Consider the following 127,318-nt stretch of genomic DNA (forward strand, 5'->3'; position numbering starts at 1 on the left):
CAAGAGCAGGAGACAGAAGAAAGAAAAAAAGAGCCTGTCTGCTGAGTTCAGAGCAAGCAGAATCCTTGAAGGCCTTCAGGACCAACCCTGCCTACAATGAACAGGGACACCAGGACACCCAGTGCGGCACAGCTGTGTGTCACTGAGAAACCGTCCAGCCCTCCTCTGGAAGCGAGGCGGACTCCTCATCCTATCAGAGGAGACACCTGAGAGGAGCTGCAGGGCTGCGCCACACCCAGGCAGCCGGTGGTGGGACATCACTTTGAATTCTGGCCTCCCAGACCTCAAAGCCTGGATTCTTCCTGCGACCTCGGGCCGCTGTTACCATCTGAGTGTTCTCATCTCAACTGCAAACTAAAGAGACATTAATGCTTTCCTTCCCATCCCCTTCCTCCCTCCCTTCCTTTCCTTTCTTTCTCTTTTCTCCTCCTCTTCTTTTTCTTCCTGTTCCCCCTCTTACTCCTTCTCTTCCTTCTTCTTAACCTCTGATCTACTGAACAGGTTGTGCTAATTAATTCTGGTTAACTTTAAGTGTCCACTTGACCAGGCACTCAGCTATTGGGTGAGACATCAGTCTGTGTGTTTCTGGGAGAGATAAACACTTGAGTGAGTAAAGCTGACGGCCCTGCTTACCACTGTTGGTTAAAGCTCTGAACAGAGCAGAGATGAACCCTACTTGCTGAGTGAGGGAGGTCTTCCTTTCTGTGTGTCTGCCATCAGACTGCATCATGGGCTTTTTTCTGCTCTGCACTATAGGGAAATGGCTCTTCCTAGTTCTGGGCTTGCCAGCTCTTAGATGGGAGCTACACCACTGGTCCCCAGGGCTCCTCAAGCCTACAGATACAGATGGCAGGGTAAGAAACTTTTTGCTCTCCTGGATCTCCAAGCTGGCCCTCCACTGACCTTGGAACTTGCCCATCTCCACATGTATGATCCAATTCCATATATTAAACATCCATGTAGTGGCTGTAGAGATGGCTTAGCTGTTAAGGCTTTTGCCCATAAAGCCAAAGGACCTCGGTTCGAGTCCCCAGGATCCACATAAGCCAGGTGCACAGGGCACATGCGTCTGGAGTTCATTTACAGTGGCTGGAGGCCCTAGTGTGCCCATTATCTCTCTCCCTCTCTCTGCTTCTTTCTTTCTCTCTCTCTCTCATAAATAAATAAATAAAAATAAAGCAAAACAATTTTAATCCATGTGTGGAAACATGAAGAGTGTACATCCATGCCCTGTTGGCTCTGTTTCTTTGGAAACCCCTACTTAATGCACAGGAGCCCTTTCTGTGACATATATTGTGAAAAATAGTGTGTTTGTTTTCCAAAACAAAATTCAATTTTCCACAGGGAAGATTCCTTTCCAGAGATCCGAACGCTGACCATGTTTTTCAGCTGGTAAGCCTCCCTGCCCCAGGAGACCCTTCTGTGGCCATGGGAGAGCAGGGTCACCCGGCTCAGCTCACCCCCTAGCCACATGCCAGTGCTGAGAACTCAGGGGCTCAGTGGTGCTATCCTTGCTCCTACACTGTGAGAGACCTGGTCATGGCACTGTTTTGCCACCTTAGTTGGCAAGGTGGGAAGTGAGTTAATGCCTATGCTACCTTGAGAACACAACCAGAGCCCTCAGGAATCTTAGCCAGCCTGAAATTCTGTGGATGTTTAATTCCCAAGACTCCACTTGCAGATGCCCAGGAGGCACCTGGAGCGAAGGCTGGTCGGTCCCTTGAGTGGAATCTGGGAAATTCTTCAGTGGGCTGCAGGCTCACGGGCAGGATTGTTGGCCCTACAATCTGTGAGAGCCCAAACAAGTGCCATCCTTTCTTGCAGATTCCAGTTTCACGGTATTTGCAGAATCAGCCATCTGGGTGGAAATTTAAGTTATATCTTTACCTCACTCCATATACCAAAATAAATTCCAGATGGATCCTCATGTTGAAACATATACAATGAAACCACAAATGTCCCAAAAAGAGAGAGAGAGAGAGAGAGAGAGAGAGAGAGGGACAAACCTTAAAGGAAGCAAAACACTCCTCTAAGTAGGACACAAACCACAGCCCCAGAAAAGTAGAAGTAGATAAATTCAACTGCATAAAATTTTTTAACTTACAAGAAAAAAAAATTGTAAACAAAATTAAAAGACAAATGGTAAGTTCAAGGATAATACACTTTAATTCATAGTTCACAAATAAAGCTAGTTTCTTAAAGAACTGGAAATTAATGAGAAAAATACAAAGACCCAATTTAAAACATGGATGGAAAAGGAATAGGTGATTTCACAGCAAAGGAACAAAAATGGCTTTTAGCCATATGGCAAGATCTCTAATCTCATTAATGAGGAACACACCCACAGAGGCTAGAGCAGGACTGTGGGGCTATTTATCTGTCACAGAAACAAATTTAGGTTTGGTAATATCCTTTTGAGGAAACAGAAAGTCTCGGGCTCTGTTGGTAGGGATGTAGGTCGATAAAAAGTCAATGAATTGCAGTCTGACAGAATTTAACCCCAGTGCCCAGGGACTTACCCTTTCCATTGGGCAAAATGACCCCTATACAGAACAGTATTGCTAGGTAACCATCCCACACCATGAACACATAACCTGGTGGCCTTTGGGGTAGGCCTCAGTTTTCGCCTCTGCAGAGTGAGGATAACAAGGAAGCTGGCCTCAGAGGTTGTTGTGTTGTGTGTAAACAGCCACTAGGAAAGCAGCTGGTGTGTAGGAGAGGCTCCAGAAGGGTGACTCTTCAGGTTGTTGTTATAATTAATCTTACTGTCATTGGCAGGACTAACCAGCCGCTGAATGACCACATGAGTAAGAACTCTGGGAATGACAAGCCAGCCATCATGTCCCCTTAAGAATGAGGCATTGTAGCCGGGTATGGTGGAGCACGCCTTTAATACCAGCACTCGGAAGGCAGAGGTAGGAGTTCAAGGCCACCCTGAGGCTCCATAGTGAATTCCAAGTCAGCTGGGGCTAGAGTGAGACCTTATCTCGGAAAAAAAAAAAAAAAAAAGAATGAGGCATTGGTTGGGAGATTGTTTGCCTAGCATGCCTAAAGCACCTCATAGAACTGGGTGTGGTGTTGCAAGAGGATCAGAAGTTCAAAGTCATCCTTGGCTACATAACGAGTTTGAGACCAGCCTGGGCCACAGGAGACCCTTTGAGGCAAAGAGAGATAACTATGTGTGAGGAAGTGGAAACCTGGCTGGGTTGAGTGTGACATGTACAGGATTTTGCTCAGCAATGGAAAAAGGTAAAATGGCCTCTTTGGAAGCAAATCCTCTCACCAACTGTCCAGCCTCTGGCCCCTGAGGAAAGAGAGCACTTTGACTAAGAAACCTGAGCAGTCCCTCCTTTCTCAAGCAGCTCTACCCCAGGAATAGCAGACCCAGCTTAACTGTTACTGACAGTCCCAGAAACAGCTGCCATTTTGTGCTGTGTCTTCTAAGTGCCACACCTTGCTAAATGTCTAACACAAGAGTTCATTTTCCACCCAACAGCAGTTATTATTCTTCCCATTTCAGAGAAGAGGAAAATGAGGCCCTAATGTACAAAGGTTTTCATGGCACTTAGCCAAGATGGGCCATTCTTCTGTTGGACAGTGTCACTTCTCTGCACAAATCACAGGGTTGCCTCCGGTGTGTCAGCAGGATAATGTCCCCTCCCCAGAGACAAGAACTGTATGAGTATGGCTTGAATGAAATGTCCCCCAGGGGCTCATTGGTCCCCAGATGGTGGTGATTTGGAAAAGTTGTGGAGCCATTTCTGGAGAAAGTGTGTCATTTGAGATGGGCCTTAGGCTATTATAACCCAAGCCTCTCTTGCCAGTGCTAGCAAGCTCACTCTTGCTGCTTCCTCCCAGCTGATGTGACAAGACATGACACCCTGCTGTCTGTTCTTGCATGCTTTCCCCACCGTGATGAAACTTCCCCTTAAAACTATAAGCTGAGGGCTGGAGAGATGGCTTAGCAGTTAAGGTGCTTGCCTGTGAAGCCTAAGGACCCAGGTTCTATTCCCCAGAACTCATGTAAGCCAGACGCACAAGGTGGCGCATGTGCATCAGGTAGCACACGTGTCTGGAGTGCAATTGCAGTGGCTAAAGGCCCTAGTGTGCCAATTCTATCTCCCTCTCTCTCTCTCTCTCTCATTCTCTCTCGCTCTATCTCTCTCTCTCATTAATATGTATGTATGTGTATATATATAGGCTGCTTTTAGTCAGGTGTGTTGTCCCAGCAACAAAAAGGTGATTTCTACAAGAACAAAGTGGTTTATTGCATGTATGTGTATGTATATGTGTGTTCACATGTGTGGGTGCACATATGTGCATGCATGTGTGAAGGTTGATGTTGGGTATCTTCCATGATACTCTCCATGGAGTCAGGGTCACTTTCTTGAACAAGCTTGCTGATTCAGCTAGTCCAGTTAACCAGCTTGCTCTAGAGATCTTCCTGTCTTTGTTTCCCAAACACTGGGATTTCACCCCAGCTTCCACACCCACCCAGAATTTATGTGGGTGCTAAGAATCTGAACTCCAATCCTCATGCTTGCATCAGTGAGTGAGCCTTCTCCTCAGACCTAACCTGCCTTTTTTGCTTTTTTGTTTTGTTTTTGTTTTTGTTTTGATTTTTAACATAGGATCTCACTCTAGCCCAGGCTGACCTGGAATTCACAATATAGTGTTAGGCTGACCTCAAGCTCATGGTGAACCTGCTACCTCTGCTCCTGAGTGCTGGGATTAAAAGCATGTGCCATGGGGTGCAAGCACCAGCAAGCAGCAGAGACCAGCGGAAGGGAGGTCACAGCACCCAGCACCGGTGACCACAGCAGCGATCCAATGACCCAGCCAGCCTACTTGAACCCACAGTGCACCAAAGAGGCACCCAAGCAGGAGCACAGCACAACTGAGACCAAAATCATCCCAAAAGGTAACTGGGATTACACCATGTCAGTACCCACCAAATAAAACTGGTATATAGGCCTGAGCTGGAAGTGGTAATTGCACCTTCCATATCAGGATATGTTAAATCTGATGGATGGTCAGATTTGCCATTCTTAAATAAGGTATACTTTGGGCTTGTTACTTGTTGCTTCTTGATTTATAGTGGCTTTATTTCTTCTTCTGTTGTACATTAGGGAAGGGTCTCACTTGGTCACAAGCTGACTTGGAACCCTCAACATACCAGAAATCTTAACCTCCTTGTTGAGAGGATTAAGGGTGTGGGGCACCACACAACCTAAGGGACAGCTAGGTGTAATAATACCTATTCTTGCATAAATACTCTGTGCTGTTTTTCATTGAATGTGTACATAGTTTAGTTAAATTCTAGAATCTGACAGTATTTTGTTCCACTCAGCCTACTTGAATACTCTCATAGCAGGCAAACCCAATACCTAGGGTCACTTTTGTAGATATTCTGAGAGTCTTGAGAGCCACACCTAGCACCTTAAGCTCCTACCCTGAAGATATATAACATCAGATTGATTGATACATCTAATAATACTGCAGCTAACTAGAAAATCCAATCATGAAATTAATCCAAGATGCAAAAATATAACATTATAACACAAGAAACACCAAAATCAAGACAATATAAATCCACCAAAACGTATTAATGCATCGGAAATGACCTCCTGTGAGAATGAGTTAGAGGGAATGCCTGAGAAAGATTTCCAAAGAATGATTATTAGTATGCTCAAAGAAGTCAAAGAAGAAATCAAAGAAATGAAAGAGGAAATCAAAGGAATCAAAGAAGACACAGGAAACAAATGTAACGAAATAAAGAGGTCAATACAAGACATAAATAAGGAAATAGAAATAATAAAGAAAAACCAGTTAGAATTACTAGCAATGAAGAACACAGTTAATGAAATAAAAAACTCTGTAGAAAATCTCACCAGTAGAATGGATGAAGGAGAGGACAGAATATCTAAGCTAGAAGACCAGGTGGCAGACCTAATGCAGTCCAACAAAGAGAAAGACAAACTAATAGGAAAGTATGAGTGGGAATTTCAAGATATTTGGACACTATGAAAAGATCAAACATAAGAATTCAGGGCATAGTAGAAGGAGAAGAATTTCACTCCAAAGGCATAGTAGGCATTTTTGACAAAATCATAGAAGAAAACTTCCCCTAAACTGGGAAAGAGGTGCCAATGCAGATACAGGAATCCTTTAGAACACCAACCAGACAAAACCTGGAAAAAACCTCTCCTTGCCATATTATATATAATTAATCTACCAAACACACAAACCAAAGAAAAAATATTAAAAGCAATTAGAGAGAAAAATCAAGTTACCTACAAAGGCAAGCCCATCAGGATCACAGCAGATTACTCAACACAAACTTTAAAAGCCAGAAGAGCTTGGAGTGATGTATTCCATGTTCTGAAAGATAACAACTGTCAACCAAGGTTACTTTATTCTGCAAAGCTAGCCATTGAAATAGTCGGAGAAATAAGGACATTCCACAACAAAAGCAGGCTAATGGAATATTTGAAGACAAAACCAGCTCTACAGAAAATACTTGAAAGAATCCTCCATGCTGAAGAGAAAGAAAAGCACACATATAAGGAACCTGGAAAAAACAAACAATACTCAAATACTAGTTAACATAAGAAAGCAAAGACAAAACTGGAAGAACAAAAAAAAATGGCAAAAATAAATACACACCTTTCAATAATATCTCTTAATATCAACAGCCTCAATGCCCCAACCAAAAGACATAGGTTTGAAGGCTGGGTTAAAAAGCAGGCGCCTTCAACTTGTTGCCTCCAAAAGCATGTGCTATGGGTTGGAGAGATGGCTTAGCAGTTACAGCGCTTACCTGCAAAGCCTAAGAACTAATGTTCAAATCTCCAGGTCCCAAGTAGCCAGATACACAGTGATGCAAAGTGCACAATGTCACACATATGCCACAAGGGGGCCATGTATATGGGTTCATTCACAGAGGCTGAAGGCCTTGGCATGCCCATTTCTCTCTCTCCCCCTCTCTCTCTCTCTCTCTCTCTCTCTCTCTCTCTCTCTCTCTCTCTCTCTCTCTCTTAAAAATAAACAAGAAAAAAGAGCACATATCACCACTCCAAGCTCCAAATGGGCTTTTTGGGCCCAGTAGGTGATAGGACCCAGTAAGTCCATGGGAGTCCTGTAGTCCTGTTACTTTATCCTTTTCCCTATTTTCAGAAAAGGAAAAGCCCAAGCCAGCCCAGCCAACAATGGCAGAACCACAGCTGCCACATCTTTCCTGACTCAGGCACTAGAGAGCCTCACAAACATGGCAAAGGGGGTGTCATGATGGCAGGGAAGGTTTAGAATGACTTCTAAACAAGAATGAGATGAGTCTCCCTTCACAATGCCAACATAGGTCGCCACAGAACTAGAATGCCATTCAAGTCCTCTGCGTCCCCTTCTTCCCACAGGGATGATTACATGTGAGCTCCAACTATCCTGGCCTATTACTTCCCAAGGGAGGAGGGGTAGCTATTGGCTGAGGGGCACAGAAAGCATTTGGCTTCCAGGAAACCTTGCAGTCCCTTTAGCACAAGATAAATTGTTGCTTCTGATTCAATTTGTTCCTCCCTTACCCCCACCCTGCGTGGTTTCCTAAAACAATAAGAAAACACATTTCTCATCTCTGCATTTAATTCTTCAGGCAGGGAGTAAGAGCTCTGCTTGGGGTTCTCAGCAGGAATGGGAAGGGAAGGAGTTGTCCAGCAGGCCAGCAAGGGGCAGGGGCCAGTAGACTCCAGAGAGGACTAAGAGGGGAAAGGTAGCACTCTGGACAATGGTTGGGCAGACAGGGCACAGCTCACTTTGCACTGTCTGTGGTGAGATCATCATGATGTGGGCTGGGGAGACAGAGACAGACATGAGCAAGACACAGTGGGAGCTCGCCACATGAGGGGAGACCATCCGACAAGCCACCACCTAGACCTCAGCATTATACAACTCTGAAGGGCAGGAGGGAGCAAAGAGATAGGATGGCTTTATAGTGTGTGGACATTTGTGCCGTCTCCAAACTGGCCAGGCAATGCCAGAGAGGAATCATGTCATGTTAACAGTGGCTCTCGGTGCTGCAGTGGTCCCTACAGTGAGCATGTGACAGGGCTTTCTAGGGGGCACAGTGCTGTGATACACACACCATCTCTAACCTCACCTCATCGCCATGAAGCCAGGCTGTTCTCTCAGACCCATTCTGAGGCCCCAGGGTGGAATGGTGGTCTGAGTCTGCGCAGCCAGTGAATGGCAGAGATGAAATTCAACCATGCTTGTCTGGTGATAAAAACCTGTACTGTCTCTACCCCAAGAGAAGCCTGTGTGTCCCTCAGGAGAAGGGAACTACAGGGGAGGCAACAAGGCTGAGGTGAACCCAAAGCATGGGGGTCAAGGTCATGACTCCCAGTGGAGTTATCAAGTCCACGCACATTGTCGGGTCTGATCTGAGAGAGCCCTTCTTCTCTGGGTGACATTCTCTCTTATCTGGCCAGCCATGGTGGACATTGTATCTTGACAAATTTTTAAGAAAAGATTTTTGTTCTGTTGGATTGAATTGGCTTTGCCCTGAAGTTATGGAAGTGTGTGTGTGTGTGTGTGTGTGTGTGTGTGTGTGTGTGTGTAAGAGAGAGAGAGAGAAATCAGCTACTATTTTGAAAATGGATTGAAGGAACAGGAGCACAGCTTTCTACAGCACAAACCCATCTCATAGAGCCTTCCCGACACCCTGTCCCTGTCCAGGGAAATACCAGACTACAGTGATGTCCATCATCAGGAAACAGCTCCCAGAGAGGTGAGGCCACTTTCCCAAGGCCTCTGACCTGCTTCTGGTTTGACACTCATTCTTCTCTATGACAAATGTCAGAAAAGCAGCAACCAGATGTCCTCAAGGGTCGGAGGAGCCAGAGGGCCATTTTGTGGCGTCCTACCCAGTGTCTCAGGGGTCTTGTGCCAGTCACTTCAGCTTCATTCTGTGAACAGGGCCAGGAATCGGTGCTAACATTTATCACCGCGTGTCCACAACCATTTTCACCACCAAGTTAAACGAAATCCCAAGAGTACTGTAGTCCCAAAGGCTACCATCTTCCTAGCTGGGTAAGTGTGGGTGAGAAGCGGCTAGCACAGAACCTGCAGCATGCCCTCAGCTTGGGGACAGGAGGAGATGCAGATCTCTGATGCCAGCAAATGGCACATGCTGTTGCAGCCTAGCAGAAGGTTGCCAATTTCAGAGTAAACCAAGAACTGAGTAATGAAGGGGCTCAACTCCTGGGGCATAAGCTGTGTGACACTCCCTCTCTTACTTTATGGAGTTTCTGATAGAGAATCCAAAACTAGGGCTCAGTGGATTCTATCGATGCCACTGATAAGAATCCAGTCTGAGTTGTCACTGATAACTCTTGCATAATAGCAGCCTCGAGCATCTGAGAAGGTGACCCCTAAGACTGCTTGGAAGACAATTACCTTCTTAGTGGGGAAGGATGTTTTCAACCTTCAATATAGAAATATTGGAGATATTCAAAGTCACAGTTGAATATTGATGCTAAAGAGCCTGAGTACCAAGGACCGTCAGTGAAATGGGGATGGAGAGAGGGATTATAAAAGTATAACCTTCTTTTAAAAATTAAATGAAGAGCCGGGCGTGGTGGCACACGCCTTTAATCCCAGCACTCGGGAGGCAGAGGTAGGAGGATCGCTGAGAGTTTGAGGCCACCCTGAGGCTACATAGTGAATTCCAGGTCAACCTGAGCCAGAGTGAGACCCTACCTCGAAAAATAAAATAAAAAAATAAAATAAAATAAAAATTAAATGAACAGTCTGGATCTTCTTGGTACTTTAAGTACTTGGAATGTTTGAGAATTTGGCATCTATGAGTGACAGGTCAGCCTTTAAACCCAATCTAAACTATAATTTAATAACTGAGTTAGGTTTGTAATTTTTACATTGAATAAAGACTTATTAAGTTTCTATGCACCTAAGTTTCTCTTGAATTTCAAAAATTGAGTTACGTGGCTTATCATTCAGGTAGTGAAGGATAGAACTTAAAAGTGAAACACTGGGCTGGAGAGATGTTTTAGAGGTCAAGGCACTTGCCTGTGAAGCCTGAAGACCCAGGTTTGACTCCTCAGAACCCACTCAAGCCAGATGCACATGGTGGCAGATGCATCTGGAGTTCGTTTGTGGTGGCTAGAGGCCCTAGTATGCCAATTCTCTCTCCCTCTCTCTCATAAATAGAATAAAATAGTTCAAAAAAATGAAACATACTAAAAATATTTTAAAATGCAACACAGTAAATTTTTCAAATAATTCCTTAAATATTTGAAAGTGTTTGGTTAATTTTGTGAATGGAACAAACACTCCCCACAAGGTTCTTTGGAATGACTGCTAAAATTTGGTAGACTTGCAGACAAAATAATAATTATAGGTGTAAATCTTAAAACAAAAGAAAGAGATTTTTATAAAATGCATAACTTTGATAGGTTAAACATTTCTTTCAAACACCAAAGTATCTTCTGAATATTTTTTTTGTACCTAAAAATTGTTTTTCAGGACTAAAAACACCTGCCACCTACATAAAGCATGTCCTACATGCTCAGAACTAATGCTGTAAATGAGTCTCGCTTAATCCTTACAATTAATCTATAAGCATGTACTATTTTTAACTCCATCATCTGGAGCCTGGAGGCTGCAGCTGGATTCTGAGCCAGGCAATCAGAGCACGTCTTAATCCTTGGTCCCCAAGTACCCATATGGAGGCTGGGGAGATGGTTCCGTGGGCTCAGGCTCGCTTATCAGACATGACGCTCTGAGTTCAATCCCCAGCCACACAAACCAGGTGTGGTGGTGCATGCCTATAATCCCAGCATTCGGGAGGTAGAGGCAGGAGGATCAGAAGTTGAAAGTCATTCTAAGATTCATAGTGTCTGAGGGCCAGCCTGGGGGCTACATGAAAACCTATCTCAAAACAATAAAAAACTGGGTTGATGAGATGGATTAGTGGTTAAGGCACTTACCTGAGAAGTCTGATGACCCAGGTTCGGTTCCCCAGGACCCACATAAGCCAGATGCACAAGGTGGCACATGTGTCCAGAGTTTGTTCGCAGTGGCTAGAGGCCCTGGCATGCCCATTCTCTCTCTCTCTCTCTCTCATAAATAAAAATAAAATATTTAAAAATAAATAAATAAATACAATAAAAAATGCCCACATAAGAAAATGCCCTCCATATGGGCTGGCTTAGCAAACTACTGCAATGGCCTGGTGGCTGGCCTGTTATTCTCTTTCTAATCAAACTAGATGTGTCCAGACTTTACCGGCATCTGGTCCATAATAGCTCCTGTCCTTATATCTGGATTTACTTTCACATCTTTGCCCACATCGAGCCACACGATTCGATGGTGGTTCATCAGCTGAGTCGTCAGCTGGGAGATTGGTAGCAATGCAGTCGCAGCCTGCCCATTAGAGTTCCAAAAGTCCTACCCCATGGCATTAGTTTGGATGAGCCTAGCCCCAGCTGGCCAAGCAAGTTGCTGAGCTCCAGATCCAGTGCACTTCTTGTCAAGAAGACAACAGCCTCCTTCGAGAGCAGTGTTAACAGGAGAGTTGGCAGGGTCACACAGCCCAGTCCTCAGTGAACATAGCTCTTCCCTGACTTAAAGTTCTAAAACCAACTGCCAAGAAAGGGAAATTTTGCTGAACTGCCCAAGGCCACGCTGATCTTTAATTATTCCACTGATGTCTGTCTCCCCCAGGTTGTCATTACACCTGGAGTTACCACAGAGCCCAGGCTGGGAACAGCTTGCAGATTTCCTGACAGTATTAATGGAAGTTTTGCAAATTGATTTGGGGAGATGTGGTGGAGAGAGGCTGGTGTGACTTGACGTGAAGCCCATTCTAAGTGGCTCAGAGCCTCCTGTCCTTGATCCCAGTCCAAGGCAAGAGAAAAGAGCAAGACTCAGAAGATGAGAGTTCCAGGCCTGGCTCTCTGGAAGTAGGCTGTGACCTTGAACCTGCTGTTTGTCATCTTCAAAGTGAGACTCTCTCTTGGCTTCCAGAGCTCTGCCCTCTGAGGCAGGGATGCTGCAGAAGGGCTTCCCTCAGAGCCCACCAGCCTTCTTCCTCCCTGCCCCCCTCACCCATCTGTCCCTCAGGTACAGGACCAAGGGCAAACCTTTAGGAGGCTCCGCAGTAGGCACTAGGGACCGTACAAATTAGCTGCTTTTGGCTGACAGTGTCATCATGCTCAGGAATGTCAAAGGCTGGCAGCTCCCATGTGGGCTGGGCCAACTTGGCATTATAGGTTTTTTCCAACATGCCCTAAAGGGGGTGGAGGACATGATAGGTAGTGCAAAGGGAGGAAAGAGGACTGGGTGCTCCAAGCATTGCTGGATTCAATCACTTGCTATCTATCTTCTGGCCATCAGTTCCCTTATCAAAAAAATAAAAAAAAAATAAAAAGATAGAGGAACAAGTGTGTTGGCTATAGTTGGGGATGTGAACTTCCAAGAAATCCAGCATAGGGCAGGTATCAGCTTTGCCTTGGCTGACATATCCACCTCTCCCATACTCCTCTCCCAAGTAACAGTGACCTTAAAGTTTTAAAAGATTCCCAGGGAGACAGGTGGAGCAGGAACCATAGTAAAGTGACCTGGTATAGAAGTAGAAACAGAGCCAGAATAAAGAAAGGCCAGAGAGCTACTGCTGTTGTCTGGCTGAATGGATGCATTATTCCTACCCAACTGCCCTCTAAATACTTAGTTTTATGCCCATGTTAACCTATATTATTTATATTAGATTATATTGTATTATATTAATCATTTTAATACCACTCTTACTTTTGGTTAGAGAAGCTTCTCTTTTCAGATGGCAGTGATCACTAGACTCAAAACCTATATAATTGCTGGGAAGTGACAGTGAAGTGTCCAGCATGGAGTGAGATATCTCTATCACACCCTCCAAGGCTCAGAGGCCATTTTGGAAGAAGAGGTAGAAAAACATTTCTGTAAGAGACAAAGGAAGGGGAGGAGTACTTTCCAATCCTGTGTTCCAGACACAAAGTAGTTGTGGCCTCCACGGCCTCACAGTGGCTGATGCTATTCTAGACAAGACCTGCATAATCGAAGGGAAAATGATGACCTCAAAACAGAACAGAGACTGGATGGAAAGAAGAAGGGATTCAGGAGAGGAAGATACGATTGGGATGGGGGAGAAGAAAGTTGGTGGGAAGGGATTATGGTCATGCTATATTGTTTATATGTATGTTGGTTGTCAATAAAAAAAGATTTTTTTAAAGAATAAATGTCAGACCCAGAGTCCTCATCACAATACCATCCATGACAGAGAACTGGAGACCTGTCTTGACTCCAGAATCCCAAGGACATGGAGAGGTATCACTTGTCCCACACCCCATAGGGCAGAATTAGGACTCAGGTCTCCTGGCTCCCCCACATCTAAGCTAGGCTTTGTGTCTTAGCTCTTGTGCAAGCCAGCTCATATTTGCCCATTCCTTTCTGTCTAGTCCATGGTGGCCTGAACAGCCTGGTTAAATCAAGCTTCCTAAATTGCATCCATATCACCACCCTTGAGTCTAGAGCCTCTGTCGGTTATGACCCTCCAGGCTCACCCCACCACCATCACTGCCAGCGACAATAAGAAGGCCATAAATGCATGGGTTTTATGCTAAAAATAAGTTTTCAATTAAAGTTAAGAAGTATGAGAGAATCCTGCCTCAGGCTGGCAGCCCCCACTCAGAGGCTTCCTCAAACAGATGGTTTGTAGCATTTTTAATTAATGAGAGATGGTGCAGATGAGGGCCCTTAATAGCCTGCAGCAAAATGTGGAAGCTGGGGAGAGGTAGAGAGAGCTGGCCCGAGGTGGGTTCTGGGTCAGGGGCCGATGCCTAAGCAAAGGGCCAGTGGAGACCTGCCCTCCAGTCCTGTCTCCTTCTTGTTGGACCTGGCATGTAGCACCTAGGGCAGCCATCGCCAGCTCTGAGCATGAGAAAGTCACATTCCTTGCATTCTCAGCTTGGCACCAGCACATGGGGGGTGGAGAAAGGAGGTGGAAGGGCATGCCACTCTGTCCAGATCAGATGGACCTCAAAGACCTGGTCTTAGTGCATCCTATATACTTCTCTCTTCCCAGATCTCTATATTGAGAAAGTCATATAACATCTCAAAGCCTTAGTGTCCTCGTGGGGAAGATAAAGATGGGAGAATCATAAAACTGCAGGCTTGATTGGATCTTAAAGTCCATGCATTTGAACCACCCATGCTTGCATACCTACCAAAAGCCTCCCACTAAAAGAGGGTCTATCTATAAGGCCAGGCACCTCACTGTGGCTCCCAGAGTCACACCAAAGCTGCATTTATCTGTGGTCAACTCTGCTAGCCAACACATCCTGAGAATAAGGCAGAGTCTGCTTTCCTGAGTAAATTGTAGTGATTGGGCCGGGCATGGTGATGCATACCCATAATCCCAACACTTGGGAGTCAAAGGCATGATGATCAGGAGTTCAAGGCCATTCTCAGAAGTTTCTTTGAAAACTGAGCATAATTTGAATGATTGGAGCCTGTAATCTGCAATCTGAGGCCAGGAGAGGGTCCCAAGATGACACCCCAGTCCTCACTACCGAAGCCCACCCAGTGGCAAGCAGATCCTCAATGCATCCCGCCCCTCAGCCCACCCCCAACCTTTTGGGATCTTTGCTCACACTGTAAAAGGAAAACATGGCCAGACGCTGTGTCCCTAGAGCAGTGTTACATGGCCATTCACTCCATCAGTGAGAGCTCCTGAATCCTTACTGGGGCAGAGACTCCCCTAAGCATGAGAACTTCACTGGGAATAGAAGGCATCATTAGTCTGGTTTACAAGGAGATGAGGAGCAGACAAATCCAGCATTTTATTAGGTACCTGTTCATGTGGTCTAAAGAAAAATAAAACGGGCTGGAGAGGTGGCTTAGTGGTTAAGGCATTTGCCTACAAAGCCTAAAGACCCAGGTTTGATTCCCCAGGGCCCACATAAGCCAGATGCACAAGGTGGTACATGCATCTCTCTTTCCCCTCCCCTTCTCTCACTCAAATAAATAAATAAATTTAAGATAAAAATAAAAGAGAAAATGGAAAGATGAAGAGCATAGGAAGAGGAGAGGACTTTTAATACTTTATTAATTTATTTGTTTGGTTATTTGAGTGAGAGAAAGATGGAGAGAGAGAATGGGCATACCAGGGCCTCTAGCCACTGCAAACGACACATGTGCCACCTTGTGTATCTGGTTTATGTGGGTACTAGGGAATCAAATCTAGCTCCTTAGACTTCTCAGGCAAGCACCTTAACTGCTAAGCCATCTCTCCAGCCCTGGATTTTTAAAAATATTTGTTTATGTATGTATGTATTTATTTATGAGAGATGGAGACAGAAACAAATACAAAGAGTGAGTATGGTCACTCTAGCCCCTGCAAATGAACTACAGATGAATGCACCACTTTGTGCATATGGCTTTATATGGGTGCTGGGGAATCAAACCTAGGCTATAAGGCTGTGCAAACAAGTGTCTTTAATCATGGAACCATCTCTCCAGGTCCGAGATGACTTTTTTTTAGGTGTAACTAAAGTGAGGGAGTGAGCCATACAAGAGTCTGGGGGAAAAGTGGCCTAGGCAAGAGGACAGCTGAGGCAAGATGCCCAAGGCAGAAATAAGTTTGACAGGAGGAACATCAAAGATGTCACTGGGGCTGAAGAGTGTGCAGGGGTTAGGAAGAGTTAAACATGAGGCTGGAGAGGTCAGATAATGAAGGGCCAGCCTCATGGGCCACCGTGATGGATAGGAGCTGGGGATGCAGGAGACCTTCCTCTGATGTTCTTCAGCAGCCTAACTTCCAAATCCAGGCTTGGCTGCTGCGTGAGGTCCTGTGAGGACATTGATGGAAAACAATCTGTTATCCACTGAGGCATTCTGATAATAGAATAGTGAGGGAGGATCGCTGCATGGCTGCATGGAGAGAGAAGGACACACTTCTTTATCCATAAGGGATAAGAGAATGTGCATTTCAGCAAAGAGGGCAAAACAGAATACAAAATGCAGACAAACCTCGCAGACAGACAATGCCAAGCAGTGACAGCAGTTAAAACTATGTGCACAGTTTGTGAAGCTTTACACAGTCTCTTCATCTTCCCAACAACCCTACGAGGTGGGTACTATGATGATCCCCATGTTACTGATGAGGAAACTGAGGCAGCAAGCAGCCGAGTAACTTAGAGTCAACCAGTGAACTGGCAGAGCTGGGATCCCAACCAGAGAGTCTGACTTGGATCCATGCTTGTATTTGGACAAAGCTCAAAAGAGACAGGCTGGGGATGGAGTGATGGCTTAGCGGTTAAGGCATTTGCCTGCAAAGCCAAAGGATCTAGGTTCGATTCCCCAGGACCCACATTAGCCAGATGCACAAGGGGACGCACACATCTGGAGTTCATTTGCAGTGGCTGGAGGCCCTGGCACGCCCATTCTCTCTCTCTCTCTCTCTCTCTCTCTCTCTCTCTCTCTCTCTATCTATCTATCTATCTCTATCTCTATCTCTTTCTCTCTTTCTTTCTCTCTTTCTCTCTCCCTCCCTCTCCCTTTCCCTCTTCCTCTCTCCCTCTTTCTCTGTCAAATAAATAAAAATAAAATCTAAAAACAAGAGAGAGGCTGGGCAGAGAAGGAACGGGGAGCTCAGGGGCAAGGGAGTGGGAAAGATAAGCCTCTTCTGGTCACAATTTTTTTCTCCCCAGAGTCCCTGGTTAGGCTATCTACTCCACTCCACGCTTAGGAAGTTTACACAGTGCCTGTCTAGTTGATCCTTTCAACAATTCTGTTGAGTAGCTGTTATCCCCAATTGATAGATGAAGTCATGAAGACTGAAGAGATCAAAAATCATGCTCAGTTAGGCGAGCATGGTGGTGTGCACGTGTTAGATTTTGGAGTTCACAATACAGGACTAAGATGGACAGTTTCTTCAATCTAAGACTTTATGATAATGGGAGAGAGGAAAGAGGGAGAAAGAAAAGAGAGAAAAGGGGGAACATACACCAAAGAGAGAGAAGGGAGCAGGAGAGCCATAGAGAGAGCAGAGGCAGGCCAGGGAGTGGGTTTTATAGGAAGAGAACTGTCTCTGAGAGGAAGGGGCCTTGGGTGGTACACAGAGGTGTTGGCTGAGAGGTGGTTTTTCTGTCTACTAGGCCGGAGGATACTCAATTATTGTGCCACTAGGCTGTCCCGGTGCCCCAGGGTTAACATGGCCAGCTGGTAGGTAGGGAAGAGAGAGGGGAATGGGTAGAGAACTCTGAGACTTTAGCATTGTGTTTCTGCAGTCCCTCAGGACACGAACTAGGGAGTGGGAAGGATGAGATTCAAATACACGGTCTGACTGATTCCCACTCCCCGGCCATTTCATCCAACCAGATGCCACTCATGGGCCCCTATTGAGCGGTAGACGCTGATGTGTCCCTGTCAACTACTAGTCCCATAACTCCTGGCTGATGCACGCGAGCAGGAGTGGGAGGTGGGCGGCCCTGCTCGGGGCTTTACCACTGAATCCTTCCATCAGCTCAGCGGGCATGTGTAGCTGCCGAGGCTTTCCCGAGCCACTTCCTACTTGCGCAGCATGAGAACTCTGGTTTTACTGCCAGCGCACCTAACTAAAGATTACCTGTTAAAGCCTCTACTGTGATGAAGTATAGCCATAGGGCTAAGTTCTGGCTAATGAAATGCAAGAGGAAGTCATTGTGTGGGAGGATTTTCAGGCAGCTCCTCTACAGGGAAAGCTGCAGCGCTGAGTCCTTTCTCTGTCTCCCCTTCGCATCTGGAGCGAACTCTGTGTTGATGGATGAAGTTACAACAGATAAGAACAACCTGGAAGATGAAAATCATGCACTCAGCTGGGTGTAGAGAAAAGACCTGTCCCCCAAGCTGAGGCTGAAGGAGGATAGGGCAGAAGGATCAAAAGTTCTAGGAGAAACCAGGCGTGGTGGCACACGCCTTTAATCCCAGGCAGAGGTAGGATCGCTGAGAGTTTGAGGCCACCCTGAGACTACATAGTGAATTCCAAGTCAGCCTGGACCAAAGTGAGACCCTATCTTGAAAAACAAAACACACACACAAAAAAAAAAAAGCTCTAGGAGAGTCTGGACTACATAGTGAGATCCTGTTTCAGAAAACAATTTCTCAGTCTGGAAAGATGGCTTAGTGGTTAAGGAAGGTGCTTGCCTGCCAGGCCTAAGGACCCAGGTTTAGTTCTCCAGTACCCACATGAGTCAGATGTACAAGGTGACACATGTGTCTGGAGTTCATTTGCAGTGGCTAGAGGCCTTGGTGCACCCATTCTCTCTCTATCTGCCTATTCCTCTCTCACTCTCTCTCTCAAATAAAGAATAAATAAATAAAAATTTAAAAATCTCTTTCTGGGCATGGGGGTGCTTTTAATCCCAGCACTTGGAAGGCAGAGGTAGGGAGATTGCTATGAGTTTGAAGCCACCCTGAGACTACATAGTGAAGTCCAGGTCAATTTGGTTTACAGCAAGACCCTACCTCAAAAAAAAAGAAAGAAAGAAAGAAAGAAAAACAGAAAGAAAATCTCTCTCTCAAAATCACATATTCAGAATGGTAGAATAGAAAAGTCTGGAGCCTGGACTTTGAGATATAAAAAATCCTAAATTGAGCTGGAGAGATGGCTTAGTGGTTAAGCACTTGCCTGTGAAACCTAAGGGTACCGGTTCAAGGCTCGATTCTCCAGGACCCATGTTAGCCAGATGCACAAGGGGCACACACATCTGGAGTTCATTTGCAGTGGCTGTAGGCCCTGGTGTGCCCATTCTCCCTCTCTTTCTCTCTCTCTCTCTCTCTTTCTCTCTCTCTCTCTCTCTCTCCCTCTTTCTCTATCTGTTGCTCTCAAATAAATTTTTAAAAATCCTAAATGTTTTTTTCATTTGTTTGTTTAAATATTTTGTTTTTATTTATTTATTTGAGAAAGAGACAGAGGCAGAAAGAGAGAATGGGCATGCTAGGGCCTCTAGCCACTGCAAACAAACTCCAGACACATGCGCCACCTTGTGCATCTGGCTTATGTTGGTCCTAGGGAATTGATTGTGGGTCCTTTGGGTTAGTAGTTAAGGAGTTTGTCCACAAGCAAGCAAGCAAGCCTTAACCTCTAAGCCATCTCTCCAGCCCCAAACCCTAAATCTTTTTTTTTTTTTTGGTTTTTTGAGGTAGGGTCTCACTGTAGCTCAGGTTAACCTGGAATTGCCTCTGTATTCTCAGGGTGGCCTTGAACTCACAGCAATCCTCCTACCTCTGCCTCCCAAGTGCTGGGATTAAAGTTATACACCACCATGCACAACTTCTAAATCTTAATGTCTATGCCTCTAGACATGAGAGAGAAGTAAACTTCTATATCACTTGATATTATTCCTGATATCAGTCACGGGCAGTCAAATGTATATCTCAACTGATACAGTAATTCTGAGTCAGTGTAGAAGGACAGGAAAAGTTAATGGGCCATGGATAGGGCAAGAAGGTCCTCATGCTAGAATATGACCGTCCACACAATTGGTAAACTCAAAATTACTTATAGAAATAGAGCTCATCTTCCTGAAGACAGCTCAAACAAGGATGTTAAAACACAAAACTGTGCTGACTGTGGGCAAGAATAGTTGTGACCTTGAGTTGGACTATGGGGGCACTCCTCTCTCCAGTTGCAAAATTTAAACATGCCTCACAAACCACCTTACAATTTAATTTACAAAAGAAAAAAAACTAAAAGAAACAAGTGAACCAGTTTATATAGTTTAATTTTTAAACTTTACTTAAAATTTAAGATTTACTTAATCTTTAAGTCTTATTGTAAGTTATATCCCTTTTAAAAATCTGTGGGGCTGGAGAGACAGTATAGTGGTTAAGGCACTTGCTTGTGAAGCCTAAGGACCCAGGTTTGATTCCCCAGGACCCACATAAGCCAGCTGCACAGGTTGCTCATGCATCTGGAGTTTATTTGCAGTGGCTGGAGGCCCTGGTGCAACCATTCTTTCTCTCTCTCTTTCTCTCTCTCAAATAAATAAATATTTTTTTAGAACTGTGTGTCAGGGAAATGTGTGTGTACATGTTAGTGTAAGTGAGTGTGGGCATGCTCATGCTACGGTGTGCATATGACTGATGAGTTTCTGTGTCCATCCTCAATGGTCCATGTCCCTTGAGTCAGGGTTTCTCTGGATCTTGCTTTGCTGATTTTTCTGTGGGGGGGGGGGTGCTCACTGAAAGCATATGGGGACATCTCCTGCTTCCACCTCCCATGTAGAGAGAGCTGAGGTTATAGAAACCCACCACAGTTTCGGGCTTTCTTTTACATGGGGTCTGAGGCACACGAAAGTCTGGATTTTAGGCTCAAGTGGTGTGAGCGCCTCCTCAACTCTGAGAAGCGTATCCTTCGAGCAGCAGACTCAGCGGGCCTCCCAACCACGGGCATACAGAGAGCCATTGTAAAGCATCCTAAGTGCTGCTCTCTCCTGCGCTCTCCCTGTATATCTCTCTAAATACCTGATAAATTTTGCTTCACTCTGACTCATCCTGAACCTCCTTTCTGTGGTGGAGCTGACAGAGCTACGGGAGGTGTGTGGGGTGGAGCTGACAGGGCCACTAACCTCAGGATCCTTCCCAGGTCCATGTCTGTGCCTTGCTTCCACACTTAGCTCACTGTCTGCCACTAGCTAAGGGCGTGTGAGTGACTCGGATGGATGAAAGAGCAGGGGTTGGAGTCTGGCTTTACTGAGTCGGGGGTCATTTTGACATACACAGAGACTCCTCAGGCTGCTGGCAATGCTGCCAGACTACATCTCCCTCCCAAGGCTTAATTTTATCATTATTCCCACTTAGAAACCGAGTCCGGCAGCGGTCCTTAAGTCCCACAGTTAGGGAAAAGAAGCAGGATTGAAATTTGATTCTTTCTGGTTTCAAAAGCCATGATCATTTCATCACTTTGGTAAGAGGCTGTGGGCAATTCACTCTCGGGACTCATGAGGGCAGTGGAGTTGAAGGCAGCTAACAGCCTCTCCAGCCTCTGTTCTTCTCTTAGAGATGCACGTCACAATGCCAGATGTGGTGGTACACATTTGTAACCCAAGGCCTCAGGATCATGAACTTGAGGCCAGCCTGAGCTATATAGTGAGAGACAGTCCCCAAAAACCTGAGAGGAGAGAGAGACAAGGGTGACATCACAGAAAGTTACCTCCCCTTTACCTGTGTATCCAAGAGGTAAATTATCCACAAGCCAGACAGAGACACATTGTCAGATTCCCACTTAGTATCTCCTCTGCCTATGGTTCCAAGTTACTAGATTCTTTTCAGAACTCATTCTTTACAGAATTCATTCTCACACAAACTCGACCAGAGTTCTTTTCTCAGGAATATTTATATTTATGAAGCCCTTAGCATGTTCTGGATACTAGACGATGTTGTCTAGAAATGTCAGCTTGCCTGTGCCTTCTCACAAATTCCTATGAGTTGTCCAAGCCTCTTTCCAGAAGGATGGGAAGAGCACGGTTTCTGGAGACAGAGAGTCAAGTCTGAATCCTGCTTCTGTCCCTCAGCCTCCGCAGTATCAGCAACATCCTCCAGTCCTGTGGCAGGGAGTCAGCTTGAGCGCTATGCCTTGCTCCTGACCTTAGTGGAGAGCATTCAGGCGTTCACTCTGCAAATGTTTCCCTTTTTGTTGTTGATTTTTATAGATGCCTCTGATCAGGTTAAGGAAGTTTCTATTCTAAGTATTTTACTCATGAATTTTGTAAGTGCTGATGTTGAAATCATATATAGTTTTGTTCCTTATTCTATCAGTGTATTTATTTTTTGAGCCCAATAAACTGATCTTTTCCCTTTTTTTTTTTTTTTTTTTTTTTTTTTTGGCTTTGTTGTTTTGTTTATTTGAGGTAGGGTCTCATCTAGCCCAGGCTGACCTGGAATTCCCTCTGTAGTCTCAGGGTGGCCTCAAACTCATGGCAATCCTCCTACCTCTGCTTCCCAAGTGCTGGGATTAAAGGCATGCACCACCACGCCCACCTTCTTTTTCTTTTTTTAAAAAAACTTTACGTTTATTTATTTGAGAGAGAAAGAGGCAGAAAGAGGAAGAGAGAGAAAATGGGTGCACCAGGGCCTCCAGCCACTGCAAACAAACTCCAGAAACATGTACCCCCTTGTGCGTCTGGCTTATGTGTATCCTGGGAAATTGAACCAAGGTCCTTTGGCTTTGCAGGCAAATTGCCTTAACCACTAAGCTATCTTTCTAGTCCCAGATCTTTTCTTTTTTTTTGAGGTGGGGGGGAATTGACGCACCAGGGCCTCTAGCCACTGCAATCAAACTCCAGATGCATGCACCACCTTGTGCTTCTGCAGAGTCAAACTTGGGTCCTTAGGCTTCGCAGGCAAGCGAAGGCAACCTTAACCACTAAACCATCTCTCCAGCTCTCAATGTATTCATTTAATTAAGAGTCCCGGGCTGGAGAGATGGCTTAGCAGTTAAGCGCTCGCCTATGAAGCCTATGGACCCCAGTTCGAGGCTCGGTTCCCCAGGTCCCACGTTAGCCAGATGCACAAGGGGGCGCACGCGTCTGGAGTTCGTTTGCAGAGGCTGGAAGCCCTGGCGCGCCCATTCTCTCTCTCTCCCTCTATCTGTCTTTCTCTCTGTGTCTGTTGCTCTCAAATAAATAAATAAATAATGAACAAAAAAAATTTAAAAAAAAAAGAGTCCCTAGGGTAAGTTCTGCTTGGTCATAGTCTATAATCTTTTTTATATGATGTCAGATTTGGTTTGCTAACATTTTAAAGTTTTTTTTATTCAGATATTATTCTGTAGGGTATTTTGTTCTTATTTTGTTTTTTTGTTTGTTTTTTTGTTTGTTTGTTTGTTTGTTTGTTTGTTTGAGGAAGAGTCTCACTCTAGTCTAGGGTGATCTGGAACTTATTTTAGCCCAGGCTTGCCACAAACTTACAGTGATCCTTTTACCTCAGCCTCCCAAGTGCAGGGATTGATTATATGTGTGAGCCACCATGCCCAAGCTCTGTAGTTTTTGTTTGTTTGTTTGTTGTTTGTTGTTTTTTGTTTTTTGTTTTTTCCTGAGGTAGGGTCTCACTCTAGCCCAGGCTAACCTGGACTTCACTATGTATATTCAGGGTGACCTCAAACTCACAGAAATCCTCCTACCTCTGCCTCCCAAGTGTTGGGATTAAAGGTGTGGGTCACCATGCCTGGCTGTAGTTTTCTTTTCTTGTGATATTAAGAACGCTTCGTGGGCTGGAGAGATGGCTCAGCAGTTAGGGGTGCTAGCTTGCAAAGTCTGACATCCTGGGTTCAGTTCCTCAGTATCATGTAAGGCAGATGCACATGGTGCCACATGCATCTGGACTTCATTTGCAGTGGCTAGAGGCCCTGGTGCGCCCATTGTCTCTCTCTCGTGATTTCTCTCTCTCTCTCTCTCATAAATAAATTTTAAAAAGAATACTTGGGCTGGAGAGATGGCTTAGTGGTTGCGCACTTGCCTGTGAAGCCTAAGGACCCCGGGTCGAGACTCAATTCCCCCGGACCCACGTTAGCCAGATGCACAAGGGGGCGCATGCATCTGGAGTTCGTTTGCAGTGGCTGGAGGCCCTGGTGTGCCCATTCTCTCTCTCTCTCTCTCTCTCTCTCTCTCTCTCTCTCTCTCTGCCTCTTTCTCTCTCTGTTGCTCTCAAATAAATAAATAAAAATAAACAAAAAAATTTTAAAATAAAAAAAAGAACACTTGTGAGCTGAAGAGATGACTCAACAGTTAAAGGCACTTGCTGCTAGGCATGGTGGCACATACCTTTAATCCCAGCATTTGGGAGGTAGAAAGAGTTCAAGGCCACCCTGAGACTACATACTGAATTCCAGGTCAGCCTGAGCTAGAGTGAAACCCTACCTCAAAACAATGAAAAAAAAAAAATGGCTGGAGGGATTACTTAGTGCACTTGCCTGCAAAGCCAAAGGACCCAGGTTCAATTCCCCAGGACCCACGTAAGCTAGATGCATAAGGTGGTAAATGCGTTTGGTGTTCATTTGCAGTGGCTGGAGGCCCTGGTGCACTCATTCTCTCTCACTCTATCTGCTTCTTTCTCTGTCTCTCTCTTTTTCTCTCTCTCAAATAAATAAATAAAATATTTTTTAAATGAAAAAATTAAATAAAATAAAAAATAAAGGCACTTGCTTGCAAAGCCTGACATCCTAGGTACAATACCCCAGCATCCATGTGAGGTCAAAGGGGCACATACATCTGGAGTCTAACTGTAGCAGCAAGAAACCCTGGTGCACCCATAATTCTCTCTCTCATACTGGCTATCTCTCAAATAAATAAATAAAAATTGTTTAATTGTTTAGAAGAACACTTTATGGGCTGCAGAGATGTCTCAGCAGTTAAGTGTACTGCCAATGCAAGCATCAGGGCCTGAGGAGACTTGAGAAGCTCCTTCGAGTTTGTTTCCGCAGGACCCACATAAACAGCTGGGCATGGCTGCACAAGTTTGTAATCCCAGCCTGAGAACTGCTGGAGTTCATGATTAGAAACAGCAAGTTTCTGGATCTGGAAGAGGTTCTGGCTCAAATAAGAATGGGCAACACACAGAAGAGTGATAGAGTGGGACATTTGAGGTTCAACTCCAGCTACCACAGGTGAGCACACCTGTAACAGGTGAGCACATGAGGCACCACATGGGTACATACACATGCTTACACCCTCCCCGACACACACACACACACACACACACACACACACACACACAAGCAACAAACAAGAATACTTTGTTGTAGCAGAAATCCCCACCATTCCAGGTCATCATTGAATGATTCACCAGGAAGACGTGGGAATCAGCAATGCTGCACTTGTGGCTACGACACAGAATCGGGGAAGGGAAGCACACGGGATAAGTCCAGAGGAACCCAAGTACAAGGTTCCAGAGTCCTCCCCTGAAGATGCTCTCACTGCCGCCAGCAACAGGCTGGCATGGGAAATGCTGCCCACCAGGGCAGCACTACAGGCTCAACACCCAGAATTTCTCTTACTGGCTAGTCACACAGGAACCTTATGACCAACGGGTGCCCCAACTCCAGACTCTCAAAAGAAAAACAGGGGGCTGTAGAGATGGCCAACAGTTAAGGCACTTTCCTCCAAAACCTGACAACCTGCGTTTGATTCCCCAGTACCCACATAAAGCCAGATGCACAAAGTGACACATGCATCTGGAGTTCATTTGCAGCAGCTGAAGGCCCTGGCGTGCCCATTCTCTTTCTCTCTGTCTGTCTCTCTTCTCTCTCTCTCTCTGCTTAAAATAAACAATAAATAAAAATATTTTTAAAAGAAAGTTCAGCATAAGTCATGTTGACATGTAGACACCACAAAACACTCTTCTCGAGGTAGAAGGAACACTCCCAAAAAATCCAAGTTCCCAGATGCCAACCAAAGACCAAGTAGGCCCTCCAAAAGACAATGGCTCTTTTCTACACTGCTGCATTTAAAACAAAAACCCAGAAAGTAAATAATGCTTAATACAATAAAATTAAGTAGCAGTGCAGTATATGAGCCTAAAGGAGGTAGAAGGTTTGAGCGTCAGGACAATCTTGGTGCCTTTGGAATCACAATTCTCTCAGTTTAACCATATGTGTATGTAAAATTAAGCCTGCATCCTAGACAACTCAATCGACAGTTACAGAAAAGGGTTTTCGGGTCATGTTGTATAGTACTTAGGCATTTCCCTTATAGAAAAAATGGCTTCACAGGTCTTGTGGCCTTTCAGCCTAACTCCCCATCAGTACAGCTGCCCTCACAGTTTGAGGGCAGAGACTAAGAGAAGGCCAAAGGGAAAACCCAGAAAAGCAAACACGTATTGGATGTACTTCCCAGCCTGCCTCCCATCAGCACAACCCTGCCCAAGGTACTGGGGATGCTTATCCTTCACTAAAAGAGATTTCAGGGTTATTGTACCAGTTGACTTTGCTCTATTCTTTTTTTAATATTTTATTTATTTATTTATTTGCAAGCAGAGAGAGAGAGGAGAGACAGAGAAAATGAGTGCACCAGGACCTCCAACTGCTGCAGATGAACTCCAGAGGTATCCACCATTTTATGCATCTGGCTGTATGTGGGTACTGGGAACTTGAACCCAGGTCATTAGGCTTTGCAGACAAGTGCCTCAACCGCTGGGCCATCTCTCCAGCTCATTTTTGCTCTGTTCTTTTTTTTACAAAAAAAAAAAAAAAAAAAAAAGCACATGCAACTCTTTGATGCCCACTGTGAAATAGAAACAATAACTACTTAAGTACAAAGAAAAAACCAAGCACTGTGAGAAGTAGTTTATACATGCTAACTTGTCCTCACAACAGTCCTATAAGACAGGTACACCATCTCTCTCTTATAGAGACGATGCAGAGACTGAAGGCCAACAGTGAACCCATGACAGATAGACTATGATCCCATATCCCACACACTATGGTTCCAGAGGCATTGGGTTTTTTTGTTTTGTTTTGTTTTGTTTTGTTTTGTTTGTTTGTTTGTTTGTTTAGGTAAGGTCTCACTAGCTCAGGCTGACCTGGAATTCACTATGTAGTCTCAAACTGGCCTCAAACTTGCAGTGATCCTCCGACCTCTGCCTCCGAGTGCTGGGATTAAAGGCATGCTCCACCACACCCAGTTCAGAAGTATTATTTTTAGCTGCCAGCACCATCCTCTCTACAAAGACAACTCCATGGTCAAGGGGGTTTCCAGCATGCACCTCCTCATAAGATAGCCTAGTAGGTTCTTCCGTCAGAATTGGTGCACAAGATAGAAAACAGTATTGTGGAGACTGAATGTTAGTGAGGGCAAAGAATCAAGTAACCCAAACAACAATACACAAGTGGGCAGAGCGCTGACAGTTCCAAGTTCCCTTCAGTGGTAGCATCTTCCAGAAGAGATCTGGAAATGCCATTTTGGCTATCACAGGGAATGGAGAACAGGGTGGGCCTTCAGTGCCTGCATGCCAGGAATGGGAAGCATACCAGAGTGGGTGGGACAGTCAGGCTCAATGAATGAGCTTCCCATATCAACAGCACTTCTGATAACACATGCTACCCTGCACACAAACTGCTCTGTACAGCTCCAGGGCTCCAGAAGGAAGTGGCACTAGGAAGGCTGTATTTAGACTCTGCTCTCAAAGCCGTATGTTAGGTACTGAGGGAGATTTTGTGAAACACCTGCCAGGTGAGCATATGGCTCAAACCTTTTCCTCAACCTCTGCATCCAGATTTATCTCCATGGCATGGGCAGAAGTCAGACTCAGGCCCATAGGTTATTTGTCCAACAACACACTTGGCTCTATCCTGGCCCCCATGGTGAGCAGGCATAGGGCTGTGCTGTCTGGTTCTTGGACTAAGCACTTGGAAAATGAAGACAAAGTCTCAGAAGGGAAGACACTGTGGTCATTGCTCACTGTGCCTAACATCGGTCCTGTTCTGTGCTGCCAAGATGCTGAGCAAGAAGGTGGCAGGCCAGTGCCATGGGAAAACCGCTCTTACCATCTATGGGCCCCAGAGTCTGCCAGCAGCCTTTCCACCCTCAAATACAGTGTCCTTCTCTAAAGGCCCAATTTAGACCCCTAACTCTCCTTTTGAAAGAAGAGTGTGATAGTTAATATGGTCAAATTGACAGGAGACAAATCTCTAGGAATGTCAAATTGAGGTGGGAATATCCACTGGAAACGTAGGCAGCACTATGCCATGGGCTGGAGTCCTGGGCTGAATATAGAGGAGAAAGCAAGCTGAGCACCAGCATTCACCTCCCTCTGCTTCCTGACTGAGGACTGAATGTGACCAGCTTCCTCGCGCTCCTGCTGCCAGGCCTTCCCTGTATCCCCTTGAGCTGTGAGCCAGAACAAGCCTTCCCTCCTTAAGTTGCTTGTGTCCGGTACTTTGTAACAGCAACGAGAAAAGTTAATGATACAATAGCTAATGTTCAGGAACTAGCTAAAGAGCAGTGTAGTCAGGAATCCACAAGAAACTCCATGCATAAGTCACTGTGGTGGTTTGAATCAGGTGGCCCTCATCAACTCATGTGTTTTGAAAGATTGGTTCCCAGATGATGGCAATGTGAGAGTTGGAACGTTGCCTGAGGAGGTGTGTTGTTGGGGGGGGGGGGAGCGTGAGGTTGGAGGTGTTATAGCCAGCTCCTCTTTGCTAGAGTTCCTTCAGCTCCCTCTCCTACTGCTGTTTGTTGTCCACCTAATGCTGGCAGAGAGGTGCTGTCCAGCCTGTGTTCTACCATCCTATCCCTGACATCATAGAGCTTCTCCCCTTGAGTCTATAAGCCAAAATAAACAACCTTCCTCCCATAAGCTGCTCTGGGTCAGGTGCTTTGAGCCAGCAACAAGAAGGTAACTGCAACAGTCACTTTGCAGGGTATGCCTTTCATAAAGGCACCAAAACCTTCATCGTCCAGTTTTCCATCTCTGTCTTTTTCCTATACAGTTGCTCCTCAACTTAGTATGGCTACATCTTCATAAACCCATCATAAGTAGAAAATGTCATAAGTCAAGGTTCATTTTTTAAATATTTATTTATTTGAGAGAGGAAAAAAATAGGCAAATTGAGAAAGAGGAAGGGGAGGGAAGAATGATCATGCCAGGGTTTCCAGCCACTACAAAAGAACTCCAGACGCTTGTGCATCTGGCTTATGTGGGTTCTGGGGAATCGAACTTGGGTCCTTGGGCTTCACAGACAAGCAGCACCTTAACTACTAAACCATCTATCCAGCCCCAAGATTCCTTTATTATACCTACCTTACCAATCAGTGTACCAATGGTCTCTTTCCCGTGTGACTGGGGAACTGAGAGCTGCAGCTCCATTGCTGTCATCTAGTATCACTACCAGCCTGAAAAAAAAGACCAAGATGAAAATGAAGCACCATTTCTCACCCTAGCCCAGGCTGACCTGGAATTCACTATGTTGTCTCAGGGTGGCCTCGAACGAACTCATGGCAGTCCTCCTACCTCTGCCTTCCAAGGACTGGGATTAAAGGTTTGCACCACTACAACCGGCTAAAGTGCCATTTCTACTAAAATGTACATCACTTTGCCACCACCTTAAAGTTGAAACATCATAAATTGAACCATAAATCAGGGACCATCTATAAAGCCTGAGCATCTGCTCAAGAAGAATATGATTGAAGATTAAATCTAATTCATGGAGCACTTGATTTCCTCCCTGGTAATCTCAGAGACCCGAGTCTACACTAGGGTAAGGAAAGCAAGCCTATTTACAGAGTCACTGTGGGCGCCCTTAATGACTGTACCCTTGTTCCCCTAGATCTCTTTGACAATTATATAGGCAGCTGTAAAGGAAGAGTGAATGGATGGTTACAAGGCCTTAATACCTAGAGATATTAAACTGAGTTATGTTCAAGAACTGAGCCCCTGGGATGGCAGAGGTGCTGTGGGAGGCCAGGCTAGTAGTAACATATGACAACAAGACAGGATCAAAACAGAAAGGCATAGTGATGCCACCAATAAAGTGATTGCAAAGAAACAGTTATTGTTACAGGAAGGATTGTAAAAAGAAATAATAAGATAGGTAAGAAATAAACACTTAGGAGAATGGCAGACAGGGGGATAACGATTCTTGGCTCCATGATACTTTAAAACTGAAACCAGGAGATTTATGAAACAATCTTAGGATAAAGGCTTTTTTATTTTTAAGGGAACTGTCATGAATTTTTTATGTACTTACAAGTTGGATACTCTCCAAAAGATAGAAAAATGAGTTAGACAATTTGCATTAAAAATACATAGGTCTGGAAGTTCCAGCACATAGCAGACTCTTAGCTAATGTGGACCACCCTCCACCTTACCCCAATTTACAAACATAAAAATGCAGGCAAAAACAGATAGCTCACAATAAGATGCCATTTCACATCTATTAAGATGGCTATTATCAAAAAATAACAACTGCTGGCGAAGACATCGAGAAACATAGAATCCTTCTGAATTGCTGGTGGGCATGTAAAACATATGGCAATTCCTAAAAAGAATGAAAAGCAGAATTACCATAACCTACGCCACTTCCACTTCAGGGTATGGATTCAAAAAATTAGTAACAACCAAAAGCAGAGGACATGCTCAGCTCAGTAGTCTACGAAAACTCCAGGCCCTAAATCTACACCATGCTCAGGTGGGCAAAATAGGTCCTATGCTCTATAAATCACTGATGGCAATACAAACTGGCCTAACCTCTGTGGTGGAGAATTTAGAAATATTTATCAAAATAACAAAGCACGTACTAGCAGAAAACAATGGGGTGATGTTTTCAAAGTGCTAAGAGAAAGCAGGGTTACTGAGAATTCTCTACTCAGGAAAATTACCACTCCATGGTTAAAGACAACTGTTGGGGCTGCAGAGATGATGTTGAAGTCAGCTCCGTGTTGCTGGGATGAACTTCCACACAGACACATTTTATGGGAGGAGCAAGATTTATCTCAGGCTTACAGATCCAGGGGAAGCTTCATAATGGCGGAAGAGGCTGGTTCCTTTACACAGATCCAAGGACAGAGCTACACCATCAAGCAGCCAGCACCACAAGCAAGCACAAAGGGGACAGCAAACAGCAGAGAGCCAGGCAGAGCTCAAATTGCTATGGACACATTTTTGTGGGGGGGATTCAGATCCACCCCCAAACACACCTTAGTGCTGGACCAGAATCTGCTTCAATGACACCTCTTCCAGCCCAAGCTGCTGGAAATCCACGTTGTAATAATAAAATGCCTGACTCTGTTGGGGGACCTACACTCAAACTACCACAGATGGGTCAGCAGTTAAAGGTGCTTGCTTAGCAAAACCTGACTGCCCAGATTTGATTCCCAGTACCCATATAAAGCTAGATGCACAAAGTGGTGCATGCATCTGGAATTCTTTTGCAGTGGCAGGAGGCCCTGTTGTACCCACTTACCCCTCCTCCAAATAAATAAAAATATTTTTTTAAAAAGACAACAACTGTTTACTTTGGCCATAATGTTTGTGATTGTGTTGGCATTCCTCTCTTTCATCCCTACATTTAAACCACATATCGCATAAAATAAAATTAAGAGAAATAAGTAGAACAATTCATATAGTTTCCTTTTTTTTTTTTTTTTCAAAATAAGGTTTCACTCTAGCCCAGGCTGGCCTGTAATTCACTACGGAGTCTCAGGGTGGCCTCAAACTCATGGTGGTGATCCTCCTACCTCTACCTCCCTAGTGCTGGGATAAAAGGCGTGTGCCACCACACCCAGCTCTGGTTGCCTTAATTTTTAAAATTGAAATTTTAAGCTTTGCTTAATCTTCAAGCCTTCTTGTGAACTACATCCTCTGAGGAACACAACTCAGAAAGCCACACAATCACATATGTAGCTATTGTAAAAGCATCTGAGTTATTCTCTTCTGAGGTGCCCATGCCCATGTTTTGGAAGGGCACTGTTCTTTTCCTATTTGTCTCTCTAAATAACTAATAAATTTTGCTTTACTCTGACTCATCCTGAAACTCCTCTCTGTGGTGGAGCTGACAGAGCTACGGGAGGTGTGTGGGGTGGAGCTGACAGGGCCACTAACCTCAGGATCCTGCCCAGGTCCATGTCTGTGCCTTGCTTCCACACTTAGCTCAGTGCCTGCCACTAGCTAGGGGCATGTGAGTGGCACTCGGATGGATGAAAGAGCAGGGGTTGGAGTCTGGCTTTACCGAGTGGCGGTCACTTAAGGTAGAGTTGGGGTGGGGAACTTCCCAGGCCCATGGCAACAGTGCTGGGCTTCACGTCCCTCCACTGCTAACAGTTATGCCATCATTCCCACTTGGAAACTGAGGCTAGTCCCGTCTTTCAGGATCGGGTTCTGAACACCTGGCTGGTGATTCATAAGTCACAGATTCTAGTCACGCCTCTAGACATTCATTCCTTCGGGGATCAGGTTGTGAATGCTGGGGCTCTGTCCCAGCAGTCATTTAGCCACTAGCACTTGGCACGCTGCTTAAAACCAGATACTGCGTTCCCCTGCTACACTGTTTCCAAACCAGTATTCCCTCTCACTGAATGCTGTGCTGTTCTGAAGCCAAGTTTCTTCCCCACAGTCCAGAATCCTTCTACCAGCCAGGTTCCAGAGTAGTCCTATGACACTTGCTTTAAATTTCCTTAGCTAAGTGTAATCCATGAAGGGCCTCAGGTGACTAAGCCTTGTGCTCACCAGCTCTACCTGGTTGCTAGGGAATTGAACTTTCCACGCAAGTGTCTTTAACTGCTGAGCCATCTCCGCCAGCCCTCCAGGGATGCTTTTAAAAATTGTATGGCTCAGGCTGGGGAGATAATGCAATCAGCTAAGTGCTTGTCTTATGAGCATGAGCTCCTCAGTTCAATCCCTAGAACCCACATTTAAAAAAAAAAAAAAATGATGATCCCTGCAGCTGGCTACTCAGGCCAAATGTGCCAACTGGTGCCATGGTGGCTTGTTTGTTCCTTAATTGGACTTGAGACCCCCACTCAATGATAGGAAGTTCATGCCTGGTTCTGAAAACCTAGTCAAAGCCTATGGCTGCAAAGGTCATAAGCCCCAGTGGGGAACTACTACTATTGTCTGGTTAAGTGGATATAATATGCCCACCAAACTGCCCTCTAAATACTTATCTTATGCCCGTATATTAATGCTACTCTCACTCTGGATTAGAGAAGCTTTTCTTCAGATGGTGGTAACCACTGGGTGGCTCAAAACACATCAAAGGCCAGGCGTGGTGGTACATGCCTTTAATCCCAGCATTTGGGAGACCAAGGTAGGCCCTATAGAATAGGAAGGGGGGAAATGCAGATGTCAAAATAGAACAGGGTCTAGTTGGAAAGAAGAGATTTAAGGAGTGTATAGGAAGGAGAAAAGAGAAGGTGGTAGGAGGGAAATGTGATCATGGTACATTGTGTAGATCTGTGGAGGTTGTCAATATAATGTTAAAATAAAATCAGAAAAAGAAATGGTAGTACATGGTTGTAATTCCAATGCTGGGGATGCAGAACAAAATGGATCCCTGGAGCTCACTGGCCAGCCATTTTGACAAATTCCAGTCCAATGAGATTTGACAAAACCTGCAGAGTGATGCCTGAGATTGTTCTTGAAACTCCATGCACACTCACACACACATGTGCACCTGCAATATTAATCAATTAATTCAATACTCTGGTCAAGTATCAGCCAAAAGATTTTTCTCAGGTCTCTCCTCCTGCTATGGACAACTTTTGTCTACAGCCCCTCCTACTCTTTCAAATGCCTGTTGCTGAAAGCACAGTACAGATTGTCTGAGCACTGTCTTGGGCTGTGGCTCCTGCTGTTTGCTGTTTGCTATTGGTGCTCTGTCTCACTGGGAGGGTGGGGATCCCCCAAACTGCACCAGCCCCTCTGGGATGGACAGTACCTTCTCTCCTGCTTTGTAAAACTTCCTATTTTACTTTGCTATTAGAACTAGATTTATTCAGGTGTGTAGTATTTAAATGTCCCCTAACAGACTCAGGGGGGGGGGTTGTTTGTTTGTTTTGTTCAATTAAAAAGCTTGTCTCCAGCCACCTGGATGGAGGAGGTGTCACTTGGGGCAGATCTGGATTTCCAGCCCAAAGGTATGCAGAGTGCTTGAGCTCTGCCTGGCATTCCTGCTGCTTGAGGCCTGAGTGTGCTTGTTCTGGGTGGTGCTGGTGGCAGTTTTTATTCTCTGCATGGACCTGTGAAAGGGGACCAACCTCTTCCAACATGATGGAACTTCCCCTGGATCTGTAAGCCGGAAATAAATCCCATTCCTCCCATAAACTGTAACTGCAACATGGTGTCACCCCACCTTCTGATAGCTGTTATTGTCTTTGGCTTATTCCCTGGAGATTCTAGCAGACTGTCACTCAAAATCTCTGTGTTTTTTAAATATGTCTTATTTTTTATTATTTGCGAGAGACACACACACACACACACACACACACAGAGAGAGAATTGGCATGCCCGGGCCTCAGCCACTGAAATTGAACTCCAGATGCTTCCGCCACCTAGTGGGCAGGTGAGACCTTGCACGTGTCTCACCTTTGTGCTTCTGGCTTACATGGGATCTGGAGAGTCGAACATGGGTCCTTAGGCTTCACATGCAAGCACCTTAACTGCAATGCCATTTCTCCAGCCCTGTTTTATTTTTTATTGTTACTTATTCATTGAGAGAGAGAGAGAATGGGTGCACCAGGGCCTCTTGCGACTGCAAATGAACTCCAGATGCATGCACCACCTTGTGCATCTGGCTTATGTGGGTACTGGGGAATCAAACCTGGGTCCTCAGGCTTTGCAGGCAAGCAGCTTAACTACTAAGCCATCTCTCCAGCCCTCTGTAAGTCTTTTCTCAACTTAACCATTCTATAGTAACAAATATAACATATGTCATTTTCAAATAAGCAGAAGAAAAAGAAGGATATTAAACAAAATTGAATGGATCTAAGCTGGTGGAAAATAAAAAATATACTTTAAAAAGCTAAACAAAAGGCATTAAAAATATATGGGAGAAATAAACTTACTGTGTCAGTAATAATTAGAAAATGAACTATGGGCTAGAAATATGGCTCAGAAGTTAAGAGCATTTCCTATGCAAACATGAAGGCTTGAGGAGGCCTGAGAGACCACTCTAGTTCAATTGCCAAGACCCACATAAGCAGCTGAGCATGGCCATACATGTCAGTAACCCCAGTCTTGTAGGAAACAGAGACCAGAGAATCACTGGGGCTCAAGTTAGAAGTGGAAGATGTGGCTGGAGAGATGCCTCAGTGGTTAAAGGCACCTGCTTATAAAGCCTAACAGCCTGTGTTTGATTCCCCAATACCCACATAAAGTCAGATGCATAAAGTGGTGCATGTGTCTGGAGTTTGTTTGCAGTGGCAGGAGGTCCTGCTATACCCATTCCCTCTTTCTTTCTCTCTCTCTGTCCCTGTCTCTCACTCCCCCCTCCCTCTCCTTGCAATGATTAAATTTGACAAAAGAAAGAACAGAGCTGGGTGTGGTGGTGCACACCTTTAATCCCAGCACTTGGAGGCAGGGGTAGGAGGATCACCATGAGTTCGAGGCCACCCTGAGACTCCATAGTGAGTTCCAGGTCAGCCTGGACTAGAGTGAAACCCTACCTTGAAAAAAAAAAAAAAAGAAAAAAAGAAAGAACAGACAGAAGAGCCACAGAAGGAGACACCTGACATTCTATTGCAGGTAAGCACACCCCACTGCAGGCAAGCACACAAGGTGCTGCATGGGCATATACATGTGCATATACCACACCACACCCCCCCACACACACACACAAAACATGAACTTACTATTTGTAATAGATGTCTAGGGCTAAGGATATAACTCACTGGCAGAGTACTTGCCTAATATGTATAAAGACCCTGTCTTCAATCCCCAACATATCTCAATCCCCACACCAAAAGAGAGCTAGCACATCTAGAATAACATAAAACAAGATAAAACTTAGAGAGAATGTCACCATTTCATAAAGGATTAGATAAAACTATAAATTATCAAAGCAGGCTCAAAATGATAGAAAATCTGAGACCTAAAACAATAAAGAAAATTGAATTCGTAATCAAAACACAATCCCTCCCATTCAAGAAACTATTAGACCCAGACAAAGCTTTCAAGAAAGAGATAACCCTTCATCTTTGTGACTCAAACTGTTCCAAGGAGAAGAAAAAGAGAAATGACTTCATAATTCATGTCATAAGGCTTTATGTCATTGACACCAGAATAAGACAAAGATAGTGGAACAAATAAAATTAAAGGACGACACTGCTTAGAACACACTGAAGGGACTTGAGAGATGGTTCAGTAGTTAAGGCACTTGACTACAAAGTTTAACAACCCCAGTTCAATTCCCTAGTATCCACATAAAGCCTATACACAAAGTAGTACATGCATGTGGAATTGGAGTTTCTTTGCTGCTGCTGGAGGCCCTGGTACAACTATTCCCTCTGCCTGTCTCTCTTCTCTCTATGTCTCTCTGCTTGTAAATAAATAAATAAATAAATATATTTTTTTTAAAAGCACACTTAAGGGCTGGAAAGATTGCTTAGCTGTTAAGGTGCATGCCTGTGAAGCCTAAGGACCTAGGTTTGATTCTCCAGGTCCCACGTAAACCAGATGCACAAGGTGGCTCATGCGTTTGGAGTTGATTTGCAATGGCTAGAGGCTCTAGCATGCCCATTCTCTCTCTCTCTAATAAATAAATAAATAAAAATCTTAAAACATACACACACACACACACACACACACACACTTAAACCCTAAGTCTATCTGTGACTACAAGAAGTTTCTTTATTCCTTGTTCATTTGCTGCTGTGAGTTGACAATTTCCTTCCCCATAAAAATTCACTTACACCCCCAAAAAATATTAGTATTGAGTTACCAATCTATAAAAATTTAATGTATTTCATCAAATCTAAAACATCACTGATTATAAGATGTACCATTACCTTAAATACCAAGAGAAATATAATGTCACTTCAACCATGACATAATGCTTTCTTGCCACTCATTTTATTTTATACTTGTACTGAAGGAGCTTTTCAGACTTATTTACACAGATTTTTATCATATATCATTCTTAACGCATTCATAATAAAGAAAACATAACAGGACTAATGACTTCACATTCAGAATCCAACTCTTCTGAATCACTATTCAACACAGAGCTCTTGATATTCATTCCTGGGATCAGAAGGTAGTAATGCAACATCTCATGAGAGGCCTACTGTTACCTCTGGTGTGTTTGTGTCTAAGCCACTGACACTCATACTCAAAGCTTTGATGCTCAGATTTTCATTAACTACCAGAAGGTGACAATACTAAAGTCTCAACCAACCAGGACTCTTGTTCTTCAAATGTTCTTTATTTAATTTCATTTGTTTGTTTATTAGAGAGAGAATGAGCACACCAGGGCCTCCACTGCAAACAAACTCCAGCCACATGCGCCACCTTGTGCATCTGGCTTACTTGGTTATTGGGGCTAAAAACCTGGGTCCTTAGGCTTTGCAGGCAAGCACCTTAATGGCTAAACCATCTATCCAGCCCTTCAAATGGCCTTTAAGTGGTCTAAGGGATTTCAACAGACCAGTTTAAGCAAGAGCAATTAGAAGATATCATGGACTATTGAACATATTTGAATTATAGAAATGTTAAATTATGAAAAACATGCATCTCAGAATCAATGAACCTGATAAATCACAATCAAAAGGGTTTATCTCAGGAATTCAAGACTAGTTTAACATTCAAAAGTCTATTGAGGGCTAGAGGGATGGCTTAGCAGTTAAGGTGTTTGTCTGCAAAGCCAAAGGACCCAGGTTCAATTCCCCAGGACCCACATAAGCCAGATGCACAAAAGGGTACATGTGTCTGGAGTTCATTTGAAGTGGCTAGAGACCCAGGCACGCTCTCTCTCTCTACCTCCTTCCCTCTCTCTCTGTCAAATAAATAAATAAAAATAATTTTTTTTTTTTTTTTTTTTTTGGTTTTTCAAGGTAGAGTCTCACTCTAGCTCAGGCTGACCTGGAATTAACTATGTAGTCTCAGGGTGGCCTCGAACTCACGGCAATCCTCCTACCTCTGCCTCCCGAGTGCTGGGATTAAAGGCATGCGCCACCACGCCCGGCTTAAAATATTTTTTTTAAAGGTCTATTGAAGTAGGGACTGGGAGTTGGATCAGCAGTTAAAGGAACTTGCTTGCAATGCTTGATGGCCTGGGGTTTGATGTCCAATCCACTGATGTAAAACCAAACTGGTATTCATTTGCAGCTGTAAAGACCACCTCATATACTACACACACACACACACACACACACACACACACACACACGTGTGGGTAAACAAATAATTGAAAAACCTATTAGATATCATATTAACAAAATTTAAAAATCTCAATGTATAAAGAAAAGTACTTGATAAAATAAACAATTAAAAAAAAACTAAACCTTCTGGATTAAACAGAAAAACTTAATGTCATGTAGCTACTTGCCAACATTTCACAGACCAAAAAAATCCCAAACAGCATGCTGGAGAGATGGATTAGCAGCTAAGGCACATGCCTATGAAGGCTGAGGACCCAGTTTTGATTCCCCGGAACACATTGAAATCCACATGCACAAGGTGGCACATGCATCTGGAGTTTATTTGCAGTGGCTTAAGGCCCTAATGTGGCCATTTATGTTCTCTCTTTCATAAATAAATAAATAAAAATAAATGGCTAGAGAGATGGCTTAGTGGTTAAAGCACTTGCCTTCAAAGCCTAAGGACCCAGGTTCGATTCTCCAGGTCACACGTAAGCCAGATGTACCCGGTGGCACATGCATCTGGAGTTTGTTTGCAGTGGCTAGAGGTCCTGGCATGCCCATTCTCTCTCTCTCTCTCTCTCTCTCTCTCTTTCTAATAAGTAGAAATAAATTTTAAAAAAATAAATAAAATTTTAAAATAAAATATTTTTTTAAAGACAAGAAGAAAGGATGGATGAAAGGAAAGAAGTGAAGGAGGAAAGAAGGGAGAAACCAGAAAGAGTCCCTTAAGACAGGAACAGTTTAAAGATGGCCGCTGCCATCGCTCCTATGTACTAATAAAGGCATTATGGTTAATACCGCCAACTTGACAGGATCTAGAAAATCTCTGGGTATTACCTGTGAGGGAGTTTGTAGGCTAGGTTAAATGAGGTAGGGCAGTCACTACTCTACATGCTGGGGTCCAAGACTGAATAAAAAGAGAGTAAGCACCAGTAGTCAGCCTTTTCCGCTTCCTAACTGCAAACTGACTGTGAGCAGCTGCTGCATGTTCCTGCTACCACGCTGGCCCCACCTCATGTCAGCTTCAACTGTGAGCTGACATAAACCATTCCTCCCTTAAGTTGTCTTTGTCAGATATTTTGCCACAGCCTCAAAGAAAGTAACAAAGACACTCACTAAAACATGGAACTATTAGAGCAATTGGGGAAAAAAAGGAAAAAACTGAACTCTTATTATTCCTACATAACTTGATCATCAAACCAGATATGTCAAAATAATCTACAGACAAATTACTGCACTAATAAGAGAAGTCAAATGTTACAGAATACAAAAGCCAATATAAAAAAATTCTAACTAAAAAATCTCTAGAGTATAGTGCAGCAACGATTTAAGTTTTAAATTTCATAAAAGACCCTATTCACAAGTTTCTAAACAAAATACACAAGAATAAATCCAGTCAAAAATGTAATACACCAGGCATGGTGGCACATGTCTTTAATCTCAGCACTTGGGAGGCTGAGGTAGGAGGATCCCTGTGAGTTCAAGGACAGCCTTGGGACTACAGAGTGAGTTCCAGGTCAGCCTGGGCTAGAGTGAGACACTACTTCGAAAAACAAAAAAAAGCAATGCACTTTTATAGGAAGTGCTTAAAACCTTATTAAAAACAAACCATTGGCGTAGGGAGATGACTCGGTAGCTAAAGCAACAGAGGCACAAGCACGAGGACCTGAGTTCAGATCCCCAGAATGCACTTGCCGCCAGACGCTACAGCCTGAGGCTCTATTGGTGCCCTTGCAATCCCAGTGTTCCTGCAGCGAGGTGGGAGGTGGAAGCTCAGAAGCCAGCTAGCCAGGTGAGTGCTGTGATGGACAGTGAGATACCCTGCCTCAAAACAAGTGGGAAGAAGGGATGGACACCCAGAGTTGTCCCCTGCCCTTCACACGTGTGCCGTAACACACTCATCCCCACACTCATCTACATGAACATACATGCGCATCATACATACACACCCAGGGAAGTTACTAAAGACTTGAAGCACTTGAAGAGAGAGAGGGAAAGAGTAAGAGTGAGTACGGGCATGCTAGGGCTTCCTACTACTGCAAGTGAACTCCAGACACATGTGTTGCTTTTTGCATCTGGCTTTACATGGGTACTGGGGAATCAAACCCTGGCCAGCAGCTTTTGCAAAGCAAGCAGTTTTCACTGCTAAGCTGTCTCCCCAGTCAAAACTTTTCATAAAGTTTTAATAATTGAAACAACATGATAGAGCTGGAGAGGTGGCCTAGCAGTTAAGGCTCCAAAGGACCCAGGTTCAATTCCCCGGGACCCATGTAAGTCAGATGCACAAGGTGGTACATGCATCTGGAGTTTCTTTGCAGTGGCTGGAGGCCCCAGTGTGCCCAATCTCTCTATTTGCCTCTCTCTCTCATAAATAAATAAATAAAAATAGATATTTGAAAAAAAACATGGTAGTGAGTGATGTAACAATGATCTAACAGAATGAAGCAAAATACTTAAACCAAAGTCAGTACAAAAAAAGAATACTTGGTCAACCAATAGAATGCAATAAATCTTGGTATTATGATGGTGCTGCAATCACAGCCCAGTGGATAAAAGAACACTTGGTTAGCAGCACAGGAACATAATTATATCTATAACATTTATGACATACAAATATAAATTACAGGCAAACTTAAGGTCTAAATGTTGAACAGTAATTTCAAAATAGAGAAAATACCTTTATTATATAGGTAGAGTAGAAGTTCTTGTAGTAGGGAAGAATTTTTTTTTCATATATGCATATGAATGCCTCATATTTTTAGGAAGACAAAACCTATAATGGGAAAAATGGGCAGTAATATGAACAGGTAATTTTATAGAATTGGAATTGGCCAAAAGATTTATGAAAATATGTTGTCTCATTAGTAACCAAGACAATTGTTACTATGATGATAAATAATTTTATGACCTTCACATTGGCAAAAATGGAAATTAGAAAGGTTTGGCAAGCTGTTAAGATATGAGAGCTACAGATATTGTGGAAGAGAATAAGAAACTGGTATAATTACTTAGTAAATGTAAAGAAACTGAACTCGGGCTGGAGAGATGGCTTAGTGGTTAAGCGCTTCCCTGTGAAGCCTAAGGACCCCGGTTTGAGGCTCGGTTCCCCAGGTCCCACGTTAGCCAGATGCACAAGGAGGCGCATGCATCTGGAGTTCGTTTGCAGAGGCTGGAAGCCCTGGCGCGCCCATTCTCTCTCTCTCCCTCTATCTGTCTCTCTGTGTCTGTCGTTCTCAAATAAATAAATTTTTTAAAAAATTTAAAAAAAAAAAGAAACTAAACTCTAATAGTCCTATTTCCAGAAGACATATGCAAAAAAAAAAAAAACTTCATCACTTGTGGTGTTTAAAATTATGAAAAATTAGAATAACCAAAAGGTCCACAAAGGATCAACACACTGTACTCCAGAAATGTAGTGGGGAATGAGAAAAGCTCTGTCCGGAGCTGGGGGATTCTACTGGGGAGCCTGCAGGGGCTGCCCGCTGGCAGGGGAGCTGCCAGGAGGATGCGCACTGTTGTGGGCCTGCACGAGGCACACAGTGGCTTCTGCTCGCTGACCAATGGAGGTGAGTGCACCCTAGAGGCAATGGGAACTGTCCTGTTGAGGCACATCTGTGCTCTGATCCAGATGTGCTCTGATGAGGACTGCTGAGAGATCAGCCACCGAGAGGCCACAGGAGGAGGCCCGTGAGGTCAGGGAAGAGAAAGCAGAGGTGGCAGAGGTTGAAGGAGTCCCAGAGCTCAATCCGGCCCAGAGAATTCACCTCCTTCCAGTAGCTACACAGGCTTCTCCCAGAACTCCTGGTCCCCCTCGCTGTGGGAACAGCTGCAGATGGGCTGTGGGGGAGCCTCTGGTGGCAGGCTGAACAAGGAGTATGGTGCATGTGGGGACAAGGCCTGGGACTCCACACCAACGTCCACGTGAGGGACGGGTGCTGGGGGCATCTTTCGCCAGGCCATCTGCATGAAATGTGATTGGAGCTGCAAGATCCAGAAAAACTCCACTTCCAGAAGTGCCTGGTGCTAAAAAGTTGCTGTGGTGATAGCCCCAGGCTCCACAAGGCAAGGGCTCCATGCAAACTGATGTCAGAGTCCAGGGGTACCCAGTGCTGCCAGAAGGATGCTTGGGGAGCAATGCCTGATAAAGAAAACCACCATGGACATCACAACACTGGCTGCTGACCTTGCCCATGTATACCCTGACTCTCGCAGCCTAAGACCTGTCACTTCCCCAGGCCGCCCATCACCTCCTCAGGTTCCAGGCCTAGGCAACCATCATCTCTCTATGCCTGGATCCCCACCACCACCACTCTGACACACTGCAACTGTGAGAAGAGTCCAGCTGGAATGGAGTTGGGAACAACGCTGCCCACACCTCAGTGGAACACAGCATGTAAAGCTAAGGCCTAGACCAGGGTCCCAAGCAGTCCTTGGTGCTGAGCTAATGCAGGAACTAATGCAGCTGCTGCCAGGAGCAAGGTGGAAGCCAGGCGCTTCTAGAAAACTGAGCTTCCCTTGCCTTTGGGACATCCACTCACAGCCAGAACTGTTGGGGACCTTCCTGTCCTCCTTCCTGACACCCATGTGTCCCAGCATCTCTGCTGACCTCTCCCTCTGTTTGCTACCTGGCGGGTCACTGAACTCCCACTGTACAGTGGAAGGGAGGGAGCTGGATACACCCACCCTTTACCCCTGCCCCTCAAACATTTGCATGGAGAAACACTCATCCTGTAGGACCTTGTCTTCAGACCCCTAGGGTCGGACATTGATAAAACCCCAGAGGACATGGGAGAATCTTCTGCTAAAGCCTATATCATACAATGGCCAGCTTATTCAATGGGGCTAACACTCACCAATGGCCTTGCATCTTGAAGGGAGGTAGGACCTCAGCCTTCCATCTGTGGCTTCTCACAGTGACAGGGCCTGGGGCTGATCTTGCTCTCTGATCTTATCTCTCCAGGCTAACCTGGAACTCACTCTGTATACCAGGCTGGCTTCAAGCTCACAACAATCCTCCTATCCCAGCCTCCCACATGCTAGGATTACAAGCACAAGCCATCATGTCCGGCTATGTTCTAGTAAGTTTTTTATTTATTTTTTTTGTTTATTTATTTATATAAGAGAGAGAGAGAGAGTGAGAATGGGCATGCCAGGGCCTCCAGCCACTGCAAATGAACTCCAGATGCGTGCGCCCCCTTGTACATCTGGCTAATGTGGGTCCTGGCGAATCGAGCCTTGAACTGGGGTCCTTAGGCTTCACGGGCAAGCGCTTAACCGCTAAGCCATCTCTCCAGCCCTCTAGTAAGTTTTAAGGAGTACCAGTCCCATCTTTCCCCGCATAAAAAGAAAGGGAGGTAACCTTCCAAAGAGATGCAATCACGATCAGAAGAGGCCAAGCTGCAGCACTGTCGCCAAAGGTTGTCTTCCTATGTGCTGCAACGCCTTCCTGAAAAACTTCGACAGGACCAAAAAGGAGGCTCACAGCATTCTCGCCAGCAAGTACAGCCACACACCATGCCCTCTGTGACCCACGACATTGAGACCCTGTAGCAGGAGGAGAACGGTCTGCTGCGGAAACAGCTAGCGAGCGGCCTGCTGCCTCACAAGATCAGCAGGGCCATCCTCAAGCACTGCTGGTGTACCACAGTGGAGACTGTGTGAACTCACCAAGTTTGCCAAGAGCGCCCAAGGTCAGCAGCCTCTTCCTCCACAACCAGGTGACTCTTCCAAGTACGGTCTGCATGAGGCCATCTCTGCCACGCTGGCCCCCATCAACCAACAAAGACGGGTTGCTGGTGAAGGGTAGCCGTGGCTTTGTCACCCACGAGTTTCTGTGCAGCCTTCTGCAAGCCCTTCAGTGACATCACTGAACCCAAGTTCAAGCGTGCCTATCAAGTTCAATGTGCTGGAATTTGATAACAGTGCCCTGGTGCTTCTAAGACCTCACAGCCATTATTCTGCTTGGAGAGGGTCCAGGCTTCATGAATGCGTCACAGATGGAAGCTATCCAGGATTCCACCTGTAGCTCAACCACCCTGACAGCCAGCTACTGTAGATGGCTGACCTGCAGCAACGAGCCCCTGAGCGTGCCCACTTGATGCCGTGGCTGAAGAAGGTGGAGAGTGAAACCTTGCTGCATCCTCAGCCCCGGGAGATCCACAAGGACATGTACTAAGGCAGCAGCCCCGTGCCACGCCTCCCCCCCCAATAGGCCCAGCTATGGGACTGTTCCATGGACCAGCCTGCATGCAGTCAGCATAGCCTGAGTGGCAGGGTCCCGCTCATACTCCTAACTCACATGGCCTTGCCTCCTGCCTTCCCTGCCCAGTGTTCCCCACAGCCCCCCTTTCTGTTCCTGTTGTCTCCCTCTTAATCCCCTGCTCTTCTGCCTCACCTTTAGTGGCGTTGTCTTCCTCCTCTTCTTCCTGTCTGTCTGTCCCCATATCTATCCCTGTCTGTCTCACCAGCAGCCTAGATCAGCACCTCTGCCTTTACTCACCTCCCTGGGAGCAGTCCCTGCCCTGCCCTGCCCTGCCCTGGGGCCCAGTGCCTGTCCTATCCCTGCCTGCCTTCTCTCTTTTCAAACAAAGACTTGGGCCATCCAAAGAAATCCTAAGCTCTCCAGGTCTGGCTTCCTGGAAAGCTTGGCCTGGACTGACTGGGGTCACTTCTCAGCTTATGGTCATGATCACAGGGTTCCTGCTGCATAATACAGTGGACTACTGCCCTGGGCCCCAGCCAAGAACCAGATGCTGGGCTGGAGAGATGGTTTAATGGTTAAGCACTTGCCTGTGAAGTCTAAGGACCCCGGTTCAAGGCTTGATTTCCCAGGACCCATGTTAGCCAGATGAACAAGGGGGCACATGCATCTGGAGTTCATTTGCAGTGGCTGGAGGCCCTGGCGTGCCCGTTCTCTCTCTCTCTCTCCCTCTTTCTCTGTCACTTTCTTTTTTTTTTTAATTATTTATTTATTTATTTATTTGAGAGCGACAGACACAGAGAGAAAGACAGATAGAGGGAGAGAGAGAGAATGGGCACGCCAGGGCTTCCAGCCTCTGCAAACGAACTCCAGATGTGTGCGCCCCCTTGTGCATCTGGCTAACGTGGGACCTGGGGAACCGAGCCTCGAACCGGGGTCCTTAGGCTTCACAGGCAAGCGCTTAACTGCTAAGTCATCTCTCCAGCCCTGTCTGTCACTTTCAAATAAATAAATAAACATTACAAAAAAGAACCAGATGCTTACCTGAGGGCTGAAGCACTGGCCATGGAAAGGTGGGATTTCCTCCAGATGGAGTCCCAAGACCCCACTGAAGAGAAGGGAAGTGGAGGTTGGCTGGAGGGAATAGCATACTTGACTCGGATGCTGGTCCTCCACTTAGGTCCCAGAGTCAGAGGCCAGGGAGGGTATGAAACACCCACTCACAGCCAGAGCTGCTGGGTACCGTCCTGTCCTCCTTCCTGACACCCATGTGTCCCAGCAGCTCTGCTGCCCTCTCCCTCTGTTTGCCACCTGCCTGGTCACTGAACTCCCACTGCACAGTGGAAGGGAGGGGGCTGAATACAGCCACCCTTTGGCCTTGCCCCTCAAACATTTGCATGGAGAAACACTCATCTGAGGCCAGAGGCTGAGCTCAGCCTGGAACACCATGCACAGCACAAGGCAGAGCCCACTCAGGCCTTCAGGGAGGGGGACCAGCCCTAGTCAGAGTGGTGGGAGGACTGGGCTTGAAGTCCTGGCTTCTTGGATCCTGTCTGGGCCCCTTCCCCAGAGATCTTACTGTTTTGACCACATCTCTGGGAGGAAATGGCCTGAAAAGGGACAGCCTGCTGTCCGTCCTGCCACTGCTGGGGTCCCACCCTGGCTCAACAGATCCTGGCACAGGGATGCTCCCTGTAGGGCCCAGGCTCTGACCCTTTTGGCCACACACCTTGTCCCCACCCTGCCCAGATCTGGTACTGAGAGTGCAGCTTCCCTCAGTGTCTGAACAATTTCCAAAACTGAAATGCATATTTTTGCTAGGGGCTCCATCTTCCTGTGTCTTTAGTATAGTGTATATAGACTGACAAGACTTTAAACGGGAATTAAGTATTTTGTTGAATGCACTGAAAGGGCTGGAGGGATGGTTCAGCAGTTAAAGGCACTTGCTTGCAAAGCCTATGGCCGAGGTTTGACATACTAGTACCCATGTAAAGCCAAAAGCACAAAGTGGCCCATGCATCTGGAGTTCATTTGCAGCAGCAGAAAGTCCTGGTATGCCCATACATTCAATTTCAGAACGATTAAGTGGCAAATATAAATAGCAAAAGTACCTACAAAATAATTTTATCTTCAAAACCCAAAATAATATTTGATATTGTCACAGATATGTTTTTTCTTTAATTTTGGGGGGGCTGAGGTAGGGTCTCACTCTAGTCTGGGCTGACCTGGATTTCACTCTGTATTCTCAGTATAGCCTAGAACTCATGGTGATTTTCCTACCTCTGCCTCCAGAGTGCTGGAATTAAAGGTGTGTGCCACCATACCCAGCATTCTTTTTTAATATTTTAAAGACAGGGCCTCTCGTAGCCCAGGCTGGCCTCAAACTATGTAGCTGAGGATAACTTGAATGTCTGATCCGTCCTTACCTCCCCAAGGCTGGGATTACAGGTGTGCGCCACTACATTGAGTTCATGTGGTGCTAGGCCTTGAACCTAGGGCTTTGTGCATGCTAGGCAGGCATCATACCAACTAAGCTACATCCTCGGCCCCTATACTAAGAGCTTTAGAAAGTGTACAATGTCAAAGACTACCTTCAGGAAGAAAGGATAAGAACATACAGTGAGAATAGAGTGAGGGAAAGTGATACTATAACATCGATACTTTCATATTCCCTTGAAGAAAATCCAGAACAAATATGGCACTATGTTATTAGATAAAGCTATAGAGGGTACAGAGATGTTTATTGTTCTCAGTCCTTTTTGCATATTTAACATATCTCAGCTGCCTATGGTTGGCACAAGCATTTGGAAGGTTGAAGCAGAACAGCAAGCATAAGGCCATCCTGGGCTACATCACAAGACCAAGTCTCAACTACTTGCTCCATGGCTTAGACATTTTGCATAGTTAAGGTCTCGAATAGTGGGGCTTGGTGGCTCACAACTGTTATCTCAGTATTCAAAAGGTTGAGTCAGGGGCATCACCACCAGTTTGAGGCCAGCCTGAGCTATAGTGTGAGACCCCATCCCAAAAAGCCAAAATTAAAATATATTTTTATAAACCTTTATGTGTGTGTGTGTGTGTGTGTGTGTGTGTGTGTGTGTATACACATGGATATAATTTTTTAGAGAGGCACAGAGAGAGACAATGGGTATGCCAGGGCCTCCAGCCACTGCAACCAAAGTCCAGATGCATGTGCCACCTTGTGCATCCGGCTTACATGGGTCCTGGGGAATTGAACCTGGGTCCTTTGGCTTTATAGGCAAGTGTCTTAATATCTAAGCCATCCCTGCAGCGCAAAATATATTTTTTAAAGAATATGTCTTAAAGCCAGGCGTGATGGTGCATGCCTTTAACCTCAGCACTGGGGAGGTGGAGGTCAGCCTGAGCTAGAAATCCTACCTTGGAAAACCAAAAAGAAAGAAAAATATGTCTTGAACTATTGCATGTCATATCAAAAGGCATATAAAAGAATAAGGCACAAGCTTTAAAAGACCACTGTTTATAATGGAAAAAAATACAGAATAAGTATTCTAGTTTGAAATGTAGTCTTATAATGAAGTGTCATGTAGGAAAGTTTAGGAGTTACTGACTCCTAAAGATATTGATAACATATTAGATAGAGGAAATAGGCAATAAAATTATAGGTTTATGTGGTGGAGAGTTCAATGGATAAAGCATTTGCTGTACAAGGCAGGACACCCAAGTTCAGATCCCCAGAATGCATGCAAAGCCAGAGGCTGTAGTGTGCTTGTAACCCCCAGTGTGTTTACAGTGAGAAGAGAAGCAGATGAGAAAATCCCCTTAACAAATGAGTCCATCATTTCTTGTGGGCCAGCTAACATGCCAAAAGCAGCACTGAACAAGAGGCCTTGCCTCAAATAAGGTGGAAAGCAGAGAGCAACACCTGTTGTCTCTGACATTGCACAAAGTGGCATGCACATGCCTGCACATACATGCATACACACATACAAGGTAGATTTTCAACCAAGGCTTCAAATGGTCAAAAGAAGCTCCTTAGCCAGGCATGGCGGCACATGTCTTTAATATCAGCACTGGAAGGTCAAGGTAGGAGGACTGCCATGAGTTCAGGCCAGCCTGAGACTATATAGTGTATTCCAGGTCAGCCTGGGCTAGAGCAAGAGCCTACCTTGGAAAAAAAAAAAGCTTCTTATCAATTGGATCCATGCCAAAATGTTAAGCACAAAGAACCCACTAATAGTAAGGACAATAGATAGATTGTTTGACAAATAGTACTACTGTGTCCATAAGGAGCAGCTGCATTTGAACCCAAACCGAGGATTGCCTAGACGTGATGCTGACAACCCCTACCTTTCCAGATGGGACTGTCTCGCCATCCATCAGAGCTATCTGATCCAGTGTGGCCTCACAGGCTGTTGAAAAGAGCCAGGTTGCAGCTGGAGAGATGGCTCAGCAGTTAAGACACTTGCCTGCAAAGCCTAACATTTCCCCAGTATCCACATTACACTAGATGCACACTGTGACATGAGTCTGCAGTTTGTGTACAGAAGCTTGAGGCCCTGGTGTGCCCATTCTCATTCTCTGTCTGTTTCTCTGTCTCTCTGAGAGAGAGAGAGAGAGAGAGAGAGAGAGAGAGAGAGAGAGAGAGAGAGACAGAAAGAGAGAGGGAGGGGGACAGGGAGAGGGAGAGGGGAGGTCAGGTTTTAATAGTAGCTCCCAGGAAGCTGAATCTGTAGGAATGAAAGTTCCTGGACAACCTGAGTAACACAGCCAGACCCTATCCAAAAAGAAAAAAGAAAAAATATGACAAACTATAATAAGCTATATGCTAAATAAATTGAACCATGTATTCTAAATCAGCACAACCCAAACCTATACTTACAGAGGATTATTTGTAAAAAGAAAGGCAGCAAGAAATTACTGACTTTTGAGACTTTTGAGAGAAAATAAAACATTGTATCTTACTACATTTATAATCTTTGATAAATTAGAAAGTGATGTGGGTTCTCTAAAACCTGTGCCCTAGGCTTGATTAATGAAAACTTACCCAGGGGTATAAGATCTAATGGATTTTATTTTTATTTTTTTAATTTTTTTGTTCATTTTTATTTATTTATGTGAGAGCGACAGGCATAGACAGAAAGAGGCAGACAGAGAGAATGGGTGCGCCAGGGCCTCCAGCCACTGCGAACAAACTCCAGACACATGCGCCCCCTTGTGCATCTCGCTAATGTGGGTCCTGGGGAGTCGAGCCTCGAACCAGGGTCCTTAGGCTTCACAGGCAAACGCTTAACCGCTAAGCCATCTCTCCAGCCCTAATGGGTTTTATTTTATGAAAACTGAATTAGTCTATATCACAGGAGTTAGGACTCAGAAAAAAATATTCCATTATTTCTTTACTTTGAAAATATTTGTGTTCTTTTCATTTGATGAAGGATATTCGAAACTATTGAGAACAAAAGATGCACCACATTTATTTCGTAAAAGTTAAGAATGGCTCAGACTATATAACAGCGGTTGGATGTACTGGGTACTGAATCTTGTCTTTCAGGTGAGTTGATTTTGAATTCAATCACTCTTTGAGAGAAGACATCCCAACTTTCATAATTTCATCAACCAGGAGAATGTTACTGGCAATCAGTGTGCTATGGAAAAAGACGAGAGTGAGCAAATCCAGGAAACCGCACTTGCAGCAATCTTCATTTATGAAAGACACTTTTTCCTTGAAGTACATTGGTATGAGATTTTATGAAACAAAAATATTTTACATACAAACATCAATCCTTGTATTATCATTTCAACACCTTTTTTGACAAGGTGGAAACCTAATTTATACTCCAACAAAACAGTTTATTTTTGGCATGTCATTTGATCCTTCTCAGTATACAGACGGTATACTATGTTATAAGTTTTCTAGTTCCCCTTGCCCTCAAACAGTAAGGTTAAGGTGAACTTTTCTGATAACTTACACTGTTACAAATAAAATATAAAAAGGATGGTGATGTAACAGAAACTACCACACAATTTCATGTGCGTAACAATTTTTCCACCGTAGGATGACAAAAATGAGAAATTTTCAGTTATCAATTCTATTCTTAATGATATTTCTCTATGTTATTTCTAATTTACCAAGAGTGAAGCATGTGTTTTTTCACACAATAATTATCCCAAACTCCTGCTTCTGCTGCCACCATTGGCTCTCCTGCAAAGTAAAAAACAAAAAAAAAAAAAAAAACACATTTTAATACTATAATCTTATTATATTCTGTCAATGTTCATCAGTATATTCTAACAATATTGAACATGTTACAAAACTGCTTTTATCAGTCATCCGTGACCTCTATGCTGCTAAATCCAGCGGCCTTATCTAGCAGCAGCACTTAACAGAGCTGGTCATAGCCTCCACAGATTTTCTTCACCTAGACACCTCACTTTCCTGTCTTCTGCATGAGTGGCTCCTTTCCTTCTCTGAGCTCTTGCTGTTGGGGCACCCACAGTGTCAGTCCCAGACCCTCCTCTTCTCTCTACATCCCTTGGTGATCTCATGCAGTTTTCTGGATTTAAATTATATACATCATGATGACTCTCAAGTTTTTGCCTCCAACCCTCATCTTTTTCTTGAGCTCCAGACTCATACATCTAACTAACCATTTTCTCCAAAAGACTACAGGTACTTCAAACTTGACATTGCCGAAACTTTGAATGCTGATATTCCCTCCACCTAAAACCTGCTCTATTTAGTCTTTCCCAACACAGTTAGTAGCAATTCTAACCTGCCACTTGTTCAGCTAACTCCTCTGCACAGAGTGCAGAGTTGTCAATGTAATCAATGTCACATCTCTGCTTCAAATTGCTCCCTACTTATTGCAGGGAAAGAAGCCGAAGTCCTTAGACTAACCCACATGCCACTGCATGATCTGACGGATCACCTGTCACCTCCTTTTTATCCTCTTAATTATCATACCTGGATTTTCTGTTGGCTGCTCTCTCACTAGAACTCTTATTCCCAGTTTCCCACATGGCTAACTTCCTTCAAATAGTCTATCCTCCCTCTAATTGCATGTGACATGTATTCCATTACCCTCTTCCCTCCCTCCCTGATGGTCTTTCTTCCTTTACTTGATCATCTTCTAGTTTCATGACCTACACAACACACACATAATCATGCACGTATATCTTTTTTTTTGGACAAAAGGGTTTTGAAGCAGAGGCTCACTCTGGCCCAGGCTAGCCTCAAATGCACAGCAATCCTCCTCCTACCTCAGCTTAGCAAGTGCTGGGACTAAAAGCGTGTGCCACCACGCTCAGCTACATGTATAATTTTAAGTCTAGGTTCTGCATATGTTGAAAAACATAATTGAAATAATTCCTTGCATTCTATCAGTCCACAATGGAATTAAACTACAAATCAGTAGCAAGAAAGGCTATAGAGCATACACAAAATCATGGAAACTAAACAATACACTACTAAATGATGAATGGGTCAATGAAGAAATCAAAAACTTTATAGAGTCAAACGATAATGAGAACACAACATACCAAAATCTCTGGGACACAATGAAGGCAGTTCTAAGAGGTAAACTTATAGCCTTAAGTGCCTATATTAAGAAATTAGAAAGGTTGCAAGTAAACGACCTAATGCTTCATCTTAAAGCCTTGGAAAAAGAAGAACAAGGCAAACCAAAAATCAGTAGACGGGAAGAAATAATAAAGATTAGGGCAGAAATTAATGAAATAGAAACAAAAAGAACAATCCAAAGAATTAATGAAACAAAGAGTTGGTTCTTTGAAAGGATAAACAAGATTGATAAACCCTTAGCAAATCTGACCAAAAGAAAGAGAGAAGAGACACATATTAATAAAATCAGGGATGAACAAGGTAACATCACAACAGATTCCAGAGAAATTCAAAAAATCATAGGGACATACTATAAAAGCATATACTCCACAAAGTATGAAAATCTGAAAGAAATGGATGATTTCCTTGATCTATATGACCTACCTAAATTAAATCAAAATGAGATTAATCACTTAAATAGACCTATAACAAACATGGAGATCCGAACAGTTATCAATAATCTCCCAACTAAAAAAAGCCCAGGCCCAGATGGATTCACTGCTGAATTTTACCAGACTTTTAAGGAAGAGCTAACACCATTGCTTCTTAAGCTTTTCCAGGAAATAGAAAAAGAAGGAATTCTACCAAACTCCTTCTATGAGGCCAGCATCACCATGATACCAAAACCAGGCAAAGATAGAACAAAAAAAGAAAATTACAGACCAATCTCCCTCATGAACATAGATGCAAAAATTCTCAACAAAATATTGGCAAACAGAATACAAGAGTATATCAAAAAGATCATTCACCTTGACCAAGTAGGCTTTATCCCAGAGATGCAGGGATGGTTCAACATACGCAAATCTATAAATGTAATACATTACATAAATGGGTTGAAGGATAAAAATCACATGATCATCTCATTAGATGCAGAGAAAGCATTTGACAAAATCCAACATCCCTTCATGATAAAAGTCCTACAGAGACTGGGAATAGAAGGAACATATCTCAATATAATAAAGGCTATTTATTACAAGCCTACAGCCAACATATTACTAAATGGGGAAAAACTGGAAGCTTTTCCACTAAAATCAGGAATAAGACAAGGGTGTCCACTGTCCCCACTTTTATTTAATATAGTTTTGGAAGTCTTAGCCATAGCAATAAGGCAAGAGACACACATAAAAGGGATACAAATTGGAAAGGAAGAGATCAGGTTATCATTATTTGCAGATGACATGATTCTATACATAAAGGACCCTAAAGACTCTACTAGCAAACTGTTAGAGCTGATCAAAACCTACAGCAATGTAGCAGGATACAAAATAAATACACAGAAATCAGTAGCCTTCATATATGCTAACAACAAAAACACAGAGGATGAAATCAGAGAATCACTCCCGTTCACAATTGCATCAAAAAAAAATAAAGTACCTTGGAATAAACCTAATGAAGGAAGTAAAGAATCTCTACAATGAGAAGTTTAAAACACTCAAGCGAGAAATTGCAGAAGACACTAGAAAGTGGAGAAACATCCCTTGTTCCTGGATTGGAAGAATCAATATTGTGAAAATGGCAATCTTACCTAAAGCAATCTACACATTTAATGCAATCCCTATCAAAATTCCAAAGGCTTTCTTCATGGAAATAGAAAAAACAATCCAAAAATTCATTTGGAATCACAAAAAACCTCGAATATCTAAAATAATACTGAGCAACAAAAATGAGGCTGGTGGTATCACCATACCTGATTTTAACCTATACTACAGAGCCATAGTAACAAAAACAGCATGGTACTGGCACAAAAACAGACATGTAGATCAGTGGAACAGAATAGAGGACCCAGATGTAAGCCCAAGTAGCTATAGCCACCTGATATTCGATAAAAATGCCAAAAATACTCAGTGGAGAAGAGACAGCCTCTTCAGCAAATGGTGTTGGGAAAACTGGATATATATCTGCAGAAGGATGAAAATAGATTCTTCTCTCTCGCCATGCACAAGAATTAAGTCCAAATGGATTAAAGACCTTAACATCAGACCTGAAACTCTGAAACTGCTAGAGGAAAAAGTACGGGAAACCCTTCAATATATTGGTCTTGGCAAAGACTTTCTGAATACAACCCCAATTGCTCAGGCAATAAAACCACAGATTAATCACTGGGACCTCATGAAATTACAAAGATTTTGCACTGCAAAGGACACAGTGAAAAAAGCAAAGAGGCAACCTACAGAATGGGAAAAAATCTTTGCCAGCCATATATCTGATAGAGGATTAATATCTAGGATATACAAAGAACTCAAAAAGTTAAATAATAAGGAATCAAACAAGCCAATCAAAAAATGGGCTATGGAGCTAAATAGAGAGTTCTCAAAGGAAGAAATACGAATGGCATATAAGCATCTAAAAAAATGTTCTACGTCACTAGTCATCAGGGAAATGCAGATTAAAACTACATTGAGATTCCATCTCACTCCTGTCAGATTGGCCACCATCATGAAAAGAAATGATCATAAATGTTGGCGGGGATGTGGAAAAAAAGGAACCCTTCTACACTGCTGGTGGGAATGCAATCTGGTCCAGCCATTGTGGAAAACAGTGTGGAGGTTCCTAAAGCAGCTAGAGATTGATCTACCATATGACCCAGCTATAGCACTCCTAGGCATATATCCAAAGGACTCATCTCATTTCCTTAGAAGTACATGCTCAACCATGTTTATTGCTGCTCAATTTATAATAGCTGGGAAATGGAACCAGCCTAGATGTCCCTCAACAGATGAGTGGATAATGAAGATGTGGCACATTTATACAATGGAGTTCTACTCAGCGGTAAAGAAAAATGAAGTTATGAAATTTGCAGAAAAATGGATGGACCTGGAAAGTATTATACTAAGTGAGGTAACCCAGGCCCAGAAAGCCAAGCGCCACATGTTCTCTCTCATATGTGGATCCTAGCTACAGATGATTGGGCTTCTGCGTGAGAATGAAAATACTTAGTAGCAGAGGCCAGTAAGGTAAAAAGGAGACATAAAGGGTAGAGAAAGGAAGGGAGGAGGATACTTAATAGGTTGATATTGTATATATGTAATTACAATGATTGTAATGGGGAGGTAATATGATGGAGAATGGAATTTCAAATGGGAAAGTGTGGGGGTGGGGAGGGAGGGAATTACCATGGGATATATTTTATAATCATGGAAAATGTTAATAAAAATTAAAAAAAAAAAATAAATAAATAAATAAATAAATAAAAAATAAAAATAAAATTAAAAATGCACTGAACAGGGCTGGAGAGATGGCTCAGTGGTTAAGGTGCTTGCCTGCAAAAAAATAAAAAATAAATAAAAATTAAAAAAAAAAGAAAAAAGAAAAACATGTAGTATTTTTCTTTCTAAAGTCTGGCTTATTTTGCCTAACAACGATTTCTACTTCCATCCATTTTCCTGTAAATGTCGTGATTTCACTTTTATTTTCTTTTTTTTTAAATAAAAAATTTTTTTGTTTTTTGAGATAGGGTCTCACTCTAGCTCAAGGTGACCTGGAATTCACTATATAGTCTTAGAATGTCCTCAAACTCGTGGTGATCTTCCTACCTCTACCTCCCAAATGCTGAGATTAAAGGCATGCACCACCATGCCAAGCTGTTTTTGTTTTGTTTTGTTTTGTTTTGTTTTGTTTTGTTTTGTTTTAAGGTAAGGTCTCAGTCTACTCCAGGCTGTCCTGGAAGTCACTCTGTAGTCCCAGGCTGGCCTCAAACTCACAACAATCTTCCCACCTCTGCCTCTCAAGTGATAGGATTAAAGACATGTTCTACTACACCCAGCTTCCTTTTTTTAATTGCTGAATAAAAGTCCATTGAGTATATGTACCACATTTCATTATGCCTTCTTCTGCTGGTGAATATCTAGGCCGGTTCTGTTTCCTAGCTATTGTGAATAGTGCAGCAATAATAATGGATATGCAAGTATCTCTGTGGTATGCTAACTCAAGAAGCACCTTCTAAGTGGCTCTAAATCCAAACTGTCCAAAAGTAAATTAAAGGCATCCAAATTTTAAAGAATCCTCCACCCACAGAAGAATAATTTGTTTATTAAGCAGCTAATTGTGCCTCAATTTCTTACCTGTATTCAAGTCTATGCCCAAAAGTTGTTTTGATTTTGACTTCTCAGTCTGAACCTTTATCAGTGATTCCTGCAGGTCATAACCAGCATTCTGAGCCAAAACCTATATAAATACAAAATAAGTATAAATGCAGAATGCTTTCATATACATTTGAAAATTGAATGTAAAAATAAAGCATCATTCTTTGGTCTTGCGAAAACACAGAACCATAAAATTGTAATGGTCTCCTTCAGAAGAATTCTAATCTTGGGGCTGGAGAGATGGTTCAGTGGTTAAGGTGCTTACCTGCAAAGCCTAATGACCTGGATTCAATTCTCCAACCCACATAAAGCCAAATGCACAAAATGGATTGCAGAAGCTGGAGGCCCCAATATGCCTATATTTTTTCATTCATTCACTCTCCTTACAAATAAAAAATATAAAAAGGATTTTTATTCTTAATCTAAAAGTATTATTTTATCTATCTAGTCGATTTTATACTTAAACATTCCCCCCATGAACATTATACTAAATTCTGAGGGCACTAGCATTCACCTATCTTCACTACATTAATTTCTTTCCTTACAAAGATTATTTAAAAAAGAAAAAAACATTTTGGGCCTGGGGAGATGGCTCAGTGGTTAAAAGCACATGCATGATGGCCAGGGTTCAATTCTCCAGGACCCATGTAAAGCCAGTTGCACAAAGTAGAACAGGCATCTAGAGTTCATCTGCAGTTGCAAGAGGCCCTGGTATGCCCATATGTTCTCTCCCTCCCTCCCTCTTAATAAAAATATTTAAATATACTTATTTATTTGAAAGAGACAGACAGAATGAGTATGGAAATTCCAGGACCTCCTGGTGCAGCAAATGATCCCTAGATCCATGTACCACTTTGTGCATCTGACTTCATGTGGGTCCTGGGGAACTGAACCTGGGTCTTCAAGCTATGCAAGCAAGTGCTTTACCACTGAGCTATCTCCCTAGCCCAAAAAAAGATAAGTTTTTTTTTTTCCTCTAGTCACTCTACAACATGTCCTCCAGTTCTTCCTATGTGTTTGCTAAAGGAAAGCAGCATATTTGCAGCATCTTGTGTCCCTCAACTTCAGGAGAGCCATGACCAGTGGCATGGAGATACCTGTACTCCAAACCTGGCTCATTTCCAGACCAACAGCTGATGAAGAAAAGGTACCATCAGTGTATACCATGGTCACAATTTGAGCTAACAACAGCACCATTACTTAATGACTGTTTGCTTTGAGGAAAACAAAAATAAGTATCTTATTTACCTACAGCCCATAAATTATCAACAAAATTAATATAAGTTATTTAAATATTTGCCAGCATTTCCAGTAATGTTTTAATTCATGATAACAGCATATTTTAAATAGTTTTCTATATTTCTAAGTAGTTAACAACTAAATGAAGGCAACAAGAAAGGAATTACAGCTCTCTGTCCTATTACTACATGGAAAAACAATCTAGCTTCTCTTCTTACCTATAAGTCATGGCAACAACAAATGCAAACTAACAGTATTTGGTAATGCTAAGCAGCTTGAAGTCTCCACAGTTTGAAGTGGTTAACATTTTGGACACCACCAACAAAATAAAGATCTATATGAAAGTCTAGCAAAGATTTAAGTTCTATGCTTTTTCTTATGATTGGTTGATAATGAACCATTTCTGAAGGAAACTTTTGGAGATACTTTTGAAGCTCAAAACAAGGATGCAAAGGAATAATTTGATGATCTCATGAGGCTCCCAAGAGAATACTAAGCTATTATCCCAAAAGCTTCTCTGCTGGAGATGTAAATATCTAACAGAAAACTGTGGTAGAAAATGCAAATTCATACCCATATTTCTACACTGTGAAGTGTGAGATAGTATAAGCAATTTGCAACCAAGCATGTTTAGGTCTAGCTAGTTATCTGGCCAGTAAGATGATGGTACCTTGGGAATAATAAGTAAGGCATCAGCAAAAGCTTTTACTCCAAGACGAGCTCTTCCTTGAACACTATGCTTGTATGTAACCAGAGCATCAGCTATCGCTACTTCAACTGCTCCAGCTCCTGGAACCACACAGCCTATAGGGAAAAAAAATTATGTCAAGGCACACTATGCAGGAAAAGGGCAGAGAAAAAAGCAATTTGCTGCACAAATGTGTTCGATTATTTCTCCCACCTTAGAAATGCATTTAAATAATCCATAGAAACAAAATAAATTCCACAGATCAGTAATTACTCAGTTAAAACATTTTGAACTTAAATAATTAAACACAGTACAAATAGCTGCCTACAAATACCTTTCTTCATTGTTTATACCCTACCAAATAAAAGTAGATATTCTCTTTTCAGATGGTGGTGAGCTCTGGGATAATCCGAGAGACACCATAGTGCTGAGAAGTCACAGAGGAGTATTCAGTATTGAAATATCTCTATTATATCTTACAAGGCTCAGGGTCCATGGCAGAAGAGGTGGTGGGAAGAATGTAAGAGCCAAAAGAAAAATAGGATTGCTTACAACACAATTATCCAGCCAGAAATTGGCCTCAATATCGATGACCTCACAGTGCCTAGCACTACCTTCACAAGACCTTAGTAGGGAAAAATGATGATGACATCAAAATAAAAGAGAGATTAATGTAGATGGAAGTGATATGATGGAGAGTAGATTTGTGAAGGTGAAAGTACAGGAGGGGAGAGAATTATCATGGTTTATTATCTAATTATGGAAGTTGTCAATAAAAAAATAATTTTAAAGAAAAATTAGGAGAAAGAGGATAATGAGCAAAAGATCTTGTTAAGTCCCTTCGACATCTGGGAACCATGACTTTATAAAGTTGCCAGCTCTGCAGCTCACAGAAGGAAGGAAAGATGAAGATCCTAAACCCAGCAGAAGGTTCTGACAAACTCCTGGGACCTTCCAGCTGTGCTTCCTTGGGGATGGATTTCCACTGAAGTCCTTGGTAGAAAACAGAAGGTGTCAGACACCATACTGACCAGCAATGTTTCCAAGACCATTTACTGACATCATGATGTTCATATCAGGTCCCACGACACTTTCTGCCACTCCTGCAGGTCCCCAGTCCTCTTCACACAGTATTTCAAACCCCCAGAAGACAACAACCAGGAGGCAGACCACCCTCACCCAGAGTTATCACCAGTTTCTCCTCCCTACTGATTAGTGAAAATGCATTCCCTTCTCATCGCCTGTGGAAGATCTTTGGTGTAGTAGCATAAAGAGATGCAGCAAGCCCTGGGGGAACAGGAACAGTTTAGCAATGTGTGAGAGAGTAGGAAGACCAGGATAGAGGAGCTCCCTGTAACCAAGCTCAGAAGAATCAGCTCAAACTAGGCCTGCCAAGTTTAAGCTCTTCAATTTTTTTAGCTTTTGTATTGACAATTTCTGTAAATATAAACAAAATAAAATGATCATAATCCCTTCCTATTGTCCTCTCTATTCCCACTCATAAGACCCCATCCACCGAATATCTTCATTTTTCCAACTAGTCTCTCTTCTATTTTGATGCCATCATTTTTTCACTCCTATTATGCATGTCTTGTGTAGGTAAGCCACTATGAGGTCATGAATATCAAGGTCACTTTGTGTCTGGAAGACAGTATTGTCAGCACTCCTCCTCAGCCTTTGTCTCTTACATTCTTCCCACTCCCTCTTCTGCAATGGACCCTGAGCCTTGGAGGGTATGAATGTGTGTCCCCATAGACTCAGGTGCTTTATCAAAGTGTATAACTGGGTCTCTGGCCACCTGGCTGGAGGAGGTTCTCTGTGGGTGGATTCTGACCTCATGTGTGTTTGTGGGCAGATTTGATTTCCAGCCCAGGGTATGCAGGGCAGCCTGAGCTCTGGAGCGGGTCCCTGCTGCTTGGTGCCCATTTGTGCTTACTGCATTTGGTTTTTACAGGCTGTTTGGTAGCTTCTTTTTGATTGGATATATGGAAACAGCTTCTTCTGTCATTGATGGAACTTCCCTCCTGGGTCTGTAAGCCTAAAATAAACCCCTCCCTCCCCTAAACTGTGCCCTGTTTGGATGTTTATCCCAGAGACATGAAGCTGTCTACAACAAAGGGTATAATAGAGACATCTCAATACTGAATACTCCACTGTCACTTCTCAACACTTGGGTGAGTTTGAGTCACCCTAGTGGTCACTGACATCTGAAAAGTTTCTCTGATGAAAAGGGATAGTAGCCTTAATATATGAGCATAAACACAAGTATTTGGAGGACAGCTAGGTGGGCATAATATATCCATTTAACTAACCAACTATAGCCATTACTCTGTAAGAGCTTATGACCTCCCAGACCTTGGACTTTTGATTAGGTTTTCAGTACCAGGCAGGAATTTCCTCCTGTGAAGCATGCCTTAAGTCCAAGCAGAGAACAGTTTGTTTCTCCATAACAGATATGTCACCATTGCACCAGTTCGTACATTTGCCCTGGCTGGCCAGCTGCAAAGCTTGTAGAGTCCACTGTTGGACACCATTATGACTTTTCTTCCCCCAAAGGCTGCATAGGTCTTTGAAACATCTTGACAGCTAATCTACAGAGGATGTTTCCAGCTCAGCACCAGCTTGATTTCTTAGTGACCTGAAGCCCAAGTATATGCAGTCTTCATCAATAGGGTTTTGCCATCTAGTTCTGATGGGTAACCAAGCAGCTCTTCATTTTTAAGGAGTTCTAACCTCATTGGGTTTTGTGCAGAACTAGGATCTCTTATCCCTTTTGGAATGTATAAAATTAGAGAAAAATGCTAAACCATGACCAGGAAACAGAAGTTGATCCATAACTGGTCATCAGAGTCAATGAGATTCAAAGATTAGACTTCTCCCACACACATACAAACTCAAAATACAGACTTTTTCCTAGTTCATTGGAGTACCCAGTAAAATACTTGGTTTGCAGAGGGCACTTACTGCCTAGAAAGTGAACTAATTTAAAAATCAGCAAGTGGGGCTGGAGAGATGGCTTAACCATTAAAGGCAGTTGCTTAGAACTCCTGACAAGCCGTATTTTATCCCCTAGTTTCCATGTAAGCCAGATGCACAAAATGGCACATGTGTCTGGAGTTTGTTTGCAGTGCCAGGAGGCCCTGGCATGCCCATTCTCTCTCTCTCTCTCTCTCTCTCTCTCTCTCTCTCTCAAAAATATTTTTTAAAATCTGTAGATATGGGCTGGAGAGATGGCTTAGCGGTTAAGCGCTTGCCTGTGAAGCCTAAGGACCCCGGTTCGAGGCTCGGTTCCCCAGGTCCCATGTTAGCCAGATGCACAAGGGGGCGCACGCGTCTGGAGTTCGTTTGGAGACGCTGGAAGCCCTGGCGCGCCCATTCTCTCTCTCTCCCTCTATCTGTCTTTGTCTCTGTGTCTGTCTCTCTCAAATAAATAAATAAAAAATTTTAAATCTGTAGATATCACAGTCCTTTATACCCTACTTAAGATGTTAGTATGGAGTTAATGAGTTGAATTTTGTTCAGTAAATCATTCAACCACTTGTAAAAAGTGATTTTTTCTTATAAAATATGTAGCTAATATTCTTAGGACAAATCAGTGTGAAACTCAAAGTTTTAAAACTGTATTTAATTCTTTTGATACTTAAAAACTGACCACATACTGTTATGTAGGAATTCAAACTAAAGAGCACAGCTCCCCATGGCCCTACGAACTCTTACTTTAACAACTCTTGGATGACACAGACCTGGGTGCTCCTTTTCTTCCAGTTTCCACCTACCTCACAAGCTCTCCTCCAGTAGCACTCCCTGAAAATGCCTTCTCACCTGTCTTCTGCATTCAGAACCAGTGACCATTGTGTGTGTGAGTGCGTGTTCACGCATGCCTGTATGTGTGCGTGTGCATGTGCTTGTGTGTGCACTGCTCCTCACTGCCCTCTCACCATGATCTCATGGACTCATCAGAGCAGTTGCACTGACAGAAGACTGCTGGACACTGTCCTGCAATGTGCATCTGCAGGCCTCCTACCACACCCGCCACACCCCGATGTCTACGTGCTCGCGGAAGACGCAGCGAGGGAAAGCCTGGGCTGTGCACCTCCCCGGGGCTGGCGGAGAGCAGGCCAGTAGTGTGATGTTCGCCCCTTGCCGGGCCTTCTCCTGAAGAGTCAGGGAGCTTCCCGGAGCCTGTGCTGGCCTCTGCAACCCTGAAGCCTAACCGGAGCCAAGCCCTTTTGGGTCTTCATGCCCTTGTTCTCCCTGCACAGAAAACCCAGCCCTGACTTCCAGGAGAAAAGCACTTCCTAGATGAAGAAATGAAGCTTATGGAGAAGACAGGTGCCCCCTGTCTAAACTCTGCAGGCTGGCAGGGACCTAGGACAGGCAGGCCGTTTCCACCTCCAAAGGCTCCCGTTTAGGCATGACAGGGAGCCCTCAGTGCCTGGTGGTCTTTGAGGGGCTCGCCTCCATCTTCTGGCATCTAGACTCTCTTGGAAGCCACTATAGCATGTTAACTACCCTGGAAGCCAATTCCATGCCCCAAGCCAAAAGAAAGTAAAGGTTTTATTTTTACAGCAACATAAACAAGCAAAAATTATATCTTTACAATTATAAAAATCATATCAACAAAGAAACATAATAATCCAGCTATATCATTTATAGGTACACAGGGTTGAAAACAATAGTTACATTTTTCTTTTCATATTGTAAATATGTGTGTGCTCCCATGTATGGGTACATGTGAGTGTGCAGACAGATGCTCATATGTGTATGTATTTGTTCTTGTGTATACATTTTTTTCTGTTGATTGATGTTTTGGATACATTTCATCAAAATAAAGTAATATGTCAATAACAAATAAGTGACCAGTATTTCCGTACTCTGAAAGAGGCCACAGGCAACATTATCAAATTCAGCCACACATTTATAAGTAATGGCCCAAACAATAACCCAGTCTTCAATTGCTCATTGTTTAGCTTTTTCACTTTAATGAATTTCTTTTCTGGTAACACTTCTAGGTTTATTTCTTTTTATTTACAATAGTTTAGAGAGATTCCCAAGCCACACCTAGCTAAGGTTCAGCTAGCTGTAAGATGTCACATGTAGTGTCTCTCTAGGATGAAGGTGACCTATGGTGGCCTTTCTACATAGTTCTAAGTGCCTCCTCTAGCCTTGCTGACCCCAATGGGCAAGATGCTTACCCCCAGAGGCTAGAATCCAGTTCCTTTTTCACAGGGTTCACTTGTGAGACCAACACACAGGCTCAACAAGGTGATCTCCCCTCATGAGGGTCAGTTACCTGTGTGGACCATGCAGTCCAGGCAGCTCTTCCTTCTATGCAGGGGTTTCTTGTAGACCTGGAAATGAAGACTAGCCTGTGGCACAGGGCTCCCCATGAACCAGTCCTTTCAGTTATGATGCAGAGTGGGTGTTTCCTGACCCACCCACACCGGAGCCCATTCTTGAACGTTGTTCAAGGACTTCTTTAAAGTTTCTGCTCTTGTGTTCCACTCAGCTGGCATGATGGGGGTACCCAGGATAATTGGACTCCACTGTTCCTTGCTAGGACTCAGCTTATAGGTTATCGGGGGCCTCTTCTCAACTCTTTGACAGTTCTGAGCCAGAGGCTGCAGCTTCCTTGTGCCCATGCTGGGGTGCATCTCCGACTGTTCTTTGGCGGAGCTCTTTATCTCCTGGCTCTCCTTCTTCCTTACCAGTCTCGGTTTGCTTTAGGGTGCTAGTACCTGGGTGGGTAGCTCACAGTCCTTGTCACTTCTCTCTGTTTTCATGTACTTGTTCTTTGGAGGCTGCTGTTCAACCTGCAGCTCCTGCCCACTTGATTGAATTGTCTGCCTGCATTTTAGCAGGATCTTGATACCAGTTAGTACATGCCCCTGGAGGTCAGTCGTTTGGTTCTGTGCTCTGTCCTCTCGTTGTGGCCAGCCCCTTTCTTCTCTATCTCCACTTCCTTCACAGCAGTGCTTCCACACCTCTTGGGTGTTAGTTGGCTGCTGAAATGACTTCCCTTCAGTGGTCAGCCTTTGCTTCCCGGCCTGCCGGCTCACGTGTAGCTTGTGATCTTTGGCCATTTGTGTGCTGGCCTTGTCAAACAGGACCACTCTCCTGCCTGTGACTGGCTCTCCAGTGGTATCAGTGGCTCTAGATGGTCACTACCAGACACCAATCGCTTGAAGGAGGGTCTTTTAAGATGAGGTCTTGTGGTGTTCTTCAGTCATCCTCCTGTCCTTATGTAGATTCTTGTATCCAGTCTTCATTGCCTGAGTACTGGGGTCAGAGGTCGCGACTTCTCCAGCTGATGTTATAAGCCGGAGGCAATGGCCAGGTTTCATCACTCCGTGTTGGTTGATGGGAGTGGGTGGTATCTGGTTAGGATGAAGATCACCCTGTTTTCTTCTGCTGCCTGGGGCCCTCCTCAGGAGTTCAGCATCCTGAACTGCAATCAAAACCTTACTGGCGGACTCACAGAATGGATACGCCCACCTCTGGTGGCTCACACAGTAGTGTAATATTCTGCCGCTCATTGTTGGCAGGCTCTGCAACGGAGAATTTATTTCTGTCTCCAGAGATCCTGGAGACCAGGGCTTAGACCCTTGTAGATTCTGTCCAGTGATACAATGTCTCAGCTCACAGTAGTTCTCCTCTCTTTACTGCAACACTCAAATAGTTCAGCTACTCACTGATCGTTGTCCAGAAACTCGCATCCACAAGCCTCCCTCGAGGCTTAATGGGCTTACTGAGCAGTCACAGTCCCTCTGATTCCCTGCCTCTTTGTGATGTAATAGGAGTGGCCAGGGGATGGGGATTATGACCTACACTGAGCTCCGTATTGGTGGCGATCTTTTGACACCAGTGACTCTTGGCATTTGGAAAAAAAAGCATCATTCAAGAAAACCAGTTGTATATGGAGGGTGCAGGCATGGCATGGGTGGGAGAGAGGGTATTCATCTGTGGCAAGCTGGAGGCCAGGGACAGGAGGATTTGGGGGGACCGAGTTTGAAGTTCCCTACACTGGCTTTCCTGGCCATGGCCATCAGTCTCATTTCCTTCCTCTCTGTAATCTCAAACCTGTACTGGGTCAAGGAAGAGTATATTGTGCATAGCCTCGGGGCCTGCTGGAAGAGCTGACCACACTGCAGGGAAACTGTACTGACCACTTTAAGTTGCCAGCTTCTTTAAGACAAAGAAGTAGGAATGACTCTAAATCTCTATTCAGTGTGAGAAGCAGCATTTACCCAGAATGACCTCAGATTCCCTACCCTGTTCTGAGCACTGGGGATAGAGCCAACATGAAGGAGGCCAGTTCCAGCTCTCAGGGAGTTATTCTATTAGTGAAGGAGACAGGGGACAGACTCAGATAAACAGCATGAGCAAAGAAGTGTTTGAGGCTGGAGAGATGGCTTAATGGTTAAGGTACTTACTTGCCTGTGAAGCCTAACAACCCAGGTTCAATTCCCTAGCACCCATTTAAGCCAGATGTACAAGGTGGCCCATGCATCTATAGTTTGTTTCAGTGGCTAGAGGCCATGGTGCACCCATTTTCAATCTCTCTCTCTCTCTCTCTCTCTCTCTCTCTCTCTCTCTCTTTCTCTCTCTCCCCCCCTTTCTCTCTTTCTCATATATAAATAAATAAATATCTTATTAAACAAAGAAGTGTTTGGGAAGAGAAGAGACATGGTATATGGGAGACTAGTGAACTTCCCCCATGCTGTGACATAACACCTGACATTACAACTCAAGGAAGGAATGATTCATTTGTGCTCACAGTTTGAGAGATGCCAGTTCACCACAGCTGAGACAAGGAACAGAGCCATCCACAGAGCCAGTCTGGGCCATGGAACAGAGCCATCCACAGAGCTGGTCTAGACAACAGAACAGAGCCATCCACAGAGCTGGTCTGGACAATAGAACACAGCCATCCACAGAGCCAGTTTGGGCCATGGAACAGAGCAGCTCTCATCATGGCTGCAGTCAGGAAGCAAATACAGAATGGCCGCCTGCTCACTGAGCAACATTTTCTCATCCCTTGGGCCCTAGTTTAAGTTGACACCCAAGGAAGGTAGTCTTAACTGGCTCTAGTCTGCATGCTTAGGAACAATCCATCTTGTCACCAGCACAACATTTCACTCATTCCCATCCTCACGGTGACCAAAGAAGTTACCCTTTGTGCAATGCACACTTCTTGAATGGAAGGACTCCAGGCAGTGTCTGACTAGCTTCCTCCCATTAGTTTCTGTTGTCAGGCCTCAGCACAAGATGTTTGATATGTGGTTGACAAAAGGCACATTATTTTTACTTTGTATGAGACAAGAGTTCATTATGTAGCCCAGTTGGACTCTTGAATTGGGGTCTTCCTCTCCTTCTATTGGGTGCTGAGATTACAAACATGTTCCACAATACATGCCCAACTGTGTAGCTCCTAATTTTGTCAGCTGTTTATACATAACTTTAAAATACTGTGATTGGCTTGGGAGGCAGAGGTAGGAGGATTGCCATGAGTTCAAGGCCACCCTGAGATGACAGAGTTAATTCCAGGTCAGCCTGGACCAGAGTGAGACCCTACCTCGAAAAACCAAAAAAATAAAATAAAATAAAATAAAATAAAATAAAATAAAATAAAATAAAATAAAATAAAATAAAATACTGTGATTGGGCTGGATCGAGATGGCTTAGTGGTTAAGCCGTTTGCCTGCAAAACCAAAGGATCCCGGTTCAACTCTCCAGGACCCATGTAAGCCAGATGCACAAGGTGGTATATGCATCTAGAGTTTGTTTACAGTGGCTGGAGGCCCTGATATGCCCACCCTCTCTTTTTCTTTGCCTCTTTCTCTCTCCCTCTCTCTCAAATAAATAAATTAATAAAATATTTTTAAGAAATAAAATACCATGATTTCTTGGCTAGGACTATACCCATAATTTTAATTCAGAAAGGCAGAAATACATTAATATGCAAATGGGAAAACACAAAATTTTTTTAAGAACTTTTGTTGTAATTATGTGGAACCTTTCAACTTCTACATGACAGAATTTTATAACAAAGTGAGCTTCCTTTAAAAAGCACAACATACAGGGACTGGGGAAATGGCTTAGGGGTTACGGCATTTGCCTGTGAAGCCTAAAGACCCAGGTTCAATTCCCCAGGACCCATGTAAGCCAGTTGCACAAGGGAGTACATATGTCTGGAGTTCATATGCAATGTGGCCCTGGCATGCCCATTCTCTTTCTCTCTGTCTCTTTCTCTCTCATTCATAAATAAATAAATAAAATATTAAAAGTCAAAACATACCATAATTTAAAAGGCTGCTATGTGGCAAAATCCATTAGCATTATGTGTGTATGGGTTTCTGCATAACTGCTTGTATGATTTTGTATGCGAGTATAGGAGTTATGTGTGCACACATATGTGCATTCAAGTATATGGAGGCCATAGGTCAATACTGGATATCTTTCTCAAACATTTTCCATTTTATGTTTTCTAAAGTTTTTATTTTATTTATTTATTAGAGAGAGAGAAGGAGAGGAAAAGAGAGAGAGAATGGGTATGCCAAGGCCTCTAGCCACTGCAAACTCTATATGCATATGCCACCTTGTGCATCTGGCACAACCCTGGGTCCTTAGGCTTCACAGGCAAGCTCCTTAGCCACTAAGCCATCTCTCCAGTCCTCATTTTATGTTTTAGTTAGGATCAACTAGACTATCTCACCAGCAATTCTCAGGGATTCTTCTGTCTCTTCCTCCCCAGAACTTGGACTACAGCCATGCACCTGGTTTTCATATAGGTACTGAGAACCTGAATATAGGTCCTGAAACTTGTGTGGCAACTTCTTGACCAATTGAGATATCTCCCACTCACTGACTTTTCTTATTAACTAAACATTAAATTTTTTTGATATCTTATTTTTATTTATTTATTTGACATGGAAAGAGAGAGAGAGAGAGACAGAGTGGGCACACCAGGGCTTCTAGCCACTGCAAACAAACTCCAGACACGTGCACCCCCTTGTGCATCTGGCTAATGTGGGTACCGGGGAATAGAACCTGAGTATTTTAGCTTTGCAGGCAAATGCTTAAAACCGCTAAGCCATCCTTCCAGCCCAACATTAAAATTTTTTAAACATGTCTGGAGAGATGGCATAACTGCTAAGGCACTTGCTTCTGAAGCCTAAGGATCAGGTTCAATTTATTAAAAAAATCTCCCAACTAAAAAAAGTCTAGGCCCGATGGATTCATTGGTGAAATTTACAAGACCTTCATGGAAGAAATGATACCAATGCTTCTCAAACTTTTCCATAAAATAGAAAAGGAAGGAATAGAATGGAATTTCAAAGGAGAAAGTGGGGGGGGGGGGATTAACATGGGATATTTTTTTATAATCATGGAAAATGCTAATAAAAATTTTTTTTAAAAAAGTAAAAAAAGAAAAGGAAGGAATACTACCAAACACCTTCTACAAAGCCATCATCACACTGATACCAAAACCATACCAAGATAGAACAGGGCTGGAGAGATGGCTTAGCAGTTAAGCGCTTGCCTGTGAAACCTAAGGACCCCGGTTCGAGGCTCGGTTCCCCAGGTCCCACGTTAGCCAGATGCACAAGGGGGCGTACGAGTCTGGAGTTCGTTTGCAGAGGCTGGAAGCCCTGGCGCGCCCATTCTCTCTCTCCCTCTATCTGTCTTTCTCTCTGTGTCTGTTGCTCTCAAATAAATTTAAAAAAACAAAGATAGAACAAAAAAAGAAAATTGCAGACCAATCTCCCTCATAAACATAGATGCAAAAATTCTCAACAAAATATTAGCAATCAGAATACAAGAATATATTAAAACAAAGCTGGGCATGGTGGCACATGCCTTTATTCCCAGCACTTGGGAGGTAGAGGTAGGAGGATCACCATGAATTCAAGGCCACCCTAATACTACACAGTGAATTCCAGGTCAGCCTGGGCTAGAGCAAGACCCTACCTAAAAAAAAAAAAAAAAAAAAAAAAGAAGAAGAATATATCAAAACGATCATTCACCCCAATCACATAGGCCTTATCTGAGAGATGCAGGGACGGTTCAATATATGCAAATCAAGCCAGACGTGGTGGCGCACACCTTTAATCCCAGCACTGGGGAGGCAGAGGTAGGAATGCCATGAGTTCAAGGCCACCCTGAGACTACATAGTGAATTCTAGGTCAGCCTGGGCCAGAGTGAGACCCTACCTCAAAAAAAAAAAAAAAAAAAAAACATGCAAATCAATAAATGTAATACACTATATAAATAGACTGAAGGACAAAAATCACATGATCATCTTGAAGTAGAAGGCATTTGACAAAATCCAACATCCCTTCATGGTGAAAGTCCCACAGATACTTGGAACAGAAGGAACACATCTTAACATAATTAAGGCTATTAATGACAAACCTACAGCCAACATAATACCAAATGAAGAAAATTAAGCTTTTCCACTAAAATCAGGAACAAGACAAGGGCGTCCACTGTCCCCACTTTTATTTAATATAGTACTGGAAGTCTTAGCCATAGTAATAAGGCAAAAGGCACACATAAAAGGGATACATATTGGAAAGGAAGAGATCAAGTTATCATTATTTGCAGATGATATGATTCTATACATAAAGAACCCTAAAGACTCTATCAGAAAACTGTTAGAGCTGATAAACACTTTTAGCAATGTAGCAGTGTGGTGGTTTGATTCAGGTGTCCCCCATAAACCTACGTGTTGTGAATGCTAGCTCCCCAGCTGATGGATATTTGGGAAGTAATGCCTCCTGGAGGGACTGTATTGTTGGGGGTGGGCTTATGGGCTTTATAGCCAGTTTCCCCTTGCCAGTGTTTGGCACACCCTCCTGTTGCTGTAGTCCACCTTATGTTGGCCAGGGGGTGATGTCCACCCTCTGCTCATGCCATCGTTTTCCCCTGCCATCATGGGGCTTCCCCTCAAGCCTGTAAGCCAAAATAAATCTCTTTCTCCCAGAAGCTGCTCTTGGTTGGGTGATTTCTAACAGCAATGCGAACTGGACTGCAACAGTAAAGTGGTACCAAGGAGTGGGATTGCTGCTAGACACCTGACTATGTGGCTTCAGCCTTTTGTAGCTGATTTTCAAGAGGAATGTGGAAGGAGTTGAAACCTTGGCCTAAGAGATGCCTTGCAGTGCTGTAAGTACAGCTTAATGGACTATTCTGGTCTGAGCTCCAAGACCTGAATGCAGTAAGAACTATGGACTGTGAGGTTTGGCTTATGAGGGTGAGAAAGAGCTGTGCCTGGACTGGGCTAGCAGTTTGTGTGAGAAGATTGCTCTTATGCCCATGTCCTGAGAAGTTGTGCAGGGTTGCTTTGCGTAGAAATGAACTGGTGTGTGCAGAAGGATATGGCACAGAAAGGAAAATCTTTGGGTGAACTGTTGCCCATTCAGCTGCAACTGAGAGATTACAACCTTTGAGACTGGGCTAGCTGACCTGTGCTGGGGCAACAGGAAGAATGTCAGCTCTTTTGAAGGGGCCTGAGTGCTCAATGAGTGTCCTGTTCTTCAAAGTCTGCTTTATTCCCCCCTGGATTAACAAATTGGCACCTACCTGGTATCGTGGAGTATAAGAAATGCTGGAAAGAGGGTCATTGAGTTTGCAACACGGTCTTGTGTTTTGGAAATGGCCATGTGCAGTGTGAAGCAGGTTTGCTGGTTGCCTGCATAGAGACCCCATGGGGCCATGAGGATGAACCGTGGCTTGCAGTGGAGACCCAGTGGAGATGCCAGGACCATGAGATGGCTGCCAAGGAGCTGCCGGCCCCGATGAAGTTTCCCAGGACTGTGAGTAGCCTAGCTGGAGGGGCGGAATTGGAATACCAGAGACTTGTTGCTGGTTAGAATTAGCGGACTTGAAGATTTGTCACTGGCTAGAGTTGCTAGACTTGAAGCTACAGAGTTTGATGTTTGCCCTGGTTGTTTTAAATCTTGTATTGGTTGAATGTTCCTTTGCTATGCCCAATGCCATCTATTGCAGTGTGAATATTTATTCTGTGCCATTATGGGTTTTTTGAGATTATTTTTTGGTATTATGGCTCAGTTAAAAGATCTTGAACTATGGGGATGTATGAACATCATTGGAATTGATAAAAACTATGGGGACTTTTAAAGTCAGACTGAATGCATTGTATTTTACATCATGTATGGATATCAGTTTATGGGGGCCAGGGGCGGAATGTGGTGGTTTGATTCAGGTGTCCCCCATAAACCTACATGTTGTGAATGCTAGCTCCCCAGCTGATGGATATTTGGGAATTAATGCCTCCTGGAGGGACTGTATTGTTGGGGGCAGGCTTATGGGCTTTATAGCCAGTTTCCCCTTGCCAGTGTTTGGCACACCCTCCTGTTGCTGTAGTCCACCTTATGTTGGCCAGGGGGTGATGTCCACCCTCTGCTCATGCCATCGTTTTCCCCTGCCATCATGGGGCTTCCCCTCAAGCCTGTAAGCCAAAATAAATCTCTTTTTCCCAGAAGCTGCTCTTGGTTGGGTGATTTCTAACAGCAATGCGAACTGGACTGCAACAAGCAGGATACAAAACAAACATGCAGAAATCAGTAGCCTTCCTATATATTAACAACAAACATGCTAAGGATGGAATTAGGGAATCACTCTCCACTCACAATTATCTCAAAATAAATAAATAAATAAATAAATAAATAAATAAATAAATAAATAAATAAAGTGCCTTGCAGTAAACCTTACAAAGCAAGTAAAAGATCTCTACAATTAAACCTTTAAAACACTCAAGTGAGAAAATGCAGAAGACACTAGGAAATGGAAAGACATCCCATGTTCTCAGATTAGAAGAATCAATATTGTAAAAATGTCAATCTTAGCAAAAGCAATCTACACATTAGATACAATTTCCATCAAAATCCCAATGACATTCTTTATGGAAATAGTAAAAACAGTCCTAAAATTTATTTGGAAACACACTAAAAAAAACAAAAACTCCAATAGCCAAAACAATTTTGAGCAATGAAAATAAGGCTGGTGGTGTCACCATACCAGATGTTTCTTTTTTCATTTTAATTGTTAATCTTTTTAAAAAATTATTTATTGGGCTGGAGTGGTTGCTTAGTGGTTGAGACACTGGCCTACAAAGCCAAAGGACCCAGGTTCAATTCCCGAGGACCCACATAGGACAGATGCACAAGGTGCTGCATGTGTCTGGAGTTCATTTGCAATGGCCAGAGGCCCTGATGCACTCCTTCTTTCCCTATCTATCTATCTATCTATCTATCTATCTCTCAAATTAATAATTAAAGATTATTAATCTCATGTATATGTGTATGAGTGTGCCACAGTCTCTTACCCAGCAAAGAAACACCAAATGTATTTGCCACTTTTTGCATACAGCTTTACATGGGTGCTGGGAGGGTTGAATCAGGGCCAGCAGATTTTGTAACCAAGCATCTTTAACTGCTGGGCTATCTCCACAGCCTTATGATTTTTTAAAGACTGAGTCTTTCTATATATCCTAGGCTAGCTTCCAACTTATGGCCTTCCCTTATCTCAGCCTCCTGGTCATTAGAATTAAAGTTTTATACCACCATGCCTGGCTTGTTCTGTTTTTGTCCTGGTTTGGGCTTTCAGTTAATTATAAGGTTATAGGACCATCACCACTATCTAATTTCAGAACATTCCCATCTGTCCTTTTCCACAAAAGCCCTATGCCTCTTAACAATTATTCTTAATTATCTCCTTCCCTTAGCACTTGTCAACCACTAATTTACTTTTTTCTTATATGAATTGGCCTCTCCTGAACAAAATTATTTATTTGCACATGTGTGCATATGTGTATGGGTGTGCCAGGTCTCCTGCCACTTAAATCCAGTGCCTGTCCAGCTTTATGTGGATGGCAGAAGAATTGAATCCAGGCTAGAAGGCTGTGCAAGCAAGCACCTTTAACCATTTATCCATCTTCACAGGCTCCATCATTTCAAATGAAAAAAATTACATAACACATAGCCTTTTGTATCTGGATTTTGTGTGTGTATATCTGGATGTTTTCAACTCTGTGTCAGCTACTTTCTCATTGCTGCGAACAAATACCTAACCAAAAACTTACAGAAGCAACTAATGTAAGGAAAGGGGTTTCATTCAGCTTACAGTTCCAGAAGGTAGACTCTGTTATGGCAGGGAAGGCATGGAAGGCCAGCATGGGAATCTGCATCACGTCAGCAGGTAAAAAGCAGAAGCCAAACAGGAAGTGGGACCAGACTATAAAACCTCAAGTCCTGTCCCCAGTGACCCATTTCCTATAGCAAGGTACAACCTCCAAGGTTCTACAACCTTCCCAAACAGCATTACCAGTTGAAGTCCATGAGCCCATGGCAGTGGGGGGTGGGGGGACATTTTACATTCAAACCACAACAAACTCTTGCATATATCCCTAAGAATGGATTTTCTGGGTCATATGTAACTATGTTTAACAGTTTAAGAAACTATCTGTTATCCAACTGTTCCCACTATAGGGTTTCAATTTCTCTATGTCCTTGCCAACATCTAATTATTGTTCAATTTTTTTTGTTACAGCTCTCTTAGAGGATGTAAAATGACATCTCCTTGTGCTTTGGATTTTCATTTTCCTAATAACTGGTATTGAACATCTTTCTATATGTCTTTACTCTATTTTAATGTGTGCATTTTTGAGGCAATCCCAACAGACTGTCTCCCCCTTCTTATATGAAAGAGAGAAAGAAAGAGAATTGGCATGACAGGGCTTCCAGCCACTGTAATCCAACTCCAAATGCATGTGCCACCTTGTGCGCATGGCAACCTTGTGTGTTTGCATCACCTTGTGCATCTGGCTTATGTGGGACCTGGAGAGTTGAACATGGGTCCTCAGGCTTTGCAGGCATCACCTTAACCACTAAGCCACCTCTCTAGTCCTAAATGTGTGCTTTTATTGAATCACCAACCCCAAATCCTTTTGGATCGAAGTTGGTTATACATTATCAATAAGTAATAAATGTTAATATTCCTTCACAATCTTTCTTAAAATTATATTGTACCTAAGGTAATATATTCCATTTTGAGCTATAAAAGTTTTCTCATGATTTTTAAAAATAAATTCCTAGGGGCTGGAGAGATGGCTTAGCAGTTAAGATGCTTGCCTGTGAAGCCTAAGGACCGAGGTTCGATTTCCCAGTACCCATGTAAGCCAGATGCACAAGGTGATGCATGATCTGGAGTTTGTGGAGGCTCTGGCACACCCATTCTCATTCATTCTCATTCTCTCTCTCTCTCTCTCTCTCTCTCTCTCTCTCTCTCTCTTGCTCTCTCTCTCAAAATAACTAAAATATATTTTTAAAATAATAAATTCCTAAAAATAAAAAAATGACACCATAGTGCTACTTTTTCATTTCCTAAGGAACACAGCATACCTTACTTTTAGTGAATATTCCAAAGGAAAAACCTTCACAATCCAAACTACAAATTGTCCAAAGTGAAATGAGAGAATTACCATCATTTATATCTTTTTAAAAAGCATACATATGGAAGCCAGGCATGGTGGCACACGCCTCTAATCCCAGCACTCGGAAGGCAGAGGTAGGAGGATCGCTATGAGTTCAAGGCCACCCTGAAACTACATAGTGAATTCCAGATCAGCCTGAGCTAGAGTGAAACCTACCTCGAAAAAACAAAAACAAACAAACAAAAAAAACATACATATAGGCTGGAAAGATAGCTTAGCGGTTAACGCTGTGAAGCCTAATGACCCAGGTTAGATGTTCCACGTCCCACATAAGCCAGATATAAGGTGGCGCATGCATCTGGAGTTCATTTCCAGTGGCTACAGGTCCTGGAATGACCATTCTCCCTCTCTCTCTTCCCCCCTCTGTCTCTAATAAGTAAAAATATTTTTAAAAGCCATACATATTATACATATGATAGGCTATTACTTCTTAAAAGTGTGAGAGGCTGGGTGTGGTGACACACACCTTTAATCTCAGCACTTGGAAGGCAGAGGTAAGAAGATTGTTGTGAGTTTGAGGCCAGCCTGAAACTACACAGTAAATTCCAGGTCAGCCTGGGCTAGAGCACGGCCCTACCTCATAAAAACAATTTTTTTTTTAAGTGAGAATAATGAGAAGATGGCTCTGTAGTAAAGGTAGTTACTGTGCAATCATGAGGCCCTCCAGGACTCAAGTAAAGCAGGATGCAGAAGCACAAGTCTGTAAAGCCAGGCTCCTATGGCAAGACAGGAGGCAGACACAAGAGAATCTGTGGAAGCTTGTGGGACAGCAAGCCTAGCCTACCATAAATGAAAGTAAAGAGACCCTGTCTTAAACAAGGTAGAAAGTGAGCACTGATGCTCATGGTTGCCCTATGACCTCCACACATGTGCACTGGCACATATATGCCCCCCCCCCTCTCTCTCTCTCTCTCTCTCTCTCTCACACACACACACACACACACACACACACACACACTGCTAGGCTCATATTCATCACACATAAGTGCTTACCATCTTCAATAGCATTTTTGACTGCACGAAGGCCATCTCTTATGGCATCTTTGATTTGTCTGAGGATATGATTATTTGGTCCTTTGACTAACAGAGTGACAGAATGAGGGTTGACACAACCTTCAATGAAAGTGAACTTTTCCTCACCCTAAGGGTTGACAAGAGAAGATACACTTTTATAGTAGCTTAGTGGTAGAGCACTTGCCTAACATGCCTGGCTTTGATGCCAAGTACTACACACACACACACACACACACACACACACACACACACACACACACACACAAAGACAATGTAATATATGATGTACCATGTGATTCCATTCATATGAAATGTTCAATGTCAGCATGAAATCCAAATATAGTTATATTAGAATCCAATATTCATGTGTATCTTTCTTAAGTATAACTAAAGATATTTTGTTTGGTTTGGTTTGGTTTGATTTGGTTTGGCTTTTCGAGGTAGATTCTCACTCTAGCTCAGGCTGATCTGGAACTCATTGTGTAGTCTCAAGTTGACCTCGAACTCATGGTGATCCTCCTACTCCTCCCTCCGTGTGCTGGGATTAAAGGTAAGCACTACCATGCCCGGCTATAAAGATATGTTTTAAAATAGTTCAATTATCCCACCACTTGGGAGGTTAAGGGCAGAAACACTGAATTCAAGATCACCCTGGGCTGCACAGAAACACTCTTACATTTAGGTAAAATAAGTTACAAAATACTTACTATAGTTTAGTCAGACCCCAAAATCCAAAATATGAATTAAAAGGTACGAAATACAAAAAGGGGGAATTTGGGGTCACTTTTCATAGAAGTACTTACTAATGCATACTCAAATACATGGCCAGCATGTCCCAGGCATTCCGTATTAAGGTCTCCAAGGGAGTTCAAAGCTACTCCTCCACAAGCAAGAGTGAGTCTGAAATGACATATATATCACCTTCATGTTGATTCTATATAACATAAAACAAAAACAGAAAAGCTAATTTCTTTCTCTTTCTTATTTTGTTTTATTTTTGTTTTTGTTTGAAACATTGTCTCATAGTAACCCAGGCTAGCTTGGAACTCACTATGTAGCTCAGGCTGGCCTTGAGCTCATAGAAATTTACTGTCTTAGTTTCCTAAGTGCTGGGGTTACAGACATGAGCCACAATGCCCAGCTAAGGCTAATTATGTAAAAATGAAGTACTATCTAACAGAAGCTTACATTATGCCATATTATGCTGTGAGGGCAGTTTCTTTTTTTAGTTAACAAAATGGTATATATTTATCAGATACAGCATAAGTATTATATTTCATAGTTCTCATTTTTTGTAGCAAAACACTTAAAATCTACTGTTAGCATTTTCAGTGATACAACCATACTGTACAATAGTTCCTTTAATAGAGCCCTCATATCTAACAGAATTTTTGCATCCTTTCACCAGTATCTCCCAAGCCCTTCATCCTCCCCAGCATCTACTCTTCAGTAACTATCATTCTGTCTACCCTTTAGTAACTACCATTCTCTCATCTGATTCCATATATAAATGACATCACAGAGCATTTCAGTGGGTTTTTTGTTTGTTTTTGTTCTTGTTTTTGTTTTTGTTTTTTGAGGTAGGGTCTTGTTCTATCCCAGGCTGACCTGGAATTCACTATGTAGTCTCATGGTGATCCTCCCACCTCTGCCTCCAAAATGTTGGGATCAAAGGCATGCACCACCATGCCTGGCTACAATGTTTCTTAAAAGATGAAAACTGGGCTGGAAAGATGGCTTAGCGGTTAAGCACTTGCCTGTGAAGCCTAAGGACCCCGGTTCGAGGCTCGGTTCCCCAGGTCCCATGTTAGCCAGATGCACAAGGGGGCGCACGCGTCTGGAGTTCATTTGCAGAGGCTGGAAGCCCTGGCGCACCCATTCTCTCTCTCTCCCTCTATCTGTCTTTGTCTCTGTGTCTGTCTCTCTCAAATAAATAAATAAATAAATATTTTTTAAAAATATATTTAAAAAAAAAGATGAAAACCTTCTTTGTACTTCAATTAAGTTCTGAATTTAACAACCTTAATTTTTGTACAATATTCAATTATTTATTGATATTAAAAAGAAAATATGGAAAAATACAAAACAAAAAAGAAAAGAAAATATGGAATCTATACATTAGTATTTTGCTCTCAAATCTTTATAAGTTATAAGGAATGTAGAAGTGGGCTGGAGAGATGGCTTAGCGGTTAAGCGCTTGCCTGTGAAGCCTAAGGACCCCGGTTTGAGGCTCGGTTCCCCAGGACCCACATTAGCCAGATGCACAAGGGGACGCACCCATCTGGAGTTCGTTTGCAGTGGCTGGAAGCCCGGGCATGCCCTTTCTTTCTATCTCTCTCTCTATCTGCCTCTTTCTCTCTCTGTCACTTTCAAATAAATAAATAAAAATAAACAAAAATTTTTTAAAAAAGAATGTAGATGGGATAACTTCTATTTAATCTTTAAAAACATGCTCCAGAAACTCCTCCTCTTGCTCCTGGGCATAAGCCTCCTTGGCTATGGCAGGGGCATTTTGTGTGTGTTTGTGGCAAGAAATTCAACTTCCTCAAGCCAGTGAAATTCAGGACTGGATGAATCTGTTAGCTACTGTTAGTTTTTGTTTTTGTTTTTTTGAGGTAGGGTTTCACTCTAGCCCAAGCTGACCTGGAATTCACTACAGTCTTACCTCTGCCTCCAGAGTGCTGGAAATAAAGGTGTATGTCACCATACCCAGCATCTTGTTAAGTTTTAATATTCTTACACAATTAATACCTATTACCCAAGAACAGAAGCTACCTTACATAAGCAAATCACATAACTTTCAGTCATGGAACAATATACCCCATGGAATAAGGCCTTTATAACATGTAGTATCTATTATTATGGTGGACTTTAATGGACTTAATGGACTTTAAGTCCATTAAGATAACATTTCTGATTGTAACTGTTATATTTTTGTTATAAAATATACCAGTAACCCAGATGAAACACTCCATTTGAGTCATGATAGACAATCTAAACAAAAACTGAGATAACTTTCTCCTGAGTCTTACACTGGCTTTCTAAAACCAGAGTAACAAGCCATCTCAAGAGACCATCTTTGGAAAGTCATGTACTGTGACTTGGTTTCTCACATTAGTATGTATGTATATATAACATTCATATATACATCTTCCCACAGAACACAGTTATCCTAATGAGGCATAGGTCAAACTTGCATATCACATTCTCACACCAAATTATAACTTTTCATTTGCAAATAAGGGGAAATTTAGCCTAATCTCTTGTTTTTATAAAATACATTTTTTTAGCCAGGAGTGATGGTACACACCTTTAATCCCAGCACTCTAGAGGCAGAGGTAAGAGGATTGCTGTGACTTCGAGGCCAACCTGAGACTCCACAGTGAGTTTCAGGTCAGCCTAAACTAGATTGAAACCTTTCTGCAAAAAAAAAAAATAAAATAAAATAACAGTCCTAATTTTAGAGCTCTCTAACTCAGTAAATAAATTATTGATTGTGGAACTTTGTGTATCATGGACATGCTCCACAATTAAATGTTGAGGCAGTACCATTGGAATTAGGTGGATTATAACTGATCTTATTCAACAGGGCCAAGTGACCTGTGTATGGTCTCTAGACTGTCCGGAGTCTTAGGACTATGCTTATGCTCTTCTCACAATCTTAAAACAACAACAAAGGAATGAAAGAGAATTGTACCAAATCCAAGCATGGCGGCACATGCCATCATCACAGCACTAGGGAGGCAGAGGTAGGAGGATCACCATGAGTTCAAGGCTGCCATGAGATTCCAGGTCAGCCTGGGCTAGAGTGAGACCCTACCTTCAAAAACAAAACAAAACAAAACAAACTGTACCAAAATGTTTGAAAATTAGAAGCTTCTCCTTCTCATGTTGCTGTTGACTTGGAATTAACTGCCTTCTAAAATGAAAAGTTCTATACCTACCTGCTAACCCTTCTACATATCATTTAAGCTGTCATTTGCATTACTGTTGCCTTATAGCTGAGGGATCACTTAGTTTTTCTTTATAAAAATACCATCATTACCTGGGCATGGAGGCACATGCCTTTCATCCCAGAACTCAGGAGGCAGAGGTAAGAGGATGACTATGAGTTTGAGGCCAGCCTGAAACTACATAGTGAATTCCAGGTTAGCCTGGACTAGCGCGAGACCCTACATAAAAAGAAAAGGAAAACCCTGCTTTCAATGTGCATGCTTTTATGTTTTTCAGAAAAGAATGTTTGGATGGAAGTAAGAAAAACAACAAAAGGTCTTTCACCTTCTCAAAAAAAGAACAAAAATCTTAGAAGGGCTGGGGATATAACCCAGTAGGTACATTACAAGGAAAGCCCTGGGTTCAAGCCCATTACTGCAAACAGACAACCAACAGCACCAATGTAACAGAAAACAACTTAGAGAGCTGGAGAGATGGCTTAGCAGTTAAGATGCATGCCTGTGAAACCTAAGGACCCAGGTTCAATTCTCCAGGTCCCACATAAACCAGAGGCCCTGGCATGCCCTTTCTCTTCCTTCCTCCCTCCCTCCCTCCCTCCCTTCCTCCCTCCCTCTCTCTCTCTCTCTCTCTCTCTCTGTCACTAACAAATAAATAAAAATAAATCTGAAAAAAAGGAAAACAAAAACAACTTAGGATATATAATTCACAAATTTACCTTTCTAGATTTCTTCTTTTTGCTCTGCGAAGAGCTATTATTCCATGTTTGGCAAGAGTTTCTAAGGAAATTGGATCAATTCCCTATAAACAAAATAACATAAATGTTACAGGATTTTATATTGCTGTGCTATGAACTGAACCCATACTGGGCAAGTATTCTACATCTCAGTTACATCCCTAGCCTTAAACAAATTTTAAAGCAGTTCTCAAAGTTTTTGGTCCTAACACTACTTTACTTTTTTTAAAGAACTATTTTTATTTATTTATTTATTTATTTATTTATTTATTTATTAGACACAGAAAGAGGAGTGGGAGAAAGAGAATGGGCACACCAGGGCCTCTAGCTACTGCAAACAAACATCAGACATATGCGCCACCTTGTGCACCTGGCTTACATGGGACCTGGAGAATTGAACCTGGGTCCTTAGGCTTTGCAGGGAAGTGCATTAATTGCTAAGCCATCTCTCCAGTCCAACATTTTTTTAAAATTAAGAATCCAGGCCTGCCATGGAGGCACACATCTGTAATTCCAGTATTCAAAAGGTTGAAACAGGAGGATCAAAATCAAAGGTCACTCAGAATTATACAGACTAGCCTGAGCTATACAGACTCTCTCTCAGGTTAGGAAGATAGATACATGGTTAAAGGCACTTGCTTACAAAGTCTGCCAACCAAGTTTGATTCTCCAGCCACCCCACATAAAGCCTGATGCTGTGGCAAGAGACCCTGGCATGTCCATACACATACATACATGCTGTGGTGGTTTGATTCAGGTATCCCCCATAAACTTAGGTGTTGTGAATGCTAGCTCCCCAGCTGATGGATATTTGAGAATTAATGCTCCTGGAGGGAGTGTATTGTTGGGGGCGGGCTTAAGGGCTTTATAGCCAGTTTCCCCATGCCAGTGTTTGGCACACCCTCCTATTGCTGTGGTCCATCTTATGTTGGCTAGGGGGTGATGCCCACCTTCTGCCCATGCCACCGTTTCCCCCTGCCATCGTGAAGCTTCCCCTCGAGCCTGTAAGCCAAAATAAATCTCTTTTTCCCAGAAGCTACTCGTGGTTGGGTGATTTCTACCAGCAATGTGAACCAGACTGCAACACATGCAAATGAATAAAAAATATTTTTAAGTGACAGACTCTGTCTTAAAATGAAAGTTATAGGGCTTTAGCTAGAGTTCACATGAATAGCACTAGCATAAGCAAGGCTCTGAGGTCAATCCTCAGTGCTGTAAAGAGAAAAAATTTTAAATGTTTACTAACCCATTTAAAAGAATAATCAATTTGTGTTAACAATGATGTTTTTCAAATGAAAATTTGCCATAATTTCATGTATATTTTATATATGAGAATGATTTACATTTTGTCAGTTTCTTTAATGTTTGTTTAAATTGAAACCAGGTAGAGTCTCATATTCTGCATTCACTTTGGAATAATATATCATTGCTTTGGTACAAGTTTATGAAGAAAATCTGTCCACACAAAGGTAAACATTGGAAAGGGAGTGATTTTACACCTTAGTCTTCTAGATAACTATAGATATTCTTTACTGATACTACATATATACCAAAATTCAATGATAATAATTTCTCAAAGATTAGTTTCAGTGTAGAATACAGGACTCTAATAATGAACCTTCTCAATCAATGGCTCTCATATTAAAATCAATTTTTAAAATGTTTTTATTTGCAAGCAGAGAGAAGAGAGACAGAGAGAGAATGAAAATGGGTGTGCCAGGGCCTCTTGCCATTCCAAGTGAGATCCAGATGCATGTGCCACTTTGTGCATCTGGCTTTACATGGGTTCTTGGAAATCGAACTCAGGCCATCAGGCCTTCCAAGCAAGTGCCTTTAACTGATGAACTGTCTCTCCAGTCCCCTGATCTTAAATTTTAAATTAGTTATTTGTAGGCTACAAAGGTGGTTCAGTAGTTAAAGGGATTTTATTGCAAAGTTTGGCAACCTAGGTTCAATTCCCGTGTACCCACGTTAAACCAGATATAAAGTGGTACATGCATCTGGAGTTCATTTGCAGCATCAAGAGACCCTGGGTACCAATACATACTTTTTCTTTCTCTCTCACTCTCTCTCTGTCTGAAATAAACAAATAAATGGGGTTATTTGTAAATACATGAGTTTTCATCATTTAGAAAATGTTGTTTTACTGAGTTTGGCTCTACTATTGTCATCAATAAATACTGTCAGGTTATCTTTCCTAAAGTGACAAAATTGCTTCATTTATTTTTCAGAACAAAATTCATTAGATGCTCAAATCTAAATAACCATGTCAGTCATTCTTTCAAGTAACATTTGCTTTCCACGAAAAATGTGGCTAGTTTAGCTCAGAGTCCAATTACACAAAGGCTTTTCTTTTAAGACCACTCTCATGGTTTGTACACAGCAGAAGTTATTTGTGTGCTATCTCATATTTTATCACACAAAATTATAAAGAGATATAAACTTAAGGCTCATATCTAATAAAACCATTACAATTACACTTCACCAAGACCTTCTTAAATAAAACTGCCTTCTTCTGCAAGTATGCGATGGTTTTAAATAGGTTTTACTGTCTGCATTTGTAGTAACAAGCTAACAGTTTTACCTACCAATACTTTTGCACCAGCATTGCAAATGTCAATACAATGTAAAAGGCATCATAATTAATATGAAAATCAATTTGACCTCAAACTCCCCAAGACAGTTTTAGGGACAGTTTAAGGTCCATAAGGCATACTTTCAAAATGCTGAAAAAGCCAGGCGTGGTGGCACACGCCTTTAACCCAGCACTCAGGAGGCAGAGGTAGGTGGATTTGAGGCCACCCTGACACTACATAGTGAATTCCAGGTCAGCTTGGGCTACAGCGGGACCCTACCTCAAAAAAAAGATGAAAAATATTTATATACTTGAGATCTAAGCTTTCTTTCTCACCTTTTGATTAATTACAACAAATCCTTTATTGGACTCAGCACAGACTTTCTCTTTTAGGTGTATTATTTTCTGTACTTTATCTTCAATAAGTTTTCTTTCAGCTTGTATCATTTTTTCTTTCTCTTCTGCAGACTTATAAAAGAAACCAGCGCTCACCTCTCTAAAGGATGAAAAAGAACAAGTTGGTAGGACTGGGAAGAAAGCTCATCCAGGAAAGTACTTACTTTTCAGGCATGAGGACTTGAGTGTGATCATCAGGACCCATTTTTTAAAGGGCTAGGCCTAGCACAGAGACAAGCAGATCCCTGGGGCCCACTGGCCAGTCTCACCTGGTGAGTCCCAGGCCAATGAGAGTTCTTTTCTCAAAAATAGTGCACAATTCTTGAGAAATGAAACCTGAGGTTGCTTGTCTCCTGGCTTCCATACTCACATACACACACATTAATATGTGTGTGTATGTGTGTGTGTGTGTGTGTGTGTGTGTGCGTGTGTGTATACAAAAAAAAAAAAAACAGACAAAAAGTTAGTAAACTAGGCATGGTGGCACATTCTATAATCCCATGAGCCAGCATGAGGATATGAGTTCAATCCCAGTATCCATGTGAAATGCCAGGCTTGAAGACATGCACTGTAATTCAAGCACTAGGAGGCAGAGACAGGTGGATCCCTAGAGCTTGCTGGCCAGCTAATCTAGCCTAATTGGTGAATTTCAAGTCAACAAGAGACTGTCTCAAGAGACATATACCTGAGAAATGACACCAAGAATATCCTCTGGCCTCCATATGCATACATGTACACATGTACCCTCATACATCTGTGTCCTTACATACATACAAATATGCATACACACCACAGACATGCAAACAAACAAAAGAATGAATAAAGGCAGAGGTGGGGAGGGAAAAGTATGATCTACATTAAACATCTGGTGCTAAAGAAATTAAAAAATACTTTCATAAGAGGCTGGAGAGATGGCTTAGTCATTAAGGTATTTGCCTGGAAAGCCAAAGGACTCAGGCTCAATTTCCCAGGTCCCACGTAAGCCAGATACACAAGGTAGAGCACGCGTATGGAGTTCATTTACAGCGGCTGAAGGCCCTGGAATACACATTCTTTCTCTCTCTGTTTCTCTCTCTCAAATGAATTATCATATAAAAAAAATACTTTCACAGAACAAAAACTGGAGCTAGGTATGATGGCTCATACCAGTAATTTCGGCACTAGAGATGCTGAGGCAGGAGAACTGCCACAAGTTCAAAGCCAGCTTGGAAACAGTACAACCCTGCCTTGAAAGAAAAAGATAGTTATAAAGAGAAATGAATACGTACGTTTTTTCATATTCTAATGACACATTGCAAGCCAGGATAAATGCATCATGCACTTCCTTCTTCATACTTGGATGGCGAGCACCATGATCCAAAACTAATCCTCGAATCAACCTATTAAAACATGGAATGTTTCTATGAGTATACATTCTAAAAGTGGAATTATACTCAAAGTTATAAACAGCCAGGACACACATTGTTTCCTTGTACAACTTCAAACCAACCATATAATTAGTAAAATTAGGAAACAGAATCTACTTTAACACAGTATGACTGCAAAGTCACACAAAAAAGCCAGTCCAGAATTATTCTCTAAGTTACATGGCTCAAAAACAGGAAACAACTGATCAAATAAAAGGTAAGAACACAATGGCTTTCTTGGGAACATTTATTTAAAATAATTATATAGAGTAATTAAAATTTGTCAACTTAAATGTCTAACAATAGGATATTGTTCAGCAATAATGGTCCAACAATTTGATGTCATGAAAACCATGTATTAGTGTGGAAAATATTTTTAGGGTTAGCTGATAAGCACAGAATAACAAATTATATATGAAGAATGATTATAAGTATTCTTTAAAAAATAAAAAAAGCATGTTGACACTAAAAAAAAAAAAAAAAAACAGGCTGGGAATGTAATTGTTGGCACAGTACATGCCTAGCATGCTTGAGATTCTGCATTCTTTGATCCCAGCACAACTATATGGATGAATGGATGGATGGATGGACGGACGGACAAGATAGATAGAGATGTACACATTATATAAATGTAAGATCCCTAAGAGTAAGGTCAGACATGGACTCTAGGAATGCACACTACAGGGCCTCTTTCTGTTTTCCAGATATTCTTCCTAGAGCAAATACTTTTTATAATTTTATACTAAAAATTCATATAAATTTAGGAGATAGCATGTCTATATATAATCTTCTTTATGTAATGCTGTGAATTGAACCCAGGGCCTTGTACATTTTAGCTAAATACTCTACCACAGAGATCTTCACCCCCTTAAGAATCATTTATAGCCAATATTTGTTATGTATTAAAGAAATAATTTTTTTAGCCAGATGTGGAAGCACACAGGAGGCAGAAGATCACAAATTTGAGTAAACTTAGTCTATATAGTGAGTTTCAGGCTCATGTAAGCTATACGGTGAAACTCAGTCCCAAAAAAAGAAGAGAGAAGAGGGGAAAAGAAGGGAGTGGAAGAGAGAAAAGAGAGGAGAGGGAAGAAGAGAGGACAGCTTTTTTTTTTTTTTTTTTTTTTTTTGGTTTTTCGAAGTAGGGTCTCACTCTAGCCCAGGCTAACCTGGAATTCACTATGTAGTCTCAGGGTGGCCTCGAACTCACAGCGATCCTTCTACCTCTGCCTCCCGAGTGTTGGGATTAAAGGCATGCGCCACCATGCCTGGCAGAATTTTTAATAGTTCAATAGTTACAAGTTTTCAAAATTTTAACTTGACTAGAATACTCTAATTCCTGAATGACGAAATTTTATTTAGGAAGAAACTATACATTCAATATTCAGATCTAAAGTGAGAGTGAAAAAGAGCACAACAAATGGAGCATAAAGATATGAAGTTTGGCTAGAAAAGGAATTTGAGCAAGTTTAGAGTCCCACAAGGGACATGCTAAGAAAGCAGCTATAATTGTTGAAGAGAAACCTTGCACTCACTGTGACAATACAAAAGGTATACTTAGCCTTGCGTGGTGGCACACACCTTTAATCCCAGCACACAAGAGGCAGAGGTAGGAGGATCACTGTGAATTGGAGGCCACCCTGAGACTACATAGTGAATTACAGGTCAGCCTGAGCCAAAGTGAGACTACATTGGAAAGAAAAAAAAAAAAAAAAAAAAGGAAGGAAGACAGAAAAGGGATACTGAGGGCAAGATCACATTCATTGAAGACTCTTACAAATTCTTTTACAAGGAGAGCACTTGAAAGGAAAAGGCTGTAGAAGCAGTTCCCTGCTCAAAAACAACTGCCCAGGAAGGTAATTTCACAGATTCACAAACAAGATACAAAAATGCCACTACAGCTTTGACTGGCAGTAGAATTTGGCCGCATCATCCACATAGTACTGGTATTATAGGCAGGAAAGATGCAAGATGGCATCTTGCTCCATGGTTTTACAGAGCTGCTAAGGCAAGGTAATGTGTGACAAGGTTGGACTCCCTGCAAGGAGACCCCGAGAAGCCACTGCATTGAGCTGAAAAAATGAAGCCTAAGTTTCAGTGGAGATCCTAGGATGTTGGAGATGCTAGAACCATGAGATGTTCACTATGGGAAGCTGTAGGCTCTGAGCAGAGCTGGCCCAAGAGAAAAGTCATGTGTGCTATAGTAGTAGAGCTGAAAGGGTGGGGATCATAAGTCCTCTGGAGCCTGGATGATTCCATCATGAGTCCCAGGTACTAGACACACAGCTACAGGATTTAGTGTTTGCCTAGCAGGGTTTAGGGCTTGCTTTGTCCAATCATTCCTTGATATGCCTCCATTCTTCCATTTTGGAATTAAAATGTTTACTTGTGTCATTGTATATTGGAAATGTGTAATGTTTATTAATTTTGGAGGGGCTCTCAGTTAAGCAATTGCTTAGTATCAGAAGAAACTTTTGAATAGTGTTGAGACTAATAGATTCTAAAGTTAGACTGAATGTATTTTGCATTATGAGGTGGCCATGAGCCTATGGAGAAAGAGGTGGGAAGGTTATGGTTTACAAGTGATATATTTGAAGCTAGAGAGATAGCTTAGCAATTAAGGTGCTTGCCTGGGAAGCCTAAGGACCCAGGTTTGATTCCCTAGTACCCATGTAAGCCAGATGCACAAGATGGCACATGTGTCTGGAGTTTATTTGCACCAGCAACAGACCCTGGTGCATCCATTCTATCCCCCACCCCTCACTCTCTCAAATAAGTAAAAAATAAATTAAAAATTAAAAAGTGATACATTTGGGTGTCAGATTTACTAAGGATAGACTTGTGAAAGTTTATATTGTCAACTTGACCAGATCTAGAATCACCTAAGCTACAGTATTAGTTGTTTTACTCATTGTTGGACGTGACAAGAAGCAGTTTAAGGAAGATAAGAGTTTATGTCAGGTTATAGTTCCACTGAATAAAGTCCATCATGGTGGAGAAGGCATGGCAGGAGGATAGGAAACAAGCTAGTCATATTGCATCCACTGTCAGGAAGCAGAGGATAAACAGGGAGTGAGGTCAGGCTATAAAGCTCAAAGCCCAACTCCAATGACCCACTTCCTCCAACCAGGCTCTATCTCTAGGTTTTATAACATTCCCACAGCAGTACCAACTCAGGACCAAGTATTCAAACATGAGTCTTTCAGGGACATTTCACATTCAAACAACAACAGAGACAACCCCTGAGCATGACTATGAGGGATTTCCTAGATTGAGTTAAGTGAAATAGGAAGAGCCACCCTCACTGTCAGACTGAATAAAAAGGAGAACCACTTAGCACCAGCATTCATCATTCTCTGCTTCCTGACTGTGAACACAATATGAGCAGCTCTTACATTCCTGCTACCATGACTTCCCTACCATGATAAACTATTCAAACAATAAGCTGAAATAAACCCTTTTCTTTTTTTAGACTTTTTATTGACAGTTTCCATAAGTATAGACAATAAACTGATAATTCCCTCCTTCCACTCCTATCTCTCTCAAATCCACCCTCCATCAAATCCCCTCCCCCTTCCAATTAGTCTTTTATTTTGATATCATCATCTTCTCCTCCTATTACGAAGGTCATGTATAGGTAGTGTCAAACACTACAAAGTCATGAATATCAAGGCCATTTTGTGTCTGGAAGATTATATTATAAGCAGATCTACCCTTCTTTGGTTCTTACATTCTTTCTGCCACCTCTTCCACAATGGTCCCTGAGCCTTGGAGGGTATGATAGCGATGTCTCAGTGCTGAACACTCCACTGTCACTTTCTTCCTTTCTTGAGTTGCTTATGTCAGGTCATTTGGTCACAGCAACATGAAAAGTAACTATTATAGATGCTATAAGGGAAAACACATCTGAATGACATCAGCTGTCTTGTCAGCAACCCTCAAAGCCAGGAAAGCATACAGTGGTATATCTCAAGCCCTTGGGATAAATAACTTCAAGTCAAGGTCCATATTCAGTAATACTATCTTTTTAAATTGATGGAGAAAAGGGGACTATTGTGAAGCAGATTCCTGGGATTCAGGAGGTTTGCTGATTCTTAAAGGTCAGATAACCACTCCCCAAGTTTATGTTAGCCAAAAACTGAAACATAACTTGGGGAAGAGGGCAGGAAGGAAGTTCCAGAGATTCAGGAAGTCATTAATTCTGGGAAAGGGTTGTAAGACCCCTAAGGCTGGCTATATAAAGGGGAAACAACTGCCAAGGGATAAGAGACTCTCCCATGGAGCTGCCTGCAACTGGTATATACAATTGATTATACTAGAGAGAGACTCCAGTGGAGCTGCCTGCCACTGATGCAGTGTGCTCCAGAGACGCAGCTCCCATGAGTTGGCACCTATGCTGAGGTGGCTTTCTGGTGACGCAGCTGCCTGTGTCCAAGCAGCCATGGGCGGTTGTCATCCAGGATGGGATGAGACTTGTCCTGGTACAGCTGCATTTGACTCATCTATTACACTTGTAAGCAACCCCTCACTCTGCTCTATAAGTAACCTCAATAAACACACTGGTTCACCAGACTGGCTTTGGTGTAATTGCCCTTTGTTTTGTCCTCTGAGCCCTATGTGGACCTGCAATAGGATATTTCAAAATGAACACAAACTAAGGCAATTCATGACCACCAACCAGCACTGCATAATATACTTAGCAGAATACTGTACCTGGAGGAAGAAAAATAGAAATGAAATGACAGTCTCAATCATGACAGCAAAGGAAAAAATAAATTTCATGGGAGAAATGGCTGAATGAAGGAGAACTAAGAAGGAATCCATCATGTCCAGCTCAGTAACCAACAAACCTTGGAAGACCCTACCTCAAACAGGGGAGAAAGTAAAGAAAAAAGAAAACCCATCTGAAAAATAGCCAAGAAAATTAAAGAATTAGAAATTTAGCTGGGCGTGGTTGTACACTCCTTTAACCCCAGCACTCGGGAGGCAGAGGTAGGAGGATCACCATGAGTTCGAGGCCACCCTGAGACTGCATAGTGAAGTCCAAGTCAGCCTGAGCTACAGTAAGACCCTACCTTGAAAAACAAAACCAAATCAAACAAAAAAAAAAAAAAACTAGATCAATCATAAACATCAATTGTCTCCAATAAATATACATCACTAGTAAAGATATCCACAGACTAGGCATCCAAGAATGGAAAACAATCTATTAAGCCAAAGAAATTAAAAGCTGGTATAGCTCTTGATACCTTTATACTTCAAACCAAAATTAGAAGAGCTAAAGAAGGTCACATATTAGTGGGGTGAACAATTCATCAAGAAGACATAATTACAAATACATATGTGACAAATGCTAGGGGCTCCAAATTTCATCAAAAAATAGTGGATATAGCAGGTCAGGTAAGAGTCAGGGGTAGTATACAAGACTAAAGAGTTCCAGGTCAGTCTGGGATACAATGGGACCCTTAAAAAAACTGGGGCTTAGGCAAGCACCTTAACCACTAGGACCCAGGTTTGATTCCCCAGTACCCATATAAATCAGATGCACATGCATCTAGAGTTCATTTGCAGTGGCTGGAGGCCCTGTCACATCCATTCTCTGTATGTCTCTGTCTCTGTCTGTCTGTCTGTCTGTCTCTCTCTCTCTCCCTCTCTCTCTCTCTTTCTCCCTTTCAAATAAATAAATAAGTAATTTTTTAAACTGCCTTGAGGGCTGGAGAGATGGCTTAGCAGTTGAGGAGCTTGCTTTGCAAAGCCTAAGGACCCAGGTATGATTCTCCAGGTCCCACACAAACCAGATGCACAAGGTGGCACTTGTATCTGGAGTTCATTTGCAGTGGCTAGAGGCCCTGGTGTGCCCATTATTTCTCTCTCACTCTTTCTCTCTCTCCATTTCTCTATGTCTCAAATAAAATTAATAAAAATTGCCTTAGATTTAAACTCACACTAGTCAGAATGACTGTTATCAAGAAAACAAATGCAGGCTGGAGACATGGCTCAACAGTGAAGGCACCGGCCTGCAAAGCCTAACAACCCAGGTTTGATTCCCCAGTACCCATATAAGCCAGACACACAAAATGGCACATGCATCTGGAGTTTGTTTGCACCAACTAGAGGCCCTGACACACCCATTCTCTCTCTCTCCTCTCTCTCTCCATATATATACATACATACATACATACATACATACATACACACACACACACACACACACACATATATATATATGTATGTATATATATAATATCTATATCTATATCTATATCTATATATATATGTTTTTTGAGGTAGGGTCTCACTCTAGCCCAGGCTGACCTGGAATTCACTATGTAGTCTCAGAGTCGCCTTGAACTCATGGAAATCCTCCTACCTCTGCCTCCCGAGGGATTAAAGGTGTGTGCTAACATGCCCAGCAAATATATTTAAAAAAAGAAAGAAAGAAAGAAAAGAAAAGAAAAGAAAAGAAAAGAAAAGAAAAGAAAAGAAAAGAAAAGAAAAGAAAAGAAAAGAAGACAGAGCCAGCATATGCCTTTAATCTCAGCACTCAGTAGGGATAGGTAGGAGGATCACCATGAGTTCAAGGCCAACCTGAGTATATAGTGAGTTCCAGGTGAGCCTGGGGCTAGAGTGAAAACCTACCTTGGGGCGGGGGGGAGGATAAATAAATAAATAAATAAATGACAGCAAACAGCCAGGGTGGTAATACATGCCTTTAATCCCAGCACTTGGGAGGCAGAGGCAGGAGGACTGCAGTGAATTTGAGGTTACCCTGAGAACACATAGTGAATTCCAGGTCAGCGTGGGCTACAGCGAGACTCTACCTCAAAAAGAAAGAAAGAAAGAAGGAAGGAAGGAAGGAAGGAAGGAAGGAAGGAAGGAAGGAAGGAAGGAAGGAAGGAAGGAAGGGAGAAAGAAAGAAAGAAAGAAAGAAAGAAAGAAAGAAAGAAAGAAAGAAAGAAAGAAAGAAAGAAAGAAAGAAAGAAAGAAAGAAAGAAACAGAGCTGGAGAGATGGCTTAGCGGTTAAGCGCTTGCCTGTGAAGCCTAAGGACCCCGGTTCGAGGCTCAGTTCCCCAGGTCCCACGTTAGCCAGATGCATAAGGGGACGCACGCGTCTGGAGTTCATTTGCAGAGGCTGGAAGCCCTGACGCGCCCATTCTCTCTCTCTCCCTCTATCTGTCTTTCTCTCTGTGTCTGTCGCTCTCAAATAAATAAAAATTAAAAAAAAAAGAAAGAAAGAAAGAAAAGCAAATGCTGATGAGGCTGTGGGGAAAGTGGAAGCCTTACTGATGGTGGGAAGGTAAACTTGTACAACCACTAAAAAAATCAGTATTGAGCTACCTTAATTAACTGAAAATAGAACTAACATATGACCCTACTTTACCACTTTTGTGTATGTATCCAAAGGACTCTATATCAGCATACCACAGATATTTGTGTATCCATGTTTATTGCTGCACCGTTTATAAAAGCTAGAAAGTGGAACCAGTCCAGATATTCATCAAGAGATGGATAAAGAAAATGTAGTGCATATACACAATGGAATTTCATGCAGCCATACAAGAAAAATGAAAACATGCATCACCCCGTGGACATCAGATGGACAACAGGAACAGGAAAGTGTGCCAAACAATAGCAAGGGGGAGCTGGCTATAACACCCATTAGCCTGCCCCCAAAAATACACTGCTACCAGGAAGCATTAATTCCCCAATCTCCATCAGCTGGGAACCTAGTGGTCAAAACACCTAAATTTATGGGTGACACCTGAATCAAACCACCACAGCACCCAATCTCTCCCCCCGCCACCCTCATCAAATAAATGAATATTTTTAAAATCCAATGAAAACAAATGCTGGCAAGGATATGGAGAAATAGAAACCCTCACTCACTGCTGGTGGGAATATAATCTGGTACAACCACCATGAAAAGCAATATGAAGACTCCTAAAAGGGTTGACTATAGAGTTACCAACAGACCCAGTTATTCCCTTATTGGGCATTTACCCTAAAAGCTCCATGCCTCAGTTCAGAGATATTTGTTCAACCATGTTTATAGCTGTTCAATTCATAACACTAAGAACTGTAATCAATTCATGTGCCCATCATTAGACAAATGGATAGCCCAGATGTGGTATATCTACACAATGGAATTCTACTCAGCAGTTAGTAAAAAATGACACAATGAAATTTATAGAAAAATGATTGAACTTGGAACAGATCATACTTAGCAAACTTACACAATTACAGAAAGATAATTATCACATGATCTCATTCATCTGCTGTTCCTAACCTGGATCATCCCAAGATGCTAACATACCCAACAGGCAACTCAAGGTCTGGACAATAGGGAGGGTAGGGCTTGAGGGGAGGGTAATAGTAGTGGGGGGGGGGTCATAAAACTGAACCCAAATGGAACTGGCACCATAGAATTCTATATCCTGGAAGATAGACTAAAAGGTTGAACCTTCAACAGGACCTTAGAGGGAGCACCTGAATCAAAGGGCCCTGGAGAGGATGAGATGAAGCCTAACCTTAAATATCTCCTGTTTCTTTTCTTTCTTTATTTTTTCTATTTTCTTTTTCTTTTTTCTTTTCCCTTGGCACTGGCCTGTAACTTCCAGTACCAAGATGTTGTTAACGCCAATAATGAGCTGTTGAACAGAGACCTAGAAGGTTTTCCAAAAGAAAACAGACTTCTGTCAAAGCACTTAATTACCCACCAGAGGTTAATGTTAATACCCTAATGCTGAAGACATCATATGCTGTCAGTAGGGAATATGGAGAGACCTGGTGAGAATCTGGAAGAGAGCCAGTTCCCAGACAGCCCATCTAGTACTGAGCTACTGGGGGAAAGTGGCCAACATCTGTCCGAGCAACTTGAAGTCTAAGATACTCAAAAGCAAACAACCTGACATGATGCTCACACAAGTGCAATAATGGCACACAGCCATGGTGGGTAACCAATTGTTCTTGGATTGACTAACAGATTGCTCAGTGGAAAGGAACTGGGGAAAAAGTCAGAATCATATCCAGATAAGGGGTTTCCTTTCCAATATCAAGCTCCCACTAATCTTGGGCTGCAAGAGGGTCTACACCCATTAAATTCTCTCTAAACTAATAATGGTTATCCCATCTAACCTATGCTGACTTCACTCTCTGTTGAAGAATCTTCTGTTTTTCAGACACAAGTGGGACCTGAAGAGAGAAATGACCCATCACACTTCACCAGGGCCCCAGCTAAAACCATAGAGGAACTGGGGAAATGAGCAAGAGTGCTGCTTTCTCAGCGAACCTGTTATCAGCACAAAGGTGAAAGAGATAGACACTGAGGACACTCAACATCTACCAAACCAGAGCTCTAGAGGCTCCTAAGAGCCCATCACTAAAGTAGACATAAAACGTACCCAGCATGGCTCAGAATTTCATGAAAGAGGGGATAAAAAGATTGTTAGACAATTGTTAGTTGGGACATTATGCACAGAGACATTGCCTCTTCCCCATAACTGACAGCTGGCCCCACAATGCACAACCCACAATCCCCATGGGGATGACCTGCAACCCTAGCAAGGAGAGTCCCTTTGGAGGGGGTGCAGAGATGAGGGAAAGAATGGTACCAACATATGCTGTTTACATGCTGAGTATGATCATAACTAATAATAAAAAAATCAGAAAACAAAAAAAAAAAAGACTTGTATCATGTTTTCTCGTATATGGAGAAGTTAGATATAAAATTTATGTGTAAGAGGCTAGAGGGATGGCTTGCTGGTTAAGGCACTTGCCTACAAAGCAAAAGTCACCAGGTTCAATTCCCCAGGATCCATGTAAACCAGATGCACAAGGTGGCACATGAATCTAGAGGCCCTGGCACACCCATTCCCCCCCTCAAATAAATAATAAGAACTGGGCTTGTTGGCACATGCCTTTAATTCCAGCATTCAAGAGGCAGAGATAGGAGGATAGCCATGAGTTCAAGGCCACCCTGAAGCTACATAGTGAATTACAGGTCAGCATGGGCTACAGCAAGACCCTACTTTGAAAAACCCAAAATAAATAAAATAATTTTTAAAATTCTATGTGTATTTATGCATGTATACATACATACATACATATACAGTATGTACTTTCATGTCACATAAATGAAGAAAAAAGTATAACACATATGTATGAATATGTCATGATGTAATGCATTACTCTGTATGCTGAACTAATAAACTAATTTTTAAAAACTGTTAACATCATTAGAGAGCTACAGGATAGTAAGGAGTCACTTTTGTACTGACACAAGTACAAAACAGATCATATTAACTTATGCTGTAAACATTAGGCTACTCTAGAAATAATGACTGAAAGGGAGAATGAAAGATACTTGTAATTCTGTTTCTCTTATGAATGCTGATTATATTAAAAAAAAAAAAAACTGTAGAAGACAGCTTCAGGTTTGCTGAGATTGAACCTCCAGACCAGGCAGAATTATGGAGGAAGGGGTATTTATTGAAGCTTACAGATTCAGGGGAAGTTCCATAATGGCAGGAGAAGCTGGCCTGCTTTCATAGGACCAAGCAGAGAGAGAGAAGCACCAGCCAAAAGCCACACAGCACAGCACACTTTGCATAATCATTAGATTGAAATCTGAAACCCACCACCACACCTTAAGATCTTCCCAGTGATACCACCTCCAACCAGGTGGCTGCAGATGCAAACTACAAACTAATAAAAAACTGAATATATTGGGGGCCATCTATTCAAACTACCACATTCCACTTCTGGCCCCCAATAGATTTATAACCATCACACATTGTAAACTGTTCTCAGTTCAATTTCAAAGGTCCCCACAGTCTTGACTAAGTTAAGATAGTAAGTCCTGTAAAATCAAACAAGTTAAATATTTCCAACATATAAAGGCAGAAAGTAAACATTTTCAACTGATATAATAGCAAGGAGAGACTAAAACAATGCAAATTCAACCACCATCAAGCAATCATCAAACTTCTGCAGTTCAAGTTCAATATAACCAAGAGACTGCCAGTCTCCAGATTTTCCAATTCCACTCCTCCAGCTGGGCAAAATAGCCACGGAACACTTCCACCCTAGGCCAACAGTACACTCCATGGTAGCCCTTGCATAGACCTAGTATATCCAAAATGTCTTCAGGTCTCCATAAAAACCACAGTCCATCTTCCAAAGACTCTTTCAGCCTATCAGGGCATCATGCCCTGCTTCACGCCGCATCTCAGCAGTGGCTCCTGGAACCGTGAGCAATTCAAAACCACTCCTTGCATATTTTATGCTTCTGAAACCAATACCAGTTGTGCAAGACACAACCATATTCTTAATTCAGGGACAAAATAAATCATAACCTTGAAAAGCAGGTTCCTTCTCCAGTCAACTCTTTCAAAAGAGTTTGCATTTCTGATAGTCTTTCCTTGGGCATCCTTTTCATTGTTTTAATATAAAGGAGTCAGGCCATCTTCTTTAAGATTGCTAATGTGTTTGACAATAGCAGGTTCAGTAACTTAAGACCAATCTCAGTGCCTATAATTTTAACTTGCTTGAGGTTTTCCAGCTTAAAAATCTTAAATCTGGACTCCCGGTTAAGATGGCGGCGTAGGTACCACGCCAAAACAGCCTGGGGGGGGAAGACCAAAAAAAACTCAGCAAAATACACACTTTTACTAAAAAGTGAGGTGTATAGGAAGTTGAGGCGGCAGCGGAGAAGTAGAAGAGTTCCAGAGCATCCAGAGCCTGCACAGGCGGGAACAGCGGCTCCGGGCCACTCGGCTACCCGCCGCAACCGCGGAGCGGCAGAAAAACCGCCGGTCTCTCGGCTCGAGCCGCAGGACAAGCCAGGTGCGGGATTTTCCCCTCACACCGCGCTCTCCGCAACTCGGGAAACGTGAGGGGAGAGTGGCAGCGAGCAACGGAGGGAGGAGCAGACCGCGAAGTAAAAGCACACGTGGAGAAACGATACAACCAGAACAGCGCGGCTCCCTCCCCTCCCCTGCCGCCTGAACCCAGCTCCAGCGAACACAGCAGCGGCCCGGGACCCGGCCACGCCAACTTGGGCTGACGGCGGGACCCAAGCAGGAGCAGAATTTGGCAGCAACTTCAGCGGCTCCAGCACCGGTACCAGTGGCCCCAGCAGCAGCGGACCCAGGAGCGGCAGCGGTGACATATCCCGCAGCAGCGGCTTCGGGGACACGGCAACGGCAGCTTCAGCAGCGGTGGGGGCTCCGGGGGTGGCGCCTACAACAGCTGCAGAGGCGGCGGCAGCAGCTCAGTTTGCCCCATAGGAAAAGCAAGTGCCCAGCTCCAGAAATCAGAACAGCAGCCCGACGACCCAGGCAGCAACTTGACTGAGACCACAATCACCCAAGGTAACTGGGATTGCACCAGGGAAGGGTCTCACTTGGTCACAAGCTGACTTGGATACCTCAACAGACCAGAAATCTAAACCTCTTTGTTGATAGAGGATCTGGTCATTATAATAACTACTCTTGCATACATACTCGGGGCTGTTTTTGATGGAATGGGTACAGTGTTTAGCTAAATTTTAGAATCTACCAGTATATTATTCCACTCAGCCTGCTTGAATACTCCTATAGCAGGGAAACTCAACCCCTAAGAACATCTTTGTAGATACTCTGAAAGTCTTAAGAGCCACACCTAATACCTTAAGGTCCTACCCTGAAAATATATTACACCAAATCAATTGATACAGCTAAGAATACACAGCTAGCTAGAAAATCCAAGCATTAACTTAATCCAAGATGCAAAAATATATACATTATAACACAAGAAACACTAAAAAGCAAGACGATATAAATCCACCTAAAAGTATTAATGCATCAGAAATGTCCTCCAGTGAGAAAGAGTTAGAGGAAATGCCTGAGAAAGAGTTCAAAAGAATAATTATAAATATGTTCAAAGAGGTCAAAGAACACATGAAAACAATCAAAGAAGAAATCAAAGAGGAAATCAAAGAGGAAATCAAAGGAATCAAAGAAGAGGCAGGACACCAATTTAATGAAATAAAGAAGGCAATACAAGACATAAATAGAGAAATAGAAATAATAAAGAAAAACCAGTCAGAATTACTAGCAATGAAGAACACAGTTAATGAAATAAAAAACTCTGTAGAAAATCTCACCAGTAGGATGGATGAGGGAGAAGACAGAATATCTAAGCTAGAAGATCAGGTGGCAGACCTAATGCAGTCCAACAAAGAGAAAGACAAACTTATAGAAAAGTATGAGTGGGAATTTCAAGATATTCGGGACACTATGAAAAGATCCAATATAAGAATTCAGGGCATAGTAGAAGGAGAAGAATTCCACTCCAGAGGCATAGTAGGCATCTTCAACAAAATCATAGAGGAAAATTTTCCCCAAATTGGGAAAGAGGTGCCAATACAGATACAGGAAGCCTTTAGAACCCCAGCCAGACAAAACCCAGAAAGAAACTCTCCTCGCCACATTATACTCAAACTTCCAAACACACAAACCAAAGAAAAAATATTGAAAGCAGTTAGAGAGAAAAATCAAGTTACCTACAAAAGCAAGCCCATCAGGATTACAGCAGATTATTCAACACAAACTTTTAAAGCCAGAAGGGCCTGGAGTGATATATTCCAAGTTCTGAAAGATAACAACTGTCAACCAAGGTTACTTTATCCTGCAAAGTTATCCATCCAAATAGATGGAGAAATAAAGACATTCCATGACAAAAGCAGGTTAAAGGAATATCTGAAGACAAAACCAGCTCTACAGAAAATACTTGATAGAATCCTCCATGCTGAACAAAAGGAAAAGCACACATATAAGGAACCTAGAAAAAACCAGCCATACTCAAATACCAGTTAACAGAAGAGAGCACAGGTAGAACAAGTAACACACACACACACACACACAAATGGCAAACATAAATACACACCTTTCAATAATATCTCTTAATATCAACGGTCTCAATGCCCCAACGAAAAGACATAGATTTGCAGACTGGGTTAAAAAGCAGGATCCTACAATTTGTTGTCTTCAAGAAACTCACCTTTCTACAAAGGATAGACATTATCTTAGGGTGAAAGGTTGGAAGACGGTGTTTCAAGCAAATGGGCCTAGAAAACAAGCAGGGGTTGCTATCCTAATATCAGACAGGGTGGACTTTAGTCCGAAGTTAGTCAAAAAAGATAAGGAAGGTCACTTTATATTGATTAAGGGCACACTACAACAGGAGGACATTACAATCCTAAACATATATGCACCTAACATGGGGGCTCCCAAATTCGTCAAACAAACACTATTAGAACTAAGGTCACAGATAACACCAAACACGGTGGTGGTGGGTGACTTTAACACCCCACTCTCATCAATTGACAGGTCATCCAGGGAAAGAATAAACAGAGAGGCATCTGGACTAAATGAGGTCATAGAAGATATGGACCTAACAGATATATACAGGACATTTCATCCAAAGGCTGCAGAATATACATTCTTTTCAGCAGCACATGGAACATTCTCTAAAATAGACCATATATTAGGACACAAAGCAAATCTTAACAAATTCAGGAAAATTGAAATAATTCCTTGCATTCTATCTGACCACAATGGAATTAAACTACAAATCAGTAGCAAGAAAGGCTACAGAGCATACACAAAATCATGGAAGCTAAACAATACACTACTAAATGATGAGTGGGTCAATGAAGAAATCAAAAAGGAAATCAAAAAATTTATAGAGTCAAATGATAATGAGAACACAACATACCAAAATCTCTGGGACACAATGAAGGCAGTTCTAAGAGGTAAATTTATAGCCTTAAGTGCCTATATTAAGAAATTAGAAAGGTCGCAAGTAAACGACCTAATGCTTCGCCTTAAAGCCTTGGAAAAAGAAGAACAAGGCAAACCAAAAAGTAGTAGACGGGAAGAAATAATAAAGATTAGGGCAGAAATTAATGAAATAGAAACAAAAAGAACAATCCAAAGAATTAATGAAACAAAGAGTTGGTTCTTTGAAAGGATAAACAAGATTGATAAACCCTTAGCAAATCTGACCAAAAGAAAGAGAGAAGAGACACAAATTAATAAAATCAGAGATGAACAAGGTAACATCACAACAGATTCCAGAGAAATTCAAAAAATTATAGGGACATACTATAAAAGCATATACTCCACAAAGTATGAAAATCTGAAAGAAATGGATGGTTTCCTTGATCTATATGACCTACCTAAATTAAATCAAAATGAGATTAATCACTTAAATAGACCTATAACAAACATGGAGATCCGAGCAGTTATCAATAATCTCCCAACTAAAAAAAGCCCAGGCCCGGATGGATTCACTGCTGAATTTTACCAGACTTTTAAGGAAGAGCTAACACCATTGCTTCTTAAGCTTTTCCAGGAAATAGAAAAAGAAGGAATCCTACCAAACTCCTTCTATGAGGCCAGCATCACCCTGATACCAAAACCAGGCAAAGATAGAACAAAAAAAGAAAATTACAGACCAATCTCCCTCATGAACATAGATGCAAAAATTCTCAACAAAATATTGGCAAACAGAATACAAGAGTATATCAAAAAGATCATTCACCCTGACCAAGTAGGCTTTATCCCAGAGATGCAGGGATGGTTCAACATATGCAAATCTATAAATGTAATACATTACATAAATGGGTTGAAGGACAAAAACCACATGATCATCTCATTAGATGCAGAGAAAGCATTTGACAAAATCCAACATCCCTTCATGATAAAAGTCCTACAGAGACTGGGAATAGAAGGAACATATCTCAATATAATAAAGGCTATTTATGACAAGCCTACAGCCAACATATTACTAAATGGGGAAAAACTGGAAGCTTTTCCACTAAAATCAGGAACAAGACAAGGGTGTCCACTGTCTCCACTTCTATTTAATATAGTTTTGGAAGTCTTAGCCATAGCAATAAGGCAAGAGACACACATAAAAGGGATACAAATTGGAAAGGAAGAAATCAAGTTATCACTATTTGCAGATGACATGATTCTATACATAAAGGACCCTAAAGACTCTACTAGCAAGCTGTTAGAGCTAATCAAAACCTACAGCAATGTAGCAGGATACAAAATAAATACACAGAAATCAGTAGCCTTCGTATATGCTAACAACAAACACACAGAAGATGAAATCAGAGAATCACTCCCATTCACAATTGCATCAAAAAAAATAAAATACCTTGGAATAAACCTAACTAAGGAAGTAAAGAATCTATACAATGAGAACTTTAAGACACTCAAGCGAGAAATTGCAGAAGACACTAGAAAGTGGAGAAACATCCCTTGTTCCTGGCTTGGAAGAATCAATATCGTGAAAATGGCAATCTTACCTAAAGCAATCTACACATTTAATGCAATCCCTATCAAAATTCCAAAGGCTTTCTTCATGGAAATAGAAAAAACAATCCAAAAATTCATTTGGAATCATAAAAAACCTCGAATATCTAAAATAATACTGAGCAACAAAAAAGAGGCTGGTGGTATCACCATACCTGATTTTAACCTATACTACAGAGCCATAGTAACAAAAACAGCATGGTACTGGCACAAAAACAGACATGTAGATCAGTGGAACAGAATAGAGGACCCAGATGTAAGCCCAAGTAGCTATAGCCACCTGATATTCGATAAAAATGCCAAAAATACTCAATGGAGAAGAGACAGCCTCTTCAGCAAATGGTGTTTTGAAAACTGGATAAATATCTGCAGAAGGATGAAAATAGATTCTTCTCTCTCGCCATGCACAAGAATTAAGTCCAAATGGATTAAAGACCTTAACATCAGACCGGAAACTTTGAAACTGCTAGAGGAAAAAGTAGGGGAAACCCTCCAACATATTGGTCTTGGCAAAGACTTTCTAAATACAACCCCAATTGCTCAGGCAATAAAACCACAGATTAACCACTGGGACCTAATGAAATTACAAAGATTTTGCACCGCAAAGAACACAGTGAAAAAAGCAAAGAGGCAACCTACAGAATGGGAAAAAATCTTCGCCAGCTATATATCTGATAAAGGATTAATATCTAGGATATACAAAGAACTCAAAAAGTTAACTAATAAGGAATCAAACAGGCCAATCAAAAAATGGGCTAAGGAGCTAAATAGAGAGTTCTCAAAGGAAGAAATACGAATGGCATATAAGCACCTAAAAAAATGTTCTACGTCACTAGTCATCAGGGAAATGCAGATTAAAACTACATTGAGATTCCATCTCACTCCTGTCAGATTGGCCACCATCATGAAAACAAATGATCATAAATGTTGGCGGGGATGTGGAAAAAAAGGAACCCTTCTGCACTGCTGGTGGGAATGCAATCTGGTCCAGCCATTGTGGAAAACAGTGTGGAGGTTCCTAAAGCAGCTAGAGATTGATCTACCATATGACCCAGCTATAGCACTCCTAGGCATATATCCAAAGGACTCATCTCATTTCCTTAGAAGTACATGCTCAACCATGTTTATTGCTGCTCAATTTATAATAGCTGGGAAATGGAACCAGCCTAGATGTCCCTCAACAGATGAGTGGATAATGAAGATGTGGTACATTTATACAATGGAGTTCTACTCAGCGGTAAAGAAAAATGAAGTTATGAAATTTGCAGAAAAATGGATGGACCTGGAAAGTATTATACTAAGTCAGGTAACCCAGGCCCAGAAAGCCAAGCACCACATGTTCTCCCTCATATGGGGATCCTAGCTACAGATGACTGGGCTTCTGTGTGAGAATGAAAATACTTAGTAGCAGAGGCCAGTAAGTTGAAAAGGAGACATAAAGGGTGGAGAAAGGAAGGGAAGAGGATACTTAATAGGTTGATATTGTATATATGTAATTACAATGATTGTAATGGGGAGGTAATATGATTGAGAATGGAATTTCAAACGGGAAAGTGTGGGGGTGGGGAGGGAGGGAATTACCATGGGATATATTTTATAATCATGGAAAATGTTAATAAAAATTAAAAAAAAAAAAAAAAAAAAAAAAATTTAAAAAAAAAAAAAAAATCTTAAATCTCTCAGTCCAATTATCTTTAGCCGAGCACATCAGTCCATTAAAAATTTAACCTTGATTAAAATCTCTGGGCCTGGGCAGGAGAACGCAAACAGCCCTTATGCCAGCAGCCCAGTTCCAACAAAGTTCTCTGCAGTCTTTCCTTTCCTTTAGAATCATAAGTCAAGCGTTGAAGTTAAATACTGTCTGCACCTAGCATTTTCAAACTCTCATCAGAATAGTCCTTAATACTTAGCTTACCATTCCAGAAAGTATCTTCAGTTGCAAGCACCAAGTCCATGCCTATTCCTCCAAAACAAAAGAGCAACATCCACATGGTAAGGTTCATCTCAGCCAACTTCTGTAGCAGACAGCTTCAGGTTCAATGAGATGAACTTCCAGACCAGGAAGGGATATTTATTGAAGCTTACAGATCCAAGGGAAGTTCCATAATGGCAGAAAAAGCTAGCCTGCTTTCACAGGACCAAGCAGAGAGAAAGAAGCACCAGACAAAAGCCAGAAGCCACACAGCACAGCACACTTTTCATATTATTAGAATGAAATCTGAAACCCACCACCACACCTGAAGATCTGCCCAGTGACACTGCCTCCAGCCAGGTGGCTGCAGATACAAACTACAAACATAAAAAACTGAATATATTGGGGGCCATCTATTCAATTACCACAATAACTTTATAAAATTCTTCAAACACCAACATGATTATGGAATTTTTCAATGTATTAAAGTTCATTGGAAATTTTTGTTTGTTTGTTTGTTTTGCCTTTTGAGGTAGGATTTCACTCTAGCCCAGGCTGACCTGGAATTCACTCTGTATTCTCAAGGTGGCCTCAACCTCATCATGATCCTCCTACTTCTGCCTCCTGAGTACTGGAATTAAAGGTGTGTGCCACCACATCCAGCTGGAAAGTTTTTTTCTAGAGTCAAGCATTGTGGTACTTGCTTGTAATCACAACAATTGAGGGACAAAAGTAAGAGGATCATAAGACCTTGGCCACACAGTTGAGCTATAGGTCAGATTAAGTTACATAGAAAGATTCTATTTTTCTAATCAAGGGATTGATTTTAAAGAACACTAGACATTCCTTAATAATAAATTATTGAACAACAAGATAAATCACTAGAATTAGGTGTGGTGGTGCACACCTTTCATCTCAGCAATTGGGAGGCAGAAGCAGAAAGATCACTATGAGTTTGAGAACAGACTGGGAGTACAGAGCAAGTTGAAAGTCAGCCTGGGCTAGAGTGAGACCCTACCTCAAAAAGGGGGGGGGTAAAATTTATCTATATGGAATAGAAAATATTTCCAGGTGAAACAGCCTAGATTTGCTTCACAATAATCTTAGTTAGGCCTAGAATTTGTAAGGCAGAAGGCTCTCAAGTTCAAGCCCAGGCTACATGGAAGCCCTGTTTCAAAAAGAAAAAAAAAAAATCTAGGTTAGGACTAATAGAAGGAGGAAAGGACATAGTTTAAAATAAGATACAGATGGGCTGGAGAGATGGCTTAGCAGTTAAGCGCTTGCCTGTGAAGCCTAAGGACCCCGGTTCAAGGCTCAGTTCCCCAGGTCCCACGTTAGCCAGATGCACAAGGGGGCACATGCGTCTGGAGTTCGTTTGCAGAGGCTGGAAGCCCTGGCGCGTCCATTCTCTCTCTCTCCCTCTATCTGTCTTTCTCTCTGTGTCTGTCGCTCTCAAATAAAAAAATAAATAAATAAACAAAAAAAAATTATAAAAAAAAAAAAATAAGATACAGAAAAAGCAAAAAAAAGCCAGGTGTGGTGGCACACGCCTTTAACCCCAGCACTTGGGAGACAGAGGTAGGTGGATCACCATAAATTCAAGGCCACCCTGAGATTACAGAGTGAATTCCAGGTCAGGTCAGCCTGGGCTAGACTGAGATCCTACCTCAAAAAAGCAAAAAAAAAAATAAAATAAAATAAGATACACTGAAAACTGGTGGAGATAAAAGTTAATAGGTAAGGGGGTGTTCCCTACTCGGTTCTATATTTATACATGTTTAGGATTTTCCATAACATACATTTTAAAGAATTAGATCTATAATCAGCATGGTTCCTCTTAACCTCTCTACTTGATCTTGTACTATTTTTTTCCTTTTCCCTTTACCCCAGGCGTACTGGAACACCCCAAGCACACTTGTCTCAGGACCTTTCAACCGTCGGTTACTCTGCCTGTTTACAATGCTCTTCTTCCAGACATGGCTAGCTCCCTTGTTTCTTCAGGACATCTTAGCTCTGTATCTTAGTTTCCTACCAGAATGGCCAGCCCTGGACACTACAAAATCATACATATAATTATTATTTGTTACCTAGTTCAATTAATAGGGGAAAGCTTCCTAAAGGGAGAAATTCTGTTCTGTTTACTGGTCATTTCAACATTTAAGAGTGACTGGCCTACTGTGAGTACTCAATTAGTATATACATTAACTGAAGATTGATGCTGAATAAAAGTAACTAATGAAATTAATAAAATAAGCAAATATTTTAGAACTTAGGTATTTTCCAAGTTTATGCAATTTACTGTGTATTTGTTTCTGTTTTATGCCTCATCTCCATGATTTCCACCATGAAGAGATCAATAGGGAAACCTGGTCTTCTAATAGTCAAAACAGAATCCACCACAGCCTGAAAGAGAAATAAATGAGAATAGTCAATGATTTGGACTACTGAAAGAAACCACTGGCCCAAGTAATCTATCACTAAACTAATCAGGTAAAAAGGCCTTCAAATTTCTAATCAAAAGCTCAGCCAACAAGTGCTACTTCATCACACACATTAGCAAAAATGAATACCAATTGATACTTTAGACTCTAAAGGCACTTCAGAGGTGGGCATGGTAGTGCATGCCTATATTCCCAGCACTGGGAAAAGGAAGGCAGGAGGATCAAGTGTTCAAAGTAGAGCTGGAGAAATGGCTTAGTGGTTAAGGCACTTGCCTATGAAACCTAAGGACCCAGGTTTGATTCCCCAGGACCCATGTCAACCTCATGCACAAGGTAGTGCATGCATCTGCATCTGGAGTTCATTTCCAGTGGCTAGAGTGTGTGTGTATGTGTGTCTGTCTGTCTGTCTCTCCCTCTCTCTCTCTCTCTCTCTCACACACACACACACACACACAAATATTTTTTTACAGAGTTCAAGATCATGTTTCCCTACATAGTGAATTTGAAGAAAGCCTAAGCTAATATGAAACCCTGTCTCAAAAAAAAGGGGGGGGTGGGTTGATTGAGAGATGGCTAGTGGTTAAGGCACTTGCCTGAGAAGCCAAAGGATCCAGGTTCGATTCTCCAGGACCCACATAAGCCAGATGCCCAAAGTGGTGCATGCGTCTGGAGTCTGTTTACATTGGCTGAAGGCCCTAGCATGCCCATTCTCTCCCTCTCCCTCTCCCTCTCTCTCCCTGTTTCTCTCTCTCCCTCTCTCTCTCCCCACCTTCTCTGTCAAATAAATAAAATTAATTTTTTTAAAAAATGCCTAGGAGATGCTCAGTGGGTAAAATGTTTGTATGAGGACCTGAGTCAGGGTCACCAGCAACCACATAAAATCTGGTCACAGTGGTGCACACCTGTAATCCCAGTGCTGGGGAGGCAGAGACAGGAAGATATGCAGGGCTTGTTGGTAGCTAGTCTAACTGATTTGGTTAGCACTAGGTTCAGTAAGTTCAAAAATAAGATGGAGAGAATTAAGAACACCTGATATCAACCTCGGGCCTTGAAACACATGCCTATACATGCACCCGCACACACCACACACATACACATACAAAAAAAAAGCAAAAAGAACATAAAAATAGAAAGGGAGAGAGGAAGGGAGGTAAGAAGAAACATTGCACAGCACATTTCACTGCTTAGTCAGAATAGAAAATGAAAGAAACCGGTCATAGAAATACAAACAGCTAAGGTACAACCATTCTAAAATGTAAATAAAGCAAAAAAATACCATTACATCATAGAAATGTTTACTGGATATGGCATAATGTTTAATTGTGGGACCTAACAGAGAAGAAGACAAAGCCGCTAGAGAGTGGGAATACCAGTGCTGATAGCTCTGAAAGAAAATGAGTGCGGTAAGCAGAAGGCATGAAGATCCTGAGCCACCAGAGTACTCCAAGAACTAAGAACACGTCAGAGCCTCTCTTTACACTCTGCCCAGCAAGTAACTGATCTTCCTGATTCCCAGATAGGCTTTCCTAATGCTAAGGAGAACTGAGAAGAATCAACTCAAGCCCAGTTCATTTGATATTTCTTTTTGCTTGTCATTTTATTTGAATCAGGGTCAGGCTGGCCTGGGATTCACTATGTAGCAGAGGCTGGCCCTCAAACTTGCAGGAATGTTCTTGCTTCAGCTTTCTGTGTGCTGGAACTATAAGTGTGCACCACTACATCTTGTACATTTGTATTTCTTTTTTAAATTTATATTATGTATGTATGTATTGGTATGCCAGGTTTTTTGTTGTTATTGTTGTTGTTGTTTTGTTTGTTTGTTTGCTTACCACTGCCATCAAATGCCAGACACATGTCCCACTCTTGATGTCTGGCTTTATGTGAGTGCTGGGGAATTGAACCCAGGCCAGCAGGCTTTGTAAGCAAGCTCCTTTAACCACTAAGCAATCTCCTCAGCCACATTTGTCTTTCTTAAAGTTAATGAGATAGCATTCTTCTTTCTCAATGTCTTGTGAGCTTGGTTGTTATGAATTTATCATTTCTGATAAACTGGTATATTGAAGTTTCAGAAACTGCAAAGCTGAGCAACAATGATATAATCAAATGATAAGTCTTCCAAAAATATCTAGCCAATCTTGTCTTTATGTTACATACATTTTGCCTTTAGAAGTAAAAGAAATAAGCATTTCCCAAATGTGACTATAATATATCACATCAAAATCAATCATGCTTGATCAAAGTAGTGACCCTAACTACAAGGCACACTGCCAAAACAGCCCCTTCACGTGTCACCACTATCTCATATAACCGAATATAAACTGAATAGCTCTGCGTGGAGACTAATTTACTGCAAAAGGGCTCTCACAAGAGATCATCCATAGGCTGCCATGCTCTTCCAACTTTCCAGTCACATAAATGTATATGATACTTTTCAAAAAGTACAACTACCATCTTGACTATTTAAATCTTATTTGTGCATAAGCTGATAAAATGTTTGTCTATTTTGTTTTATAGTTTAAAAAAAATCACATGCAATACTTGGCTATCATAGGAGAAAGAAAAATATCACCACGTTTGGCTATAACAAGCTTACTCACGTACCGCTGTTAACATATCAGCCAGTTCAGCATAAAGTTTCGTGTGTAGAGATGTTCTAGCCACGTCTAAAAGGATTTCTCTTTTCATCTCCTTTGTTACTTTAACTTCATCTAAAACCTCAAGTGCTTTTGTCTTTGCAATTTCAAATCCATCAGCTATGATTCTAGGGTGCAGGCCCTGCCATATAAATGCAAAATTACAAATTAATGTAGCAAATCAAGCAAAATAAAACTATCCTCTTCTATTAACAAGTATGTCAAAAATTATGTTAATGATGTTAAGTATATGTTTTTAATTTATAAAATTTCAGTTCATATTTGAAATAACCCCAAACTCACAGAAAAGTTATAAGTACAAAGACCTATAACTATGTATGCGTTTGTTTGTTCAGAGACACTTTTGCTATCAGCCCAAACTGGCTTCACACTCATGATCTTGCCTCAGCCTTCCAAATCCTGGGATTGCAGGTGTGCACTACCATGCCCAGCATAACAATCTTTTGTTTATCTCAAGTTATAAGTAAATTATCATGTGGTGGACTTCTGAGTAAGCACAAGAAAAGGTTCATTTCAACACAGAGGAAAAGCAGCAGTTCTGATTTAAAGAAATGTGATAGATACCACCTTCATCCCGTGATCAAAGTCAACAACACAGTGATGGATCAAATAGTCATCTTGTTTCTCCTGGTAGAGTACATTCAGAACACCATGGCACCTCTGTGGTATTCCTGCCAAAAATTAATAACCTGAGTCATGTCTGTGTGTGTGTGTGTGTGTGTGTGTGTGTGTGTGTGTGTGTGTATCATACATCTCAGAAGTGAAAGACAGTAGGGCAGAGGTGGACCAACACACTTAGAGAAGCTGGGTGAAAGCTATATGGTAATTCTTTGCAGTATTCTTGCAACTTTTCTATGGGTCAGAAATTATGACCAAATAATTGCTTTTCTGAGACAGGGTCTCACGATGTACTCCAGGCTGGCCTCAAAAGTGATTCTTCTGCTTTAACCTCCTGAATACTGAAATTAAAGGCATGCCACATCATATTGGTGGGGGGAGCTGAAAAGATGGCTTAGCGGTTAAGGCACTTTACTATGAAGCCGAAGAAACCAGGTTCAAGTCTCCAGAACCCACGTATGTCAGATGCACAAGGTGCTATATGCACCTAGAGTTCATTTTCAGTGGCTGAAGGCCCTGGTGCACCCATTCTCTCTGTCTGCCTCTCAAAATAAGTAAATATTTAAAAATATTTTGGAAACCAAGGGATACAGCTCAGAGAGAGAGCACTTGTGAGCATGTACAGGCCCTGGGTTTGATCCCTAGCACCAAAATAAGAATTAGCATTGTATGGGCTGGAGAGATGGCTTAGCGGTTAAGCGCTTGCCTGTGAAGCCTAAGGACCCCAGTTCGAGGCTCGGTTCCCCAGGTCCCACGTTAGCCAGATGCACAAGGGGGCGCACGCGTCTGGAGTTCGTTTGCAGTGGCTGGAAGCCCTGGCGCGCCCATTCTCTCTCTCTCCCTCTATCTGTCTTTCTCTCTATGTCTGTCGCTCTCAAATAACTAAATAAAAAATGAACAAAAAATATTTTAAAAAAAAAAAGAATTAGCATTGTTTATTATACAAAATACACAAACTTTGTGAAAGTTGACCCAAGGCACAATTTATTTCTTCTATTTGTTTATATTGTACCTATAATATTGAAAAGTTGACTCTGAGTTATTTGTGCTAGGCATGATTCTAAGGATTCTACATGAATTATTTAATCCTCTGAACAACACTATGAAGCAGGCCCTGAGAGACAAAAATTTAAAGTCATAGTATCATTTGTCTAGATCAGCAAGCTAGTTCAGAAGTAGACCAGAGTTTAAGCCAATACCTGACTCCACAGCCATTATTTTCAAAAATGTTCTCAGTCTAGGATCTTATAACTGCTCCTCTGGACCACTAGGAGAGCCTGTGATCATGACTGCCTTAAGACTGTCCCCAAATATTTAAAATTCCAGTCTTATCACAGCAATCATTAATACATTAACATGCTTGGTCTGCTCCCTATAGGAGTAAACTCCTGACTACTTGGGCTCCCCTGCCTTCTCCTGCCTCTTTACTACTATATGTATCCCTTTAAACTCTAGTAACACCAAACTGCTTGTAACTGTATACAATACTGTGTTGGTCCTTCTGCCTAGAATGTCATGTTCCTTACAGGTCACTCCTTCACCTGGTCACTCCATTCTGAAGATTTAGTGCAGGCCTTACTTCCTCCAGTGAATGCTTTCTGGCTACTGCAGGCTAGTTTAGGCTATCTGTCCCTCCTTAGTCATTCTATCATGTCCTATGTCTAGTTCTATCATAGTACAGCCTTACATAACTATTAATCTGTGAGCATCTCACTGTTATCAATCTTTCTTCCTAATCCAACCCTGAATTTATTCCACCTGGACTTTGGAGGAAACTAACCTTATCTCTAGCTCAAGGAGTGATTCCTGATCAGTCTAATCAATTCCCCTAATGATCGTTATTGGTTTAGGACTGACATAAAACTAAGATTAGCCCAAGGAAAATTCATATTCCACAGCTGGATGAATGCATTTCTCCTGCCCTCTCCTGCTGAGTATTGCCAAGGGAAGCAACTAGCACTGATTTCCTCTGACAGTCTTTCATACATGATCCATCTTCAAATCCAACAAGTCTGTGGATGAAACAGTATTATGAGTTGAAGAGTAGAGGCAGAAAAGACCTAGATACTTGATAACTGAACTTTCTTTTATATGTGTGTAGTGTACATGCATGTGTATGATTGTCTATGTGTGGTCACATGTGCATGTGAATGCTTGTAGAGGCCAGAGGACTGCCTTGAGTATCATCGTTAGGAATACTTTTCACCTCTTTTGAGACAAGGCTTGGAGATCACTAATTAGGCTAGATTGGCTAGCCAATGAGCTCCAGGGACCCTCCTGATCTCTGCCTCCCCAGCACAGGGATGATTGAAATTTTATTTATTTGTTTGTTTGTTTGAGGAAGGGAGGAGGAAGAGAGAATGGGTGTACTAGGGCCTCCAGCTACTGCAAATGAACTCCAGATGCACCAACTTGTGCATCTGGCTTACATGGGATAGGGAATAGAACCTGGGACCTTTGCCTTTATAGGCAAATGCTTTTAACCGCTAAGCCATCTTTCCAGTCCCCTGAAATTTTAATTCACCAACAGCAGACAATGTTCTGTCGAGAAATAATGACTTCCTGCTGGGTGCGGTGGTGCACGCCTTTTATTTATTTATTTATTTATTTTGGTTTCAAGGTAGGGTCTCACTCTAGCCCTGGCTGACCTGGAATTCACTATGTAATCTCAGGGTGGCCTTGAACTCATGGTGATCCTCCTACCTCTGCCTCCCAAGTGCTGGAATTAAAGGTGTGTTGCCGGGCGTGGTGGTGCACGCCTTTAATCCCAGCACTTGGGAGGCAGAGGTAGGAGGATTGTCATGTGTTCGAAGCCACTTTGAGACTCCATAGTGAATTCCAGGTCAGCCAGGGCTAGAGTGAGACCCCACCTCGAAAAACCAAAATAAATAAATAAATAAAAATAAGCTGGGCATGGTGGCGCACACCTTTAATCCCAGCACTCGGGAGGCAGAGGTAGGTGGATTGCCGTGAGTTCAAGGCCACCCTGAGACTCCAGAGTGAAGTCCAGGTCAGCCTGGGCTAGAGTGAGACCCTACCTCGGGAAAAAAAAAAAAAATAGTGTGTAAGCCAAGGCATGGGGGCACATGCCTTTAATCCCAGCACTCAAAGACAGAGGTAGGAGTATTGCTGTGAGTTTGAGGCTAGCCTGGAACTACAGAGTTTCAGGTTGGCCTGGGCTAGAGTGAGACCATACCTCATAAACAAATAAAATACTGTGTAAGCTGTACAGAAAGGTAAAAACTACCCATGCATTCATGAATAATGACCTGATAAAATTTGAAACCAAATTATGTTTCTTATATAAGTGGAGGAAAATTATTGCAGGTTGTGAATTTATATTTATCTACTTTTCTACTTATATTTTTCTTTATAAATCCTGTATTCTCTAATCTCTAGTTTATGAATTCTCTCTAGTTCTCTAATCACTAGTTGATGAAATCAATATTCACATTTCTATCTCTGAGCCTTTCTTCAACCTATATTCTTTTGTTGGTATTGTTTTTTTTTCTTTCTTTTTTCTTTTTTTTTTTTTTTTTTTTTTGAGGTTGGGTCTCACTGTAGCCCAGGCTGACCTGGAATTCACTATGTAGTCTCAGTCTGGCCTCAAACTCACGGCAGTCCTCCTACCTCTGCCTCCTGAGTACTGGGATTAAGGCATGCACCACCACATCCAGCTTTGTTTATCTGTTTTCTACAATTATTTGATATTTTATTCTTATTCACACACTATCTTTAAGAGATATATAATTCCAATAAAAGACATCACTTCTGGGGCTGGGGAAATGGCTTAGCGATTAAGGCGTTTGCCTGTGAAGCCTAAGGATCCCGGTTCGGTTCCCTAGGACCCACGTAAGCCAGATGCACAAGGAGATGCATGCATCTGGCATTCGCTTGCAGTGGATGGAGGCCCTGGCATGCCCATTCTCTCTATCTGCCCCCCCTCAAATAAATAAATAAAAATTTTAAAAAGACATCACTTCTGCCAAAACATTACTTCCATTTGTAATTGTCTTAGTTTATTTTTTAAAGATCATTTATTTATTTATTTATTTGAGAGAGGGAGAAAGAGGCACAAAGAGAGAGAATGGGTGTGTCATGGCCTCTAAGCCCAGATGCATGTACCACCCTGTGCATTAGGTAGGTACTGGGGAGTCAAACCCAAGTCCTTAGGCTTTGCAGGCAAGTGCCTTAATTGCTGATCCACCTCTCCAGAACCCCACCCAAGTTTATCATTTTTAAAATTATTTTTGGTTTATTTTTATTTATTTATGTGAGAGCAAGACAGAGAAAGAGGCAGATCAAGAGAGAGAATGGGTGCACCAGGGCTTCCAGCCACTGCAGACAAATTCCAGATGCATGCGACCCCTTGTGCATCTGGCCAACGTGGGTCCTGGGGAATCGAGCCTTAAACCGGGGTCCTTAGGCTTCACAAGCAAGCACTTAACCACTAAGCCATCTCTCCAGCCCCCCAAGTTTATCTTGATTAAAATTAATTTATACTCCAAAAATAAGTCACTTTATTTAAAAAAAAAGACACTCAAATTAAAGGTGTAAACTTAATACCTCAGAAATGTAGAAATTGGCTTGTTTTAGTAACTCTCCAATGATTAGCACACTTGAAGTAGTCCCATCCCCAGTGATGTGATCCTGGGCTGCTGTTACTTTTGCTATTATGGAAGCTGTTGGGTGTTGAATTTGCTAGAAAAAGCCAGCAACAAAAGAGGGACTGTGAAGAAAATGCCACCATAAACAAGACACTCTAAGGGTCATTATAAAATTAAGAAATAAACTTCATTCTACAAGTTTACAAATTTTATACTATCAATATCTAACAAATGTCAAGTCCAAAATCTTAAAATTGAGAACTAAAGAAGCTTGAACATTTTATAAGTCTTTGCTTAAAAATGCAATAGCGGGCTGGAGAGATGGCTTAGCGGTTAAGCGCTTGCCTGTGAAGCCTAAGGACCCCGGTTCGAGGCTCGGTTCCCCAGGTCCCACGTTAGCCAGATGCACAAGGGGGCGCACGCGTCTGGAGTTCATTTGCAGAGGCTGCTGGAAGCCCTGGCGCGCCCATTCTCTCTCTCTCCCCCTATCTGTCTTTCTCTCTGTGTCTGTCGCTCTCAAATAAAGTAAATAAATAAAAATTTTTAAAAAATTTTAAAAAAAATGTAATGGCATAGCCAGGGGTGGTGGTGCATGCCTTTAATCCCAGCACCCTGAAGGTAGGCAGAGGCAGGAGGATCATCATGAGTTCAAGGCCACCTTAAGACTACATAGTGAATTCCAGGTCAGCCTGGACTACAGCAAGACTCTACCTCGGGGAAAAAAAAAAAAATGCAATGACATTTCCAAAGATGATTAAGTCCTTCAATCTCAATGATGAATACATTTATGAAAATTGCAGAAAGAGTTTTTCTTTTTCCTGTGATTACAAAGGCTATACTGGAGTGTCCTGAAAAATGTTACTAATTTGAAAGTGACCCTAAGCTATTACTTGAACTGAATAAACATTTGAAAATAGCCAAAAACATTTCACTGAGGTTTAATCCAACAAGCACATCTCAAGACCACAATATAATAGTTGACAGCCTTGGCTTAAGTATAAAATTGGAGGCTGAGGAAATGGCTCAGTGGGTAAGGGCTCTTGCAACGTACTCATGAGGACCTCAGGCAGCTCAAGTTTGATTCCCCAGTACTCATGTAAAAAGCTGGGTATGGCAATGTACTCCTGTAACCCCACTCCTGAAGGGGTTGAAGAATGGAGAATCACTGGGGCTTGCTGATTGAAAGCAGCAAGCTCTAGATTGAAGAGGAGACTCCGTCTCAAAGAAATACGTGGATGAGTGACTGGGAAGGGTACTCAATGTCTTTCACTGCTCTCCAAATGTGTCCATCTGCACACATGTGAGTACACCACACACACACATACAGATGGCAAAAAAAAAAAAAAGACACAAGCTAAGTATCACTCAGTGGTAAAGTTGCATCTGATACACAAATTATACTTCTTCTTAAGTTCTAGAGATTGAACCTGGGCCCTTCTACATGCTAGGCAAGTGCTCTACCACTAAGCTACCTTAGCAGACCCTGTACCAAGTTCTTTTTTTTTTTTTAATTTTGGTTTTACAAGGTAGAGTCTTGCTCTAGACCAGGCTGACCTGGAATTCACTATGTAGTCTCAGGTGGCATTGAACTTATGAGGATCCTCCTATTTCTGCCTCCCAAGTGCTGGGAATAAAAGTGTGCACCATCATAAACCTGGTCCCCATGTTCTTTTTTAAATATTTTATTTATTAGATAGAGAAAGAGGCAGACAGAGAAAATGGGCATGCCAGGACATCTAACCACTGCAAATGAACTCCAGACACATGTGTCACCTTGTGCATCTGGCTTACATGGGTACTGGGGAATCGAACCTGGGTCCGTAGGTTTCAGAGGCAAGTGCCTTAACCACTGAGCCATCTCTCCAGCCCTTCATGTTCTTACTTAAGGCTTATTAAGATTTATTAATGCATAAGGGCAAATTCCTGAATCCAGCACTCAAGAGGCAAGTGAACCTTAAGTTTGAGGCCTGCTGGGGTTAATGAGATTTTGTCTCAAGAGAAAAAAAAAAAAAAAGAAGGGGTGGGGGGGGGAGAAAGCCAGCAGCATCAGCTCACCATCTCATGAAGCAGCACATTGCCATCTTTGGTGAGTTTGATGTTATCTCCACTAGAAACAAGCCTATTTGGGGAACAATGGTATTTGTTAACGTCACATGGCAAGAGTCAAGTAAGAAAGACACTCTCAGTTCTTGCCATCCACTTTCCTCAATCCAGAGAACTGGGACTGGAAATTTCACATTGTACCATGGGGAGATACCAAAGCAATCACCGTCATTTACAGCTCACAGAATTTCTCCTAGATGAACTTGTGATTTCATTCCAAATGGAGCATGGATGCATTTGAAGAGGAGATGGGGAGTTATACACATTGATCAAACATGCGTATAAGTAATACAGGGCAGATTTGCAAATTTCTGGCAGTTTTTTTTTTATTTTGGTAAATGGTATCACACATTCAGTTACTCAATTTATTTATCCTAATCCCTCACATTTATTACATCATCAAGTTCTGCCAAATGAATAACTAAAATATCTCTGAATCTTTAATCCTTCTTCTCCATGATCATCTCTATTCTGGAATGCTTAGAAAGCATCTTATTCATCTGCAAATTTGAATTTATCCTCCAAGCTATATTCAATCTTTCCTAAGTCAGTGACAGTCAGTTTCCTGATGAACAATCATTCAATGATTATGTTTCCCATCATCTTGAAGGTAAAATCCAAATTTAGCTCTAACATACTTGGCCTTTTCTACTCCATTGACCAGCTTTCTACAAGCAATTCTTTTAGTTCCCTTACCACACTATGTTTTGTTTGTTTCTGGTGAATTTACATTATTGGACTATTTTTTAAATTTTAATTATTTTAATATTTATTTATTTGTGTTTTGTTTTTTGTTTTGTTTTGCTTTGTTTTTTGAGGCAGGTTTGCTCTCCAGCCCAAGCTGACCTGGAATTCACTATGTAGTGTCAGGGTCGTCTTGAACTCACAGCATTCCTCCTACCTCTGCCTCCTGAGGGCTGGGATTAAAGGTGTGCACCATCATGCCGACTGAATTTTCTTATTTCTGAAATTACCTGGGCGGCCTTTATTTACTCCCTTCTCCAATAGCTGAACTCGATCTTCTTTGAAGATTCTTATCAAACATCACCTGTTATTTGAGAGGTTTTGCCTTCTGCTATTGGTAATTGGTCCCTTCCCTAGTATAACCATAGCCATCTAGATATAATTGACACATCTGTCTCTACTAGATCTCCTTAAACTATCTCATCTGTTTTCCCAGCATCTATTAATTAACCATCAATAACAATTTGCTCAGGATGTCTCCTCTCATAAGAACCCTTTGGCTTTCCTCCGTCTCCCTTTTGTGGAAAGCGGTGATGCTAAGTAATAAGTAAATACATGCCAAAGGATGAAGACAGCCCGGTGCAGCGGCTCTCGCGTTAAATCCCAGCACTGAGGAGCCTGAGGTACGAGGATCCCAGTACGCGTGAGGCCATAGCCTGAGGCTACACGGTGAGTCCCAGGACAGCCTGGAGGTGAGAATGATATCCCACCTCAGAAGAGACGGGGAGGGACGGAGAAGGGAAGAAAGAAAAAAAAGGGCTGCAGGGTCACAAGCCTATTTCGATCCCACCACAGGAGGGGGGGCTGGCGTTTCTTTACTAAACAACTGGCGTTGCTTAAGACCGCTGACAAAAAAGAAGGAAGGCCTGTCACAGCTTCCACTCACGGGGCGCCTTCTTTGGGGAGGCTTTCCTCCTAGACATTCCCTGAGGTGCTCCCAGGTCTTCACCCTCAGAGGGCACCGCGACACCCCCAAATGCCCGGCACCCTATCGGCATCTCACATTTTCATCGTGCCCTTAGGACCCAAGCTGGACCGCAGCACCTCCTGCAGCCCTCCGGCGGCGCAAAGGTTGACAGCCAAGGCTGCCAGAGCCCGTTTCTCCTCAGTTTCAGTCATGGCTAAACCGTTGGGAGTTGAAGGAGAAGCCCCCGGCGACACGCCCACACGCCTGAGGCTCCGACCAATCAGAGAGCTGCCCGGGATGACATCATCGGGCCTCGCCGGACCGGAAGCCAGACTCGGCTCCGTGAGTTTGGGCGGTGCAAAGATGGCGGCTCCCGCGTCCACCCGGACCCCGGAGGGCAAGCGAGTGGTGAATCAGGAGGAGCTGAGGCGGTTGATGAAGGAGAAGCAGCGCCAGAGCACCAACCGAAAGAGGATCGAGTCGCCGTTTGCGAAGTACAACCGTCTGGGACAGCTGAGTTGTGCGCTGTGCAGCAGCCCGGTGAAGAGCGAGCTCCTGTGGCAGACTCATGTGCTGGGGAAGCAGCACCGCGAGAAGGTGGCCGAGCTGAAGGGCGCCAAGGGAGCGGCGCAGGCTCCGTCGGTGAGCCCGGCGCCCCAGCCCGCCAAGCGGAGAGCGGCCGAGCCCGAATGCCCGGACGCCAAGAGAGCCAAGGCCTCCGCCGTGCCGGCTCTGCCCGCCAGGCTTGAGTCGACGGGGAAGGAGCCCGCTCCTTCAGGACTCGGTTTGCTCCCCGACTACGACGACGACGATGACGACGACGAGGTCGGGGAGGTAGGTGGGGAAGGAAAAAGGGGGGACGGCTGCAAGCAGCTGCCCGACGCGCAGGGACCTTCTAGGGAGGCGGCGGGTGGCGCGTTGCCCAGCGACCCTCCCCGGGCGCCCCTGATCCCTCACTCGGGCTCCATTGAGAAAGCCGAGATACACGAGAAGGTGGTGGAGAGGAGGGAGAACACCGCCGAGGCGCTCCCGGAAGGCTTTTTCGACGACCCCGAGGTGGACGCAAAGGTCCGCAAGGTGGACGCCCCCAAGGACCAGATGGACAAGGAGTGGGACGAGTTCCAGAAGGCCATGAGGCAGGTCAACACCATTTCCGAAGCCATCGTCGCCGAAGAGGATGAGGAGGGACGGCTGGACCGACAGATCGGGGAGATCGACGAGCAGATCGAGTGCTACCGTCGGGTGGAAAAGCTGCGCAATCGCCAGGATGAAATCAAAACCAACCTCAGGGAGGTCCTGACCATCAAAGAACTGCAGAAGAAGGAGGAGGAGAACGCTGACAGCGATGATGAGGGGGAACTGCAGGATTTGTTGTCTCAGGATTGGAGGGTGAAAGGGGCTTTGTTGTAAGGTTAAGAGATCCCAGCTTCCCATCAACCTCTACTAGCCTGTAAAAAGTGTTGCCTGTTCTTGATCAAGATAATTCTTCTTGCTTGGAGGATGGAAATAACTGCAGAGAGGAATAGCACTTTGGAAAGATACTGTTGGTGCTATTTATTGTAAAATGTTTGCGGTTAAATTGGTTTGTTCGGGGGCTTTTTTGTCTTTCGGAAACTTTTGAAGTTATCACAAAATGCCAACTTTCTCATGTTTAATTTCAGGCTTAATTTTCTTTTTCGGTTGTAAAGCCTGTAAGTTGTAAGTATTGTACATATCTAGATAAATATTTACTTAAGTAATTGTTTTGAAGTTTCTAAATAGAAGTCAAATTCAAAAGAAAAGCATTTTAAGATGGCCTCACTATTTGAGATGGATGTATTTTTCCAGTCCTTAAAGGCAAAGGTTTGGGGTATTGGAGGGATTTGTTTTTTGGTTTTTGGTTGTTTTTTTTTTTTTACAATACCGCTCATAAACTTAGAGTTATGGGGCACTTGTTGGTTGTTAGAAAGCTGCTCATAAACACATAAGTCATTCTGTGTTAATCGTTTCTCTGCCCACTGTTTTCTCAAAAACACTTCAGGAGACCATTGAGAAAAACAGGCCTAACATGTCCAATCTCCTTGAAATTTCTTTTCACTATATTGTCACTTGTGAAACTTTTGATTGGGCTCATGTGTAACCTTTATTTATTTGAGAGAAGCAGACAGAGAGAGAGAGAGAGAATGGGCGCATCAAGTCCTCCAGCCACTGCAAACAAACTCAGATGCTTGCACTCCCTTGTGCCTCTGGCTGACATGGGTCCTGGGGAATCAAGCCTCTAACCGGGGTCCTTAGGCTTCACAGGCAAGCGCTTAACCGGTAAGCCATCTCTCCAGCCCTAACCTATAAACATATTTTATTTATATGTGTGAGAGAGAGAGAATGGACGCACCAGGGTTTCCAGCCACTGCAAAGGAACTCCAGACACATGTGCCACCAGCTTACATAGGTGCTGGTTAATTGAACCTGGGTCCTTAAGCTTCACAGGCAAGTGCCTTAATGGCTAAGCCATCTTTCCAGTCCTAACCTATAAACAAATAAATAAAGCTGGGCGAGGTGGCACATGCCTTTAATCCCAACACTCAGGAGGAGACATAGGAGGACTGCCATGAGTACAAGGCTACCCTGAGACTACATAATGAATTCCAGGTCAGCCTGAGCTAGAGTAAGACCCTACCTGGAAAATATAAATAAATAAATAAATTCAAGTATCTGAACCCTACGCATAGATTCAGTAAATCTGGGTGGGAATTAGGAAACCGTATTTTTGAACCATTCCCAGGTTATTCTAATGTATGCCAAAGTTGGAGAGCAACTGCCCTAAAAGCAGACAGAACATAATATTAGAGTTGTTCTGTAAATAACACATTCTGGAAGTTTGCTGGGTTTTATGTCCCCTAGGTGGTGCTGGGAATAGGACCCAGAGCCTTGGGCATGGTGGGCAAATACTCCACCACTGAACTGGTTCTTTTAAATTTACTTATTTGAGAGAGCGAAAATAGGCACACCAGGGCCTCTAGCCACTGCAACTCCAGGCACAAGCACCACCTTGTGTATCTGGCTTACATGAGTACTAGGGAATCAAACCTGAGTCCTTAGACTTCGCAGGCAAGTGCCTTAGCCACTAAGCCATGTCTCCAGCCCTGAGCTGGTTCTTAGGAACTATTAGTACCTTTTACTTCTATCATCTAGTCTGAAATTTGATTCTGTCAAAAATGAGGCTTCAGATAGGCAGTTTAATTATAGGAGGATATTTAAGTTATTTTTCTGGAAGTAGTAATTGCCTTATCGCTGATAGTTTAAATCACTTCCCCTTCACCCTTGGAGATTAAGGTATTCAAACAGGAAAAGGGAAAATGTTCTGGAAACAAATATATACAGCATATTCCAATAAAAATAAGCTTGAGACAGTTCTTAGCATATCTAGACAGGATTCTAAATGAGTATGTGTATGTGTGTGTAAATAGACTAGTTTAACTGAATTCAGATTATATAGAGGGAAACACTAAGACATAAGGTTTGAAAAGCAGGGTGTGGTGAATCACACCTGTAATCCCAGCACTTGGGAAGCTAGGCAAGAAAACAGAACATTTGAGGATAGCCTGAGCTACATAATGAGACCCTGTCTGAAAAAAGGGGGAAAAAGAAAAGTCTGAATTCCAAAGCAGCCAATGTGGAATGAAATGGAGGATTTTTGTTGGTTTTGTCTTATAAGGTAGGATCTCACTCTAGTTCAGGCTGACCTGGAATTCACTATGTAGTCTCAGGGTGGCCTAAACTCACAGTGATCCTTCTACTTCTGTGTCCTGAATGCTGGGATTAAAGGCATGCGCCACCATGCCTGGCTACATGGAAGATTTTTTTTTTAAGCGAAGAATTCTACAAAGAACAGGTGTTATTCTAGTTGCAGCGCATAAAATGGAATGAACACAGGAAAGGAACTGGATGATTACTTGGAAACTACATCTTCAGAAGTAAAGTGACTTGTTAGTTACAGACTGGGAAAAGAATGTAATTGAAAGACTCTAAGGAAAAGCTGACATTCTAGTGACTACATTCAAAGAGATAAAGATGGGATTTCAAAGGATTTTCTTTCTTTTTTTTTTTTTTTTGGTTTTTTGAGGTAGGGTCTCACTCTGGCTCAGGCTGACCTGGAATTCACTATGTAGTCTCAGGGTGGCCTTGAACTCTCGGCGATCCTCCTACCTCTGCCTCCCGAGTGCTGGGATTAAAGGCGTGCGCCACCACGCCCGGCCTCAAAGGATTTTCTTTTTAAGTGTAGGCACCTAGAAGACATTCGTCTAACTCTTAGCACTTGCTTTCTGCCAGAGATTAATGGTTCTGCTGTCTTTGGCCCAAAGTCTGCATTTTCTTAAATTGTCAGCTGATCAGCAGTGGCTGTTACCATTTGGTGTATCACAAAGGGTACACCTGCCTGAGTTACGTGAACCCAAACTGAGCATTGTCTATTACTCAGCATGCAAAAAGTACAAACGGGTTGAATGGCAAGCCCACCTCTACCTTGACTGAAGATCTAGAGGAGCACTGTTCATTTGTAATATAATGCCAAGCTGGACATAGTGGCTCACATCTCTAATTCTAGCACTTGGGAAGTCAGGCAAGTGGACTGCCTAGAGTTTGAGGCCAGCCTGGATTACAGAGTGAGACTGTGTCTCAGAAAACCAGAAACAAAATACAGGGGGCTGGAGAGATGGGTCAATGGTTAAAGACACTTGCATGCAAAGCCTGACAGCCGGGATTTCATTACCCCAGTACCCACATAAAGCCAGATGCACAAAATAGTACCTGCGCCCAGCTCATTTGCAGTACTGAGAGGCCCTGGTGTGCCCATTCTCTTGCTCACTCTTTCCTTGCAAATAAATATTTTTTGCCTGGCATGGTATCCCAGCACTCGGAAGGCAGAGGTAAGAGAATCTCTTGAGTTCAAGGCCACCCTGAGAGTACATAGTGAATTCCAGGTCAGCCTGGACTAGAATGAAACCCTATCTTGAACTCCTCCCCCCCAAAAAAGCTATATATATTTAAATTTTTTCTAGTAGCCAATTTACAAACAGATAAAATTAGTTTTAATGTTTGCATAGTCTAATGTTAGCATCCTATATATTTATATATAGTTCTATCTAAAAGAATATATATGCTTCAAGTGTTCAATAGCCCTATGCAGTTGCCTTAAAGGATAGCAGACGCCTAAAGTTACACAGGAGAAGGGAGCCTAGGAAATGGCTCAGTGGTTAAAGGTACTTGGCCAGGATTCAGTTCCCAAGCTACCCACATAATCTGGATAGGAAAAAATGGTGGCAGCATCTGGTGGTGGTTTTTTTTAGTTTTTTTGTTTGTTTGTTTGTTTGTTTGCAGTGGTGGTAAGAGACCATGGCACATCCATTCACACACGTGCAAATAAAAATTATGAAGTACACAGGTAGAAAAAATAAAACCTGGAGAAGAAGTGGTGAGCGGACAGTTCACTCCTGGCAAAAGTGGAAGTTAAGGAAAGATAGCCTTGAATGTCATGCTGTAAAGAATTTGTACTTCCTCTAAATAAACACTGGGTCCTTGAATGTTGACTCTTTAAAAGAACGTTAGCAGCTGGGGAGAAGGTTCAGAGGTTAAGCTGCTAGTCCTACAGAGTCCTAACAACCCAGGGTTGATTCCCCAGTACTCAAGTAAAGCTAGATGCACAAAGTGGTGCATGCATCTAGTATCCATTTGCAGCAGCTGGAGGCTCTGGTGCACTCATCCTCTCTGGCTCTGTCTCTCTCTCTCTCTCTCCTTGAAAATAAATATTTAAAAGGAGGGGGGAAATTGGAGAGATGGCTTAGTGGTTAAGGTGCTTGCTTGCAAAGCCTAAGGACCAGTACCTACTCAAGCCAGATGCACAAGGTAGCACATGCATCTGGAGTTCATTTGCAGTGGCTGGAAGCCCTGGTGCACCCATTCTGTATCTGCCTCTTAATCTATTTTTCAAATAAATAAAATTTTTAAAAAGGGGGGGCTGGAGAGATGGCTTAGCGGTTAATTGCTTGCCTGTGAAGCCTAAGGACCCCTGTTTTTTGGCTCAATTCCCCAGGACCCACATTAGCCAGATGCACAAGGGGGCGCATGCATCTGGAGTTCGTTTGCAGTGGCTGGAGGCCCTGGTGCGCCTATTCTCTCTCTCTGCCTCTTTCTCTCTCTGTCATTTTCAAATAAATTTTTAAAAAGTAAACAAAAAATTTAAAAAAAAAAAAACAAGGAGTGCCAGGTTATGACTACATATGAACCACCACTAGGCTTTTGAGAGGGCCCCAAAATCCTCAAACTCATCCCAGTGTCCTGTTCCTAGCAGTAAGGAAGGGGACCTGATCGTAGTCCATGCTCAGTGAGTCCTTGGTGAATGTGAAGTCGATGGAAACAGCAGCCGGAGTGAGCAGCTCCTTACAGACTATCCAAACATTGGAAAGATCCTTACATCTCTGAGCCAAGTTACGTAGGTTTTGGCATTCAACTATGCTGCCAGTGTTCCCTGGTAGAAGTGATTGCCAAGGGGCTAGAGAGATGGCTCTGTAGTTAAAGATGCTTGCTTGTAAAGCCTGCTAAAGCCAGAGGCATTCATTTGCAGCAGCAATAGATCCTAGCATGCACACACAACTTTATTTTTTAATCCTAGTGAAAATAACATTTTCTGTTGGTGAAGCACCAGTAGTTGGCTAACTACTCAGCAGGGGTCCAGGGAGGATGAGTATATTGACAGAAATAATGATTAGATAGCATTAGATTTATTCTTAATACTAAATGGACTCTGGTTTCTCTTCAGAGCATAAATCTTTCACCTTTTACTAATCTGTTAGTCTATATGATGCCAGGTATTTTAGTTTAGATTTTTAATTTTTTTTTGGGGGGGTGAGAGAGACATAATGGACATGCCAGGGCCTCTTACAGTTGCAAATGAATTCCAGACATATGTGCCACTTTATCTGGCTTTACATGGTTACTAGGTAATCAAATGCAGGCTATTAGGCTTTGCAAGCAAGCACCTTTAACTGCTGAGCCATCTTCCCAGCCCTTGGTTTTGATTTGAATAGGAAAAAAAAATTAAGAACTCATTGAATTTATTTCTTTTTTTTTTTTTAATTTTTTGCTTATTTAGCAGGGAGGGGACAAATGGAGAGAATGAGTATGCCAGGGTCTCTAGCCACTGCAAATGAACTCCAGATGTATGCACCACCTTATGCATCTAGCTTAAGTGGGTACTGGGGAATCACACCTGAGCTCATAGGCAAGCACCTTAACCACTAAGCCATCTCTCCAATGTAAATTGTGTGTGCGTGTGTGTGTGTTTTTTAATATTTATTATTTGAGAGAGAGAGAAAGGACATGTCAGGATTGCTAGCCACTGCAAATGAACTCCAGATGCATGCATCACCTTGTGCATCTGGCTTCACAGGGTACTGGGGAATGGAACTAGGGTCCTTATGCTTTACAGGCAAATGCATAACCACCAAGCCATTTCCCCAGCCCTGTGTTGTATTGTTTTTTGTTTGTTCAAGGTAGGGTCTCACTCTAGCTCAGGCTGACCTGGAATTCACTATGTAGTTTCAGGGGATGGCCTCGAACTCAGACAGTGATCCTCCTACCTCTGCCTCCCAAGTACTGGAATTAAAGGCATGTGCCATCACACCCAGCTGTGTTGTTTTTTAAGATGGGGTTTTACTGTCATTTCCACCCTCAGCTGATCTCATCCATTTGCATGGGTATAAATATCATTCATATCCCCAGTTTATATCCTCAGTGTTGACCTTCCTCCTAAGCTGGTTCCTCTACCTAGCTAACACTCCATTCAGATGTCTAATAGGTATCTTAAATTGTAAGTATCAGACAACTTTAGTTCTTTTCCTAAAACCTCTTCTGGTCTTCTATTCCAATAGGTGGTACTATCAACCCATCCAGATGCTTAAGGTAGACCCTGGGAGTGATCTATACCCTTTTTCTACCCTACAAACCTATGGCATTCATTAGGTTCTTGTCAATCTATCACTGAAATAAACCCAGATTCTCTACTTCTGTCTCAACTGGTCCTAGCCACCAACATTTCTTATTTCTTATTGCTCCCCCCACCCCTCCCACTCGGCCGCAGCCACAATTTTAAGTAGAGTGAGCCTTTAAAACTTTTTCAGTTAGGTCACTCAAAGTCCTTCATTATGTTTGCAACACACTGAGGAAAAAAAAAAAAATTATTTACAAACTGATTACTCAAGCCCCACTGAGGACAGAAGGTGACAGGAGAGCACAATTGTCCTACATTGAAAGTAAGTATTCTCGTGCCAGAACAGTAGCGTACTATGGTAGTACAACCAAGATGTTGTTTTTTTAATTTTCAAGAGAAATTGCAAGTCAGGATTATTTGTGCCTTTAGTGAAATCTGAGAAGCAGTGTGGGCTGCTGTGACCCGGAGGCCTCACCCTGTTTGCCTTCGTGATTTCATGTTCTACTCTTCATCTTTCTTTTTCTTTTGTCTTTTAAACTTTATTTTTTTAAATGAAATACTTTTACTGTTTACAGTTGACTGGATGCCATGTGCATCATTATCACAAAGATGTTCACGTCACTGCACCGCCAAACGCCCAAACCCTGCGTTAAAGAGCAGAACTCCACAATGACGGGGGTGGGGGTTTGCTCCGATGGGACATCAACGCTCAAAACTTGGTGCTCTAATAAGGATGCTTGGGGACCGAGGACTGACTGCAAGTGTACCCAAGCTTCAAGGAGACCGGCGCTGAACCCTGCGGCGCGGGAGCCCAGGGATTGGTGACAAGGACCTGCAGGGAGGAGCAGTGGGCACCAGACCGAGCTCCCGGACCACGGCGCCCCGCCCCGCGCAGGCCGAGCCCCCCGCAGGCTTCCGCCACCTTCAGGACCGGAAGTGCGTCCCCGGAGCCCGGGGGGGGGGGGGGGGCAGGGACCAGGGGGCGAGCACGCAGGTTACCCCGCTTGCCCTGGGGGCCTATTTTTGTTTTTTGTTTTTTGAGAAAAAGAGAAAGAGGCAGAGAGAGGGAAGGAGAGAATGGGCACTCCAGGGCCTCCAGCCACTGCAATCGATCTCCAGACACATGCGCCCCCTTGTGCATCTGCCTTACATGGGTCCTGGGGAATCAAACAGAGGTCCTTTGGCTTCGCAGGCAAACGCCTTGGCTGCTAAGCCATCTCTCCAGCCCATGTTTCTTTTTCTTTAAAAAAAAAATTATCTACAAAAGGGGGGTGGCTAGGGAAATGGCTTAGCCTTACGGCATTTGCCTGCGAAGCCTAACCACCCGGGTCGATTCCCCAGGACCCACGTAAGCCAGATGCACAAGAGGGCGCATGCATCTGGAGTTCATTTGCAGTGGCTGGAGGCCCTGGCATGCCCATTCTAACTTTATCTGCCTCTTTCTCTCTCATAAATAAATAAATAAAATATTTTTTAAAAAACTTGAATAGGAAGCCGGGCGTGGTGGCCCACGCCTTTAATCCCAGCACTAGGGAGGCAGAGGTAAGAGGATCGCTGTGAGTTCAAGGCCACCCTAAGACTACATAGTAAATTCCAGGTCAGCCTGAGCCAGAGTGAGAAAAATCAACTCCTACCAAATCAGAGAGCCAAAGCCTCAGAGGCCCCCAACACCTCAGCACTGAAGCAGACCAAAAAGGAACCCAACATGGCTCAGGGAAATCTTGCGGAAGAGGGGGCGGAAAGAATGTCAGAGTTACATGTTGGGTCATGATTTGCAGAGACATTTATCATACCAATAACTGGGGGCTAACTCCACAATGCACGACCCATTTTCATTAACAAGGAAGGTCTAATGGGAGGGGGTAGATCACAGATGAGCCTAAATAATGGTACCAAACTGTCTGTATTTACTGAAAAGAAAACTAATAAATTAAATTAAAAAATAATAATAAAATAAAAAAAATAAAATAAAAGTCAGGGCCTTGAGCAAGAGTTTAGAAATCTGTCCTGCTGTGTGCTTTCTTGGCACATGAAATCTTGACCTTGTCTGAGCACAGAGCAGTGCAGAATGGTGCACACAACAGCTTCTAGACCACACTAGGCCACCGCCACACTTGATAGCTAATAGGATTGCCTTGTGCTACCAAAAAAAGAGCATCACCTAGAAGCCTAGAAGCCTCTGTGGAGAATGTGAGGTAGAAAATGAGAATGAGACATTAGCAGGAGATCAAAGAGTCAACAAGTATATACTGCCTCCCATCTGCTCTCCACCCTCACCACGGAGTTTGGCTCATTCCAGCCATCACTTGGCAGTCAAAGCCCATTTCAGAGTCAATCTTTGCACTCAGCATCCTGCACAGAAAGCCCTCCCAGTCTCTCAGAGGAGGAACCCAGTTCCATCTGGCTGCACCTCCATCTTGCTAACAGCATTTGGCTGGCATTGTGCATACTGGGGAGCCAGCAGTGGAGCAGATCCCAGGGGTAGTTGATGATGGAAGTTATTGTTTTTTCCTGGTGTATGTGTTGTTTGTTCTTTAAAATACATTTATAAATATATATATCTGACCCAGGTGTGGTAGCGCACACCTTTAATCCCAGCACTCGGGAGGCAGAGATATGAGGATCACCCTGAATTTGAGGGCACCCTAAGACTACATAGTGAATTCCAGATCAGCCTAGGCTAGAGCGAAATCCTACCTTGAGAAACACACACACACACACCGAGAG

At 42.7% G+C, this 127,318-nt stretch overlaps 2 protein-coding genes and 1 pseudogene across 2 annotated transcripts; 2 read left to right on the forward strand and 1 right to left on the reverse strand.

Annotated features, from left to right (window-relative positions):
- Positions 1 to 43,302: 43,302 nt before the first annotated feature.
- On the forward strand, positions 43,303 to 44,049 carry LOC101600957 (annotated as a pseudogene).
- A 5,505-nt stretch (positions 44,050 to 49,554) lies between these two features.
- Cct6b (chaperonin containing TCP1 subunit 6B) lies at positions 49,555 to 116,984 on the reverse strand. Its single transcript, XM_045159700.1, has 14 exons — positions 116,725 to 116,984; positions 114,930 to 114,993; positions 112,834 to 112,968; positions 107,597 to 107,770; positions 104,854 to 104,957; positions 84,137 to 84,247; positions 82,809 to 82,968; positions 79,880 to 79,962; positions 76,014 to 76,110; positions 75,190 to 75,337; positions 57,662 to 57,795; positions 55,732 to 55,834; positions 50,182 to 50,254; positions 49,555 to 49,697 (listed from the first exon to the last, which is right to left on the reverse strand). Exons 1-14 carry the CDS (start codon positions 116,838 to 116,840, stop codon positions 49,625 to 49,627), a joined length of 1,575 nt encoding a protein of 524 aa, XP_045015635.1. The 5' UTR covers positions 116,841 to 116,984; the 3' UTR covers positions 49,555 to 49,624.
- Znf830 (zinc finger protein 830) lies at positions 116,839 to 118,038 on the forward strand. The gene has a single exon (XM_004664572.2). The coding sequence runs from the start codon at positions 116,839 to 116,841 to the stop codon at positions 118,036 to 118,038; it is 1,200 nt and encodes a 399-aa protein (XP_004664629.2).
- The last annotated feature ends 9,280 nt before the right edge of the window (positions 118,039 to 127,318 follow it).

Source organism: Jaculus jaculus, chromosome 9, assembly GCF_020740685.1.
Source record: "Jaculus jaculus isolate mJacJac1 chromosome 9, mJacJac1.mat.Y.cur, whole genome shotgun sequence".
Taxonomy (NCBI): domain Eukaryota; kingdom Metazoa; phylum Chordata; class Mammalia; order Rodentia; family Dipodidae; genus Jaculus; species Jaculus jaculus.

Coding starts and splice junctions, on each gene's coding strand:
- Znf830 (XM_004664572.2), top strand. CDS start 116,839: ATGGCTAAACCGTTGGGAGTTGAAGGAGAAGCCCCCGGCGACACGCCC.
- Cct6b (XM_045159700.1), bottom strand. CDS start 116,840: ATGACTGAAACTGAGGAGAAACGGGCTCTGGCAGCCTTGGCTGTCAAC. Junction 114,994..116,724: donor CCTAAGGGCACGATGAAAAT/GTGAGATGCCGA, acceptor TTCCCCAAATAG/GCTTGTTTCTAGTGGAGATA. Junction 75,338..76,013: donor ATGTATTTGAGTATGCATTA/GTAAGTACTTCT, acceptor GTCAACCCTTAG/GGTGAGGAAAAGTTCACTTT.